The sequence below is a fragment of the Mastacembelus armatus genome, chromosome 20, assembly GCF_900324485.2.
Source record: "Mastacembelus armatus chromosome 20, fMasArm1.2, whole genome shotgun sequence".
NCBI classification, from domain to species: Eukaryota; Metazoa; Chordata; class Actinopteri; order Synbranchiformes; family Mastacembelidae; genus Mastacembelus; species Mastacembelus armatus.
The window spans coordinates 9,635,645-9,757,431 of record NC_046652.1 but is presented as its reverse complement, the minus strand read 5'-3'; the positions used below and the strand labels follow the sequence as shown (position 1 = coordinate 9,757,431).

The window sequence follows — 121,787 nt, the reverse complement described above, 5'->3', positions numbered from 1 at the left end:
AATGACTCTGGGAGGAAGAGGGCTGTAAAAAAGTAAGGCAGTGGAGGAAGATAGGCCACTGCCTGTTTAATTAAACCCTTAGAGACTACTGGCTGCATGGGAACAAGGGCCAAATGAGTTGCTGGGTCATGTGCATTTGTTCTGCCACATGAATAATAGAAAACACTGCAGGCTGATTGAAAATAATCTAAAAATATTCTCCTTTGTAGGACTCAAATATGACGCCAATATGACAGGAAAAACTAGGGTGTTTTGTTGTTGCTTCCCTGCAATTGGTAAACAATATACAGTAGGAAAGAGACATTAGACCAGACATTTCACACAAGAGATGGAGGAGACCAAAAACAGAGCTATAAATGACTATTAGCTTTACAAGAGTCAGGTGGTCACAGTCACTGCAAATTTATAATGTGGCTTTATGTCTACTGGACATGCATATAAGCCAAAAGTTAAAAAGTTAACTATATCAACTCTGTTAGCTGATACGCGATCAGTTACAGTGAGTCATTGGGACAAAGCACATGCAAAAATCAAAGTCGGACTTTGATTTTTGCATGGGACAACCATGTCCTCCAGGATACTATGGGGAGTAGTGAGCTTGATTTGGACAGGCAGCACCAACAGAAATATGTCTAATGTTGCTCTGAATGTGTCTTTAGAGTTTCAGCAGGTTTCCTACATTTGTGCTTTTAATTTTGCATGTGCTTTATCACTAGGGGTCACCATATTCAGTGCTGTGTTTATACAGCAATTAAGTTAATAGATAACAATAATGCCAGGGAGCAACACACAAAAACTACAGAAACAACCCATAATATTCAAGAATGATTGTTATGTTGCCAGGTTAATGCTGACCTGTCACACAACCTAATGTAATAGAATCAGTTTCTAATTTGTTTATGTTTTAGTAGATAATTTTAGTTACACTTATAATTAGCTGTTCATTTATTAATCAAATAAACAAATAAATTGCATTAGTCATTTGTGCATAGTGACTACACAAATTAGCAAAACACAATGTGATATGTTTGTGCTATAGTGATAATGTGGGTTGTTTTCAAAGGTTGTCTGCATTTAATGACAAGACACAATATATTATGACATGACAAAAATACTGTACCCAGGGAGAAATATTTTTATTTGAGCAATTCTTGGTAAGACCCCATAAAAAAAAAAAACTCATCAGACATTTCCACTTAAAATAATCGTGAGAACATGTCAAAGACAAATCAGATAAGGAAAACTACTATTTTGGTGCTATTTTTTAAAATGTACATTGAAGTTAATATGTGACTGAAAACCCTCAACACAAGAAGTCCTAAAAATTAAAAACAAAGAAAAGAAAGCAAACAATGAATGAAAGAGCCAGCAACTGTGTATCTCTCTAGCAGTGTACCTGTAGTTGTAAAAGTGTGGATGATATTACTGCCAGAGTATTATCAGTTTCCATGTATGATGGAGGACTGAGCCCTTTCTGAACGTATCTTTTCCCATAATAAAACTCACTCTTTGCTGCATTCATTCCATTTCACATTCATATTATTGACAAAACTACTATCTATTGTCTTTGTTTCAGTGTGGTGCGATAAATCTCATGCAACAAAGCTACTACTGCAATTCTTCTTCTACCTTCCAACCCTTGAAACACAAGAACACTCTCAAAATGTGCTATAAAAAGTGGAAAAGTCCGATCAAAGGAAACTATTTAGGGTTGTGAATGCTCACTGTATATCCACAGGACCCAACTGCAATAAATACAGCTATAGAAAAAGCTTAACTTCTAGAAATGTACATTAGACAAAACAAAACATTGACGAGAAGCCTCTGTTGACTTCCATTCACCTGATGAAAGCTGACATTAGTTATGCTTTGCACAGCAGCTGATAGACAAGGAGATATGGTGCAGCAGTGGAGCTGGTGGGCCTCTGACACATAGCAAAGAAAAACTAATGGCTCATATGACTGAGAGCACTCTTGCCAACAAATATGTAGGTGTGTGTGAGTCAGTGAGCGTTTAAAAAAAGGTACCAAATCCACTGAACCGCGAGAAGAATCGAGGAGGTCTTCTCTTTCTGGACTCTGTTTCCCTCATCCACACTTTCTTCCTCTTGGTGTCCATGTGTCCTTTAAAATAAAAGCAAACATTTTAATTAAACACTGAAAATTTTCAGTTCCACTTTTTAATAACTATATTTGGGAGTTATAAGATTTAACTATGGCTTTACTGCTAAAAAGTCATTTATCAACGTTCTATAGATGACATACAAGGATCCACTTAGTAGTTTAGCTTAACACAAATACTTTAAAACAAGGGAAAGCAGAAAGTCTGTCCAAACATAACAAAATCATCTTAGCAGCACCTCTTGAGATCACCCCTTATATAATATCTATCTGGTTTGTTTAATTAGTACAAAAATCAAAGTGTAACATAGTGCAACACATTCACTACCCATAAATGCACTGTTGTGTTTAAAGTTGGATGGTACTACCTAGCTGATACTTGACTAAACGTGTTGATAGTGTATCAGTGGTATTGAGAGTGGTATTGATCTCATCATCTAATCGTCTAATCATCATCGAGGCTGCTAAGACGTGCGTTCATGACAATCAAATTAATTAGAGACGAGATGAGATACGATGAACCTTATTCATCCCGGAAGCGAAACTCAGGTAGTCTTGTACTTAAAGTAATGAGTACTCAGCAGTAAAAATACGCAGTAACAGTCCAGTTCATGTTGGTGAGTCTTCTGCCATTGGCTAAGGTGTTTTAGAGCCTGATGGCAGTGAGGATGAAGGATCTCCTGTATGGTTCAGTCCTGCAGCTCAGTGAGGTGAGTCGTCCACTGCAGCTGCTTCTCTGCTCCATCAGGATGTTGTGAAGGGGATGGTCAGTGTATTCTAGGATGGTCTCTACCTTTGTCTGTGTGCTTTTCTCCACCACAGCCTCAACTGTGTCCAGCCTCATTCCAGTCACTGAACCAGCTTTTTGTACCAGTTTGTCCAGCTGCCTTGCATTCTTCTACTACTGGCACCACTTCAATGTCCGCACCACAGGCCTTGACTGGATTAGGAGGGGGTTTAGACCTTAAAAAAAATTCACTACCATTTCCTTTGTCTTAGAGGTGCTCAGTTGGAGGCTGTTTTTGTGACTCTGGTACAAAAAGGCCCTTGTACATCTTTTCTTGTCCTGTCTTGTGTCTTGTGAAACACGCAACAATAGCAGTAACATCAGAATACTTCTCAATGTGGCAGCAATCAAAATTGTATGTGAAGTCTGCTGTGTACAGTGTGTACAGGATTGGAGCCAAAACAGTTCCCTGTGAAGAACCTGTTCTACTGACAATCTGTGGTCTTTCTCTCAGGTAATCTGTGATCCAGGAAACAAAGGAGGAGTCCACCCCCATCACTTTGAGCTTGTCTCTGAGGATGATTGGTTGGATGGTACTGAATGCACTCAAAGAACATAATCCTCACATAACTTGGAGATGAGACAAAACATTGTGAAGCATGTAGAGGAAAGCCTCATCCACACCAGTGTGTTCTCTGTACTCAAACTGCAGGGGATCTTTTGTGTGTTTGACCTTGAGTCTCAGTAGACAGAGAATCATCCTCTCCAGGTCCTTCATTATGTAGGATGTGAGAGCCAATGGCCTGTAGTCATTTAGTTCAGCTGGACATTTTACTTAAGGTACCGGAACAAAACAAGATGTTTTCCACAGAGCCGGGTCCCTCCCCAACTGTAGTCTCAGGGTGAAGATCCTCTGTAGAGGCTGACACTGTTGGACATCAGGGACAGCTGCCTTACCAGGGCACAGTATTGTAACGGCAGCCTCAGCCCTGTTACTGTGACAGATGGTGGAGCATGTCCAGGTGAGGGAGGGGGGTAGCTGTAGTGATGGAGATGCACACAAGTGGAGGACAACGAGGAGGAGGAGATGGAGTAGATGGCACCGAGGGAGAATGAGGAGGTATGGCTGGGGCAGAAAGTTTATTTGCCACAGTGTCAAGCCTGTTGAAGAACTTGCTAAGTTCATTAATAGTTCTCTACAGATGTTGACCACACAGATCAGGTGTGTATATCAGTATGGTGTGTATGGTTGAATGTAAACAGGTATGGTGATGATATGACTCTGGGAACATAATAAGGTCTGAGACTAACTGCTAAAACCTCAATGTCCTGACAACATATCCTTTCGACAGCAATGTGTCCAGGGTTACACCATCTCTTGTTCACAAATAAAGCCAGTCCTCCAACTTTTGTCTTTTCACTTGCCTCAGCATCTCTGTCTGCACATAGCCGGGTGAAGTCAGGCACATCCACACAGGAGTCTTCAATGTTTTGACTCAACCAGGTCTCAGTAAAACACATCAGGCAGCACTCACAAAATGCTCCCTGGGTCTTACCCACTGCCGCCAGCTCCTCACTTTTGTTCAGCAGAGAGTTGACATTCCCCATGATGATGGGTGGTGGGAAGGTTTGTATCTCCATCTCTTAGCCTTTAGTTTCACAGCAGCTCAGCATCCACAGAGACTTCTTCAGCTCAGCTGGAATACGGTGATGTACTCCAGATTTGCTCCATTGTAGTAAAAGGAGGTCATCTCTTGTGTAGATTCTTCTCCCCACAGTAATATCCAGAAATAGGACAGCAGTTGTCAAAACTAAATCAAAGACTGTAAAGGTTTCATTGAAATTGTGTTGACCCTTGACCTCTATGAAGTCAGAAAGGTTAGTGACATGGACATGGTCAGCCACATTCTGAATACATGTTGAATGTTTTTTAGTTTTTGCTTGTATTTTTATGTTTTTTTTTTTCTAGTTGCTATTTGGTTTGTGTTTATTTTTGCATTATTTCTGTGTATCTTGTACTGAATGTAGACCACACACTTCTCCAATGTTCTGTGCATTGTAATAAAAGAAAATGTGGAATACAGTGATATTAAAAGCCAATATGGGGTTCTAGTTTCCTTGCAGCTCTTATTCAGAAGTCTAACAGTCCACTGGAAAGGTCTTCATGATGAATTTAAGGTGTGTAGAAAGAGTGAATGATTAAGTAGAAATTATTTATCTCACATTCAAAAGCCTTAGTTTCAGTAAGTTTTAAACATTGTCTGAGGACTCACATTTGAAAAGCTTGTGTGATTATCTCAGAGAGAAAATGATGGTCTTTGTTTGTATCCCAGCAGGAATTATGCGCAGTGAAATTACAGCTTCCCTCCTCAACTAACGAAGCTGCCATTATAAAACATTCAGCGACGGTGTGTTGCACACAGCTCCTTTGCTTTTGTGTGTGTCTTCCTGACCCCATAAAGGAAAACAGGGGGTGATCTCTGACTGCAGGATGTTTCTGCAGCACAGAACAGAGTTGCCTAATGAACAACTTCTCTCCTCAGTGTTTACATGTGCCAATCAAATACATAGCTCTTTGTCATGGTCTTTTGTGTGGCCATCAGACACAAAAGCAGACAATTAGCCATATTTATTAAGACTCTGCTCTTTGAAGGAGAGCTCTGTGCTGTGGTAATTAATCAGCCCTGCAATGTTGAGTGGGCGGACCTCTCATTAGTCCCAGGCTCGGCGGGCCATGCTCCTCCTCATCCTCTAAAGGGTTCTGGGTGGAGTTTCTCAGGTAGTGCTGGTGCTGGCTGAGGCCAGGAAGTGTATTCTGTCTATGGTGACATAAGTCTTCCTCCAAGGAGCCTTCTGCTGTGATGTCTGTGGTTGTGAGAAGAGCAGAGCAGAATGAATCACTACTAAACCCTCTCCAGGATGAATCGCCTGAGGTGCTCAAACCAAACATTGAATTTTTATTTCTTTATAAACACCTTCTGTGAATTTCAAACCTTCTGACATGAGGTGTATGACATATAAAAGTAAGCTGACAGGAAAACCTATTTCCTTGTGATGCCTTTGGCAGTATGAATGCAATCAGACAGGAAAAGATAACAACGTACCTGTTACAGCAAGTTGAGCACCAAGTGCAGAAAGGTATATTGATGCAACCAACATGAAACAAATAGACAATATAAATAAGAAGGTCAGAGTCCCTAAGGTGCTGCAGACCCTTCCTTCCTTTTAAACCCCAACCATATAGTTCTTTCATATTTTTTTTCTGCCTGACTTTATTGTGATTAGTCATGTAAATAAAATGAGATTTGGTTATTCTTTTCTCTAGGTAATTTACATTTATATTGAATTAGTGACAGGCAGGGAATGGAAGGGGGGGGGGCGACTTATTATGCTTCAAGATTACTGGCAGATCTCATCGTCATTGTGTTGTGTAATTAAGGCAGTGAAGAGAAGAAAGGAGACCAGATGCTTGCCATGCTGAACCAGGTCCCATTTACAGAAGGATCTACACCAGCATTTTAAACTCTCCTGTATGATGTATAATAGCAGCCTAAAACACTTCAGGCATAGCAACCTTGGAGTGTACCTGTACAAACAATACATGCATATAAACATAAAACATTTTAATAACAAACAGAGACATTGTTTGTCAAAGATGTGCAGTTTAGAAGGAGATGGCTTTCTTCTGAGTATTTCAGTGGGTGCACGCCTGGATTTCAGTTCTTTTTCAAGAGAAATTTTATTACTGCAGATCATTCATGTTGACCCAAGTCCCATTGTGTGTGGATATGTGTGTTAAATTTGAAATTAGCTGGGTAGCCTATTAGCTGAGTACTCTTAACAATATATAGCTTATTTCTTGCTGAAAGCATGATTTATATTATTTTAGTCCCCACTTAATTTTTCTTTTAATTTCAAAGTAGTCAAAATTCAACACAGATGTGACCCCAGAGAGAGACCAGCTCCCGGTCATTCAGTAGAAATTGGACAATTAATGGCTTTACTCTCAAGGCTGCAGATACTAATTTTCTATCCTGCTCTTGGTAAACAGCACAACCTGCATTTGTCTGGTGATCCTATCAGGTAAAATGTGTGTCATGAATGTGTATCAAGTAAAGATGTGTTACTTTGTTACCATCCATCCTAGTACATCCCCACATCTCTTTTTATTCTATCATCTACAGCACAACAATTTATTTACTTTCAATTTATTTTTGAATTTTTTGCCAATTATATTTACATATGTGTATTTTTTATTCTCATCTTATTTTTATTCTGAGTGTTGCTGTTTTTGTGAACTTGGGGAAGCTTATGACACCAAAACAAATTCCTTGTGCACGCAGCAAGTATACTTGGCAATAAAACGCTTTCTGACTCTGATTCTAAAGTTGTTTTAAAGTTTGTTTTATCTTCTTTTACTCCAGAAGATCAATATTTGTGTCTCCTGTGAACCAGTTACCTGAGTCATAACAATCACTGCAGTATCAGGTTTCATAATCCATCATCAGTTAATTAATTTTAGCAAACATTGTCAAAGTGCAGTAATAATCACGTGATCTTTTAATGCTCATAAATACTGCCTTTTATTTTCTGAAACAAGAAGTTAATTTGAAAAGTGGAGCGAACACAGTGGAGCTCATGGTTGTTTTCATTTGCAGCTATTGTCTTCAGAGTGCCTATCATTTGCCTTCAGGCTAAACAATGCTGTGTGTAAAAAGGCTGATATACACGTTGTAGACTCAAAGACATGAATGGGTAGAGAGGCACAAATACCTGGGTTAACGCCCAAACACAAAGAGACACAAAATCTATGTGTGACAGACAAAAGCAGCTCTACTTGCAGCAGGTTGGAGCTTTCGTAGAGTATTGACAATAAATCGCTGTTCAGGAAGAGGCTAAGCTTACATGACAGCTACACTTTCCCTCGGTTCACGGCGATGTTTCGTGCCGTGCTGATGTGACCCTACTACTGAGCGCAGGAAGATACAGTCTGTGTCCTTGTTCAGACATGGTCAAAGAGAAACTGGCAGCTTATCTTTGCCATTGGTGATAAAGTGGCCAGTGGTTCTTGGCTGAGCCAAGGATTCACACTAAGATGTGTCACACACATAAGGTGGAGGGGGGGATTAAAATCAGATGTTTCTTGCTGCCAACAGGAAGCCATCCTTCACAATGTGGGGAAACGCTGGGATAGGAAATAACAGCATTGTGTGTCATGATAGAATGGATGGACACAGGAAAAGATGCTGCAGGACCTTATATCCAACTTTTTTTATTTTATTGTTAGAACTACCAGCATGTTTCATGAATGACTGCCAGAGTTCAAGAAGCAGACACATGACTACATTAAATAGTGGAAAGAGATCGCATCAATTAGGCCTTCATAGTTGAATTGCTGCAAAGAAGACCAAGTGAGTTGCTTGGGCCAAGACACACAAGAACATTAGACCAATGGCGTCTGAACTTTTGTCTGATGCCCAAGGTTGAAATTTTTTGTTGTGTCCAGCATTGAGAAATGCAGAGATGGTGCACAGATGGTATCTGCATATGTGGTTCTCCACGTGAAGCGTGGAGGAGGAGGTGCGACTGTGTTTGGAGCTTTGCTGGTGACACTATTGGTGATTTATTCAGAATCGAAGGCTCGTGTAATCAGCATGGTTATGACAACATTCCCCAGTGACAATGTCCAATCAGGTTTTAGCTGAGTGGGAGCATTTCTCTTTCTTCTGGTTAATGACTTAAAACACAACTCCAGGCTCCTAAAGAAGGGGTGTGTTGGAGTCCAGACTCACAACCATTGAGATGGTTTGCTATAGATTGGACTGCAGAGAGAAAGCAAAGAAGTCAAGTGCTCTTTGAAGACTTGGAAAACCATCCTAGGCAAACACCTCAAAAGGCCAGTTGAGAGAAAGCCAAGTCTGCAGTTATTAGAACAAGAGGTGTCGGTTTTGGAAAATCTAAAATAGGTTAGCACATGTCTGCTTATTACATATGTTTATTTTATTTAGATTTGGTGCCTAATGTAGTAAAAAGGAGAAATAATAGAAACAAAGAAAACTGGATCAGAAAGTGGCTGAATTACATCTTAATACAAATGTGACCAAAGCAGCTGTACTGGATGATTTAGGCACATTTGCACTCAGCATCTTTCATTGAAGAGCTAGATTACATACTGGTTAAAACTTGTCACGATACCTGGTGTCCAGGAAAATGTTACGATTGTGCTGTTTTCAGTTAGACACAGTTGGAAGAAAAACATGGGTCTCTTATAATAGAAGTATCTTATACTTTTATGGTTTCTATCATGACTGGGAGGCTCAAGGTTTCATATCTGATCTGAGTCAGTGACTAAGAACAGCTAAGAGGTATGGTACACCTCAATTTTGGCCAGAATGTTCTATTACTGTCTTTGGTTCTTTACAGATGCTCATCAGCAGGATGTGCAAACAGGCAGATGGAGTAGTTCTCCTTTGATAGAAACAGTCAGTAAATATTGTGAGCACACTGCCATTTTTGATGTCTTATATTTGTGAAACTTCTAAGTAAATAAAACTGCACCGACATTTGTTCCAGCTATACTGCAGGATTTGTGATTCCTGTTGCTGAATTACCATTCAGCCAAACTATGGTATGATTTATAGGCGAGCAGTGCCATCTAGTGGCCAAATTAGCAATTACCATTAAATACCTGAGAAAGGGCAGAAATACTTGTTGGTGGAACAATCCAAACGTAGCACATTAGATACTATCAATATTAGATAAGTTCTAATTATTTATAGTCACTGTTATATACACTATTCAAATATTGCGGTGACCATACACTCCTACTGACGGCGTGGTTCATACACTAGGGGTTGGTGGGGCTACATGGAGAGAGGAGGTTAAATTGTCCAAGTATGAAATTAAAAATCTAAATTGTGACATGCAAATATGTTTTTTTTCTTCGCTTATTTAGGTCAAATAGGTCTGCTGCGGGGCTCTTACATGAATTACATTAAATATAAGGTGAAAATGTTTTTGATTAAATCTGTTACAACTTAGAAAAACAAAGAAGACAAAAAGAATTTTATACTACACAGTAAATGTGGTAGATATCTCCTTGGATTGACTTATAAGCCTCATATTAATTAAAGTACATGTTATAGGACGGTTTCATTTTTTAACCCTTTAAAAACCATTGGTACACGCGATTTCCATCAAATATCTTCCCTAACTCGTATCTCAGTCATTTTGAACACAAAGACACGGCACAGTAGTTTTACAACCTGTATGATTTACCTTTGCAGGAAATATTATTTCTGACGTCCAACGGGAACAAATATGGTGATAATCCCCATTTTCTCCAGGACTTTTTTTTTTCTTTTCTTTTTTTAAAGTTTTCTTCCTTGTTAAAGTAATTAAGTGGAGGTTGCCTGTACATCTGTGGGTCGACTGCAAACAGACACTTCTAATAATGAATTCGGCATATTTTAATGATGCCTGTTTTACAAAATGTCACCAAAATAGTGTAAAACCACTGCTCAAGGTAAAAAGTAATAAACCTGTTGATCCGAGAGATGGCGATGCAGCACTTCATGTGACCGGTTCGCCAGCAGCAACACTATCAGTTTAGCTAAATGCACTGACAATGTTTGGTCTTTGCAATAACTGGATCGTGATTTTTTTTTCTTTAGGAGAAGATTCAATATAGATCAAGACATGGAAATATAACTGTAACCTTGTCTGGATGCTAAAATGATATTTTTGCTAAGACAGGCCTATTTGCTGCTTCTTTTCTATTGCTAGTTTGTTTAATGATCCTTATCATACAACATATCAGCAGACACACAAACACATCCAGACAGAGAGGCTGCAGAAATAAGGAGACCAGCCCAGGGATGCAATGTCACCCAGCAACACTAGTGTGCAGCCACTTCCACTACTTCAGTCAGCACTGGGGATGAACAAATCAAGACAAATCCAAGTCTACTACTTAAAGACATCACCAAAACATACACAGACTTCACATCTTTGCATTTAAGCAACTTGATTAAAGGTTATATAACTACTGAGCTTTAACATTTCAGCTTGACACAACTACAAGCCTCGCCCTGCCCTTTTCCTCGCTTTCAGTTTCCCACTCATGATTTGTCTCACTAAAATATGCAGTAGTCCTTGTGTAAATAAATGAGCCCCAAGCACATTCCTCAAGAAAACACACACTGCTCAGTACAACAGCGCTGCCGAGTCAACTGCCATTCATTGCCTTACGCAATTTAAACTCCCAGTCTGAGCTCATCCAGTCCAATATTTGAGAAAAACTGCAAACAAATCCACATTTTGAATAAATGTCACCTGACTGCAAGAGCTTCTTGTTTAAACATAAAATCTGACTCCATGCTTCAGTGCCTGCAGGGCACAGGTTTGAGCATATCTTTGCTGAGAAAAAGCAAGTTTCCCTTATAATCTCTGGATGTTTAAAGGGTTAGTTTCAGTCAAGGCGCACACAGCGTATTAGCAATGTGCTGTATCATCAGTGAACAAGCCCTAATATGAGTCACTTGCACTCTGAGCTGTTAGTAGGTTATAATAATGGCCACAGTGAACTGTACTGATGAGTGAGTGCACACGGAGCAGTCGCAGTGGTTTCCTTTGTTGAGCTGTGTGAAGCAGGTTTTGAAATGTGAACAGGCACAAGCACACACCTCATACTTTCAGGAGAAGTAAGATGATAAAAGTTAGTCACGCTGAAGAAAATACCAGGTATCTGCAGCAACATTTCCACAATGTCAAGATCAACTTTATTGACCAAACATCTTATTTGTGATTTCATTTTCATTGCACAAAGAATGTTCTGTCTGTGACTGTATAAGGTGTTGCATGGATTGCAAAACTGGTATTCTCAAAAATGCAAACAAATGTAAAAGTAAGAAAATTGCACATTACTTAATTTATTTATCTGTCATTCATATTACACACACAAGGGCATGGTAACAGCCAACAGGTTAGCAATGTGAAGTTGAAGTTAAAGGGGGTTAGGGTGAAGTAGTTAAGATTTTAAATCATTCACTTGTTAAACTCAAATGAAAAGAGCAAAAATAACATGCGGATCAAATGTACAATAAAGACAATATCAGCACTAAAGGAACAAGTTGAATATATATATATATAACCTAAGCTTTGCACATATGGCAGAAATCTAATACAATTCAACTATTATAGTAAACAAAAACACAAAACCCAGCTAGATGATCCCCCATAGAACTAGAATAAATACAAATATAGAAATTCTGTGGACAACTCTCTTGCCTCCTGTGCAGCTAAGCTGAACTGAGAAAATTGCTCTGTGGAAATGAGATGCAGGAGGACAGAGAGATGTAACAGCAACCACTGAGAGCAAACATTGTCACAGGGAGTTTTTCCAGGTGTGAAAATTGATTGCTGGTCAAATCTTGTGGCGAGATAATTAATTGTATCCCAGTCTTTGGAGCTGCTCCTTACCATTGACTGTTAGAGATTTTAACTGACCGTCCTCCTCCACTTCGATTCGCTCTTGGCCATTCTCCACAATGCTGTAACAAAAAGACAGACAAAAATGTTTAGTAAGCAAGAATTCAGAGTAATACAAAAGATCATAAAAGTGCTGTAACGCTTGAAATTTGGGTACCGTTTCGTAGTAACTTTTCTGCCGTTAATGAACTTGGTGGAAGTCGAGACAGATCTGAAATTACCCATTCCTCCTCCACCGCCACCACCACCACCAGCAAAAGTTGAAGAGGAGAAAGAAGTGATACCTCCAACGCCCATGTCTCCAAATGAGCTAAAACCTGTACCGGGGCAAAAATTGAAAATAAAAAGAGCAGTTAAAATCCAAAACTTCTTCCAAGAATCTGAAATGTACTAAATGCTATGATATTTGTTGGGATGTAGGCACCTGAACTGAACCCTCCAAAGCTAGGCCCAAATGTTGGAAAGCCCCCAAACTCAAACAATGACCCCCCCATCCCGTTCCTGCTTGCACCCCTGTGACGACTGCGACCGCTGCCGAAGAAATCATCGAAGTGGTCATCAGCTGTGGAGGGCAAGAGTAGATCATTCAATAAATCCAAATGAGGAATATTTTAAACACTTACAGCTCATATTGTAAAAATCTGACAAACGAGTCAGTGCAGAAGTTGTTTTAAGGGACCACCAATATTTGTTTGGGTCTGGGACTGTAAAATCTTGCACTTTATGTGCTTTACAGGATAGCACTGCTTTAGGGATTTAAATTAAAAAAAAATTAGCTATTTTTAGTGGAACATTTGTGTATTCTTGTCATACACCTATATTTTGCAGTGCATGCTACTCTTCTTATTGTCAGACTTTAAATACCTTCACACTACTAGAGTCCTCAGGCCCTTGCTCTCAGTGCTCTCGTGTAGTAACGTCTGTTTGGGTGTTTTCATTGTTAACAGAAGATCTGTCCATATCGAATAAAATTTAACTCTTATCATCGAGATCAACCTAAATCTTATTGCAGTGCTTACATAACATTCGATATTTGGCACAGCCTACTTGAGAAAAAAAAAAAAATCCATAAAAACACGATTAAAATGTGATGGATAAGTATACAACAGGCTACAATGATGGTGGCACTGACTCTATAGCTGCTGAAATGCTCTACTATGCCCACCACCTAGTTGCTAACTTTGTCTCACTGCCGTTTGGTACGGAGCACGCAGCGTTCAGTTACTTTTTGCCGAAAAACATCTGCTTGCTCTAACCAAAAACAAGGTCAAGAAAGCAAATGGACTGAAACAAAACAGTAAGGCTGCTGGCAAAAAGTTGGCAGTGAGTTCAATGACACTTAAAACACATTGATGGTTCATATAAAATATTGGTTATAACAGCTTTAATGCTGATTACAGATCAGGAAAAGATTTAAGTAGCTAATAAGCCAGTAACAGCAGTATGCCCATCTGTAGTTTCTTAATCTTAATGCTAAACTGTACAAGTGCCTACCACTAATTCTCATCCTGAAGCCCTATAGCCATGCTATTAATTGTGCAGTGCCGATCTAGGTCACCCCAGCAGGATAAAGCTGAATCACTGGCACCATTCACTGAAAGAAGACTCCTGCTTCAACCTTGAATTTACTGTTGCAGCAATAAGAAAGTGTTGGTTGTTCTCTCAGAAAGCTTAAAATAAAAAGTCTCTCCTACCCTGTGCTGAGCTCTTATAGAGCTGTCAGTAAGACAATAGGAGCATGAAGAGAGAAATGAAAGCACTGGAATGCTGTTTTACCATGTTCACATTCTTGCATATGCAATTAATGTGTACACAGAAATAGCCAAAAAAAAAGTTAAGGCATTCTCAAATGGTAAGCAAAGCACCATCTCACTTTTAGTCTTCAGATGTTTAAGACATGTTAAGTACAAAGGTCAAGTTTAACTCAGTGACACATGATACCATGCATGTACAATATTGCACACAGGATAAATAAAATACTGTAGGTTTTCAGCATGCACACTCAAAAGCTGAGAAAAAAAAAATTACAACTACACATATAAGGAACAGAACTCAAAATGTATTTGTTTAAAACAAATTTTAAATATTATAGGAGCTGGTCACAGACATTTTAAGATATTGTCAATTTCTGTAACATGTCGACAAAAGAAAGTAAAAGATGTCACGTTGTCTGCTTCATGTTCATTTAAGAATGAGCATTCTTGGTAAACAACATTGGCCCTTATGGTTTGTATCTGTTTGTCTCAATAGCACATACACCCAACTCATTCTGTGGGCTGCTCTGAGGTGGGAGAGTAACAGATACACAGGATCAGCTGCTGCTCACCGAGTCATGCTAACTGTCAGGACTTGAGACAAGATGGGGATTTTATAACATCTCAACTCATTTTCTAGGATTAACGTCTTCAGGGAAGTCCAGAAAACCTTTTTTTTTGTTTGTTTTTTTTTGTTTTTTTTACAGGAACATAGTTAAAGAACAGAAATAAACTTGGTAAGGATGTTTTACCATCTGTGGTTGTGTACAATTTCAGCCTAATAAAGGTTGTTCCTTGACAAAATGTAACTTGAGCTTTACTCTTCTGTGCAACAGTGGGTTTGGTTAAGAGTCAGCGTCAAATAGGCAGTTATAAAAGATCACTGGGTTTTTGACTCTTGCGACAACAACCACTCATTCAGAGTTGTTGTTGCAACTTATAACACTGAACTGCAGTTTATGTTGCACAGCTGTGCTCAACGGCCTGAATCGTACCATGTTTTACACACACTTGGCAATACTACATCAACTTTTTTTTTTAATGCAGAAGCTATTTTTGAAAGCATTCCAGTCGAGTAACGTAGAGGTTCAAATCCATCCCGTGCCTGAATCCATATTTAGAGTTACATGGGATGAACGATTCATGCCGTCCAATCAGTTTTTTGCTGACCCCAGACAACAGGAACTAACTACTAGTATAACAGATTAGGCTGCAGTACAGAAGCTTTCCCTGACATATCTAGTCAAGGGTTATGTAACAACTACATGACAAGAATCATCTTCCACTTTGGGGAAATTGCTGAGTAGCAGGTGAATAGACGAGAATTAACTGCTTTGAAATAATTGCAAAAAAGACTGTCAAACTTGAAAGAAGGTAGAAGGTGTTAACCTATTTTTTTCTTTTTGAAATTTTTTCATATAATGACCATAGCAGGAGGAGCACATTAATCAGAATTTTAAAAAAATAATAATCTGTAGTTAGACAACTGCTATTAATTTGAATAGAGTATATTTACATACACAAACACACACTTTTAAAAGCTGGAGTAAATAAAGAATCTAGAGGGCACATATTGAAGATGAGGTTGACGGCCAACACAAATGTTTTCCAATCTGTGACAGCAGGTGAACAGTCTTCAGTGTATGGGAGATGCAGTGACTTGGGAAACAGCACCAGGCTTTACAGTATGTTTCCTGGGACTAATGCATCATCATTGAACAGTAGGAGCTGCTAGTTTATAGCCAACTGGCAAACTAATTAGGACATAAAAATAGATCGCACAAAACTGGGGTCTCTCCTTCTCTTGAGAATCACCAAGTCACCTAGGTCATTTTGGATCAGATAAAAATGATTAAAATTAGCATAAGACACAGTGTACTATCCTGAAAATACTCCTCAATCCCTCTCTCTCTTCCTAAAATAAAAGAACAAGAAATCTCAGCATCTTTAAGGGCACAGTCAGGAATGAAATGGACTTACCAAAAAAATCTGCAAAGGGATCTCTACCACCAAAGAATTCCCTGAAGACGTCGTCGGGATTACGGAATGTGAAGCCTTCGCCAGCAAAGGGATCATAATAGCCTCCTGTAAAACATTAAACAGTAAAGCAAAGTATCAAAGGCACAATTGTGACCACTGCTACTACTGCAAGGAATTAAAAACATCGAAGCAGTACAAAGCCGTTTGGCTCTTAATATGAATTAATAAACATTATGGTACTGTGACGGCAAAATGACTTTCCGAACAATTTAGGAACCACTCTTAAAAGCACTAGGCCCCAAATGACTTAATAATAAAGCTTATTGTTGATTCTCACATTTTGCTAACTACGCATTAGTATTTACAACTGAATTTATTGAGGTAAATATTGCAAAAGTCAGTCTTTACCTCCTCCTCCCCGTCCTCCTCCTCCTCCTGCTCCTCCCCCTGAAAGGCCTTCTTTGCCATAGCGGTCATAAATATTCTTCTTCTTTTCTGTAGTGGGAAGAGTATGACTTTAGATAAGATTGAGAAACAGACCAACAGAAAGAAAGGATTTTCCCCCCGCTGCATGATAAAATCTTAACACAGCAAACTGTTAAACTAACAGTGTTTTTAAAGCTTTATTTATGCCAACAAATAATGGTAAGTTGTAAAAAAATAAGAGTTCAGAGTGATATTGGAAAGCTCATTTCTGACTGATTAATAAAAAGGTGCATAACATGCTAATGAAAAGTACAAAACAGTTACACAGTACTTCAGAAATACTTAACTTAATTGCAATTTTAACTTTTTTTAAATTAATGTAAAGTCAAACAAAGTTTAGCCAATACTAAAGGCACATAACTTCACATTATTTGATTTTGTGTTACTTAACTAACTCACCACATTAAAAACATGTCAACATTACATCGCAAAAATGCATCAATTCATTTATCAGCTCAACTGTTGGCCGTAACCATCAGCACCTGAACACCTTCGCACACCAAACAAATAACCAACTGAGATACCAGGTGATAGCGTAGACGACTTATTGTAAAATTGTCTGTCTTGAATGAGCCTAACAAGTTTTAGGCAAGTTTTATAAAGCCAACTAGGACTAATAGGGTTTTATTTCATTACTTTAAAACTTGATGTCTTGCGATTTTCTGAAAATAAGATGTCTAGTTAAGTTTAAAAAGTAATGCTGCTTCGTGCAACAGTGCAGGGGTCAGATTTGTTTACTTACGAGTCTAAGATCAAATATTTATACAATTTTGTAAATTTTGTATTTTATTCAGGCAAAGGCCTCATAAAATAAGATAATTTTAGACAAGATTTACCATTTAATATAAAAGGTTAAAAAAAATAATCCAAAATGTTCATATTAAAATGTAATTTAATTTAAAGTCCAAGTTTTCCTGCCTGAAACGTGATGTGTGGTTTTATCTGACCTAAAGGTTCAATATGTAATATTATATATACATATAATATAATATTTAGATTGATATATTAGCAGAAATAGAACATAGTATTCAGAAATATTTTGTCACTAGTGTGTAATCACTGGAAAATACAAATTGCTATATTATTGCAAATTAAATATTGTGGGCCTTAGAACTGATGGACGGACAAGACAAGAAATTTGAAGATTGATGTTGGGCTCCGAAAACTTTTGTTCAGCATGTATTTGATGTTTACCCACTAAATCATTAGGGAAAAAATCCTTGCAGCCATGCAGGGTCTTAAGGGTATAGAACCAAAAGTATTGCATTTAAATCATTTCTTGAAAGCAAAGGTGGCACCAGACAAGTCAGCTTTCATGTTTGCAGTGCCAATGACAACACATGCATTTAAAACAAAGCTATTTTCAAACTGTGCACTAGAGAGGAACATCACTTGTCATTAATACAGGCAGCACTCAGTATAGATATATTAAAATCTTACCATCTGAGAGGACTTCATATGCCTCTGAAAGCTCTTTGAACCTCTTCTCAGCTTCCTCCTTGTTGTCTGGGTTCTTGTCTGGATGCCACTTCAGTGCTAATTTTCTGTAACTGGAAAGCGAATACCATACAATATAAATAAATATATAAAAAAAGAAATGGCAATATATAGTGTATAGGTATGCCAAGAACAAATTAAGTCTTTATAGAGACATGCAAGGTGAATTCATTTATGTAAAACATATACTGCCACCACAAATTCAAGTTGTCTTTTGTTTTGGCCAGCAACCAAAAGCATACCAAGCACACAGACACTGTTATTTTGCCTGTGGGGGTGGGGGTACAAGGACAAAGACAGAACTCCAATGACGTGCAGCACAGGCCTCGTAATGCAGCTTATGCTGCATCAGCTTTTTGTTTGTATGTCCAGCAGCAAACATAGATGCTGTGGCTGCTGAAAGTCAGACAGCAAGAAAGGTACCACAATCCAGGGATTGGCTCCCTCATGGATCTATGGTGAATAGTCTTTGTAGTCGACGTCTTTGTTGTAATCTGTGACATTATCTGGCTGTGTAAGGCCTGGTCAGCTGAACAATGTAGTGTGATTCTCAATCATGCAAGCAGCCTGTTCTGACTATTCTGTGTTTAACTTTAAAGTCTCTGAAGTCAGTATTAGTGTTTGCTCTCCTGGCTGTAATTTAAGATCCGTTATATTTAATCAACAAACAAGACTGAGTCTACATCCCTGTTCGCTGTAGCCTGACCAATACAAGGTATCAATATTTATTGATATTTCTGTTTAAAAAAAAAAAAATCAATAGTGACATCAGCTGAAGCTTTTTTTCTTCTTCTTTTTAGCAATCCATAACATAAGTACTTGAATTTTACTTTAAGGTTGCCTTAATTTTTTTTTTTTTAAGGACTTGGTAATGTACCAGGCATGGCACATCAGTCAAATAATCTACAAACTTAAACTCTACCCTGATGCCACAGAACAAAAAAGTTAAAGAAGAGTCAAAGCTACAATTACAGTGTACCCTGATTGTGATGTCAATGTGGGCAGGTAATGGCTAAATAATCCACTTAGTATCTGGTTCTAGTTTATCCTCAGTGTCATCTCTCAATCACTACTTCTACCTCTCATTTCCTTATCCTCTCCTTCTGCAGCTCCCCTACCTGCTTTTTCCATTTCTCTCAATAACCACCTCCTGTCCAGTGCATTTTCTGACCGTGAACATCACTTTTAAAATAACTTTATTCTTGGTTCACCTATTGTGACCTACAGGAGTCAAAATTCTAGGAACTCATGTTTAAAGTACATTACACTGTATAGCGCATTTGCTAAACAATTTGGAATAAAATGAGGATTTAACAGATTTATTTTTACATATTTAATCCCAGCATGGCTAATGTATTACCAGTCTGACAGTCAATGATGCAGGTGCTTTGCGTGTTAACTCTGTGCAGTACCATTTTAAGAGTAAAATGTACACTCAGTCAGCGTATTATGAAAACGAAGCCAAAATGAAGTTAGTCTAATAAATGGTCATACTGTTCAGTTTTTAAACAGAGGTGGCAATTCAGATTTGAGGATGTAGGTTCAGCATTACAAGACTACATTCATTTTTAACTAGGTGTGTACAGTCCCTAATAAACTGCCACCTGAGTGTGTTACTTACCCGTCAAATTAAAGAAAATATTTGAACTAGGAGTCATGTGAGTCTACTGCCCCAATACATTTAGCAAATCACCATACTTTCATTATTAAAGTAACCTTGCTTGAGGTAAATTGGTGTGGTTGGATAATTCTCCCACAAAGATGTTTTGACATCCCGTTCAGATGCAAGTCACCTCTCTCTTCAAATAGACACTTTACAGGAAATCTTTCACTTCTCAGAGCAAGATGTGTCAGAATCTGTGAGGATGTGGCTTTAACTGCACTGGCCTGTTCAGTGGGTGACTGCAAGTGGTAGGTGAGCATAAGGGGAAGGTATTTGACAGTTGCAAGGTTATAGGAAGAAGAGTGGAAACTCGCTGCACTGCGGTCTCTGCTCTTTCCTCATGTCACTTTATACAACTAGAGGTGGATAAAATTAACCTATTACACCCCTCCGAGTGAACGCCATTTAACAACATCACTGGGGAAAAAAAAAGCAGAGCAGAAACTACTTGGCACACTTACGCTTTTTTGATGTCCTGTTGTGTTGCATTTTTATGGACTCCTAAGATCTGGTAGTAGTCCACCATTGCTCTTCTTGTGCGTGTTTGTGGGTACCGTCTTGTGTGCTGGTCTACGTTGCCTCTGTGAAAAGAAGTTTACGTTAAGACATGATGGCTTTGAGAGACAGAGCTCAATCTTTGATTGAAGATAGCCATGTGTGTTCAATGTCCCCTTTCCACACACAAGTACACACACTATATTAAGATACTGAAGTACTTTAGATTTAGCTCCAGCCTTCCAACAATAACACAGAGAGAAGAAAACATGTATAAAAATATGGACATGGCTGGCTAGATAAAATAACAAGTGCAACTAACATACTGAATTCAAAGATTATCTAAACAGAAATGAGAAGCTTGATTTTTTTTGTCAACATCTGTCAAGTAACAGCATTAAATCAGCCCTAGTTTCAACTGTAAGCCATTATGTTCAGTGGAGAAACAGAAACCTTGACAGGCGCACCAAAAAGTAACCAAGAAGCTGATTTCTAAAGTTATAAGTATTTCTAACCTTACATCTACAATACCGATATATAAATTTGTAGTGCAACTCAATTAGCTGTCAAGCCACAATGAACAACATCCATTCTAAACCAGACATTACGCTGTCTTCACTTCCATGTGTCCAAAAAAAAATTCTTGCATTTGTTTATCCTTTTTCAGATGAAACCTTTTCCTCTAGGTTTTCCATATAAAATTAAATTAACCACAAAATAAAGCATACAAAAAGCAAAGGGAAAGGGCCTAAATGCTTTCTAAACCCACTGTATCTCCTGGATTCCTTCCCACGCCCTGACGCCAAATAATACAACAACTCAAGAATTTGTCTTTCTTAAACTGGCTGAAATCACAGACTGCCACAGGCCAAGTAAAACAGTTAAGAAAACATTAAGCAAACACAAACTTGATCATTAATTATCAAGGAATATCTTAGCCATCATAAGAAAAATTATAAACAAACCAGTGAGAACTATTTACACTGAAGGTCCACTATGTCCTGTTTGTCTGCTATTTATAAACCGTGGCCTTTGCAGTTAGATGGTGTTTGTGCTGTTATGAACATGTGAGGCGTAGGGGGCTTTTGGCACACAGCAGCCCAACTGACTGACTTCTGGTTGGAGCATGGCACAGGCAGTTAAGCCATAACAACTGTCCTTTTCAGTTTATCCCTCCCTTCTTAGGGTTCAATTCTCCATTTTAGTTATCCTAAAGCTTTCCAACTAATGTCCTTCCCCCCAGCACATCCATGAACCAGGGGCAAATGTTACACTGACTATCAAGTTTTGTTTTTGTTTTTTTTGTTTTTAAATGCAGTGAATTATTGTTTCCTTTTGATGAAATTAAAAAGAACTCAACTGAGAAGTTACTGATGATAACGCTGATAGGTTTACCAAGCCCCACTGACTGTGGGCTAGATGAAGAAAGGATTATTCGGTGAGGGCTAAAGAATGAATAAACAGAGTAGTGGTCTGGGACCATTATTAGTTATCAGCACAAGTCTGATGTTATTCCTTCTCATCTTTTTCATTGAGAGTTGACTCAAATCCACACAGGATTTTGTAACAAACACTTCCAGACAAGTTGAGCAGCAAGAGAATACGGCAACATCTGCTCAAGTTGGTTTTTTTTTTTCCAGTTGTTGTAGTGTAGTGTTGAATACTTAATAACAAGTAACAAGGGTAGAGCAAGGAATGGAAACATGTTGAGCTAATTTATGTAATACCGTACCAATTTCTTTGGACCAGCATCAGAATAGTTGGATTCACATTTTACACAGTAATTATAATTTGGTTAGAGTTTATGAATTATGAGTAATTACTTGGGTAAATTGAACTGTATGCATCAACACTTTTAGGCTTGACAAACAGGTTTGGACACATTTTGAAAGACATATGACGGAATAATTTAAAGTAAGATTAAACAAAGACAGGAACATAAAGCAGCATAAAAACAAATGCAGATAGGCCTATTTATAAGTTGACATAAAATAACACAGGCCTGTTGATATATTGGTCAGTAACCGAACTTAAATTTTGAGTTCATTCTGCTCAAACTTTCATATCACAACAGATCCAAGACACAACACAGAGGAAGGCCTCTATGTAAAATACATACCTTTAAAGGAGAGATGTTAAGTTTTCTTAATACAGAGTTATTCAGTAGCAATCAAACATCTAAGGAACTAATTTTGATGACTGAAGGTTACAGTATGCACCAACTAATATATAATAAAGTTAAAAAAGCCATACATTTTAAAAAAGAAAATAGTTGCACATTGAGCTGTATCGAAGACATGACTGTGACTGGAATTTCCCCAACAATGTTGGTATTTGAAACAGCATACTTATATGCTACATCATGTTAGCAGATGATCAGGGTGTCGTCTTGTTCTTTTCCTTTGGGCTGCTCCCTTCAGGGGTCGCATCAGTGAATCATCTACGTCCATTTAACCCTATCCTCTGTATCCTCCTTTACCACACCAACTATCCTCATGTCCTCCTTCACTACATCCAAGAACCTCCTCTTTGGTCTTCCTCTAGGCCTCCTTCCTGGCAGCTCTAACCTCTTAACTGGTATGTGCACAGTAACACCATAATCACCTTCAGAGCAGCTTGAAGTTAGATTTTTTCCTCTCTGGATATAAATCTCTAGACTTCAGAATTTACATTTTTGACTTTAGAAACAAAAACACATGGTGACTGTCCAATTGTACAAATGACATTTTGTTTTAGATAACATGTTCCTCCACACTTTTTTGTAAATATAGCATTATACTGTTTTAAAAAGGCAGCAGGAGCACACCACTCCACTTCTCACAGTAACACTACAAGCGCATTGGACAAAACAAGCCAAGTGACTTACGCACCAACACTATAAACTTAAATCTTACTTGTAAATGATTCACAGCAACCAGTGATTATTACCTTCTTCTAAACAAACTTTATTCCATTGGATTATCCCAAAATGCCTTACTATAGTTTAATGCCTCCCTTCATTGTAGACACCAGTTTGTTGCCATATAGAATTCATGTTCTAATGATATAATTGAAAAGGGAGTGCACCAAGGCTTCACATAAGGGCCTCTCCTTTTCTCAATAAATAAATATATATATATATATATATATGACCCTCTGAAAATATGTTCATCTTTATGCAGATGACAGTTGTATACACCTCACACACTGATGGCTTATAAGTCCAAAGTGCTCTATAATTTGATTTTTTGCCAGGTTTAAAAACAGCCTCACCGACAAAACTCATGCACTATATTGTTTGGGACAGAATACTGCATGTCATACGCATACAGATTCCAAATCAATCTACACGATGGATCATCTCTTCCAAACGTAGCCACCCTTAAGTATCTTTGGCTGTGGATTGATTGAGAGCTATCATGTGTCACATGTGCAATATATTGTTAAAGTTAAAGAATGTTTAGAACAACAATAAAGTCCAATTGATTGTTTGACCAGAGACATAAGTAAGCAAATTTCACAATAACTCACACTGCCATTGATAGACTATGCAAATACTGTTTACCATAATTGTAATAATGCAGTTCATAGACCCTTGGATTTTCTTGTCCATGCCATAGCAGATTTGTATTGAGATGTCAAATCTATGACACACCAATGTATGATATATGAACCACTCAGCTGGCTGAGTGCAAAAAGAAAACATCACCAGTACAATTTTATATTCCAGATTGTACATAAAAGCAATTACTCTACTTACCTTAAACAATATCTGATTCCACATAACTCTCCATATCTGTTAAGACACTTGCAATACCCGTCTTTCTTTGTCCCAAGTATCCACAAAGAGGTGTGATGCAAAGCATTCTGTTATGAAGCTCCAGCAGACTGGAACAATCTTTCCCTATCCTTCAGATCTATCACCACTTATCACATCTTTAAAGCCTCAGTTTTCACATATTTAATGACAAACTGTACATGAGTTTAATGTTATTTCTTACTCTGTAACCTCGTACTGTTAAATATTATGCTCATCTAAGCAATACATACTGAACTGTAAACTCTGTTTGGGGACGAGGGGTTGTTGGGGGAAAATAAGAGCAAAATGTTTGTTAAATGTCATTGTTAGTTGTGCTGTTTGTACTGTATCTGTCTGTGTTATGTGTTTGTATTTCAGTTAATGTTTTTGGACCCCCTTGAAAAAGAGATGGCACATTTCAAGAGGCTATCCATAAATTAAATTCCAAGTTTTTATGCTTTAAACACTGCACGGTGCAGACATGAGCAACTCGTTTCAATTTTTGCTGATTCTCTTTCTAGCAGAAACATGTTCTACAAGGTGATCATCCCAGGAAGACATCATTTCCTGTGAAATTCAGGGGTAGCCATTTCACAAATTTGAACATGTTGGACAAAAGGTCATGAGGCTTGTGTAAAATGAGCCATTTAATTTCAATTTATATATTAATTTTTTAAAAAACTGCTTCAGAAGGTTGCAGCACAGTGAATGTTCAGGATAAGAGATAACCTCCCAGATGTGAGAGCCATGTCTGTATTGGAACTGCTGCATTAAATTTAAATTAATCAGCCACCATAGGGAAATTTAATGGCTCCAGACTCAAAATTGCAGTTTGACTGTGAGAGAGTAGTTTAAAGATTGCATACATAAATCCATACATACACAGAGGTACAGGTTTCATATCTCTAAGATGAGATAACCTTTATTAAATCCCCAATGGGAGCCTCATGTAATCTTGTAGTGATATGTAATAAGTATTAAGTAATAAAAAGTAGTCAGTAACTCTCCAGTTCATGTTGGTTAGTGCATGTATGAATCCTTCGTACCATAAAATTAAAGTGGTGTTGCCATGTGGTGCTTATTAGCCAGTGGGTGAAATAACATGAAATAATGTTGGCTGCAGTCGATAGCGTTGTTTTTCTGCGTTTTGTTAAACATGTAGCATTTCTCATCTCCCACGCGCCTGTAGCCAATGGCAACAGTCAGTAAACACATCCTACCGCCTAACCAGAATAATAGGCATACCTTAAGTGTTTTGCTCCTCTTTATGTAATGTGTCTGCACTGTTGGAAAGCTAGCTAGCTAACTCAACGTCAACGGGAGCATCTGATGTGTGGCTATAACCCCCCGCCCCTAGTCATATTCACAGAAACTTCCAGAATAAACTCATTTGAGATGCATTAATATACAACACGGGGATGTAAATAAAGAAACCACGTTACATAACGCGTGAAAACGCCTCTAAAAATACTCAAGTCGTTTAAGTTTAAAATGGCACTGGCAGCGGGTCTCGTGTTGCCAGACCGACCGTCACTAGTGCTAGCGCTACGTTTGGACTGGTATCGTTATACAAGCTAACAGTAGCTAGTCCCACCTTTGTGTTGTTGATTTTACCAAATAGGACCGTGGTTCTCATAAACCATACAATGGTTTGTAGAGCCAATAACGTTACTAGTTATAGCCAAGTTACCATCATTTAGGTTAAAACAGCATGAGGCTCCATTCAAACATTTAACGCTAGTTAACTAGTTATGTTTAAGCTAGCTCGACGTGACACCGGCTAACGCGGTTACTTCAGCCTGTCGTCACCACTGTCTGTCGGACAAAACACAAAACTAGTTACATCTCTGGTGAGATAATACAAATATTCCATATGGGAAACTGAGATAGTGACACGACCAACATCCCCATATGTAGAGTTAGTTAGATAGCTGGCTAGCTAGCTGGTTAGGTTAGCGTTGAATCCTCGTCACAGGCGACGGTAAACACGGTTTGAGTTGTTGCAACAAAATTAAGCCAAATAAATACATACATTCAAAATCCTACTACTTCAAAACGTGCTCACCTCTTTCAAACAAACGTCAAGTGCAATGGACTCTGTTGCTGGTGCTCGACTGAATAAGGAGACTTAGGTGCAGCTGATATTGAGCAGCCTAATATACTGTAGCTGCCGCTGCTGCTTTCAGGTGCTATCGGACATCATTATGTACACGTGAATGGAGCGGGGGGTACCCTGAAGTAAGCAAGGTAATGGAACAAAACAAGCACAGAGGTTATCTGAGGTACACTTGTCTGTGGATCCACTAAGAACCAGATATACAGGCAGCTTGGTTTACAAGGGCAGGTAGAAAGGTAGAAGTCCCACCCATTATTCTGTTAAACTTGGACACTGGGCTCTATTTTTCAAGCACTGCTGGGTGGTCTAGGTGACATTGTCATTAATTGTAAATTTGTTAGGTAATATATAGATAATTAAAACTTAAAGGGTCTCAGGTGACTCCTGCATTTTTATCTAATCTTGAAGGGCCTTCTGTAAAACTGTGTTTTTGGTTATTGCTTCTTATTGTGCATATTGTTAAAACACAGAAGCCATGTCTTTTACTTGTATTCAGTCAAATTACAGCTTTTAACCCAAGTAACTTGTATACATGCCATATATTACGTAGCCTACAGGATGAGTTTGGCCACTTGTACACCAGTTATCAATCATATCAATTTGCATAAGTTACACTATGTTTTAGAAGACATTTATTAGGATGTTATTAGGACACTTTTTTAAATATTTGTTTTTTGTTGTTTTTTTGGCTGTTGACTCTGACACTATATGACACAGGTTTTTGTAACATACTCTGATATACTTTTTTGCTAATAAAAATACAAGTATTTACTTAAAATAAAACTATATTACTCTACTTGATCAAATGTACTTAGTTATAGTCCACCACTGCCCAAAGCTTTTGGCAAGTTAACCCTGAACACAAAATTGTCAGAATAAGAATCAATTCGATCAATAAGCATATGAAGTAATATAGTAGTAGTAGTAGTAAACACAATGGCTCCACAAAGCTGTCCATTTCAAGACTGTTAATCTGATTTGGAAGAACTCGTTCAGGAGATAATGCTTGTCACTTCGTATGTTGGACTTTTATGGGTCCGTAAAAAACAATTTTACCGGGAGTACATGAAAGCATCATGCCTTTGAGTTTGAACAGAAGCCTGTTTCATGGACCTGCCCACAACACATGCAAGACATTCAGCATAGTTGGAGTTTGCCGAGTGGCAGGGGGGCATTGCCCCCTCCAGTGGTTGACATGTATCACTACATTGAGTCCAGAATAGGTCCAATAAAATACATTTATTTTAAGAAATAAATCTGAAATCCATTATGGTTGGTTTTGTAATAAATTCAGTTTTACGTCCAGCGGCCACAGTGTCCTTTGGTTCTCTGATTCTTCACCACCACCAGGGGACTGGGACGTCCAGCCGCTCTTAGCCGGCCTGTGAACACCTTCGCCATGCATGGGTTGTACCACAGTCCCCCTTGGTCTATGGTTCTTCCCCATCACCAGGGGAACAGGACATCCGACAGCCATTAGCCGGCCTATGAGCACCTTCACCTGCCATGGGCTGTACCACAGTGCCTCTTGGTTCTCTGGTTCTTCTCCACCATCATGGGACCATGACCAATTGATACTAAAGCCAGTGTGAAAGGTGAAAATGCAAGTCTAAGTGGCTAATCAATTTACTAGGGTCAATAGCCAAAACACAATGTTCCTCTCATTTTTGTCGTCTTCTACTAGTCAGCAGGTGTCACTGCCGGACCATGCAAACATTAGGACTAGGAGAGCGGGTAGCTATCTTTCAGGCTCAGAAGAAGTCAGTATCTACTCTAGTGAAACTATCTATCATGCAGTAGATCAGTCTATGAGCAAAATGAAAGCTGAGCTGGCAAAAAAAGTCAGTCTACAATATATCTGTGAAACCAGCCGCAGAACATGGCAAAAGAGTCAGGTGGCAGTCACACCCAATCTGCATTGCAAAAGTTGCCTATTTATATAGTGTTGCCAAAAGCAGGACTAGACAGTTAAAGGGGTGGGCAGGGTTGTAAACATAAACTGCAGGGGATAGCATGGCTAGAGGGCTAAACAGCAGCATAACAAAAATTACTAACTTCTGTCACAGCCCTAACTCACTGCAGTTAATTTCTGCATCTCTACTACATGCATTATTTCTTTGCATTGATAAATGAATATAAACAACATATAACATTATTACCTGAATAAGAAATCAATCCTAGCCTCTCACTTTAATCAGCTGGACATTGAAGAATTTTATGGTTCTGTGGGTCTAAGTTCAATCAGAGAACTTTGAAGCAAATTGAAGGAAAACAGATCATTTGTGACCATAGGTGTAAGATACTAATAATAAGATAATAATTATAAGTATTTATGTATTTATGGCCTTCTTCAATTTCAAAACTGGGGGCACCTACAGATTTCATTTTAACTAAATTTAAATATTATGCCTAAAATAGAGACCTACAGTGGGTACGGAAAGTATTCAGACCCCTTTAAATTTTTCACTTTGTGTCATTGCAGCCATTAGCCAAAATCAAAAAAGTTCATTTTATTTCTCATTAATGTACACTCAGCACCCCATCTTGACAGAAAAAAACAGAATTGTAGAAATTTTTGCAAATTTATTAAAAAAGAAAAACAAATACAACATGGTCATAAGTATTCAGACCCTGTGCTCAGTATTGAGTAGAAGCACCCTTTTGAGCTAGTACAGCCATGAGTCTTCTTGGGAATGATGCAACAAGTTTTTCACACCTGGATTTGGGGATCCTCTCCAGTTCTGTCAGGTTGGATGGTGAACGTTGGTGGACAGCCATTTTCAGGTCTCTCCAGAGATGCTCAATTGGGTTTAGGTCAGGGCTCTGGCTGGGCCAGTCAAGAACGGTCACAGAGTTGTTCCAAAACCACTCCTTTGTTATTTTAGCTGTGTGCTTAGGGTCATTGTCCTGTTGAAAGGTGAACCTTCGGCCCAGTCTGAGGTCCTGAGCACTCTGGAAGAGGTTTTCTTCCAGGATATCTCTGTACTTGGCCGCATTCATCTTTCCTTCAATTGCAACCAGTCGTCCTGTCCCTGCAGCTGAAAAACACCCCCACAACATGATGCTCCCACCACCATGTTTCACTGTAGGGATTGTATTGGGCAGGTGATGAGCAGTGCCTGGTTTTCTCCACACATACCGCTTAGAATTAACGCCAAAAAGTTCAATCTTGGTCTCATCAGACCAGAGATTCTTATTTCTCATAGTCTGGGAGTCCTTCATGTGTTTTTTGGCAAACTCTATGTGGGCTTTCATGTGTCTTGCACTGAGGAGAGGCTTCCGTCGGGCCACTCTGCCATAAAGCCCCGACTGCTGGAGGGCTGCAGTGATAGTTGACTTTGTGGAACTTTCTCCCATCTCCCTACTGCATCTCTGGAGCTCAGCCACAGTGATCTTTGGGTTCTTCTTTACCTCTCTCACCAAGGCTCTTCTCCCACGATTGCTCAGTTTGGCTGGACGGCCAGGTCTAGGAAGAGTTCTGGTCGTCCCAAACTTTTTCCATTTGAGGATTATGGAGGCCACTGTGCTCTAGGAACCTTCAGTGCTGCAGAAATTCTTTTGTAACCTTGGCCAGATCTGTGCCTTGCCACAACTTTGTCTCTGAGCTCCTTGGGCAGTTCCTTCGACCTCATGATTCTCATTTGCTCTGACATGCACTGTGAGCTGTAAGGTCTTATATAGACAGGTGTGTGCCTTTCCTAATCAAGTCCAATCATTTTAATTAAACACAGCTGGACTCCAATGAAGGAGCAGAACCATCTCAAGGAGGATCAGAAGAAATGGACAGCATGTGAGTTAAATATGAGTGTCACTGCAAAGGGTCTGAATACTTATGACCATGTGATATTTCAGTTTTTCTTTTTTAATAAATTTGCAAAAATTTCTACATTTCTGTTTTTTTCTGTCAAGATGGGGTGCTGAGTGTACATTAATGAGAAATAAAATGAACTTTTTTGATTTTGGCAGATGGCTGCAATGACACAAAGACTGAAAAATTTAAAGGGGTCTGAATACTTTCCGTACCCACTGTATATAAATTGTAAAACACAAGTGAAACAAGTTGAAGGTTTGACATAGGTGTTCTGTATTCTTATGTTCCTGCATACTTTTTATTTTTATATGTCTTTACATCTTCTATGGTGGGAATGGATTTACACACATTACGACTCAGATCCTGGGGAAGGTTTGGTGGACTGACCTTATAATAACCCAAATACACAAAATGAAACAGTGCAGGTTATTGCAGTTTTAAACTCAAATGAGCCAGAAATTACAGTCGTGCATTGATTTTAAATGGAAAATGAAGGTCGTTCTTGCAGTTACTGCTGGATGGAGTTCCTGTCAGCTAAGAAATACCCAATGAAAATGACAGATGGCTATTAATTATGAACAGTCACTATCTAATTAGACTCACTGAGCAGGAGGAATCACAGCAATAAATATCCTGCTCAGGTCATTCTATATCATAGTTAGTAGCTCTTTCTAAATTTATTCACAATGACGTTTTTGCTTTTCTTTCATTCTTACAGCTACAGACTGCACTGTATGTGTGGTAAGTTACAAAGTAGGACTGATACAAAAGTAAGACAATCATTAACTTTTGACAGTAAACTGTGAGAGACCAAACCTTGCAGGTTTTAAACCCCACAGACCAGGATGGCCTATCCCCGTTTTCCTGTCGAGACAGGCCGGGAGTATGCTCATTAGGCTGCACTGACACACATGATGCGATCTTAATATGCAGCTTAAAAATCTACATTTTGACATTTGCTTGAGCTTGAAGATCAATATTAATGGACCTCAGTCAGAGTCTTCTTAATTTCTTCTATTTTCTGCTGCAACCAGGCTGCCAAAGTATAATATTTATACTTTGACATATTTCCAAGGGATCAACAAAACAAGGTGTAGGTTACTTTGTTTGCTTCATTAGAATGGGGAATTAAATGAGAAAGGCATGACATTTTATTTGAACTATCCAGCTAAAGTAACTAGACGGTAAAGGCAGATTTCAAAATGATCCCCATGCAGTACAAGTAGTTAACCACCAGATGGCACTTGTTTATAAGAAAAGGTAACCTGAAAGGGGTGCAAGATCTTTTCACTTTGATACCCCACCTGCAGACAGAACTTGTGCTCTCTGCGTGTACTGCATTATCTGTTCAACTAACTTGCCAGATATGTACCGATGTTCAGCTCATACTCCAAGGCTTAATGCTCAGTTTGCAGGTCATCACAATTGATGACACTTTTGAAGTAATCTTGCACAAAGTAGGCTACAATCTCCACCCTCAAGTGATTTTTGATGTTTCCTTGCTTTGCAGCAAGATAAACAAGGCTAAAAGCTTCAATTAGCCCTTAAAAGGCCTTTGAGAAAGCCAAAGTATATTACACACTGAGGATGATTCATAGCATCCTGCATTAACTTTGTCAGTTATAATCCATCACAAGGTAATAGTCTTAAATAAATCTCATCGTAATTGAGATGAATCCCTCATTTCAATGACAAGACAGGTTTTTAAGACCCAATTACCACTTTGAGTTCTCTGGCCCAATGGATGTGCAGGGTTTGGGCTCAGAGAAGAGAAGAGGGGGCAGCAAGTTGGCCATTTCAGCAGGAGGATGGAGAGATGGACCCTGTCCAAAGAGGGATGGATTTCTTCCTGGGCTATACTGCATCAGAGGGCAGGTAGATTTATGACAAACGCACACAATCTTAATTTGTGCTCAGCCCGATAATGCATCTCAAGGCCAGAATAGTTCTGCTCAGTGTTTCTTAACTGGATGTTTCTTTAATTATATGTCAGAGGCCATAAAACTCAGGAGGAGATTTTCCCACAAAGCACAGTTTTATGTCTTAGTCATTATTCTAAATTACAAGCAACAAGAAAAGAGACATATGGAAGGAAAATGCAAAATGAAAGGTGGGTTTATTCATTTCCATACACTCTTTTTCACCCTATTGGTACACGAATCATTTGTAAGCCTTTGAAAGCCTTATCAACAATACATGTATTTGCTCCCTATGAGCAAACTTTTCAGGTGCTGACCAAAGATGGAAAACATGAAGCCTCCATTCACAGTAAAACAAACCTGTACAAATCTGAATAAATGAATTCTACAAGAGTAGTTGTAAACATGTACATATTCACAAATCCATAATCATACTTTTTCCCAAGCCATTAGCGTGTGCATCCTTATAGTAGGGTTAGCAGACATGGTGGTAATTACTGTTAATCTCAGAAATCACAAAAACTGGAGTTTTAATGACCTCTACATGAAAATACATGATAGGGATTCACAAACACTCCTCACAGCCCTTGGGACAGCACAAGGTGGCTTCAGAGTCTCTCTGTTGTTATATTGCCTTTTCTTAAAATGATGCCACTTAATCTTTGGTGAAAAATAGCTGTCCGTTCATGTTAGATTACACAAGACAGCAGCTGCTACTGCTCCTTTCTTGTTTCAGCGCATATTTCCTACATACTCTTTTGTGTCTCTGTCTTCTGATGTGTTCTGACAAGTGATTACACATTTAAAATACAATGAAGCAACAAACATAACATAACTCAATACTTACACTCCTTTATTTAAATCTGTGGGTGATCTTCTCCTCACCCATCAGCTTGGCACGCACACACACATACACACATACACATACTCACACACAAGCACACAGTATATCAGGCAGGTCAGTGCATCATTTGCTTCTTATCCTTTTTTTCTCTGCCTTTAGTCTTTCTCTCAATGTATTTCTGTGATACTGAATCTGCAGATGCAGGAACAAAGACACTGCCTTCAGCTTAGCTCAAACCCAGCGGACGACTCAATGGCATACAGCAGCTTGTTTCTCATCAGATGCTGGTCACAGAACTCTGGGAGCTTGAGCAGGTTCATGCAGGTGCTAGCAGTGGGTAAACGGTCCAGGTCAGTGCCACCGTTGTGGATGCAGAAGGCCGGGTAAAGCTCCTGTGTGCAGATGTGTGTCGTTAATAAGTACAAGACAAATTGGTTGTAGTTGCAGCACTGGTGGCCCCTGGGTAAGGTGCACCCCCAGTAGAGCAAATGTGATGAAACATCCTTTAAGGTGCCCCACAGTGTAAGAGACCAGGTAAAGTTTTATTTTAATTTTTATTAATTTTATATGTAGACTTGTTCAAAGCTGTATAGTATACTAAATGTTAGATGGATTCTGTATCTAAGTAGCAGGAGTATTTTTTCACAATATATTTTTACAGCAATTTCTATCCTTACTTTAAGACGTAGATTAAAATCAGGTTACCCTATGACTACAAAGTGCCAAGAAGAGACAAAAAATATCTGCACAAATGCAGATAGAGGGAGTCCTTCACTGAAAGGCTGAATCCATTGCTCCAAAAGCAAGGGAGGAGAGGTAAAGGTATGTCTGTTTTAAACCATTAGCATTAGCTGTTTTTTTTGTTTTTTAAACCTAGAGCATGCTTATCGTGCCCTCAGTTGGGGATGCACCAGGAAGAAGAAATATTTATAAACTCTCACCCAAAATAAAGTTGGCGTGATTGTAGCCTTTTTACCAAATGTGCATTGTTGATTTCTGTGTGGGGGCCCATTGAATACGTCAAGTACACTTTTTTTTGCCCCTGCCCCCTGAGACCACCTGAGTCCACCACTGAGATGCAGATTAATACTTTGGTCATCATGATGTGTTTAAAGATAGAAGGAAAAATGAGACGTGAATCAGCTTGCATCAGAGATGATTACAATGTCCAGAGCAATCCCAATTAAGCGATAAATGCCAAATTCCACAACAGGATATATGTTAAAAAAGAGACATTAAGGGCTACACTATTATAGTGAAAGAATAAATTTGGGGGATCAGTGTAGCACTTGAAAGGTACCGAATGAGAAACCATCACACAGTTTGACCCTTGGATGAGACGCTGAAGGAATGGTCATTTCATGTTGTCTATCTGGCATTTTTTAAATCAAGCCTCCTTGTGATGAGGCCACCTCATCTGCAGACTGTGACACTGACCGTTTCCATCACAAGTTGGGCCAGCGAATGAGTCTCTCTGCTCCACTGATTTCATCCCACTATTTAAAGGTAGCATATACGGATCAGCAGCCATACTCACCCGTTTAAATGGCTCTTTGGGGGCTTAGCTGTAATGACCCCATTTTTCTGACAATTACCGTATTAAACTATCGTTGCTTATTGAGAAAGTGTCATTAACGTGGCTATCATTTTGGAAAAAGAGAGAGTTTCCATCATCTTTTTTAAATGGCCTCCCCTGACAGAGCTATTCCTCCTCTAATGAATCCTGGGCCGTTTCATGACAGCTAATTAAGGCTTAGCTGGCTCAGGCTGGGGCTGGGTCAGGGGCTGTTCCCCACCAATTACTGCTGTTTCCAGCTCAAAGAAACAGAGAAGAGGGGGGGGGGGGGGGGGGGGGGGGGGGGGGGCATCCTCATATAGCGGCCAAAGTCAAATTGATTAAATTAGGAGGGAAAGCAACTCTTAAACCTAAATAGAAGGTGCTGCAAATTATTTAAGAACAAACCAATTAGGTTTTCTTAACTAATGACTGTCATAAAAAGTACTAAAACCAATCATATGATGATTACAGCTTCTGGTTAGACGAAGTACGACACATAAAAACTCTTAATGGCCCTGAGCAACACTGTGCTTTTTTCCCCCCTTATCTCCAACTACTTAACTGTCCCACAAATCAAGTCTGTGAGAAAGTGAAATGACTTCCAATTAGGAAATCATTTAAAAATGGTAGTAATGATTCAGCACGGCTGAAATCATGTTTAGAAGTGTGAGGATAGATTCCTTGTATGGTCATTTAACTGGAATTTGCTGGTTTCTGCCATGTCACACAGAAGGCAAAAGTTCAAAAGTTCAACCTACTACGGAGTTCTGAATAGCAATATTTGTCCAGGCAGGATCTGCGACCAAGCCCACACAGCTAGAGAAGGAGCTCTTCAGCAGAAGAAGGTCATGAACTATATAACAACAGTGGACGAAGAGATAAGACTTACAACACTGGCCTGGTCTTATCACGTCTAATTTGAAAATGATCATTTTGAGGGCTGTTATCAGTCCAGGTATTTTCATTAGAAGCCCATTAAGAGTGAACACTCCCTTCTGCTGGGCTTGAAAAACCTGATGATAACGGAGCTTACAGGTGAGACAGGTATAGGGAGAAGAAAAGATGGAGTGAGGGAAAAGGTCAACTTGTGTAAACCCTAACCTTGAAGCCCAGCAGAGGAGGTCTTGAGCAGCTCGTGACAAACTTCAGTAGCTTCCGCTTTTCCTCATCTGTGAATCCTTCCACCACCTCCCAAAAGGTCTGAATGACAGGGTGAGTGGCAGAGTACCCACCTACAGACAGCGATGATGGAGAAAATGACATTATATAACCTGTACACAGTAATATATTATCTGCACTATATTCATTATTTGGTGAAATGAGACTTCTATTCCTCCCATCCACTGACGGACACATCCATTTATTAATCACAAACATACATATATGCTGTAAACTGAATGCTAACTCCTTGACTGTATAATGGTTTGTAAGCACACAATGGTAACAAAAGCACATTTTTTAAGACTGACCCCTACCTGAGTAGTTTGTGAACTTTTTCAGGTCGTCAAGAGAAATTGGCACATGAGCCCCAGATATCAGCACCTACCGAAAAGGAAAAAATATATTAGTTTCTGTGAATTATAACAGTGTTCCAAGTTCATTTGCAGTTTTCCTTGTCATGTGCAGACTACCTGGATCTCCTGCTGGTCAAACATGCGCAGCCACTCTAGATTGACCACGTTGGCCAGGCCCTGTCTGAAGGCCAGGCAGTGAGGCCTGATCTGCTTGTTCAGTCTGTAGTCAGCCACCAAATGGATGTAGGCTATTCGGTTTGCTGTGGTCACAGGAATGTCTTTGCCTCCTGGCTTCAGTTCAACCACCTAGATCAGAAAGACACAAGGCATTTTTATAAGGCTCTTCCACAGTTTAGTTTTAATATTTAGTGATTGTGTTTAAATAAGATGCATACTCTCTGTTCTGTTGAGTAATATTACTGTCAGGTAGGCAGATTGCATATTTCCATTATGCATATAACAAAGTCTGCCCTTAGTGCCAGATGACCAACAATTTAAGTGTTGTTATTGTGCCAGGTGAATTTAATTCAGTCACAGAAATATAATTAAAATGTTTTCCAACATCATTCTAATTAAAGGTATGCCAGTGTGTGTGTCTGTGTCTGGTATTACTCGCACTGTGGGGACTGCCATCTATTTGCACATTAATGTTGTGAGGACCAGATGCGGATCCCCACAATATAAGTCACTGAATTTTGGAGTGATGACATCTTTAACGTTAGGGTAAGCATTAAGGTTATGCAAGTAGTGGTAATGGTTAAGGATAGGCTATGTTTCCAGGAAATATAAGTCAGCCAGTGTACAATTAATCACACATTTTTATCTGTTCCAACTGTATTTTTTCAAGCTTCAAATACTCTTTACAAATGTGCTTGCTTTATGCAAATGTACGTTTACTGCAGCTATCCAAATCAATGAAAAATACTGTCCAGAATATTCTCCAAAATAACCTCAAGGATATTTTATGCTTAAAAATGTACTGGAAGCACAGCAAGGCAAACGCACACCCTGCAAGTAATAACAAGACCAGAATGTAACATTACTCAGAAACACTAGAACAATGTACAGTCACATTTTCCACTACATCGCTTCCTGATTTCCCAAACTGCGGGGTCACATTGTTATGAGAATGGCATAGTTCCTATGAGAATAGCTCAGTGCACAGCCTGTGTACATTGTGGCATGAGCATAAAGGGTGTGTCAGGTGAGAACTACGAGAGGGAGAAGGGAGGGTGGTGGAACGACAGTGCAATAAGTCAAAACAGGAGATTGGAGCAGAGATTAACAGTACTGCAGACAGAAAATGCAGTTGTAGGTAGAGTGTGTCTAATAAACGCTACAGCTCCTTAAGACCACAGTAATTGTCCGAAACATGCTTGACAGCTGCTGTGGAGCATGTGTGTGTGGTGGGTGGTTAACTATGGTCTGGAGGCAAGTAACTTCTTAGTATTGTGTAAACTTTAACTGCCCTAGAAACAACAGCAATTATCTTTTTACAATCTAGTTTCTAAATCATGTTTTGAGATATGAATCAATGATTTTTTTGGGCTAAAAATTCCACTGCCAAACTGCACTATTATAAAATAAGGCAAGGTGAAAAGAAGAAACAGGAAGAAAACAGAAAAAAAAAAAAAAACGGTATCCACACTAGACAATAATCTGTATTTCATCTCAAACAGAAACACTACATCAACAGTAAGTAACAGTGGTCACACGTAGACTGTCACAAAACTGACTGATAGACACTTAACAGGATATTTGCTTAATAACAATACAAACTAGAGTCAAAAATGACAATAGACATGAATCAGCACCTGTCTGACGCAATCTTAACAAAAACTGATTGATAAGCTTCACAAAGGCATTCAATGCAGTGATAGTGAATTAGATTGCATTATAATGTACAGTAAGGCGTTCCTCTTATTTTGTTCACCCCTCTCCCCAAAAGCAGCAAGCCCCACATGGCTCCACTGACGGGTAATAATTCAGTTTTTCTTTCCCCCACAATGGACTCTGATCATGTGCTAATGTAAGAGAATTACTGTCGTTATCTTGCTTACTTAGGCTATCTCATGAGGGCAAATGCAGGGCAGACTGCTCCCGGGTGTGTGCCTAATCTTTCACAAATTGTTTTCCCTATCGTGTTTGCGATGCCCTATTTGTGACCAGGAGGGCTACATTGTAACTCAACCATTTCAGGTGTTGTTTGAGAAGAGCTAATAAGACGCGTTAAGGCCTTAAGCAAACAGGGGCTCTGAGTAGAGTGCTGATTTGGGGCCAGGTGACTCAGTGCGATGGTGCTGGCTTGTCTCTGCAGCCTTGAGCTTTGGAGAAGACGTGCTTAAGAGCAGCTAGTTGCTTCTGTCAGGCGTGTTCTGAGATAATTTCTGGTGGAAAGGCAGGTGGAATGGTCAACAAAGCTGCTGTGTTCCCTACACTGCACCACAGCTTAGGGCGACAGTAGCAACGTGCTTTATCTCTCAGAGCTGAAAAGTGGTACATCATGAAGGAAATGAATTATTAACGCCACAAAGAGGAACCAAACAGGATGAAGGAAATACGGCTGAATAAGAAGTACTGACTAGGACAGAAACAGAGATGGAAAAAAAAAAAAAAAAGGGGTGTGAATCATTTGTTCAGTTCCACCCCCCTTGCCTAACTCAGATCACCTGAGCTTCTCCGAGATCGTTGTTCACCACGGTAAAATTGAGGCCCAGCTCCTCCACATCGTCCTCATAGCTCTTGAGAAAGAGAAGGTTGCGGTACATCTCCGGGTCCAGTGAGGCCAGGTGATGGATGTCCACATCTGCACTGGTTCCCAAAAGCTTGGACAGGAAGAAACTGGCAAAAGGCAACTCCACCAACATATTCTCATACAGCGCCTGTGGGAAAATGTGGATGTTAATTCTTTAACTGGAGGACAACCAAAGGGCAAGAAATAGTCTCGGTTCTTATGAAGTCACTCACAAGAACCAGTCAATCAGTAAAAATGAGCAAATGCTTTGAGCATTAAACACAGTGATTGTTTATTGCTTTGGTGTTGCTGAATAAAACATGATGATTAGATAACCAAGATTAAATGGGGAGACTAAATGGACTGTGGCAAGCATCAAGTAGCATGCATAACATTACTGAGTACATATTCAAAAATCTGATTACAACATTAAATTTGCCTACTACTGATACCAAAAAAAAAAAAAAAAAAAAAAAATCAAGTGATAAGATAGTGAATCTGGTCACATCAGAGTGACTGAGAGCAAAACACAATCTATCTAAAACACACAGTCTTCTGTTTCACCCACCTCAAACTTCATAAATGCCAAATTTCACCTTGACCTTAAATGCCATTAAGAACTACAGCTGGGCAGGTGACTCATAAAACCCAAAGCTAATGTACTGGAATAGTCAGAAAAAGAGCCCATTGGAGACATTAAAATATACAGGTCTTTATAAATGATAGCGCTAAAAACCCTGACCGCATCAGCTAAATGGATTATAAATCTAGTGGATTTCCATAATGCATGCATCTTAAACACACACACACATAAATCACAACTAGTTTCTAAACACAGGTAAATTGCACAACTTCAAACATTGTCTATTTTTTATGCAAAATAATCCACTTAGCATTTCTCTCGTGGCCAGTGCTCATTCCAGACCATATGCGCCACATGGCCCCTTGAAACCTATCAATAACACTTGTGCCGGGAAGAGGCAGCAATAAGTATATGGAAAAAAACTGTAGCCTTATTTTTTCAATGCCACTTACTTTATTTATGAGTGTTTATTGCCAGAAATTATGCCAAAATGACTTGGGCTGGAAAGAATTAATTATTATGGCCCAGGCCTTTTAATATAAGTGAGTGCAGTGGCAACGCAATTAAAGCAGATCGTGGCACCATCAGGTGGAATAAACGCCAACAACATTGCAGGTGCATTCTGTTAGCTGCCAAATAAATTCCTTAATTTACAACATTAAGAATCAATAAAATTATAATGCCTTTCAAACGCATCTCTATCAATCAGGGGTGCCAACCTCACACACCTCTAAAGGGGACTATCAGTCACTCGAGATCAGTAAGAGGAGATTGTTCAGAAGTCTGTTGAGTGAGGAGGAAGAAGAATCAAACTTGCCTCACCCTCACAGTTTATGGAGTGGAGAGGCTAATTCTGATGGGGCTGGAGGTTTTGTAATAATGAGGACCAAATGAGGCGGAGAGATCCTTTTACACATCATATTACATAATGAGAATGGTGCAAATGTTCAGCAAACGCTCCCATCAACATCAACTTTTTAGTCTTAGGGCTAAAAAGAAAAAAACAAAACAAAAGCATAGTAACCTGTTTTCCCCATTTGTGACTTAAATCTTTCAGCTTGTCAGCTGGGTGGACAAGTGAAGAAGAAGGATGATGACCGGCCTCTATTCTGATGTTCAATCCCATTTCAGTGAGTACCCTAGACAAGCCACTCTTGCCTGTAATACATCACCTCCACAACAATGGCACGCCTCGAACATTAATTAACAATATTAATCTCCCGTGTCCTTTGAGCTGCAATGTGCACAGTGCACACTGCAGTAGCAGTGATGCAATCCCAATCTATATAAACGGTTGCCTTTTATCCAGGCAATAATGGCACTAAACAAATATCAATACACCTCTCAAATGGCCACTCAAACGTCCATTTTTATGGAGAAAGAGGAACATAAGGTAGGGTTAATTGAAAGTCAAATTCAAATTAATTTCCTCCGGCCTAATTGCCTGAACCATTAGTTATGGAGAGCACAGTCTTTCAGAAGCAGAGGCTGAGAGCTCACTGACCAATCATTTCTCACTTCTACAGAATACAAAGAAGAAGAAGGAGAAAAAGAAGGGGAGGAGTTACAATATTCTGATAAGTGGACCGGACCATCTAGGGCCGAGCAGAAGAGAAGAGACCTGGATGCTCCTGACTGTAAAACAGATCAAAATGCTATTACCACATGCTTTGAATGCTTATTTATGTCCCGTCTGCGTGGGCCTGCTGATTTAGTGCCAGCCAAATGCAATCACTACACAAACAAGAGGTAGGAATCATCGGCTAATGGAGAGCCCTAATTGAGAGGCGACCACTTGTCATGAGGTAATTCTTCTCTGGGCTTAGATGATAGCCCCCCCCCCTCACAAGCAAGGCATCTTGATAAACAATCACTACCACATGCATTAGGGATGATTTAGAAACATTAGGCTCTAATAAATAGTGCCATCAGAGGAGAGAAGGGATAGAAAAACAATGCCGTCAACAGATTACGCACTGGGCTAATTAACAAAAATAAAGCTTGCATGAGTGCCAGGTTCAAGTTCTAACCCCAAACCTAAAACCTTTTTAAGAAACAAATGACAGCAATTTCTCTTAACATTGTCAGTTTCTAGAACAAACAACCTCTAAATTTACATAAACAGCGAGGGCAGACTTGACACTGACCATGATCTAAATTGATGTATTGGCTATCAAATAATGAGACCCACTCTTACAGTTCTTTTACTTTCTCAGACATTCCTCTTTGTTTTAATTTTGAAGTCTGTATATGGACATGGAAATATTTAAGACTTTTAAAGGCTCACCTTTCCAAGTATTCTGCCTAAGAAGTAGTAGTGTCTCGTGAACGAGTCTCCAACTAGCATTTCTGCAGCCGGGCTGGGGTACAATAGGCCCTCATTGGTCGTCTTGAAGAAACCCTGGTTGGGATTGAAGCCGGATTTGAGGAGTTCGTTGAGAAACTCCCGAAAGATACCGCCACCGTCTATGCCTGCCTCATCTAGACCATGAGCATTCAGCAGATGGACTCTAATCCTTTTCTTCAGGTCCGGTTCTGATATAAAGGAAACAACGTGGAATTTATAAACATGGAAAAACAAAGAAGGATTAACAAGACACTGTGCAATAAGGTTCATTGTGCAATAAACTGCCACTATATTTTCACTTGATAAATGTAATCACCTCCCCCAAGATCAATAACTTTCACTCTTTTCATTTCACCTAATTATTTGTTTATAAATTCAATTCAATTTTCAACTGGGGCAGTTGTGGCCTCAGACTTGTAACCTGAAAGTTGCGGGTTCGAGTCTCAGGACAGGCAAGAATTGTCGGTGGGGCAGAGTGCCAGCGCCCTCCCCACCTTCAATACCATGACTGAGGTGTGACCCTTGAGCAAGGCGCTGAACACCCCCCAACTGCTCCCCGGGCGCCGCAGAAATGGCTGCCCACTGCTCCGGGTGTGTGTGTTCACTGCTGTGTGTGTGCACTTCGGGGGGGTTAAATGCAGAGCACAATTTCGAGTATGGGTCACCATACTTGACAAAAATAGTTACTTTCACTTTTCAATTTATTTTATTTGTAGAGTGCCAAATCACAATACAATCATCTCAAGGCACTTTACAAAAATCAAAAAAACCCAACAAATCCTTTATGAGCAGCACTTGGCGACAGTGGAGAGGGAAAACTCTCTTTAATAGAAGAAACCTCCAGCAGAACTAGGCTCAGTTTGGACAGCCACCTGCCTCAACTGGTTGGAGTGAGTGGATAGAGGAGTGACAAAAAAACAATAAAAAACAATTAAACAATGTGCAGGTTGATGGGGCCAGTAGCTGCACATCAGCAATTTACAGCTCCAGGACCACCTGCACAAGATACAGGAGAGTTAAGACACAAAGTTAGTGACCATGGAGACATGGAGACATGGAGGGGAGGGGAGGGGAGGGGAGGGGAGGGGAGGAGAGGGGAGGAGAGGAGAGGAGAGGAGAGGAGAGGAGAGGAGAGGAGAGGAGAGGAGAGGAGAGGAGAGGAGAGGAGAGGAGCTCCGTGCACTCATGGAGAGTCATAAGGCAGTCTAGGCCTTTGGCAGCATAACTAAGGGATGGTTCAGGGTCACCTGAGCCATACCTAACTATAAGCTTTGTCGAAAAGGAAAGTGTTAAGTCTAGTCTTGAAATTATAGAGGGTGTCTGCCTCCTGAATCTAGACTGGGAGCTGGTTCCACATGAAAGGAGCTTGGTAGCTAAAGACTCTGCCTCCCATTCTACTTTTGGAGACTCTGGGAACCACAAGTAGACCTACATTCTGAGAGCAAAATGCTCTATGGGATAATATGGTACTATGAGGTCTTTAAGATATGAAGGAGCTTGATCATGAAGGGATTTGTATGTGAGGAGAAGGATTTTTCATTGTATTCTGGCTTTATGGAGTTACTGGGACATCCTGATAATAATGAGTTATAGCAATTTAGCCTTGAAGTAACAAATGCGTGGACTAGTCTTTCAGCGTCTTTTTGAGACAGGATGTTCCTAATTTTGGCAATATTGTGCAAGTGAAAGAAGGCAGTACTAGAGATTTATTTTGTGTGTGAATTAAAGGACATATCTTGGTCAAAAATAACTCCAAGGGTTTTTCACTGTAGTACTGGAGGCTAAACTATGCCATCTAAAGTAGCAATATTGTTAGAAAAGCTATTTCTGAGGTTTTTAGGCCCAAATACAAAACTTCTGTTTTCTCTAAATTTAAAAGTAGAAGTTACTGGTCATCCAGGCCTTATATCTTTTAGACATGCTTGATGTCTGGTTAACTGGTTTGTGTCATCATATTTTATAGATAGATACAGCTGAGTGTCATCTGCATAGCAATGGTAATTAATACAGTGGTTCCTAATAATCTAAGGGAAGCATATATAAGGTGAAGAGAATTGATCCTAGCACACAACCTTGTGGAACTCCATAAGTGCACTTTTGTGTGCATGGAAGGCTCATCATGAATGTGAACAAATTTAAATCTGTCCGATAAATACAACTGGAATCACTTTAACACTGTTCCTTTGATCCCAATCACGCTCCAGTCTCTGTAATAAGATCCTAAAGTCAAAAGTGTCAAATGCAGCACTAAGATCTAAGAGGACAAGTACAGAGATGAGTCCATTGTCTAAGGCTAAGAGAAAATCGTTGGTGACTTTTAGTAGTGCTGTTTCTGTACTATGATTATTTTTCTCTATTAGTGATGAATAGTATGCAGTTCTGGCTTTATGGAGAGCTCTTTTTATATGTTTTTAGACTGTTACTACACTGTCCAGGCTAGGTAAAATTATTCTAAATTTGTGGAACACCATTTTCTTTCCAGCCTTTGTCATGCCTGTTTTAATTAAGGTACAGATATGTGAACTGTACCATGGAGGCTAGTCTCCTCTGATTCACTAACTTGGAGCCACAGTATCAAGTCATTCACACAGAGGCTACAGCATTGTCAACAAGATAATCAACTTGTTAGGGAGTAGGACTGAGGATGCTGCCTTCCACTGTGTTGACACATGGCATAGAAGTAAATAAAGAGGGAATGATTTTCTTAAATTTATTAATAGCTTTGTCGGACAAACATCTGCTATAAGTAGAATTTCCTTGCAAACGCTGCATGATCCATTTTATTTTTTAAATTCAAAAGTTATTACAGTAGAAGGGTGAGACACAGGAAGATTTTGGACAAACTGTAAAATATAAAATTGTGCATTATGTTGCTTAGATCTATTGTATCATATTATTTCACCCAACAAACATATTTTGCAATAAGGCACTTTTTGACCTCCAAAATATCTAAATCAAATTCTACAAGAGGTCATCTTTCAGAATAGTTAATGTACAGTGATAAATCAAGGCAGCTATAACTTGTACACACATAAAGGATATAGATCATGTCTTTGGTCCAGGTCTCTTACTACTCTTTCTAATCAGATTCTGCACTGAAGTACCCTTTCAAATTCAAACACATAAGAGGTAACTTAAAATAATTGATTCCGCTTTTATGTGATCCATTATAATAATCGGAACCGCAATTACACTTTACCAAAATTCAATACTCTGCACAAGAAGAGAGTTCAGCTTCATCTTTAATTCAAATGAAGCCTTGGTCCTCAGTTTTAAGATTTTGAAGTGCAAGACTTTCAGTAACAGTCATTATTTACTACACCACACTTGTTTTCGTGACAATAAATGCAGGAAATAACACAACCAGTACAAATGATTTTCCAGAGAACATGATGCAAAGTCCACTTGCCTCAAATATTAACATAAATAATGCACACATAAAATTATTATTTTATTTAAACTGTTGTGACGCAAGTCATACCGTTTTCTGGAGAGAGTTTATCATAGGCATCTTCATAGATGTAATTGCGTCTGATGGTGACATTGATGCCATCAGGGAATGGCCCGTCCCCCTGCACATCCCGTTTGTCAGCATAGATTAACCTCTGAAAGATCTATAAGACAGATGTAAACGAGGTGGCAGGGTCAGCAACAAATCATTTTAATAATAAAATGTTTAAATGTGACTAAAGGTTACACAGTCATAAATGTATTAAATATGTTGTTCAACCTTTGTATTTGATCTTGTTCTTGAACTTTTAAAGTTGATTATTTTGAACATCAAATATAAATCCAACATAAAATTTCAGGTCTTTTTCAAGAGACAATGTAAAGGCAGGTATCTAGACATAATTCAGCCATAGACATAAAAATCCACAAATGGAGCATTATCTGTAAGCCCTGCCACCCCATATTAAAATATGCTAATGTGCACAAAATGATACGTTAAAACACATAATTGTGTGGCTTCTATCCATTTTAACTAGATTCAGGATAACATACAGTATATGAAGCACAATATGACACTCACATTGTCACTCAGTATCAGTCATACTCAGGGGTTTTTATAAGTATCAGGGTTTTTATTAAGAAAGATGATTGTGCTATAATATCGTTCTATTTCTAATACAGGAATTTCAATTTATGTCACTTGGTCATACCAACAGTAACAACAAAAATATTCAAGGTTTATACAGCACAAAACTTTTTTTTCTTTTGCTGTGTGTGTGTGCGTGCATGCATGTGTGTGTGTGTGTGTGTGTGTGTGTGTGTGTGTGTGTGTGTGTACACAGCAGTTCAATACCTTGACTCGCTCCTCAAAGGGAACCACAAAAGGGAGCTCCGTGAGGATGGCCAGATGTCTCTCTTCGGACACAGACAGCTGCGGAGGCTCTGAGCCGACTGCAGAACGACACACAATATAAAATGTGAGTAAGGAGTCATTCTCTCTCTTTTCAACTTACACGTTATGTTATGGCCAAACCCAAATTCCCTTTTTCATTCTTACAAATGAGGAAACTCTTCAGATAAAATATGACACAAATTCTATGAACAATGATGACCACTGAGATTAAGAGATCTTTATAATATATTCTTCCACTGCCACATATCAACACTGTGTCGAGCATAAAGACAGTAAATTTTTTAAACTATGACCCCACATTATCAGAGTGGAAAACAGCATGCTGCAGAGCTATAAAAAATAAAGCAACTTAAAAAAAATATATATATATATGAGCGTTGTTTTTTTTTTTTTGCCTCCAGCTCCACAAGACAGCAGTCAAAGTCAACTGAATGTGGTACAGAGTTGAAATTTTGCTCAAGGGAATTGCAGCGTTAGGTGTAGACTGCATGTTACACTATCACTACTTCTTTCAGTACTTAGTTCTCTAGATAAACCCCGTCCACTGCTTAAAGGCCAGCCACAATTCAATCCTATAGCCTTTTAATTACTCCCTCTTAATTAACCCAACTGTGAGCTCCCATCCACCTGCCAGGCCTTTTCCATTATGCTGATGTTTGTTTTATATTAAACTCTGCGTTTAGACTGTTTGCCCTACAAAAAGAAAAAAAAAGCAAGAATAGCTAAACCGGTCTTCGTTCTCTTCACTTTGTGTCCACTGCAGCTCAATTATTCTGCTCAATTAGTCAATCTGATCTGCATTTTCCCATCAGGTTTCCATCTTTAAGGAGAAATATGGCCTTCAAGTGGTCAATACGTTACTCATTCATCAGCCAGGGTCCTGTCCATTTAAGGAAATGAGAAAAGGCCAGACAAAACATGGGCCAGATGTGGCTGAGTTCATCAGGTACTTTCACACTAATTGAATTTATCCCATAGAGCCTGAGTGGCATTAGGTAGATCATACACACATTGTTATCAGCTTTTTTTCACACCATACTTAGCAGAAACCTGGGATGGCTTGAAGTGAGCCAGATGAAGGCCTGCCTGAGTCAGTGTATTTTCCTCTGACTGCCTAATTGACTGAATGAAGAGAAAGTGTGGTAATGTAGCTTTGTTAATACAGAGAAGGTTAATGACTTTTTCTGAGGTTTTCCACTGCCCCTGTGAAGTGTTGTGATGGAAATCTTTACATTTTGAAGCATTTGTTCCAAGCTGAAAGAGTAAATGATCAATAAGATCAAAATAGTGCTATACTGACAGCTGAAGCTATGGAGATTTTACTTATGGAATATAATGTCAATGCACAACTACACAGAATATGTGAAGCAAACACAGAGAAGGTGACTTTGGACAGCAATTAAGATGATTTCCTGGGCAATGTATCAAGCTGACACAAGCATTATACGATTCTAAATTTTCATCCATTGCCAGCGAAGTAGCAGTGTGGTGTACATTAAGTACAATACTATTGTTTCAGGCTTGGTTTTTCTAGCTAATGAAAATAATAGACTTTTATTAAATAAAGATAACAAATGAATACTTTTTAGAGGACAAGCTGAAGAGTTTTAATGCAAGATTAACCAGAAGCAATAGCAGGGATAATGGGAGGTAGATCCAGGTCTCACGCAAAAAATGAGCCTGTAGGATCACAGCTTCAATTCCTTTTTTAACCATAAATTTAATTTTATTGTTTTACTGTTTAAAAACACTTAATATCATATCCTGTAAGGTGAAAATAAATATTATGCAGTAAGTGACTGATGTGCTGTTTACTTTTACACCTCTATTGTCAATGCGTTGAAGTTCCTACAGTGTTATCTGCTTGTACTTGAAGACATTTATTTTAGCAGAAAAATGGCCAGTAGTTATCGGGTCTGTTCCTCAGTGGGATAGTTCATAGAACTGCTTGGTCTTATGTGTCAGCCCTGTGATAAATCGGTGGTCTGTCCAGGGTAGGCTATTTAATGACCTTCATCTTTTTAAGGAAATCACGTTTTTCGAAATGACAAAAACAAAGAAATCATGCTACCATCAAGTGTTGACTGAAGTGGTCCAATTCGACCCATCCTTCTTGTTCTCCACACATGTCTTGCAGAAGGGACATAGAGCTGGGTGACCTGGTGATGTATAAAATGGATCAGTACATTTAGTCAAACTGGCCTCAGAATATGTTCATACATTTATCTAAATATTATAAGTGCTTTTTAGGACTCTGACACTCCTTGTATAGCAAATGCAACCAGAGTTTTTCAATCAGATGAAGCTTTAAATTGTTGTATTATTTATTCTTTTTGCTTGTAAACATTTATTTAGTTATTGTTTTCAATATGTAATATGAACCTGTTTGTAAAGGTATTTATTTAATAAGATCAAATACAGAAAGACTACTCTGTGGACATCTCTCCTCTGATTAAAAAATTTCTACGATACATTAAAGACATAAAAGACCTCCTCCATTCCCTTCTCAGATATCTCCGGCAAAAACTAAACATTAGCGATAAAGGTAAAGTACCCTGTCTGCTCGAATGTTGACCTCTTCAGAGAGCCAATGACCTGCTGGACAAAAGGGTCGTCTGATGTCACGAGCTTTCACCATCTTCACCAAGTTAGTGATGACCTGAGCAGAAGACAGAACACAGATACACACACGACATTAACATCAACTGTATCCCTGTAAAATGCAGGGACAGGGATCACTATTAATATCAAAGTGTGCATTTTAAGTACATTTCAGAGCACAGATGAGAACACAAAGGTTTTTTGTATAGAGTCTGTTCAACAGAATGATGTGCCTTCACTTAGAGAGAAAAAAAAGGAATTTGAGAAATCAGCCATTAGTGCACCATTTATGGGGAGTATAAAAGAAAAACGACCTGAGCCATTCTTCAATGTCCAGCCCTGTTAATTACTGGCAAGGTCTGCTGACATCAGCCACTGGACACAGAATGCAAAAGACAGCAGCAACAGTTTACAGCACGGAAAGTACCAGCATGGCTCTGACCTGGTCTGCAGGAGGTTGATGGTAATGTCTTATTTCTCCTTGATCTAATGTTGTCACTTTCCAGAGACCCATTTCAGGTGACCACTAACAATAAGGTTTTTTCATTTGTATTAAGTTCTGTTGCTTTATAAATGTAACTAAATTTTGATTTGTTATATGATAAATAAAATATGCTAATAAATATATTTTTTATAAACAATGTCTACCTATCAAAGACAAATATCTGTTTTATTTTTTTCGCAGCTGTTCCTATGGCTAGTTGCCGTTAGATACTCAATATGTAACTTCATGCATGTCAATGCCTGACAATTCATTAAGAGGGCTGTTATGTCTACTATGACAGCTACCACCAGTCCATTTCCATATAATAACCCAGTTAGATTATTTCAATTGAAATGTTCTTTTCTAAAGTATGTCATTTTCATAGAGTGACAATCAATCTTGGCCAATCACCAGGAGGCAACCACAGCCTGCAATAATGGCAAGTGCAAAACGCTGTAAAAGGCGCGTGGCGATGGGTTTGGAGCAGGCCTACCCCCTGACTCTGGGAATGAATAAGCATTCCTTAATTAGCCCATCGGGTTAAGTGCAAGCCTTAATGGGCCTTTCCCAAACTCCAGCGTGACATCGTTCTCCAAACATGGCCAAGAAGAAAGTTCCATTAGCAATATTAATACAAGCTTAGTTGATCATTTTCATTCAATTAACTTCTTTCAGTTAAATAGATAGCTCGACAATGGAGGTGATAAAAGATGGGGAGGGACGGCTGATGACACGAACCAAACATTAGCGTGTTAGGGGTCAGCGGCGTTAAACCGACTGTAAATCCCACCATTCAATTTGGAAAATGCATTTTCCTTGCTCCCCACTTCTTTAATGGATCGTTTTAGCTGACAAGAGTCCTTTGAGTAGATCTTTTATGAAAAAATTCCCGACGTGCTCTTCGCGTATTTGCCACCTTTCAGAGAATGGCAGTGTTCACTTTTAAATCCTTCTGTCAGACATTAACAGCCAAGAACAAAGTCACTTAATTACTGTTACTATGACAGAGAAGGGAAGAAAGGAGCAAGGAGAAATGAAAGGGAGATGTGGAATGAGAAAGTGAGTTGAGAAGAATTAAGTTAATGCTATTTTCTGCTTCATTTCCAATGGGTAAATAACCAATGGATGAGCTCAACCTTGTCTATGCCTGTTCATGCATACATGCTTGATTTCCGCTGACAGAGGAAGCGTTAGGCCACACTGCTTCAACGCCCAGAGATGTTATGCAGCAATTAAGCCTAATGTTATGGTGCCACAAATGATGACTTAAATATTTTAAGTATTAGAAAAAGAAACACATTTAGTATTACTGTAAGCTCGTGAAAAAATGTTAATGTCATAGTTATTAGTGAACACGTATGTACGGATTCAAAATCAGATATGAAGCTTCTGCATGAACAGTTACATTAATTTGGTCACTCAAATTCAAATTAAAAAGGTTGTCATACATGATTGTTTTTGAATTCCATATCTATTTTACCATCTCACTGATCCAAAGCTGAGATAATTGATACAGGAAAGACTGGTCTGTGCTAGTGATATAGTTGCACATTTTTAGATCAAGAAATTCTTGATACCTTGCTCTAATTTTGCATAACAATATACAACTGCTTCTTACTGAGCACTACTTATTATTGAAATACAATTCAAATATCTCTTTCTGTGAATAAATGTTCCTACACATTTTTAGCTGTGTATGTAATGACAAAAAAGCTACATGTTTCAATGATAATAAGGTAAATGAAGTAGTAGAATTCTTTTTAAATCACAGCTGGTGCTCAGTACACAAAACTTTAAAACAGTCTGCAAATCATATTACATTTTGCCTTTGTGTATTTGTTTAAAGAACGCACACATATACACACATTTCCCTACACTGAACTTTACCATCACAACAAAATGTAAAACCCCATCCCTTGCCCTAAACCTAATTCTAACTTGAAACTCAAGATTGGCCTAAAATGCCCTCACATTCGCTAAATGTCCCTACTCCTATAGTATTATGCTCAAAATGCCCCCACAAAGATAGAAGTGCGCACACACGCGCGCACACACACGCGCGCGCACACACACACACACACACTTCTGTATTTGAAGACAGCTCAAAGTGCAAGATACAGCCAAGAGAAAACTGATGACTGATGACAAAATCTGAAATTTTGATCAGCTCATAGCTATGAGCCATAAAGTACAACTATTGTCTAAAATGCATACTTGAATAAAATTCTTTATCAACTCATTGCCTTATGATCCACATTTTTACAAAATGACAAAGTTGCCAAACCTGAAGAAAGAAAAAGAGCGAGGCATCACTACAAAATCAGTTCATGACAAATGTGAGGAAAAGGCAACTTCACACTCGCTGTAATTTGAGGAAGTCTTACCTTAAACAGCTGCACCCAGCGTTTCTGCTCAGCCTGGATGCGCTGTTGAACTTCAGTATTCGTCTTGACACCCACGCTGCGGAAGGCGGCCATATACTCCTCTCTGTGCTCTGTTTTCGTCTCAGGGTATGCCAGCTTAATGATTCCTAGACATGCATCTCTTAGACAGCGAGACAGAGTCACCAGCTCTGACAGTGTGAAGGGCATCATGGAGGACTGTGTCTGGCCTGTTGAGAGGGACAATGTATTCATTTTCTTTTACAGATATTGATTTTCATATTTACATGGCAGAAAAACATGACAGCGAACACAACAATGACAATATATTATTTTGCTCATAACATCAAATAAGGAAAGTGGGAGATGAGTGATTGATGGGTCCAAAGCATAACCAGTTCTACAGAGATTTGTGCAATACTCTAGATTAAACCTAGGAAAATCCTGAAGACGAGAAGAAAACAATAATTAATACATTACTTTTTCAAAATATCTGTATAGTCCATTACCTTCCATTTCATGCCCAAAAAACTCGCTGTCATGCACAGAGATAAGTGAGTGGCTGAAGAGAGAGCTGAAGAGATAGAAGAGAGGAATGATTCGGTTTGAGTCCTCAAATGACATGGGAGATCCCCGTGAGATCAGCTGTAACAGGGGCACCATGGAACTGAGGGGGGCAGACACAAAAAGGTACAGACTAAATACAAGGTACATAATCTATAAAGTATATACATGAGAAAAAATATGCTTTATTGTGCAGTTCCTCACACAAAGATTAAAAACACATTTGCCAACAATGAGAACTGCATCCACTCACCCAGTAATCATTTTAGTTGTCATGGAAGTTATTAGGTACCACAGATGCCTTAGGAAACGTGCATTGAAAGCTAAACTGTACAGGAGTCTGCAGAGAAAAAAAAACAAAAGGTAGACATATTAAAGTCAAAGACGTATTTGAGGCAGAATAGAAAGCATTAGAAAGCCATTTTAATCAGATGATACAATCACTGTGAAGAACAGTAAAATTACTTTCCTGCTATTTTGAGATTGTTAACTTTGCCCTGTTAACAAGAGGACACAAGTGGATGGAGGTAAAAATAAATGACATTGTTGACCAGCATTTTCCTCATAGAATTTTCTTGGCCTTTCTCTCCCCTTTAATGCCTTGTGAGGGCTGAGAAGAGATTAAATGAGCCATTAAGCTTTATTTAGGCGAGGTACCTTCCATTAGTAAACTAGTTGCTGGCGAGGGTGCCTGGCTCAGGTCATAAACAGCCCCCTGGCTTCCTGGTGGAGCTCCATTTAACTTAATGGCCAGAGGAGCAAGACAATGGAGGATGAAGGAGGAGGGGAAGCCTGGTCCTCACTGTGACCCCACATCGCCAGCATGCTTCCACACTCACAGTGAATTACATGATAACACAGAAGGGGCCCACATACCTCGCTATAGTCACTCTCCACTCAAGAGTCTGTGGCACCAAGGTGTGAAGCTAGTCTTTGTTCAAGTGTGTTTGTGTACACTCCTAAATTGCATGGTTGTTCACAGTACACGTGACAATAATGTGGTAGGTAAGCTAAAAGGCAAAATAAACTGCCCCTGCATATAAAAGCCCTTGTCTGAAGAGTGACAGTACTGACACCTATAAACATGCTGGCCTTTAAAAGGACAGCATCACATATTCACACTGGAGAAGATGACTAAAGGTTAACAAAAAAGAGATAAGAGACAAAAGAGCAGGGAAACAGAATCCGTAGCATATTCCCACCTCAATGTCAGTACTGAAATTTCCATTCCACCATTCAATCTATCAAAACCCATGTCAAATTCCCAAAATGAAAATGAGCTTCTGGAGCAGACTGTCAGAGGTCCGCCAATATGGCTTGAAAAATGGTTTGTGACAAGCACACACCATCTGTCAGTACTACAAGGCTCAGGAGAGAAACACGAAGTAGTGCTGTGGGCTCATAACAACTGATGTGGGTGTTGGATTGAAATGGGAAACAAAGCACTAAATGCCAGCTGACATGCTGATTTACAGCCTGAAAGAACCCAAACCCCATTTCATCATTGAATGAACCACTAATAAACAAAGTCAAGACATCAAAAGGGTTTGCATATGTGTGTGTGGAAAGCAGCTTGATGAATCACACCCAGATCATTTCATTTCGCAGTAATGAAAGAATCTCGGTTTAGCAGAATAAAATGAGAGGTGTGCTCAGGTCAGAACTGATACCATAGAGACTGAATGACTGATTTGATGACTTCCCACCTAAATACAAATTTGCTTTGCTTGTAATAACATGATCCACATTATTATCTCATGACAACACAAGAATCACAGCAAATCTTCAAAAGCAAATGAAGCACCAAAGCTCATCTGCACTCACTTTCATCAGTGAGCCCCGTTAGCAACAGAGTGCTACAGTGGGTGAAACGATCAAAGTGAAATTACACCAAATATCCAACCCTAACAATTAAAGTGAAATTACAGCACCCCCACAAGACAGAGTAAAGACAACTAGAAAATCAATTAAAATCAATTGGTCCAGAATTATTGTACCACTTTTATAATGTCCTCTGAAAAAATGTAGAGTGCAGTTTCATAAGAGATTTTACATATTTATTAAAAAGGCAGTATGCTGGGCTGGCTGGACCGGCAGCCAGCTTCTCTGTTTTTTGCTCTAAGAGCAGTAAATCAAGGCCAGGATGCAATTTGCTCCCCTTAGCCTCTTGTAAAGCTATCCCGTCCACTTCTGCAGTGATTAATCTTTCTCAGTAAGCTAATTATTTTGTACAGATATCCAATAATGATGAAAGACGAAGGACAGGATTTATGATAAAAGTGAAGGGAAGGAGGAAGCTGTAAAATAAAAGGGAGCCAGGGTGGTTATTCACTGCTATTGTTTTGAATCCTGGTCAAGCATTGGTATGCAGGACTGCAAAATTAAAATCAGAATAGCTGTAAATATCCAATTTATTTTATTTATTTATTTTTTTAATTAATTAATTAATATTATTATAATTTAGAGAGGAAGACTTTTTTTTTTATCCATAAATGCATTTTGGGTACCCCACACCCTCATAAGTTGTAATGCCAAACAGATACACATATGATCACATGTGATACATTTACTAACATGATATTAATTGTAATATATTCCACAACACTGCCCACACAAATCAACTCAATCAAGCTCAAGGATCACCTCATGTTAGTCAATGCACCACTCAGCCCCCTCCACACCACCTTGGACATCCTGGCCCTAATGCAATCAACCTGAGAAGGGGTAATTGCCCTCATCCAGAACTGACAGTTTCCCTGACATCCCTGCTTCCTCTGCTGGTTGTAAATGCCAGTGGGTGCAGACCACTGATAACTGCCTGCCTTAACTTCACTGTTATTTACACTACTGCTTACAGCGCAGAATCACATAAAGACACAGTTTTCCTCTCAGTCAGGTAGGTGTATAAACGAGCTCTGTGAATACAAGGCTCATTTTGACAAGACTAAAATGTTACAATATAATATTAAAATTAAAAAGGCTTCACATTTCTATTCATGTTATCTTTTGATAGCGTCAGGCACACCTGTGTCACTGTTGCTGAATTTAAAAAAAAAAAAAAAAAGCAATTTGTTGGACTTAAAGGATTATAGTATGTATAATCTCTGCTATTGTTTAAATACACATTTTCAAGGTTTACTTTACATGATAAAGTCACATTTACGTACTAAAAAGACTTTGTGTTGTTTATTAAATGATTTAAGGTTCTTTCTAATAAATTAGGCTAAACAGGCTTGCATACTTTTACCTGACTTTGGGCACCATGAGACGATGCTGCACCATAAGTGTGTGACAGATAGATGCCATCATGGTGAAAACCTCCTCACTGGCTGAATCCCTCCACACTAGGTTCAGTAGTGCATTAGTTTGTTGCTTGCTATCCAGCTTGTGGACACACTCCTCTGTGATCAGCTGCACAGAGATGCAACTGTCGTCCTGATACAGAGGGAAACATATGAGTTAAAAATGTATAGGGGATGGTTTAATGTAGTTGTAATTCACCAATATATCAGTAAATATTTGTGATGTAAACACAGGCTAGCGATCTATATTACTTCACACAAATGATATGATGTCACAGGTTATATAACTTAGCCTCAGTCCTCACTAAAAATGAATTAGTCCTGCATGGCTTTCGAAGATAGAAAGCACACCTAAACAAGTTATATGTCACTCGAATCTGAGTACACACCTGTGTGTGTCATGTGTTTGTATCAAACCTGCATGGGAGGTGGATGGATGTCACCATCATCCTCGTCCTCAGAGTCACTGCTGGCTTCAGGCCTGCTGTTGCTCTCCGACACTGGTAGCAGTGGCAGCATCGTCTGCAGAGCCCGCAAGTACAGCAGGAGACCTTCCTCTGATAGTGAGCCTGCCAAGACACTCCCAGCATCATTATTGGTGTATAAACTGTCAAATGCCATGCCTCTATAAATCTGTCTCCTTCAGAGTGTATGCAACAAATAATAATAAATATTTATTTAGGGTTGTAAAATGCATATGCAATTTAAGGGAAACAGGATTACATCTGTCACAATAATTTCATTATTGTCATATCGTATGACATATGGACATGATTTCAATAGTTTTTGCTATATTGCCCAGTATATCTTCATGCAGGTTTGTTTCATAACAGAACAAATGTCAACATTTCAACTAGTCACACTGCTTCTGTCTTTGTCTTGTCATGTCGGTGGCAGGGTCGAAGTGTCTGGAGAAATGTGTACCTTCGCAGGCTAGCGAGCTATGTTACTTTGTTAGTTAGATAATACAGGAAGTGTTTTAATAGGAGTTTTTCCCAACAACTGCAGAAGTCCAGCCAAAAAATGTAAACATGACAGCACGAGATGCCGCATGCTCATAGATAGTATTAGCAGAGGATATTTACTTTTATGACTGCAAAAAACATCAGTGTTCGTTATTACGCTATTCAAATATAATATTATATTATAATATAATATAATATCAATTATTATAGTTATTATGCTGCAATGTTAGCATTATATCATTAACAAGAAATGGTCCTAAAATGTCACCTATTACAATAATTTCTGGGACAATATATCATCCCTCAGGATGCCCCTGACCACTCTGGAGAGTCACAGCAATGTGCCTGAATACTTCTGTAAATGCGACATGTTGCCTTTTGATTTTTTATGTATTAGCAGCAGTTTCTAAAAACAGGTTTCCAGTTTGTCAACAGACTGTAGACTGATGGGCAAAAATGGCTAAAAGCAAGCATTCAACACAATGAAGTGGGAAAAAATAAAGGGACCTGAACACTTCTGAAGCAAGTATACACCACCATTGAGGTCATCTCACTATTAAGCTGCGCCACCCACCTAAGCAGTTCTCCCCTACAGAGAGGACAAAGTAAAACAACCATGGCGCCTGAGTCTGTGCTGCTGAAGAGGAGCTAATGGTGGGCTGAAGCGATCTCAAGAAAGCCTCAAATGGGAATGAGAGACGAAGGTCTGACAGCGCCGGAATAAAGAAGTGAAAGATCTGCTCGGTGAACGGTGCAGAGATGAAGTCCTCAGTAAAGGCTGTAAATATAGACTGCCTGAAAGTTGACAGATAAGCAAGGATTAGACAAGTGAACACAGTACATTAAAATGATAACACAGCATAAAAGAAAAGAAATGTTGCTTTAAATTACTGTATGTTCATACAGATTTTGACTGAAAGGAAAGGAGTCCTAACATGACCCTACTATTTCTGCTGTACTGGAATATTCTCTCTCCAAACAGCCCTTCTTTGTGTGGCTCAGTAACACACATGTGGTGAGCGAAGTCAGATAATTAGTTGTTTGAGTCAGTGTGTGCACAACTTTCTATCACTCCCGCCTTGCTTTTCTTCGAAGAAGAAAAGATGTCCTCTTGTTGTTTGTTAATAAGACTGTCTGAAACTGAGGGCAAACAGCCTGATTTTCTGCACTCTGGTGAGCTAGCAAGTCTATGGGGCCTTTTATGGCTTGTTGTAAATTGGTCTCTGAAGCAATTACTACTTCACCACTGACTAGAAAGGACAAGAACTGTTGTAGTTTGTCTGACTGGTTTAATGGATGATTTTAAAAGAATTCACTAGGGACAAAAACTTTCCTTCCCAGTAATCACGCAGTTTTTTTGCCTCTTGCTCACAAAAGAGCCATTTGGGGGGTCTGAAGACAGTGACCTAAACGTAAGACTATTAGCAAAACTGTATCAGCCTATTGTGTGCAAAGGATGTTCCTCTGTTGGTCTTCCTTCAAGGAAGGTCACAGGGAAACAAGCAAATGTTTGCTGATTGTGGACACTTCAGCAGAAAGTGTATTATCTGTCACACTCTTACCTATTATAAGGGTGACAATCTAATTAAGACCTTGATAATAGTCTAAAAATTGTCAAACTGTATATTGTCTGTACAGACATACAGTAGAGCCTCTCTGACATTTAGCAAAGGACATCAAAGAAAAAAAAAAGGAACCACAAAGTACTAAAAAAAAAAAAAAAAAAAAAAACATGCAACTTGTCATATTTCTATTAAACTATATCATTATTTTAGCTGGGAAATTTTAACTTGACAAGAAAAGTTTTGAATTGATGTTGTAAAATCCCCAATCCCTAATGGTCATTTTACTCTCCTGCTGTACCTTGCACCTGTTGTGCACGAAGAGTAGGTAAAGTGCAGAGGTTTGAGGATGTGCTCCAACAGTGTGCTTGCCAGAGGGATAGAAGGTGCATCGCTGTACTCCAGACTGGATGGGAGTCTATGATTCACAAGAATATACAGCGACTTGTAGTATCCTGAACAGAAGACACAAAGGAAATAAACAAAAAAGATGTTAATAAGCAAGGCTAACCTGCAAGATTAACTGAGAACAATATTATTCTGGCTATACATATAGGGCTAGCCAGTTTTTCTGGCTAATAAAGCTTCACAAAGTCTGACTACTGTTGATATAGTGCTAAAAACTAAGTAAGATGTGTGTTTTACGAATATTAAACAGTACTGTTGAAATGAGTCATACTTCTAAGAAAATGTAAATATTTTGAGATAGAATATTTTGCCCGTCTTCACATAAAAGTACTCAAACACTTCAGACCGACTAACACATATTCAGCATCTCTTTATGCCTCAATGTTTGACAATTAAAGCTGTGCTGCAGTAAAATGTAGAATAAGACTGTTGTGTATTGTAAACCAAGATTTTGTCAAACGGGTGTAGCTATAAGCGACCTTTGGGAGCATGGAACTCAAACAAAGAAACAATATTTTGACAATATCGATGCCTTGGAGAATGTGAACTGTGATTAACTGCTAAAAAATAAAAGTTAAATTAGACAGTTAATTATCAAGTCAAATTCCAATGGTCGAAAAAGTTTGCTTGTCACAATTTAAATCACACTCTTCCGACTATGCAAATGTTATCTATCATATTCACTAATCGCTAACCTGTCACTCTTTCAAGTATGTATACAAGTCGGCAAGTCTGTCAACAGTGTGCTTTGTCAAGTTTGACGTGTTGGCTCTCTTGGTCTGTAAACTCTTTTACAGATGGGCTGTGCAGTGTCCACGAGCTTGTGCGGACTCTGTGCACTTGTTGCTGCAGCCATGCCTCTTTTTGTTTTTTGTTTTTAAACCATAAAAGCTGCATGCAGCTTACAAAGAGAAGAATGAGAATAAAAAGCAGCGGATACACCCACTCTGTCTGAAGTGGAAGCAGAGCCCAACATAACTTTGGATATACAGTATCAATACTTATTTAATGAGGTATAAGGCTGTTTTTAACAGAGGTATAGTACTGTTTTTCTAGAATCTGCATATCCTGCAACACTAGTTGCTGTATATATGAGAAAGATGCACATGGTGGGGCTCACTCCACACAGGCGTAGACAATTTTATCTTCAGTGCACTGGTATGAGTATGGGACAGGTTCCATAAGTGATAGCCCAGAGGTCTGCTAGCCAATGCAACAGAACAATGTTTGTGAGGTAAAACTACATATGTAATATTGAGACTTCTTCATGCACAATGTGAAGAGGATGTGAACTCACCTTTCTGTACCATATAGTGCAAAATCTGCTCGAGTAATGATGCAACATTATTAGCATCTGAAATGACAAGAAGGTAGGTTTTCTCTGAAGAAAAGACTTCCAGCATCCGCATGGGAACAGCAACATTTAAACTGTCATCACTGCAGTTCTGCAGGAGTCTACAAGACAAAAAGAGGCACAAGTGACATAGTGGCAACTTCATTTAAAATCCAATCCGTTTGCTGTGTCATTATGGTTCATTACCATTTTTTAAGTACTGTACCTGCAGCAAAAGCCTAAGATCCTCTTGATCTGAAACATACATGTCTGCTTCTGTGGGCCCACCAACAACTTCACGAACTGACTGTTGTGTTTCACCATATTTTGGCACAACCATGTCTTCATAAACAGAAAAAAAATTGTAAGATATACATTAGGCCTCTGGCTATATTAGGTTCTACAGAACAATCAATAGATATGTAACTCAAGAACATCAAAACAATTATGCACTCTTACCAATCTATGTGCATCCATACATTGTCTGTAGAAAAATATGAGTTGCCTTGATAAGAGGCAGAGACTTGGACCATCCAAGACATGCTGAGCTCCCCCTGCCTGCATCTGGCTAACACATTCATCAAACCTGGCCCTCTGGATTGAATACTGAAAGAAAAAGATTTAAGACCACATATTGCAAACACTTTGATCAGACTGGTGTTAATAACAGATGAACACTACACATGTTTGTACTGATAGAGCTAAATTAAATGTGGGTAAACAAAGGGCTGACATTTAGAACTTATAAAGCAAATGACGAGATGTAATCCGTTTCAAAAACTTTAATGAAAACAAAAGCTCTCACAGCATACGCTAGAAAAAACTGTTGTGAAATACAAACAATTGAAACAGATATTTATACATTTTTAATTTAACTTTTTAACTTTATGGCTCTTACAACTTCAAAAACCTGAAACAAAAGGTATGTAAAGTTTTTATAGGCTGACCTGTCGTTTCAAGTCTTGGTAGCCACGTACGTAGGACTGAATGATAATGGCATTCTTAAGACGTCTTCTTTCATCCTAAATAATGAAAAAACAAAGATTACTATTGATGAAGCCAAAGCATAAATGATCATAACAGCGAAACAGGCTTCAGACATAAATGTTATATACCATGTAGTATGAAACAGTACGAATATAAATTAAATGCACAAGTGTGTTTTTAAAGAAACAATGGATCCTTAAAATAAACACACTCAAGATACAAACAGTGGTATTAAGACTTGACTTGTCAACAAAACACTGCACAAATTTGTTTACCTCTCTTTTTCTTCTTTCTTCTTGAGTGCGGTGCAGGAGAGATGCTTTCTCTTCCTGACAAACATAATTGAAACACTTCATGAATATTTAAAACTTTTTTTATTTGTAACTAAATATGTGAGAAATGACCTGTCAGTCAAGAACAGCAGACGTGCTGGCCCTGGTTTGTTAGTGCAATGCTGTCAACTCACGAGAGTCACGCAACTGTCTATTTTCTCACACACAATAATTCAATCCTTCAGATTGAGCTGAATAATAATAACCCCTTGACTGGTTAGGAGACTTTGCATCACCAACCAGAAGACCTTCAGTAGCTCTCCTAGGTGTTGGTCATCGCAGGTGGTGAGTGTCACAACTTTAATTTAAAAATTATAACAACTGTAGCCACCTTTACATGGATGTCATTTCATTTCATGTTTACTGGTCACTCAACCAGGGGGTGGATGCATCTCACCTGTCCTGCTAGATTTGGGGAAGGTGTTAGGTCAGTAAGTCACTTACCTTTCACACACTGTATATACTTCAGACAGTGATTGGACATTAAGCTCAATATCAGGCCCATTTACCAAATCTAACCAACCCTTGATGACATCTCCTGCTCGTAACTCCTCAGGGTTAAAGTGTCACATACAATGTGGCAGCAGTACTTCCAACCACTACAATCTGAAGTGGAGCAGGTACTAAGCATTATGTGACACTTTAACCCTGAGGAGGGCCGCCCGACTTATTTCAAAATCTCACTCCATGGTTTTGTGAAAAGCTGACAGGCTCTGTTAGTGTAACACAGCACTAACCTTTTTACTAGCTCCTCCAAGTGAAACCTTGGGTCTTGTCTTGAACTCTCCCTCAAAGCTAAACATCGTTAGATTCTTCCCATGGACTGATACAGATGTTGCCACTAATGTCTGAAAGAGAAAACAACACAAAATCGAAGACAAAGTATATTTAGTGGCAGAGTAAATAGTGCAACAGCGGAATTGAAACAAAATGCCATGACGACTCGTGACTTGGCTCCAATTCATAAACAATTTACCTTGGCTCAGATACTCAAACTATTATAGCGCGTTGCCGCGTTTTTTGTACTTTGAGTAAGCAAAGAAGGCAGACATGAGGCTTTATATGACAGGAGAGGTTAACTTCATCTTGTTCCTCGAATGAAAGCGTCATTCCGGTTGCAACAATAGTTAACGTTAGCTAGCCGGTTAACTTAGCTAGCTAATGACTCAGCAGCCCTACTAAGCAATAATGTTACCGCCATCTGATTTGAAGCACCAGCGGACACATTAAATCGCTAAACATTTATTGATGACACGTCGCAGTAATTATCCACATTTACACAAACACCATCATTTTGTTGACGTTAGCATCTCAGATAGCTAGCAGAGCAGCTAAGCACTAAGCTAACTTACGAGGGGTGTCTTCATATCGACACGTCCTGTTTGACATCGCTCCTATTACAAGACACTCATCAGAGAAACGTAAATTAACTACCTATGAATCGTTTACCTTGGACTTGTCTGAAAACAAACACGGTAAGGCTGAGAAGACAGTTTAGTTTACTCCAAACGCCAGATCTTCTTTCGCTCCTCAGTAAAAAATCAACACAACACAGAGAGCAGCCAACAGAACTACATCTGCTTCCTGTGACTCCAGCCAGCTGATTGGACGACACTCACGCTATTCAACGGCTTAGACCCGCCTCCCAGCTCTGTGTGGGTGTGAGCGCCTGGTATTACCGGTGTTGCGGGGACCAACTCCTGCTCCTCAGTATGTAAATCATTGACTTTCGAAGGCATAGCTTGTTTTAGGTCATAGGCAGTTTAAGGTTAGGTTAAGCAATTATTAAGGGATTGGGTAAGTCGTAAAAGTCTCCATGATAGATCAAAACAAGGCCTAGGCTATATGCATTGTAGTACACTATGACCTGTGCACTTATGTTTTTTTGTTTTTTTTTAATGTACAGATTAACAAGGAGATCAGCATCATCCATCCATCCTTCAAGGTCATGGTGGAGGGGTTGGGGGCGGGGAGCTGGAGCCAATCCCAGCTAACAGTGGGCAAGAGGTGGGGTGTATCCTGGACAGATCATCAATCTATCATAGGACCACAGACAGACAATCACTCACATTCACACATAACCCCAAATATGAGCCACCAATTAGCCTAACCTCATCCTGCATGTGTTTGGACTGGATGGAAGCCCCAGTAGTACGGCCTGCCTGGTGCCCACCCGCTATGTTGCACTCCTCTAAATAAAGTATATAAAGCAGGTTTGGGTTGGTTGGTTCACTTTTCACTGCCATAATTCATTGGCACACCATGCTATATGTTACAGGAGTCCAGCTAGTACCAAGAGAAAGATGAAGATCTTAGCTATTGCACTGGCTGGCACATGCAATGAAGCTGGTAGGAAAATTTAAATGATGATGAGATACATCGAAGTAAACCAGTACCAGAAAACAAACATTCAGCAGTAATTATACTTTTCCTTTCTCTTTGTTTTGCATGTGAGTATTCGTGTGTTTGTGTGGGTTTGTTTGCACGTGCCCTCTATGCACACACTGTATGTGCAAGAATAAATATATTCTGACCCAAAAGTTAATAATGTATTTATGTTAATTTACAACATAAAACAAATAATAGTGTTGTATAACATTTATTAGTCAGTACTACGTCAGTACTAAATGGGTGTTAGCCAGCTAGCATCACAGGCAAACACCTTCATCTTATACAAATACATGTCTGTTTCTCTTTTTTTTATTTTGTCAGTGCAAAATTCAAACAGTTGGTGCAAGTACTTTCTGAATTGACTGTGTGACCACCATCCCATGTGCCATTCAAGCTCGCTCTCCACTATACTACCAATTAAAGTTTGGTGTCATCCCCATTTTTTCCATCCCCATTTTTTTTCAGTTTTTATAGACATTTAAGTTGTTCAAGTCCAGTGATTACCTTATATGTCAGATGTGAAGTATTGGGTTACTTACATGTTTTCTGCAGGAGTAGAAGTAAATCACTTGATCATTTATGAAAACAAATGTTCCAGCTTTTGTTGATTACTTCTGAAAAGTCTCCAGACTCTGCAGGTGAAAACTGAAAACAAAGAACTCCACAAGTGCAAAAATTTGTGAAAACATCTGCAACAACGCTATCAAGATTTTCACTTCAATTGTAGACGCAATGGCAGAAGTGTTTTAGGCTGCTGAATGAGTCAAACATGCATCAGATTGTTCCAGCAGCCTGATTAACTTGTCACACTTTTCCTATAGATTGTCTTGACTGTCTTGACTGGGTCATACTATCTACTGTTGAACTCTTTTTTTTTCACTGAATGTAGCTCTTAATCACTTAGGCTGTAGGATTCTGTGTCATGCTGCAGAATGAATATGGGGCTGAACAGATGCCTCTATGATGGTACTGTGCGATGAGTTTTATTAAATATATAAATGAGTGTGGGTGTTTTTTATCTCCTTAAAGTTTATAATCATATGTCATGTATGTCTCAAGGTTTAGTTTTAGCACTTTAGCACTAGTATTCAGTAATGATTCTTCTTACAAGTGTTATAATGATCACACAGTTTTGCAAAATGTTAGTTCTTCAGGAGAGTTTGACTGAATTTTTTTTACTCTGCATAGCTGTTTTACCAACATCCTTGTGATGACCTCTTGCAGATTTAGAACAACTCTACATAGAAGCAGATTGCTGCACAGTTATTAAATTGTTTCTTGTGCTACTAACTTTTAGCTTGTGATATCTTCATTTTACAACAAATTTGAGTTATACTTATATTTACTGATAGTTACAGGTAGTTATGAACAGTTTTAAACATATTTGTTTCATGTCTTAGTCAGATTTCATTTCTTTTTGTTACCATAGTAACAAATGTTACATAATGCAGATGAAAATTAAAATTATAATGATATAATGGGATGGTATAAGTGACGTGATGGAAATTCATCAATGTTATGATTTTATGTGTCTTAATATCCTTTATCTTATTAATATAGGCCTATTCATTTTGAATTGTGTATATTTGTTATAAACAGTCTTGCATAAACATGTTAAATATTAAGATGATAATTGGTATGAAGATAATTACGGCAAGAGACTGTGTTCAGTAATCTTTAGCAATTTTTTGCACATGTACAATAAAATGTAGTCCAACACACAACAAAAAAAAAATCTATTTCTTTTGCTGAGAAAATAGCCATTGTCAAATCAATGTCAATCATTCTTGTACGAAGTTAAAATGAAAAAAAGAATAATTTAACTGCCCCTCTGATTTACACAACATTGTAAACACTAATAGTTTTATGGTCATTTTGAAGATTGTACAAATTAAATTCAGGCTAATTGAACGTAAGTTACAGTAAGGCTGTTTGTCAGGTTGGAGAACTAGATTTAAAAATAAAGTGCAAAAGCAGGGTTGCATTTTTAATGAGTCTCAATCAAATATACGAATATAATGGAAGTCAACCAGAAGTCTTCACACCTATAGAAAGTGCCATTCAATCACATTTGCATTTAAAATTATATGTATGCTTAAATACATATTCATGAACTATACTAAAATAGGCTGTAGGATATTTAAACGCTGTAATGTTTTTCATGATTATCCTGTATTCACTGTTTTTATTTATTATTATTATTATTATTAGCTAAAAAAACAGGTGACTTAGACTATATAATGGGGGTTTTTATTGGCTGAACAAATAAAGGTTTTAAAAGCATGAGGTTCAGGCAAATGGCTTCATCAATACAACCTGATTGGGTCTATATATAACACTATGCTTACTACGCTGAAGGAGACTCAGGCATAACTTTTCATTCTAAGTGTATCGATAACACGTCTAAAATAGATTAACCAGCAATATCGAAAATGTTACTTTCAATCTCTCTCCTCGCTGTAATCATCCCACAGCTATACTGACATCGGCATTAAGGTTTTATTTTTTGACAGAAATGAGGCTGCCTATGGATTGTAGCAATGACAAATCTAATAGACGAATTATTATGAGTCACAAATGTTTTAAAGCAGTTTCACACATTTCATGCAAACGGCCATTTGTGCCAATGTAACCGAGCGTATTTATTGCAATAAAAGAGACAGTGCAGGTCCCTTTGAATTGCCTTTTCATAATGAACACGTTTACCGAACGTAATTAATATATAAACTATCCCGGTGTGTCACTTTGATTTGTATTTTAGTTAATTGTGAAAGTAATTACGGAGCAAATTAACAGCTTTCAGGAAAGACCAGGGTTTTAGGGTCCGGTTCCATCTTGGGCACCTTATTAATTTTCTCTCCCCTAGATGTGATGAAAAGGAGCAATAAATCTGGGTGATCGGTGAAGGCCAATACTAAATGGCTCCATATTTCACCGCTGCTTTAATAGAAATATTCATGTGGTCCCCTTAATGAAATTAAACCCGTGGAAGGGACAAGGCGATTGTGGCGATCAAGAGTCCGGCTGTTATAAAAATAATCATGCAGAAGGTTGATAAAATGCGTTTATTATCAGACAAAAAAAAAAAAAAAAAAAAAAACACAGAAAAGAATTACGTTTTGACGACTCAATTCTGCTAAATGTCCAAAAGTGAAGATATTTATTGCGCCTTTAATATTTTTAAAATAGCTGCCATGCACACTCAGCCTTTCTAGTGGTTTTCATGCACAATTTCTAAATTATAGTTAATTTTGTATCATTAGGCCATAACTGGTCGATGGATGAACAAAAATACGTTTGTGTAAAAGTTTCAAAGTTTTATTTATTTATTTGCTTTTTTCATAACCCGGATGACTGATAATCTCCACAAACCCTTATTTTAACCACACTGAGAATAAAGTGTTGACTTGTCTAAAACTCTTCATATCCTCAGTATTTTGGCGATTCCCAACAAAACACTTGAATATTTGTCGATTAAAGAACAATAGTGACTTCCCTCGGTCTGTCTCCCTCTCTCTTTTCATTTTTTTTCACGTTTCCATGCAGGCACACATCTCACTCACATCAATCTCCCCGTTATCATTCTGTAATTGGTCATGATCATCAAGGGCCACAATTAAATGGCTATCCTTTACTTGAAAACTACCCGGTGACTTGTTGATTTCCCCCGAGCAAATAAACGTCCCAGGAGCGCGGTTAGCTGATGAATTGACAAAAACTAATCAGCTTTATTGGTAGACAGGTTAAGGGCGACGGGGTGTCAATAATTCTCATTTTGACCTCCTCTTCCATTAACATTAAGTGGCTTATTAGTCCGAAGTCACCAGGAGCAGCTGGCCGATTACATCTCTCTCCTCATCACATTTTAGGCTTTCAATCCTAAACTATTATTGCTGCGTTTTGCTCTTGGGTTGTGCGTAAATGTGCCCTATTTTGGCCGCGGTCATATAGCCTATATTAAAAATAAATGAACAATAACGATAGGTTATATCCTATTGCGGCATAACTAAGGCTTTACGCTACAATCCGAGTCATAAGTTTAAAAAATAAAACCTGGTTTGCTGGTTACATTGTGTTAGAAGAGCTGAGGGTGTATATAGTCTGCAGCTCTATTATACACCAGCAGCCGTCTGTCACCTCCAGGTTGTGGGAGCGACAGAAGGAGGGCTTTTACTTAAATTTCCCTGTTGGCCCCTCAGGGTGCTTCGGATCAGGATGTTCATTTTTGCGCATGCTTTATTATTTTTTTTAACAGCCTATGTGTCCAAATTCAATAAGTGCATGTTACATGTTAGGAATGATAAGTCAGTCTTACTCTGGTGGACAAACACGCCTCCTTATATTCTTATATATTATTAAATGTAATGCCTCAATGTTTGCGCCACAGTATCCTGTCCTCAGGTGAACCATGAGGCATTAAAACATAAAACCTACTCCTCTGGCAGCAAAACATTCACAGTAGCCCATATGTCCTAACTAATATTTTGGACCTGTAGGAAAGGTAATTAGGTTTTCATTTAATTAAACGAGAAGCCGACAACCAAAATGATGCACTAATTTGTATTTTTTAGTGTTAAAATGTTCCGAGACCTTGGTCAACTCAAAATATAATATATAAAAGTATAAAGCACGAGAGCCTATAAGGACGGCCTTGTTTATGATATAGCCTGGTCACCTTCAGGACTTTTACTCAATAAAACCGCAGTTTATAAAGCGCATATTGCTGTCACCAATATAGAAAATATGCAGTAAAAAAATCAGAAACTTTTTTTTTTAAGTTTGCGTCATTTTCTTATAATAGCCACATCTTATGAAAGCAATAACAGAGCCAACACCGTGTTATACAGTGATTAGAGCTAAGAGGCGTTGATGGGTCAGACTCAAGGTTTAGGACGGCCCCCAGGCAGGCGGCTGCACCAATCGCCTCCATCTGACGGGGATTATGTGTCACACGGAGCTCCTCTCTCACACTCCGGGCCACAACATAACTTTTGAGAAGTGGGAGAGCGGCGCTGACTTCTTCGTTTAGAGCAGCAGTAAGGGACCCGCAGCCTATCAGAGGCTCAATGGAGAAATCCAAAAACTTTCGAATTGACGCGCTTTTAGCAGTCGATACACCCAAAGCGCAGACCGCTCCGCTTGCGCTTGTTACTTCCCTGTCCGCGTCCTCCTCCATCCCGTCGTCTGGAAGCGTGGCAGCCCCAGAGCTGACCACCAGCGCCGACTCTTTGCGTACCGAGACGCCGTCTCCGCCGAGAATTTCCACTTGTGGGCTAATTCCTAAACCGGGTTTCCTCAACAGCCCGCACAGCATGGTTGGTTTACATCCGCAAAGTACCGCAGGGATCCCTGCACAGGCTCTTTACGGCCATCCCATGTACACCTACTCCGCTGCTGCGCTCACAGGCCAACACCCTGCCCTGTCCTACTCTTACCCACACGGCTCCCATCACCACCACACCAGTGATCCCATCAAACTGACAGCCAGCACCTTCCAGCTGGACCACTGGCTCCGAGTCTCCACAGCTGGAATGATGCTGCCGAAAATGTCTGACTTTAATTGTAAGTAACAGTTTCATTACAGATTGTTATGCTCATTGTGTGAATATTAATGGCTGCAATTGAAAACCAGGCTATTTGCCTAAATACTCTGCTTAATGTGTTATAAAAGCCTATTGAAACTCATGAATAAACATATTAACAGGCTAATAAACCTAAAAGTAATGCAGGCCTATGATGCTACTGTAACACTGCATCAGCCACTGTCCTGAAGAGACGGATATATAGACTATAGACTGACATGGCATTTGTTCCTCAAAAATAAATCCAGATTTTGAAACTTTTAGATAGACCTTTTACCCTCAAATGCTATATGACCGTCTGAATGAAGATGCTGTCATGGAGTGATGGTTTTTCTGAGAGGAACTAAAATGGACAGATAATGGACAGTGGGAAAGTGGCAGAGGAGCGTGAAACCCACAGTCGACATGCTATTTGCTCACCAGATACTGCCTTTTTGTTTCTGCTCGTTTAAACAGATTTGTTCAAAATGGAGTGGCAAATAGCTTCTCCATGGACATTCATACGTGGACGACCTTGTTTCTGTAGCAGAAAACATAGACATATGGAAAAAAAAAAAGAAATGTTAGAATATTCTATAATAATCCTTATAATATTTTCCAATGAGTCCTAATAGTTCCTGGGTAATTACTACCTAAATCCCAGGATTTATTGTAAACGCATATTTATGTTGTTTTCTTCTTGCAGCTCAAGCTCAGTCCAACTTACTCGGGAAGTGCAGAAGACCCAGAACTGCATTCACAAGTCAGCAGCTGCTGGAGCTGGAGCATCAGTTCAAACTGAATAAATACCTGTCGCGACCCAAGCGCTTTGAGGTGGCCACGTCCCTCATGCTGACAGAGACTCAGGTAAATTAAGTCTGCACATATTATATCATATTCTACTCATTAAAGTTTAACGCCCTAAAAATAAAGAAATAAAGGTTTTTGCTTTGTTATTCATATAAAAAATAAACAAACTACAAACATATACCCCCCCCCGCCAAAAAAAAACAAAAACAAATGTGATGTCTGAAATCTTATTACTCCCCTCAATTGTTAATAATTTCTCTGCTTTTAGGTTGTTAACTGCATTAACATATAAATCAGCAAGGTCATCCTAATATTATCGCGTTTCTACTTGATTCAGTTGAATCAGACAGAAATATAAATATTTTGACACGTTTTCTGGATAATACTGTCACTGTCTGATGACATGTACACAACAGGCTACCTATAGGCCCAGAATAATGCAGGTTAGCTTTTACTCTTTATGTAAGTTTAGTTTTATTTTAGGGAGCATGAAAGTAGTCTAGTCTAGGAAAGAATAAGATGACAGGGGTTAGAGATGACGAGAGAGGGTTTAACCAGACCATGTGCCTAACAAAGCCCCCTGCTTGAGGAGAACCTGATCAGCGTCTCCTTAACTATTAGGCCTCTCATACTCTTACATCGATTTCATAAAACCACGTTTTTTTTGTTCTCAGGTCAAAATCTGGTTTCAGAACAGACGGATGAAGTGGAAGAGGAGCAAGAAGGCCAAAGAGCAGGCCGCTCAGGAGGCCGAGAAGCAAAAAGGCAGCAAAAGCGGCCAGGAGAAATCTGACGGACTGGAGCAGTCGGACTATCACAGCAAGACAGTCTCAAAAAACGGAAGAATAAGAGACTTCAGGGACAGTGACGACGAAGAAGGCGACAACTTCATTTACAACTCGTCAGACTGCTCTTCGGATGACGAGAGAAACCACGCCAGCGACATAAGTCCGCAGCCTTGAAGCGGACGAAGAGGGATCGAGGGTGGCGATCTCTGTTCGTAATAAGTGCATGTAGTCAAACATCTGATCGTCCACATGTAATTACTGAGCTTTTTTAAAAATGAAAACCTTAAAATTTAGGTCAAGAATACATGGCCCCCCGTGTAATAATAGACAAGCAATAAAAGCAGGAAAAATTTAGGCACTACGTTTTTATAAATCACACGTGAAGATCATTTACCGACAAGGACATACTATTGCATGGATTATACGAAAAATACTGTAAACTGGCTCAGGACTTTGCCATCTCTACTTATTTTATCCGCAGTAGCCTATAGTCTTTCAGTAATCCCATATATATAGTCCGAAAAGTAAATAACCTGTTGTCATTTACCTTGTTACGGTCTCATTTTGTTCTCTGTGGTGTTATATTTTTCTAATATCACGCTGAAAAAAAATGTTATGTTTATTTTTCTATACTGTAGTAATAAAAAATGGTAATACCAGTGCATGCTAAATTATTGTTTAGCGTCTGTCTTGGTGTAAAAAAATGTAAAATAAAATGTTTTTTTTTAAAAAAAGAGAAAAAAGTAAAACTCCGCAAGTCTTGTGGTGTTAAAACAATCTAGTCCCGTGATTTACGGTTTACTTGCAGTGGTTCGGGCCTGGATGCGGACAGAGGCTTGTGTTTTTCTCCTTGCTCTGACAGGTCGGGTCATGGGAATTACTGTTAATAGCGCTGTCGGATCTGTGCAAACGCGCAGTGAGAGCAAACAGCAAGTAGGCAGTCAGACGGAGGAAACATTTCACACCACACTAGCAATGGACTCGCATTAATAAACCATTTAAAGCGCTTAAGCAACACACTTGGCTACTCAAGCACTATTTTAGGGCTCAAGATATTTCAGACTCATTTAATCCATGGAACAACTCATTAAATTTAGTTGAAAAAAAAAATTATAAAAAAAAAAAAAAAAACTGTAAATACTCTTAGGGCAAATTAGCAAATTATTTCCCTAGGCGTGAGTACAGACTGTTACAGTACTGGACAGGTTGGACACAAGATGCAAAAAAGTCTTTCCTTTCATTATAACTTCAAAAACAAATGACTAACATCTATCAATTCCCCTCATGATTTAGCACTGGGCTCTGCATTTTCCAAGAAACCTTAGATCAGACTTCCTCATATGCAAATCAAATATCCAATTAGTCTAATTTTCCTACCTACAGAGCATGTTATCGTCTATACATCTAATATGGTCTTATTTAATTCTAGCCTATATACTCCATATATATATGTATATATATATATAGTCCTATAATCATAGCACAACTGCACAATCTCTTCCAGTGTTGCTGAGCTCTTGGGACATTGCAACACATGCACATGGACTTACAGAAAACACCTAAAGTCCTTAAAATGGTCTTATCATTGTTCCCGCAGTGATTAGAGTTAGACTATAGTGGCGCTCGACTGCTTATGTGCCATTTCTAACAGGATTACTGAAGGATCTGCTGGTTACCTTCCACCGTTTGCTTTAGCAGACTAAATCAAAGTTCAGCTGAGGGTCAACCCCAACCAGAGTACACCTGGTAAAGCTGATGGCAATTCTCTGGCTCATGGCTGCAGATAATGGCCAGCATATTGACTACACACTGAGCCTATTGATTCCATTATCTCCATCTTGCAACTGACAAACTTTCAAGTTTTTTTTTCTCCGTATTCTACGTCATTTTTCACAGAATAGACCGCAGATTTTCATTTCCTTTTGTCAATGAAGGGATGTGCACTTTGTCATCAAAATACTGAGTCTTAAGTGTAATTAAAAAAAAAAAAAACCTCTCTACTCCCTTCCACATGAGCTTACTGTGTGGTGTGTTTCCTCTGGTTGACCTTAGTGGCTCATTCCTGACTTCGGGCCATGCTGTAGCCAGAGATTGATACAGGCTGCCCCAATGGAGCTAATTAATAGAAGCAAGTATCAAATGTAACAGAATGACTCTGCTATGCTAACCACGTGGCCAGATACAGAACAAACAGAATAGGCTAGACTCAAGGCCCCAGGCCATTTGATCAGGACGTGTAAACACTGAATGAATGAAGCAGCCGTCTTCCTATTCGAACTCCTCTTGTTTATGTCACACCAACTCAGCCGAGTGGAAATATCAACAGAAAAGGATAAAAACATACATTCACTAATCGGCTGTGTTAAAGGTTGAAAAAGGCTTTATTATAATGTGCTTTATTTTATTTAATAATGTAAATAGACTCAATGAAGCCCAGAAGAATGGCTCCAGGTGTCTAACCTGTGTGATATTAATTCTTGTTTTCTCAGAAAAAACATTAACGCATAAAAGAAAAAATGAGTCATTACTATGGAAAACTGTTTTTCTACAAAGATGTCTAAATGTCTGTAATCTAATGAAGCTTGCAGAACCAGTGTTTAACAAATAGTACAAACACCCCAAAGCCTCCACAGACAATTACTCTGGTAAAATATTTTGCTAATTTTGTTCTTAACACTCACACAAGCATCATAAAAAAACATTTTTTTCTTCTTTATAGTAAACTGTAGGTTTGTGTTATTTGTATTAAGAAGACATTCCACTCCAACAAGCTTTCCTGTGTTCCACAGCTTGTTAGATGTATGTTTGTTGTTTGTGTTTGTGTGTTTTACAGTTTGAGCTTAGCCTCTTTGGCCTCCATGGCTCTGGTGGCGACCTGAGCATGCTCTAAAAGCTTCGCTGCTTGCTCAGCTGGTCCCTGTGACTGGGCATTCTTCAGCAGGAAGTGACTGATGAAAAGCTTCAAGCCCTCTCGCAGCATTCCTAGCTTGGGAATTCCCGAAATCCTTGTGGATGGAAAACAATGATGGACACTAATTTTCATATATTTACACAGTGCGAAACATTAAATTGAAATGGTGTAACACTCCTGAATAGTTAAAATGTACTTTTTAGTCATGCTGATGGCATGATTCTATGGATGCACAAGTCATGAAATGGATGATATTTTGTACAGACATTCATGGTCTCCAGAGGGTGAATCTCCCTCCCCTTGATAGAGTCAATCAGGTTTTGCAACACTCTAGGACTTTTCATCTAGTGCCATCATCAGGTCACACACAACAATACTTTAGAAAAATTATAACTGAAATCCTGCAAAACTGGTACTGAGTCTCACCAACCTCAGCTGTTCTTGTTTGACTGTGTTGTTTGTTTGACTGTAGCAAATATTAACATTCTAACATGTTGCCGCATACTGATTTAGATTTAGCTCAATGCACTGTTGTGCCTAAGTACAGCCTCACAGAGCTGCCAGTACAGCTACAGAGTGGATGGCTATTCATTGTCAGTGGGTGTCATTTTTGCATAACTAAACCTATGAAAAGGCACATGTCACAATGAAGCTCACCTTCCAAATATGCCGGCTAGGTCATCTGGTTCAGTTTCTTTTAGTAGTTTAGTCAGAACCTGACGCAGGAAACGCACTTTTGGCTTGTCCAATTCCCCAAATTCTATTACCTACAAAAAAAAAACAAAAACAAAACAAACAAAAAAAACTGAAGTGTCCTTTATCTATTGGTTTAAGATTTTATTACATCTATAACATCAAACATACATATTACACTGTATGACATGACATGTCACTTACTTTGAGTATAGAGAGTGAGAGGCATTTTCTCTGAAGAAAGTGGGTAACTAGTTGGACCAGATTGTTAAAGTTGCTGTTGGGAAGGTTGGACAGCTCCTTGAACTTGTCCCATAGACTGAACTGAAAAGTCATCTAGAAGAGTACAGAATATCACATTGAAACAATGTATGACTACAATAAATGACACAGAATTCCCACAGATAATTACAGTAATAATAGTAGAAACTATAAACAGCCTGAACCTTTTTCTCTACATGGTTCTCATCCAAATCCAGCTTACATGTGAAAAGTAAACACTCCCACCAGCTTTGCTTCAAGCTCTTTGATGAGGACAATGGTCATCAGTTTCTGAGATGCACCCATGGCAGCAAAGTAGGAAGTGTGGGCTCCATTGTTTGTCGTCACAGTTTGAGTCAAATAATATCAGAGGTGAGAGGTGTGAGAGGCTCCCACACTGCAGGTGAACTCAAGGCCACATGCAGGTCACATACAGTTTAAGAGCGTGGCTGATCACATGCATGTACCAGGTAATTCAATTTCTAAAAACAATGTTTCTGATGAAATATACTGTAACCTATCTAGTTTTAAACACAAATCCGCAATTGGCATATTATGAAATCTTCTCTTAACCTGCATTAAAACATGGATAATTTAGAGTTGCTTATGCCTTTAAATGGAACAGTTATCATTTACATGAGGTTTGTATTTGGGTTAGAAATAATAAAAAAGCTGCCGTCATTACATTTAAGGACAAAGAAGAAGAAACATGACATTTATAGGAGAAATTATTATTCTAAATGCCTTTAATTACCATGATATTATATAGATTTTTTACTCTTTACTGCTATCACCATAACAATATGATGTGACCTTGCATAAGAATATCTAGGGAACATGTAAGTTGCATGTAGTAATCTGATTGTGGTGGCAGTCCATCAAGTTTTTGTGAAACCTGAAAAAATTTATTTAATATTTTAAGGTACAGAAGCTTTACTGTATGTGATGCTGTATATTAATTAAATGTGTACTATTATAATTTGTAATATAGTTTATCAAGATTTAGCTTGTGTACCTGGAAGCGGCGGTCATGGGAGCAAATTTTCTCTCCCAGAACAGCATAAAAGGCATTGAATGCTTTCTCCTGCAGACAGCAGTCCATGAGAACATGAACAATCTCTCTCTCCTGCTTGTCCTTCAGACCCATCCTTCGCACAAAGCAAATAAAGGGAGTGTGAAACATCAACCTATTAACTGGGTGACTTTGAGACCAAAAACTCATAATATAAATGACTTTTTCCATCTATGTTAAACCAGTTTAGCATAAAGACAAAGATGTACAGCAAACCAATAACAAACCTCAACAGTTTTTCGAATGCGTCCAGATAATCTTCACTGGTCATGATCACACAGAAGATGTTTTGTCTGACTTCAGTGTTCATCCTCTGTTTCCTAGCTAGCTCTAAAACTTTGGCACTAAACTGAAACAAATCAAACAAAGACAATGTCAAACACCCTCATCAAAGTGCTCACGTTACAGAAAAGTGCTAACTAAATGTAGGTATCATTTATAAAGGAATCTGATGCAATTGCAGATATGATGCCCACGTTTTTGCTATCAATTCTAAAACAATACTGATCTCAGTACCTTACTTTGAGTTTTCCTATAAAAGAGGAATGTGAAAGAGAAACTTCTCAAATGTTAAATGTAGTCTAAACACAGGCACCCATACAAGAATTTCATTAAATTGTAAATAAAATACTATAAACCTGGAAAAAATAGGAATTATGTGGATAAGGAATAAGTAAACAAGATCACGAATCTGAAAATTCAGCACTACTCAGCTATTGGCTGTATAGAAACGACAGTGCTTTTGATACCCAGCTGTAATAATGACCAAAATGTAAAAGGTAAGTAGGGACCTTCTTCTAAAGAATTGGGATACTGTAGACTATTGATTGTATTGACAAATATACTTCTGTGGGTAATCATGTATCATTTAATGTTAAGTAACAAACTATTATTTTAAAGTTTTTATTTTAAACCAATTTAACATGGAAATAATTTAGTTTTTCAAATTAGAAATTAAAATCTGAAACTGAATTAACTAGAATACTGCAAATAACAAATTGATCATTAAACATTTTCCCTTCTATAGCATTAACAACTGTGCAATGCAGATTTGTATTGGACAGCTACTGCACACATGTACACTGCTGGTTCCAGAACTTTACCTGTCCTTCTACAGTACTCTGTTTTGTGGTCGTAGACCCTTGTTCGCTGATCATGGGTGTGCCACTCCACGAGGAGCCAACAATCCACCAGCGGCCGACTTGCTCTGCAGCCAGGAGATTGTTCAGAGAGACCCTCAGCTTCATGTCACTGCCTCCTGCTCTGTGGTGGATCTGAGTCAGGTATTCACCAGGAGTCAGTTAAAAGAACATTTAGTAGACAATCAGCAGCTTGGAAAAACGTAATGGATGTGCAATCCTAAAGTTGACGACAGTATAAGACTCATGTTAAGTCATGTTAATGCTGTCTGTAAAGGTGGCACATTGGGGCCACCTGGTGGTACAAGTGTAGTCTGTTACAAAAACTAACTACCTTTGAAGACTATTACAGTCAGTATGCTAATAAAATTAGCCCCGGTGAGCCACACAATTAAAATCTATTTTCACAAATGTAGGAAAATCAGACTTTTTTTTTAAATCAAATATAATGATGTTGTGAAAATCACCTACCAGAGTCCTCTGCAGCTTTCTCAGTCTCTCCACGGTCTCAGGATTGTAGCCTGGGATCTTCCGCATATCATTATTCTTCAAAGCCAGCATGGTTTCCAACATAAAACGTACCTGAGAACAAATTTACACATGACATTAAGATAAAGCCCAAAATATATACACAGTTGCGAAACTAGAAAATGTTGGAGCCAACACCAAAAAATCTTATGTAAAAGTATTTTAGTAAATACAAAATGTTTAAGGTAAAAAGTTCTCTTTGTCTTACCCTGGTCTGATCCTGGAACCTTGACCCCAAGTCGTTGGCCTTTTGTTGGGCTTCAGAGATGAGCTCCTTCAAAGTCAGAGCATCGTCCTTTCTCAAGGCAAAGCCGACATTCCTCAGCACAAACAAAACTAGTTCAATGTCCTTCTCTGTAAACGCTCCCACTAAAAGTTTTAGGATGTCAAAGATGAGGCTGGAATGCACCACCTGGAAGTTATAGAGGTGAGCGATTATGGCGGCCAGGTTGTCGCACTCTTTGCCGTCACCTGGTTTCTTGTACAACTCATCAAACTTTCGCACCACTGTCTCTAGAAAGTTGGCTCCAACCTGGAAAATCACAAGATGTGGAGCTTAATATCTTGATGGTAGCATATGATAAATATGAATTTAAGATAAGACCACAAATATTGTAAACAAACTCCACAGTGAAACTGAATTACACAAATACACCTCATATATTTGCACAATGCATTATAAAGGAGAAAGGCAAGTCAAAGCTGAATCTACTTCTTCAATCACCAGATTTCAACAGTAAAGTTGGTGTGTAAATCATAAAAATAAAAATATTGTGTGTTAGAGGTTTAACCTAACAAAATAAGGTTAAAGTGGTAGAGATAATTACATTTCGTTCATAGACCCCTTTAACTGTATCTTATGTTGGAAAATGTAGGCCAACTGTTGGCATCCCGTTCTAATGATGACTCAGTGTGTGCTCATTTACCAAGATGGAGGTAACACCATCTATTACACCTTAAGCAAAGGAAACCAAGGTGTTAGATATCACTTTCCACATTAACTAACATGGCATTAGCATACAATTGAGGATGTGTGGAAGCTGCTAATGTCATTGAAGTTTCCAGTAAGTAATACAGACGTCAGTTCCCTACGACCGATGTCAGTTCCCAGGCTAGTGATTGCTATTCATTTCTCACACACCAGCAGGCAAAATCAATCACTATGTTTAGTAACTAAAAACTGCGTAAAATCTTGATTTTAAACAGTGCTATATATGATCCCACAGGACTGTTTTTATGGACATAAGGAAGTATTAAAGTATATGTTTTCACCTCCAATCCAATAGTGTGATGCAGGACGCTCACAAGAAGGATGTGTTCCATCAACAGTCTGTCAGGCATCAGGGTCGGGGTGACGCAGGCTGCTAGCAGCACCTCTGTCAGGGTTTCATTCATATCCTTCCTGCTGCAGCTCATGTACAGCTCCTCTAGCTGACTACTAATAGATGCCATGCTGGGCTCACTCAACCTGAAGAAATTAGTAAATTATGGATGTCACTTTAAAAATAGCTTCACTGGTAATTCTGTCAAAACTTAGACAATGCTGCAAAAAGCAGTAACAATGCATAAAACATATATGTAGCTTTGGACAAGTTTATTAATATTTGGGTACATTGTGCTCTTTATGGCAGGAAGTCATTGTCTTGTCCGCAAAACAATGAGGGTTACAATTATGAGAACATAACTTTTTGCATTCTTGCTATTTGCATTATAGTCTCCACAAAGCCTCAGATGTTTTGGTTGCATCACCACACCATCATCATAAGTAGTGAATCATAAATTATTATTGAATTCAGTCAATAACAGAACATCAATCATGAACAATATTGATAATCACAAAAAATATCAAAATGTTCCAACATTTCAAATGTGAATAGTTTTTTGTTTTTTGCAATATAAATATCTAAGTTTTGGACTGAAAATAAAATATATAATAAATAATATTTTAAGACATAACTTCTGTGAAATTATGATGGTGACTTTTTTTATGATTCTTGGCTGATTAAACACCAAATGGCTGATAAATATACTATAATTAATAATAAAGTAATCTTTTGTTGTAGTCCTCCACCTCCATAGTCTATACATAGTCATCTCTGAAAGACCTGATGACTAACGTGCATAAGTTACAAATGTTAACAAATTAAGAATCTTCCAAAGCAGAATCCATGTGTGCTTCACGAGTCTTTAATCTTGTCACACTTTTGGACACTGTTGGCTGTGTAAGTGGCTTATGGTCAAGATGAGGAAAGACCTGCAGGTTTTATATCGTATGGAATTTTTATATTTGTCCCAAATTGCATGACGCATAAGCAAAACAGATGTTTATACTTCATTGTGGTGGGATATTATATCAAAAATGGCAAATTGCATTTTAGTTGGCATCCAATAGAAGAAGGCCTTTATAATTAATATGTTTAGCAACAGGTGAAAATTTTGTGTTATGATAAGACTGTTACCTGTTTACCATGCCTTTCACATTCCTCTTCAATTTTTCCAGTTCAGCTTTGCGTTTTTGATCTCCAGCATTTCGCAAATGAGGCGGCACATACTTATCTGTAGGCGAGGGGACCTATACATTGGAAGATGTATTTTATGATTAGATCTAAGATACATCATATAGGAAATCAGTACTATGGCAATAATTAAACAGTTATTCCATGTTTTTGAACTCACAGATTCTGACTTGGTGTCTGACGTCTTTATATGAGAAGTGTCCACTTCTTCCGTTTCCCCTTCATTTTCATTGTCCGAGCCTGTGGCATCACTATCATCCAGCTCATCGTCCATTTGCTCCTCTTCCTCCTCGTCATTCGTCTCATCATCGTCATCATCATCATCATCACCCTCATTCATTTCATCATCATCATCATCATCAACCTCAACAGAACCTATGTCTTCAGTGCTACCTTCACTTGCTCTGTCATCTCCGAGCTCTTCATTGTCTTCTGACAGCTGAGAATCGTTCTCATCAAGCTTTTCAAAGTTCTCTTTGGCCATGTCAATGTCGTCATCATCATCATACACTCCTGTAGCTGAAGAGCCAGAGTCAAGCACACCAAGAATGTAATCAAGTCCATCAGCCACAAAGGATTGTGGGAGACTCTTTTTGTTTTTCCTCTTGTTTAATCCCAGGCACCGTTCTAGTTTCTTTATTTCTCTGTCCTCTTGTTGATTTGCTTCAATAAGTGCCATTTTTCTTGATTCTTGAAGCTTATCAATTTTTTTACCTTTTTTGGAATTCATTGGCGTTTTAGAGCTGCTTGGTTTTGCTGTAGGACCACCACTGGACTGTGTTTTTGATACATTATTGACTTTCTCTGTATTCTTGTTCTTCTGTTTCTCTGATGATATTCCTGAAGTTCCACCATCACTGTCTGGTAATGTGGGGGTCTTTTTACCCTCATAATGACTTTTCATTCTGGCCTTTTTCATTTTTCTCTTTTCTTTACGTAGCTCCTTTCTGCTTTTCTTTTTTACAAATCTCAACCCGTGGTCATTCTCTGCTTCTTCTGTGCCACTTTTGCTTTTAACAAACTCATCCACGGCCAACATGTACTTCTCCAAGACCTCATTTCCCTTTTTCTTTTTTCTGTTCTGCTTCAATTTTCCCTTCATTTCTATAAATCAATCGAAAATTTTACCTGTGTGAGCCAGACAGCATTAATCTCAAACCCTTTTTCAAAACACTCGACTGGTTAATCTGTCTAGCAAGCTAGCCGTACTGAACCGCGGAACATCCGGAACAACCGGCAGATAAACAGAACACGATTAAAGCTCTTGTTCCCTAGTTTAAACTCATAAATACCTCAGATTGCACATGTCTCTCCGGCAGTACCATGTTGTTGATATGACCCAGTATCACATGGCCATTCACTTCCAGGATGCGACGAATTGTTGACGCCGGGTGATGACGCACTTTATTTTGGGGTGTAACGACTCGTTTCTGTTTTGACCAGTCCTACGAGCAGGCGTGTAGAGAGTGTGCGGATTTGCATTTGCAATATGAAGAATGGAAGAAGACGATGTTACTATCAGAGAGCAGAATTTTCACAGCCAAGTGCGGGAGTATATTGTAAGTAACGTAGCGCGAAGCTAGTCAAGGCTAGCTGCTAACAACGTCCGCTAATGCACAGTAACGCTAACGGTAGCTAAGTTAGCTTTAGCATCAAATGTCTGTTTGATTCGGCAGAATTTATCAAGCTTGCTATTTAATTTTACGATGTAAAAAATGTGGAATTTAATGCAGGAATAAGTATTGTTGTAAATGACGTTAGCTTACGGCACCGATAACTAGTTAGCGTTAACAAACTAGCGGGTTAATACCGTCTCTGTTTTGGGTGGGCGGGTCTTACGAACCGTAACAAGTTGATTGACATGTTTTGGACCAGTCTTTTTTTTTTTTTTTTTTACAATTTCTATTAAATGTCATTAAATAGAGCGTGGTTGTTATATTAAGACACATGGATAGTTATTCTACATAAACAGTTGATATTATGTCCTGATGTCAAATGTTTTTAGACTGTTTTAATGCTTTGCAGTAGTTTCAGAATTGAGACTAGACACTTTTTCTGGTATTGGTGCGATACATTTTTTAAATATTAAAACTATCAAATGTCTCCTGAGCAGGCAGTGTCAACATCTCAGTCTTTGCTTGAACATTTTGTCCTAAGTCTTCCTCTACACCTGACTTGCAGTATCCTGTGTCAGTATTACTGATGTAAGATCCCTTACATGATGTGTTAATAACTCTCTCACCTAACGTCAGCCTTTATGGTGAGCCAGCTTTTGGATTGACGTCTCCAGGCACCAGTGGATTGATATTAATCTAGTTAACAAGATTTATAAAACACCAAATACACAGTAATAACAAAAATGTGAAGTTACTGTTTTTTTTTATCACAAAATAAACATGATTGTTATCTTTAGGAGATTATACAGGGTATATTTCAAAATACTATTCTGCCAACATCACTTTACGCCTAGCTTTTTTCATGTGCCCTCAATGACACTCTCTCAGAAAAACATGTAATTACTGTTCTTCACCTCTACCTTGAGGTCATATCTCATAAAAGTGTGAATTACCGATGTTAAGTTGGTTGGGTAACCTTACAAATTACTCACAAGATGTCCTAGTTGTTATTACCTGCTTTTTTTTATTTTTGAGGGAAAATAATATTATCTAGGCCAGAAGTCTCCAACCCTGGTCCTTGAGCACTACTGTCCTGCTTGTTTTCCAGATATCCCTGCCCTACCCACTGCTGATTACCTGGATCAGGTGTGTTTAGTCAGTCACAAACTGCAAGGGCAGGGATAGTTGGAAAACCTGCAGGACAGTAGTGCTCGAGGACCAAGGTTGGAGATCCCTGATCTAGGCTCTTGGTAGTGTCATTGACTGGTGTGCTTGAAACTTGCTATTATCTCCCTAAGACTGTCACATCTTTGTGTTTATACCAGCTTATCAGCTCTGTGCACCTGTTTATGTTATGCTGGGTTTGCCCCTGTGTGGACACAGTTTTTCTTGAGCCAGTGTCATCGCAGAGTTTGGAAAGGGGCTGTAGCTTATTAGAAAATTGGATTTCGCTTAAACTGTCATTTAATGGCACATACCTTCTAGATTGAATGAGGAGGTTTTGGTGTTTTGCTTTATGCTAGTTTGTCTATATGAAATGGCCTTCCTGGTGTCTGAGTCGTCTCATTATCACAGCTTGGCCATGATGAGTTGTGCAATGTTGATGGGGTGCAAAGTGCTGAAGTGGGAGCTTCTTACATTAGTTATGTCCCAGTCACTGTCATAGTAGAAGGGGGAATGTAGAATATGTTCTTACCAGAAGCCCATGCAGCTTGTTTTGAAGTAGCAGTTACCTAATAAATTCTAGGCACTTGTAATTTCTGGGTCACTTTACATGTAGCCTTGACCTAATTGGTAACTTAAGAAATTAGACATCGGTAGTGTATTACTAGTGTTTCTCTTTTAGAGTGAGCGAAATGGGTCATTGAAGTCTACATAGCTAATGATTTATAATAATGGGCCAAAAAAAAAAAGTGTTTTTCTTGTTCTGTACATTGTAACAAACACTAAGTGATCAAATATCACATTCCAACATCAACATATAGGAGAAAATTGACAAATTTGGGCAGTCTGATCTGTATGCACTGTATTCTGAACTCTTCCCTGCCTAAACTTGACATTCAAATATGCAGATAATCCACTAATAAAATAACCAATGATTTGACTATTTGGTTAGTTGATTATTTTCCCTATTTGAAGTGGGCTTGATAATCAGGCAGTCATAAATGTCCATCTTTAAACAAACAACCACATTTATACCGCTTTTCAAATGTGGATATATTCATGTTTTATTTGTATATTGTGATATTAAATTGAATATTGTTTTTTTTGTTTATTGGATATTTTAATATTTGGGTTCTCTTACTATGGGCTCTGATAGTGATGGGCTAATTGTTGGCATTACTTTTATTATTTTTTTTATTAGATAATCAAGAAAATGCATTTATAATTTATAATAAAGCAAATTCATAGTTGCTATGATTTAGTAGAAAATGCAATGCATTGTAAATCTGTTATTAAAAGTCTTATGTTGCCATTTCAGATTTGCTTCCTCCTGTTTGCAGTCCTCTACATTGTGTCCTACTGCATCATAACTCGATATAAGAGGAAGAGCGGTAAGTCTTTTTGTAGACTATGATCTCTAAATGCATGGGAATAGAAATTTGCATGTGCCTCAGTGAAACTGTAACCTGTCTTAAAGCATCTGTACAAAGTGGAAATGCGTTACTGGTAGAACCGTTTTTATCTCTTTCTCTCTGTTTATGCTGTGTTTGCTCAGAGACAGAGCCCTTCATTGTGCTTAGACAAACGAAATCATAACAGTAAAATTTCAGGTGTATATGTGATCACTGCCCTGCCATTATCACATGGCATATCCAGCATCCTGCTTCATCCAGCTCTAAAATTTTTATTCTGCTGTGTTTTAATTTTTGAACTGTTATTGTGTTTTTAATGTGTGGATTATTTTCTTTTTACATGGGTGATTGTTAGTGTGTGATTGTGTATTGAGTATTTATGATGAATGGAATCTTGCTTCCATATATGCTGAAGGTGTATAATAAAAGTGACAATAAAACTACTGAACTGAACTGAACTATATCAACCTAATCCGACCTGTAATTCTGACATATTAAAGGTATGGGAAGTTCTAGGTTATGGGTTTCTCCTGATGGAAATGTATTATAGGCAACAGATATGTTCTCTTCTTCACACAGCTTGCAATCTCTTAAGCAAAGTTATAAAGGAGGGAAACAAGGGCTGGGCAGGCATTAACTGTATCCCATTTTCCCAGGACAAATATAGTCCAGGTCACCTAGGTTTCCCTTGTGTCATTTTGAAAGTAGACCATTTTGCACCACAGATTCCTACTGGAGGTTTGTATAGTAGAAATCTAGACTGCTCTTGTCATTGCATCTAGGCAGTTTGGTAGCCCAATCTGTTCACTAACAACACAAATAAATCAAAATTAACAGAGGGGTGTAAGAAATACTACTTAACATATTTTTGAGAATGCTGTCCGCTAAAAACAACTGTCAAATTATCATTTCAGCTCTAAGAGTGGAGGGGTATGAATGCCTGGAATGGTTTCGGGAGTTATGTTGTCCAGGGCTATTTGCACCTGGTGGGGTCACCCAAGGCAAAGTGGTCTCAGGTAATGGGCCAGATAAAGCTGAGCTGTAAGTCAATTCACTCTATTTACCAATCGATCTACATTCCTATCCTCACCTATGGTCATGAGCCGCTGCTCCTCCACACCGAGAGGAGCCAGTTAAGATGGTTTGGGCATCTGTCTCGGATGCCCCCTGGGCGCCTCCCACGGGAGGAGTTCTGAGCATGTCCCATTGGGATGAGACCTCGGGGAAGACCCAGGACACGCTGGAGGGATTACATGTCCCGGCTGGCCTGGAAATGCTTCAGCATCTCCCTGGAAGAGCTAGTGGAGGTGTCTGGGTAAAGGGAGGTCTGAGCATCTTTGCTTAGACTGCTGCCCTTGCGACCCGGCCCTGGATAAGAGGAAGAGGATGGATGGATGGATGGATGGATGGATGGATGGATGGATTAGCATGTTATTGTTTTCAAAACACTTGTATATGTACAATGCTTACCCTTTCCTTTAAAATAGATGGGTCTCAAATCTTACTTTGTTTTTGCTCCTGCATTTGAACTACAATTCTGACAAAAAGCCATGTCGGTATTGGCCAACATAGATGGGAAAGTATCACATATTTGACTTCAAGTGGTATAAAAGTCCTTAATAAAAAAACAAAAATCCAGTGATCGCCTGGTTTCTGTTTTATGATGTGATGTATAAAATGTGGAACATATATGACTTATTAGCTTATTTACTGTCCCACCTGATTAACTGACTGAAGTGGTTTGGTTTCTTTTATAGATGATCACGAAGATGAAGATGCTGTTGTCAACAGAATATCGTAAGTGAAAATTATTTTTCTACCTATTCCACTTTGTGTTAACTTACCTCGACAAATTGGCTTACGTGAGTGTAATCAGACTAAATGAATCTATAGAAAATTTATCTGCAAGCATTTTGAGTATAGATGGATTCAAAAACTGTTATTAAAAATTTTTTCTTGGTATGGGCACATTTTGTGCATTCGATTAATAAAGAAACTATTCGGCAGATTAACCGATCATGAAAATAATTAGTTGCAGACCTCTTACTTATAATTTATATACAATGATATGTATTGCACTAACTCATTAATTACCAGGAATTCTCTTAATTTGTTACTAGAACAGTGGTGGCAAATATCAGATCTAAAGTTACTCACACACTCAGAGTTGCTTTTTGTAGTCACATGATACCTTTTTGAGTCTAGATGAGGAAAGTAGCACTCAAGTGTCCATCAAAATAATGAAAGAACTTCAGATTAATAAGCTTCTTAGAGAAATGATGAAGTGGTGACTTTGTGCCATCCCACTGAGGACCATTGGGCAGATGGTCACTCCCCTGGGCTCAATATGGAGACCCACTGTCTCTGAAGCTCTACAAATTGCAGGCTGCAGAAACACAGCCAGTGTCTTTTCTTCTAGCACTGGGGCAGGGGCTGCTAAAGTGAGGAATAGAGGGATGATTAAAATTATAGGTTGGCAGTAAAATCCAGTCCCATTTAAGTAGTGTCTGTCACTAAATAATTTAATCCCCTGTTTACTTTTGTTCTTCTTATTATTATATTATTTTAATAATACAAGATGTAATCCAAAATTAATTCTTCAGTTACCAAGTTGCTTGTAACATACAATCAGATTTGAAAAAGAAAAAGAAATGCATTATTATTTTGATGTGATTCTGCATGTCTTAGTTTTTATCTCAGCTAACCCTAACACACTTACAGGCTGTCCTGTATCTGATAGTCACTTGATTTGGCTTTATGTTTTAGGATGCACAGAGAAACTCTTTTGGTCATGCTTGTATGTGTCTTGTGTTTCCATTTGCAGATTGTACTTGTGCACCTTCACCCTGGCAGTGTCAGGTGGTGCTGTCTTCCTGCTGCCTTTCTCAATCATTAGTAATGAGATCCTCCTCTCCTTCCCCAGAAGCTATTACATTCAGTGGCTCAATGGTTCCCTTATTCATGGTCAGTAATCACACACTTCATGTGTTTTTAATTGTAATTAACTGATTTTCTCTTCTTTTCCAGAAATGTTTTTTTGATTTGGCCAACTTTTCAGCTTTTCTGAAGTAATTTCATGTAGTTGGAATAATATTGATTAGAATTATAATTATTTTAATTTGAATTTGAAGCTCGTTTTGAACCTCAGCAAGTCATCTTGACCACATCTACATGTATAGATGCATTGAGATTGGCTGATTAGCTGTTTATGTTAATAAGAAATTGAACAGGTGTACCTAATGAACCGGCCGGTGAGAGTAAATTCTTGTCCAGAAATCTTTCTGCTTTTGAGAAGCTTTTCTGAAATTGTAGTAAAAACATAATTTATTTAAAGATCGATGTTTGTATGATTTAATTAGTAACAGTGTCAATTTTGGCAGTGTTGAGATGAAAACAGTTATAGTTAATGGTGATTTTCATCCTTTATAATTTAGTCATCCTTTTTTTAGTTTAGTCAGTGAAAAGTCATTGTGTTTTCATCAACTTAGTTGTTACTCTCAGTCAAAATGCACTTTTCTTCCTACAGGGAAAAAAAAAGGTTGTAAATGAACATTTTTCATCATGGTTTTCATTAAGGAAATTAACATGAGCCAGTAATAATTTATTTGAATCCATTTTTGATTGTGCTTTAATGCAACCTATAATGCAGGGTCAAACTTTGGGGTTTGTTTAAAAAGTATACCACTACTTAATACAAAAACTAAATGAAAATAATATATTTACACACTGGGTGTCCAACATCTTTTTGATTCTGACTTTGGCATTGGTTGAAAGTGTCCAATCTCATTTATTTCTTGGATAAATACAGCAATTTTAGTCTCTTTAGAGGAAAGAAAGAACACCACTAAATCATTTTTCTAATATGGCCCCCTCTTTTTATTTTAAATTGGTACTACTGTTTGAAAACATAATCAGCATCTATAACAAAGTTTAGAGCTTCACTTGAATGTTTTGGTACAAAAAACTATTCTAGTACGAAACCATAGTTAAATTAAGTATTTTACCAGAAGCATTAGTCCTCATTGAACAGTCATCTTCAAGATGAGGCCCTTGCAGCAGTTGTCTCGTGAGGCAAACCACCCATCCATCCAGTGTCTTACACTTAATATTGCTATCTAGGTTTTAGGGACTAGAGCCACTCTGAACTGGCATTTGGTGTGGGGTACACCATTGACAGACACAGACAAACACTCAGACCATTCCCTATTTGAACTTTTGTAAAATAGAGAGATTGAATTTTCCAGTTCTTTATAAAATGAAAACTGTGTTGGGTATGTTTAATGTCCAGGAAGAAAATAAATATGAGTCTGTTTTGATGCGTTTGATATGACTACATTTTTGATACAGGAATAAGTGTGGAAAAAGGCAAGTGATGCACTTGAAATTCTGGGCAGTTTTGACTGTGTGTAAATGCTCACATACTGTTTAATGTGTTAAGATGTTTATAATTGTATTTAAGAAATATTCTTTGACTACAAATTTGTGTTTATTTTAAATATGCGTAACTGCATAACCAGCACCACTGGCAGCTTCTAATAGATGGCGAAGACACCTTACAGGGAGGACTTTCTGTCTCGTGCAGTATTGCCACAAATCTGATCAATTCACATCGTCAGTTGTTTAGGGTTGTTGGGTGGTATGAAATCCACCAGGGGGCATTACAGTCCATACCTTATACATTGCAAGGTAGACTTTGGCCAAATGAAACCCTGCATCAGTGTCTAAGCTTCTAGCTACTATGTAATAGTACTCATGGAAAGAAATTCAAATTCTGTTTGTGGAAGGAAGCCTGAAAAAAAAAAACTGTAACATTGTCACATTAAAAATTAAACTGACCCTTAATTTATATGGTTTGTAGATATAACTCATATTTTGGTTTCTGTAGGCCTGTGGAACCTGGTGTCACTGTTCTCCAACCTTTGCCTTTTTGTCCTGATGCCCTTTGCTTATTTCTTCCTGGAATCTGAGGGATTTGCTGGATCAAAAAAGGTAAATTGTCTTCAATGTTTGTTGCAGAATGCTGTCATTAAAAATATTGCATCAACATTTTAAAAGTCTGGGTCATTTCCATCTTGTTTTGTGATATGGATACCTGAATGATTTATCACTATGAAGGGCAAAACTACATAATCTGCAATGTTTAAAAACAAAGAAAGAAATATGGAATGAAAAAATGTGAAACGTTTATTTTTCTGATGATGTATTTATATGCTTTGCTATACATGCCAAAGGTTTTCTCTTAACAGCCAAAGCAGCAGGTGCCTAGTCCTGCCCTCTCCCTGACTCATGCCACTGACCGTAACTGCCACCGCAGAAAGCTCATTAACCATGAAAGTCTGAATCTGGTCTTCGCCCAGCGCCACATCCTGACAAACCATTCCAATAAGGCCATAGGCTGCAAACGCTTCAACACTGCTGTATCGGCCCCACTGATTTAAAGCCTGATTCCTTGTCACCTCCTCCCCAGCCCCCCAAAATAAAACTTCAAAAGGACAGGCTAATAATCGAGTTGTAAGGCTCAGCGAACTTCCTCATTTAATTGATTACCCCCCAAAAAAAGAGGCTTAGAGCTCGTGTTCCAAAAGTCCATAAAGTTGCAGCAACATGACAGCACAATAGAACCTCGCAAAATGTTGGGGGCAAGATTTACTTTTAATACACCTCTATCCTGTGTCACAGTTTGAAACCTCTCTGGTTTATGTCCCTCCTGGCAAAAGCACATAAAAATTAGTCTGTACTGTAGTGTATAGCCATTCTTTCCTTCTTCAGCTCACTAATTTGTTTTGTTGGATTTCTTTATCAGAGGGCCAGCTCTCGCGCAGGAAGCAGGATGAGGGCCTCTTTCACGTTCCTCCTTTTTGTTCTTTTTCATTTCAGCAAGACTGTTTTTTGCTACTGATTGTCCATAAATTTGCTTAGAGGAAGCGCTGTTCAGTGTTGAGCGCACATCCAGGTATATATTGTGAGTGTGGGCTAAGGAAGGGGTGGAGGTGACAGTCCTGTTTCACCTAAAAAACTATGTTGCCTGCAGAGTCAATCATACAGTCAACAGCAAGAGGAATGTATAATACAGACCACAGTTTTTATAATGTGATATTATCCCTTTCCCCAATAACAGCGTTAAACCACAATGTCATAAGGTTTTATGTGGCATTTTAACCTCCTAGGCTAATGTTATGGCACTGCGAGGTCCTTTTGACTGCGGAAATGAAGTGAATGATGAATTTCACTACTAATGTTGTAAGTCAGTCTTTTCATGTGGCTGTGTTTACTTTTGACGATGTACTAAAAGACGCCACCAGAATGAAGATGGAAATTTTTTTTTTTGAATGTTAACTGTTCAGCTCTTCAGAACCTCTGTTAGCTGAGTGATTAATAGTTTAACAAATTGTCCAAATTGTGGATGAATCAGAGTGACTTAGGGTCTTGATGTCAGATGTTATGATCTAGCTTTATTTGCTGCTGTAAAATGTCTCTGACTTTACTGCTGCGTGCTCAAATCATTGCAGAAGAGCTGCATCACTGAGGTCACTACACAAGTATAGTGTGTAGTTCAGGTTTTTAGGTTGTGATTTTTAAGAAACCTCTATTTTATGTGTCATTGTGCCTTTACATCATAGATTAGTATCTAAATAAAGTGGTTTTGAGTGTAGTGGAATAGATACCAATGTGTCTAATTGAGGCATTACATGTCCCAGTATGGCATTTCTGTCACTTATCTGCTATTTTGTCTCCACATCACCAGTAGATGGCATTACAATAATGAGAGCCATCTGTGTCATCCTTATTGAGATGATCAGCGTGTTCTGGCAAATACTATGAGAAGACATTAGCACAAGCCTTTCTATAGACTTCAATTTATATTAAAGCTCTTAAAATTAATTAATAATTATACATGAAACTATAATACAATTAGATCAAAGTAAGGTTTTGACTGTAAACTTACTGGTCTATTTTTTATGGCATCTAATTTTATGTTTTTAAGAAATAATGCTTGATAATGTTTGTCATCTAACTATATAAAATTTTACAGCCTTTACTAATAATTATAGCAATTACAGTTTGATGATCAGTATGTACATTTTTCAAATATTCCTGTTTTTGTGTGGAACTGTGCAAAGTATGCTTTTCGTGAACTGTGTTTTGGTCTTACCCACGGTATTGAAATGTGTTTGATCCTGAAATGAGTTGGAAAAAAGTCTGACCCCCTGACTGACAGGAGCAAAGGGCCAACAGGTTTCATCTGGTAGTTAAAGAAACTCCTCATCAATCTCATCCTAAGCCCTAACCCGCTGATGATGAGAAGTGTGTTTATTGTGGAGGGGAGGGGATGGCTCGCCCAACAAACCCGTGTGGTGTTACTAAGATACTCCTCTTTGTTGGAGCTCCACAATGGGGGCCTGGATATTTATTTCAAATCTCTTGCACATGCAGACATTTTTCCCAGGGCTTCTTTTGGGCAGGGCCAGCCAGAGCATATAAAGTGGTGTTTACATACCTTCCTTTAAGGTCACAATGTGTCCCTAAAGCTGCCTGTTACAATGTTTGTTACCATGGCAACATATTAGCTTGAGCTGGGAATTTAAAAACGAACAAGTGAGTTGCTCAGGATTTTATCCCCCTTCTCTCGTGACTCAGTTTTTCTAAACTAAATGATACGTTGTGAAACTTAACTGATTCTACAACAGCATTCAGGCATTTTTGAAGATTTTAAAGCAAGATGTGTAGATTGAGTTACTGCACTAATGCTTTTGGGCAGAGCAATATGTTGGTACACTGCTCAGTGTACTTGATGCTAACCTTCTGCTTGACAGAACCCAGAACACAGCCATTTATTCTTTAAAGACTTATCAGTCTGACACCTTTCTGTAATCAGAACAAGCTGTCATCACTGTGAAATTTATTTAACATCCTACAGAAGTACTCAACAGGCTCAGAAGCACTGAAATGGCTTTCTTAATTTGAGTTTTGTTGATGGATCAATCATAGAAACAGGTGGGTTGGTTTCAAATAGTTTAATTCACAGCTGTGTTTGCTTTTTTTTTTTTTTTTTTTTAAAACCATATCCCCTCCTCTCAATTTGAACTATACGACGTGATACAGATCATTTTCCATACTCCTGTCTCATTGGGGCTTTGCTTTCTGTCTTTAACACGGTCACTGCTGTGTGACTGACTGGTTGTATGATACACTAAGAAGGTCCTGGGCAACTGGCCTGTCTTTAGCAAAGAGGGCAGGGTCCGTTTTTGCTGTGGAGCAAAAACGGACCCTGCCCCCTCCCTTACTTATTACACTCTTGGCTCTTGTTCCACACGCCCCTGACAGTAAGCAGAAGGATGGTGTGTTGGATGATCTCTGCCACCTCCTGCTGACCTGCTAAGGACTGATACCTGCAACTAGGAAGCTCCTGCACTGCCTAATTCTTTCTGATTTTTCTTTCTCACTCCCTCCATCCAACATCCAGCACAACCATGCAGCTTCCCATGGAACATCTCTGTCTGTCACACAAGTGAACTCTCTGCTGGACTCAGTAGTTGAAGTACTACATCAAAGACACTAGCAGGTTGTGCTTTAGTTGTTCAGTGATACAGTTAGGGGAAAAAAAAGCTTTTGAACAAATTTCAGGCCATCTACAGCTTTTAATTGTGTGGCTTTTGAGGTTGAATTACTCGACTGCTCATGTTTCTGTGTGGCCCTACGTTAATTCAAGAATTTTAGTTTGGTAGCGTTTAGGGAGTGGTTACTTTCTTCTTTGACCACTATACAATACTGTGGAAGTCTCCACATTATTGTACAAGCATAGTCGCAGTTAACCAGCCCCTCACTCATGTTGGTGTGAGATTCAGGGGATGCTGAATATTTCAGAGCTGCTATATTTAGAGGTAGTTACACATTGAAAATGGCAAGAATAGAAACTTTGAGCAGACACACTGGATGTTAAGGCACAGGTCTTTTTGTCCCTTAATTCACAATTTGACCGTTTTATCTTTGATCACTGATAATGGTCATTTTAATACCATATTTTGTTTTCAAAGCACACGTTTGCCCTTCTTTACTGCATTGGTGAGGAACAAAGGACTCGAATTATCCTTGTAAGAATAGTTAAGGACAGGGGAATTTTTCAGTCTGCAATGTCCTTTTATGTAAATACATGAATGAAACCAGTCAGACCTCAGTTTGGTGTCCTCTTTCTCTTGGAACAGTTGAATCATGTCTGACACTGTGGATTGTTCTTCCAGCAAGGCAGGAATCAGGGATGATAGTGAGGGAGGTGACAAGCATTGCCTTTGCCCTAAATGATCTGAATGGGTAATGATTTGAGTCTTATAAATGATTGAGAGACCTATCTGAAGGGATTGCACTTTCAGCATGGCATGGGCAGCTTGTTAAGGTGGACTGGTGCGCCTGAGCGGACACATGTCCTGCTTGTGGCTTCTGCTTGTCCTGATGCATCCTTAAGAGAGCACATGTGGGACATGGCTGAAGTCCCTGAAAGCATTCCTCTCTCACCTCTCTTACCTCTGGGGAATGAGATGTGCTCAGATGGTGAAGCCTGTCTTCCACCAGTCTCTCTGCTGTGCCCTCTCTTTTATTTCTATCATTGCTCTCAGTCTCTTCTTTTTCTTCTCTTTTTTTCAATTTAGTGGTGTTGAGTATTTTCCCCACTGCCCAGCTGAGCTCTGAGATGTTTGATTGCGGCATGCTTCCAGTGTATACAAAAGAGCATGAGGTAGTTAGCAAAATTTATGTTGGGATTATTTGGGTGGCTATATTTTTTGTCAGTATATTGATCCTCATGTTGTTACACAACATTACCTGCATGGCATCCATAATATAATCCATGTTATATTTTATTCATACTAGGAACGTCAGTGTTATTTTAAGTTGACAAATATTTCCTTCCATGGTCCACTTATTCACTTGGGCCCACCACTGTTAACTGCAGCTGCAGTGTCCACCTTGACCACACTGGGGCACTCCAGATCCTGCCCACTTTCCTTTGTTGTGCTAGAAAATTCTACACTCACTCAATGAGGCTTTTCCAGAATAATACTATAAGAGAAGGCGAGAGTGATTGCATATAGTGAAATGATGCTATGTTTTCAGCCCCTGACAAATAATGTAATCATCTTTAATCCCTATAGCAATATCCAGAGTATGAACTCAATAGTGCACTGATAATGGGTATACATCAAATAATTTCTTTGAGTCCTGATTGCTGTTTGTCTGAAAGGTGCTTGTAAAAGTGATGAGAGCTAAAGAGTGAGTTAGAACATACTATACTTTGCTGGAGAGAAGATAGCTGTTAACAGAGACCCAAATTGTAACTTAAATCTTAAATGGACAGGTGGTTTGGGTGACAGTCATAAACTGTATTGGGGAACCAAAAAAAAGCCCTGTCTAATTTAATCTGCAGAATTAAAACCATTGCTTTCTATAAACTGGCTTCATGATTAACAGGGGGACTTTCAAAGAGAGACCCCCTTTCTGTACCTGTTGGCAAATACTGAACAGCAACCACAGAGCCATTATGTTAGCTGGTAACAAATTGCTCACATGTACCCAATTTAGGCAGCACTCCAAAGGCAGAGAGCCCTTGTTATCCCATGCCTGGTAGCCTACTTGACATGTGTAAGCGAATGCCTATCTATCTTACTGTGCTAGACAGCATGGCTCTCCAGCAGGGCGGGAAATGGAAACTGTGTGAATAGGTAGAGGAAGACTTTATTAACCACTCAGCAGTTTGTGACCCGGAAAACCCAAATTACCCCAAAACTCTCTCGTCTTTGTGGCCCAGTACACAACTGTGGTGCTAAGGGAGCTCCTAATCAGCCCCAGATGGGAGGCCTGCTCTGGATCGCAGACAGTAGCTGACCTAGCCAGGCTTCATGCTCCTTCCAGAACCCCCCAAACCTCTTTTTAATTTCACAGCTGCCACCACCAGCCCCTGTTAGACCCACTTTATAGACCTTAATGTATATAAAAGCTGTTTATACGTAGAAATCTATGTGAGCGTTTATTTCATGTTTGTGTGCTTGTGTGCTGTGAGGAAATGATGCTGTTTGGTATCACCAAGACAAGGTTGAGGGACAAGGTAGATGCCTGTTTGCTGTTTAACAACTGAATATGAAAAGTAGTAAATGCCACCTTCCAATTCAGTGCAATAAACATTGGTTTGAGTAATGTGTTTTTTGATGATACTGTATGTTGCTATGAAACTCAGTATATGTCTGCTCAGATAGTAATTGTAACCCTACCAGCCATATCAACACAGATGTTTGTTTTTTTTTAATTATTTTTTTTTATGTGCTTTTTTTTTCTTTTTTATCAGGGCATTAAGGCACGTATTCTAGAGACCTTTGTGATGCTCTTTCTGCTGGCTTTGCTCATCCTGGGCATTGTGTGGGTGGCATCAGCACTTATTGACAATGATGCAGCCAGTATGGAGTCACTCTATGGTATGTTTTTAATGTATTCTGTTTCATTCTGACCTGTACATCTTTTTAAAAAAAATTTAAAGGAAAAGTTCAACAATTTTCATGCATTTTTTGGGGGGTTCTTAGAGTGTTAAATGAGCATATTTAAACCCTGTTCATGACTGTACAGTGACAATAAAGCTTTAGTCTCAAGTTGGTCAGCTGGAGTCACTCCATAGTTATCCATCTAAGAAAACATCTAAGAAAACATCTGAGCTACATAGCTACAGATTTAACATATTATATCTTGTTTTATTCCCTCACAAAACAAAATATGAAAAAGATAAAATTATAATTCTACTTAGAGTTGCATCTTGGAACTTTTTTTTCTTGTCAAAAATTCCAATAAAAATTTACCTATCCTTTTTTGTGATCTATATTTTACTAAATTGACATTCTTTCTGTAGATCTGTGGGAATTCTACCTACCATACCTCTACTCCTGCATTTCTCTGATGGGAGGACTGCTTCTACTAAGTAAGCCTAATTTAATTAATTTAACAGAATATGATAGCTCCCGTGTCATTAAACTACCATTGGTTAGTTCACCTTATCAAGGTCAAAAACATAAGCTGATCACACTTATTTCTGTCCCTATGTAGTGTGCACTCCTGTGGGACTATCAAGGATGTTCACCGTAATGGGCCAGTTACTTGTAAAGCCAACCGTAAGTAATGTTGGATGAAATATGGGCTTGGTTTGTCACATTTTTTGGTCAAAACAAAGTTTATTAAACAGTTTCAATTCAGTTCAACTAGATATTTTCTCGGAAAGAACAGAGTAGCTCAGTCTTGAGCCCACTTTGCTTCTCTGCTCTGAAAGATGTCTTTCTCAGTTGGTCATTTACACGCACAAGAGAGGACTACAAATACATCACCAACTCATCCTCCCATCTGCCATCTCTCCAGTCCCATGTTAGACCTAATTATAACCCATTTCATCTCTTCCTCTTCTGCTCCCTCCCCTTCAGATCCTGGAGGACCTGGATGAGCAGATTTACTGCATCCATTTGCAGGAGGAAGCCCTTCAGAGGAGATTAAACGGTATGTCTGTGGGAGATGTGTTGGCACATTATAGGGGATGGGAGGGGTTGACTGCCCCATTGGGTGTGATGGAGCGCGCCACACTGGAATCAATTAGCACTGAAAATTCAGCTGGGCTCTCACACATACACACACAGAGACATTCACAAAAATCTGCACACATTGGACACCAAACTTTTTCTATTGCTGTCTTACTCATAACTTTCTCCTAAAGGGCAAAGCAGCCACCATGGCAAGGCCCATATTTTATGTTTAGAAAGTTTTTAAGAGTTCATTTAAGACACTCTAGTGCCACTGTCACCTCTGGCGACATGATTGCCTCATTTAATGTCAGGCCTAGAATGGTATCTTGGGTAACGGATGGAAATGAAATTTCTTGACTTGGTGGACATTAAAGAGCAGCGAATTTTCAGTGACTTCTGAAAAGGTACCAGGAGCTGTTGTGCTGTTCTCTGGTCGCTGCCACAAAAGGAAAGTTTAAAGAGTTTAAGGATGGTGATGGAGTTATTTTTTTAGCCTGCATTTCCTTTTCATGCCCACCCCTGTGTGTTTCCAAATTCCTTGTTTGACGTTGAATAATCTCAAAATGCAGGAAGTTTTTGGGCCAGTTTCCAAAACCTACTTTAATATTAACTCAAGCACGCAACCAAGTGTACAGATGTGAGTAAATCAAGAGGATGAGTGCCCTTTCAAACCAGGGAGGTAAGTGAGATTGCGCCTTGATAACACATGTTTTCAAATGCTATGCCGGCCACCTCCATAGACTGCCACCTAAGCGTATGGTTCCTTAGGGCTCATTCCACACTGCCCTGCTTTGAACTAACTGATAGAATAATTGTAATCTGTTCCTCATCATCTCCTAGACTTTGATCTTTACAAGTCACTGTGAGGCAAAAACACAACAGCAGTCAACATCTCCATGTGTGCACTGAGGCCAAGCTGCAGTTCATTTTTGCCTGTTACAGAGGTGGGAACTGAAGGCAAAAGAGGATGTTGACATGAAGGTTTTTTTGAATGCGCATACTGTTCGTACGTACATCTACGAACAGTATGCGCATTCCACATAGGTGAAACTGAAGGCTAAGGTGGTGTTCCTTTGATCTGTTGAGAGTGCTGAGTAAAACACAGTTCAGGAACAGTTCACAGGACACACTCCAGAGGTGAGCAATGTTGTCTTCTTGCTTCACCTGAGTTCTTTCTGCATCCAGCTTCGCTAACAGATTATCCTCTTACCCAGTTTGTGTTCATAGATGTGGACTGTTGAGCTACATCAATTTATGCATCTGTGTTTATAATGTCCTTTTTGTTGTCCTTCTGCATGCAGTTGTCCATTTGTAATAAGATTGTTGATATTTAAAATCCTGCAAATCAGGTGTTTGCAGCGTAAGTTGGCTGAGTGGCCATGCGTGGGTTTTTTTTTTTGTTTTGTCCTGGGTATGGAGAACCATTAAAGTTGAATTCTTCCTTGAACTCCTTGATAAAAAGCTGACATTTAACTTACCAGAAACAATTATCATTTTTGCTAACACAATTGTGCATATCTTGTCCTTACAGAAACCTTAAGGCAAAGGCATACTAAATTTATAGATCTTCCAGACATAAGTCCATTAACTAATTAGTAACTTAACATGAGATTAATAAGATTAATAACTACTGGTAAAGCAAAAATACAAAACTTTGCTGCTTCCAGCCTTTCAGATCATTTCAAGAATTCAACTCAGATTAACAAATTTTTTAAATTTAAAAATAAATATAAACATCACAGAAAATAAATGTACTTTTTGGGACTTTACAATTTGTAAAACATATAACACCTTATAGTCTTAGACCCTTGAACCAGTTCATGATCAGATGCATTTCTGTATGGCTTCATTGCACCCAGTTTTAACACCAGAAGATTAATAATACGCTCTAAAAGACAAGGCACTATCTAAGGTTGGTTGCAGGAGCAGCTCCATTTCACTTTAGCTTAATATTCTCTGATTGAAGAACCTTATGTGTTTTGAATTTCTGGCTGTATGAGTCACATCAATGCCTGCGGGTGTACCTATGACTATTATGTATATGATTTGAGAAGGTAATTGGCTTAGAATGTATTCTAGAAGTACAGTAGAGTTACTAAAGTCTGCAGATGTACTGCAGCACAGACGATGTGGCACACTCAGTTTCCACCCTCCCATGACCGGGATCTGCTGATATCAGAACAACAGAGTGGCTGTCCAGATGCTATGCGGCACGATGACCTTGCCAGTGACTCTGTTGTCTCAGCATGGTGTTTTGCATATTTGTGGATGATGTAATTTTTGGACTGTGGTGAAAGTTGGAAAGGATATGTGGAATTACTCTGGGCCTTTCAGGATGCCAGAAACCTCACTCAGCATCTCTGCCTTGCTGTAACTCTGTCTTTTACATCATGCTGCCAGCAAAAAGTGGAGGATATATTTAACTTCAGCTTGGAGTGATGTCATTAAAGATACTGAAGTTGAATTTCTTACCATATTACCTGACTGCTTCAAAGAAGTGATGATATTGTTCTTTGTCCTTAAGTAGATCCAGTATTTTTCATGACTGTTAAGAGTCTACTATTCATTTGATCAATGACTTCTGTGTTGGATAACAGGTACGGCCATGTTTGGATATGTTATGCATGTAGGTGATAGATTTGTTCATTTGCGGCTGAGCAGATTGGGCTACCCTTAGGCAGAGTATTCAGTTCGTCTCTGGAGAAAAAGAGCTGTTGAACTGTCCGTGACATTTCCTGTTGTGTTGTGACTGCATTAGCTTGGAGGGCTCAAACTTTCCCTTGCTTAGATCCCGGGACAGGTATCTGCGAGGGCACAGACAAAACTGTTAACTCTCTTTCCTCATCTATCTCACCTTTTTTTGGCCTATTTAAACCCATCCAGACAGGGTGTGTCATAACGACAGAGGCAAGACAGAAGTTTGATCAAAGTGATTGGTCCTTCAGTCCTGTAACAGAGATGAAAGATGGTATTTTTATTGCATGCTAGTAACGGTGTAACACTGAACTAATTGGTCTTGATCTGCCAGTCACCCCAGGGGATGCAAATGGATACTTTTCTACTTTTGCTCTGAGGGGCCTCTGCACCAGTGCGTCAAGCTGGAAGGAAAACAGAGTAAAATAGATAAATTAGCCTTAAATGAGTTGGCCTTGTGGTTTTCCTGGAGAATCCCTTGCTGTCTTCTCCAGCCCAGTCAACCAGTTGTGGCATGTGCTAGACAGCTCCTGACACAAGAGATTATTTTTACTTGTTTGAGATCACATGTTATGTTCTGAACAGGATTACTTGTTTTGATAGGATTGCTTAATAAGTATAAGTCAAGTACCATATATTGAGGAATGACTACAATAACAAGTCAGCATCATCTTAATTAATATATAATTTTCATCTATTTTTTCCCTTGCTTTGGTGTATGAAAAATGTCTGAAAATGCTGTTTTCCTCCTGAGCCAAAGGTTTAAGTGCTAATGCACATGTAGTAAACATATCACACAGAAGCTCTAGCTTAAATATACTATGTGGTTAACAACACTAGAACTGAAACAGATTTAAGAGTTTATTTGTTGGCACAAAGGTTTTAGCTAATTTGATAATCGATTGTTTGTTGCAGCCCTCTGACTATGCAACAAACTTAATTAATTTCAGTTATTTCTATTTCTGCAGGATCCTCCTCACACACTTACACTCGAGGAAGTTTTGCTCAACAGCTCAACAAAGAATTGGACAATATTAGAAATCAGAGAAATAAATTGGGTGAGTATTTGTGTTATGTGACAGGAGATATTTTGTCTTATGACCTTGAACTGTCATGGAAATATATGCTGTTTACATATTGCTGACAGGCAGCTGCTTTCTATTCATCTGCCTTAATTTCTTAATTTGGACTTGGACCAGAACTGCCTGATAATTTTCCATCCATTTTAGGATATTGTAAATGGGGCCTGAGTCTTTTGGGGCACAGGGTGGGGGGAGGAGAGCACAAAGGCACTTAGGATATTGGACAAGATGCAACTTTATATTATAGCAACCCTTTTAGTGGTGCCATTGATTTAGTGCACATAAAGTGTACTTGGAAAACTTGTTGGGCCTGCAGGGTGGGTGCTTTGAGAATAAGCAGGGCCAACAAAGTGGAAATACAAAAACAAGTGAGCATGGCAAGAACTAGAGAACAGTGAGGTTGCAAGATGACCTAATGTCAATAACAAGAGACATAGTGCATATGGTCCACAGGATGTCAACAATGTCTAGAAACATAACTGATTTGTGAAAATAAGAGGGAAGATGGAAGATACCAACTTGAAATGTTTCATCTGGCTTATAAGACTGAGAAGCATTAGTTGCTCACCACACTGAAATACATTCTGACCAGAATATCAATCACAGAATTAATTTTGTTGCATTTCTTTTTATCCTGAATTTATTATTGTTTCCACTAATTAAGTAATGAGTGGCTAATTAAAGAGGAAGAGCATCATGTTTGAAGATGTGAAGATTGTGAAATGTATATTATCTGCAGGGGTTATGGTTGTGATGAGAGGTGAGATTGTGTTTGGTACACACATTATATGTTTGTCTAGATATGTTTTACCAAACCAAGCTGTACAAACCCTGTAAAAAAAAAAAAAAAAAAAAAGCCAGAGGGCTTGAGGATTTAGTAGATATCTTTGATGAACAGATTTTCTGGTGGTAGAACGTGGTTTGTAATGGAGGAGTTCAGCTCATCACTGATTGAATTATGAAAGAGTTATACATATATATTTTTTTAAGACAAATAACATCACACTTTGTCTCACTCTTACTTCCTCTCAGAGAGAAGAAAAAAGGCATCAATTTGGGAGAAAAACTTGTTGTATCCCATAGTGATGCTGATTCTGCTCTCAGGAACGGTGAGTGCCCAGACTGACCTATCATTAAGCCCATTCTATGTTTACTCCTGGTGTGTACAGCCTGGCTGGTGGCCACTGGGACTAACACTGCACTTCAAACCCCATCCTCTTACAGTTTTCCCACACTGTCTGGGTGGGGAAGCTACTTTTGTTTAATAGCTGTTTAAGACAATAACCACCTGCAACAACTGTGATTTTCAATAGATTATAGTATGGAAATACTATTTATGTTGCTTTCTGATATTGTGGCAGAAAGGCCATGTGAGAGGCACGGCACGTGCATCAAACAACCTCCGCATTGTTTTGGTTTTGAGAAGCTTAATGTTGGAGCAGTTAACAATGGAATGATGGGTCGTATGCGTACCATACCTACATATCAGCAAGTCCTCTACATTTCAATTATATTATAATGCCAGATACTTTGATCCATCTTTTTATAATCATACCATGTGTAAGCAAATCTTTATCTTCCTCTCTGTCTGCAGACAATCTCAGTTCTTATGGTGGCATTGAATATCCTCTACCTTCTAGTGGATGAGACTGCCATGCCCAAGGGATCTACAGTAAGCCCACTGAATACCCCCAACACACACCGACATATGCCCAGAATGTAAATTGAAGAAGAGCTTGCCTATCAGACCTACCATGTTCCCGGCGGAGACATAAATCGAATTCCAGATATGCTTAGGTGCATGTTGGAAGAAAAGGGTTGGCCAGATGTTAATCAGGCCTCAACCTTGTGCCTCTGGTTTTGTTTTGGAAGCTCATTGAAAGTCATTTCACAGCACTGTGCACATTCACTGAGGTAGCTATGTGTCCCAAGTCCACAGTGGGTGAATAAGCTGCCTTACCTTGCTTCTCCAAAGTCAGACAGGCCCAGGTGAAGGGATTTTACTTTGAGCCAGACTAACCAAGTGTGGAATTGCTCTCAGAGATTCTCATCTCCACCTAAGAACGTGTGTTTTAAGCTCTCTTTATCTCATCTTATCTGAATTGACAGAACTGCATGTGTGTGTGCACGTTTGTGGTTGCATTTTTGTCTGAGAGGGGGCAACATAATGTATCTTATTTCTCCCTCATTTCATTTCACGTCTTGCAGGAAACTGACAGAGCTGCCCTCAACATTTCAATTATTTTATAGAAGAGAGATGTTTTCTTTGGCATTACGCATCGCAGAAAAACCCCCAAATTACACTTGTCATGCAGCTTGAAGCTGTCCTCCCTGACAGTGTGGCCCCACTAAATGGTTTATGTGTTTGCTGAGCTGGATGGATGCCACACCTCTGATCTCACAGCATTACAAGGGCTGGGCTGGTAGTGGTGAGTGGGGGTCTTGTCCTCCAAGACAATCGATGCCGATATGATATTCATCTGTCCCCCCTGTTATCCCTACTCTGCATGTCTCTGACTTGTCCTTGTAGCATATAAATTCCCTTGCAGTTACTGCACACTGTGTGTAAGGAGATGAGGAAAACAGAGAGAAAGTGATATTAAGAAAGAGAAAGCAGCTGGTCTTGGGTCTGGACAGGGTACTGGAGGTGCCGACTGTGGGAAATTCAGATGAGGCACTGGTGTGCTGATTGTAATGGGGGTACACAATGAAAGTTCCCTGTCAATGTTTGTCTTTCCTTCCAGTGAGGCATCGCTCTGTAGTCCTTGGCATATTGATCAGTGCCCCACTGAGCTTTACAGAGTAGAGGAAGGAGGTGATGAAGAGGAAAAGCAGGGAGAAGATGCAGGTGCATGGAGAAGAATACAAAGATGCTTTAGGAATGAGGAGGAGGAGGAAAACAGGAGCTGCGACTGTTAAAGGGCACTGTTTTATAGCTTGATGAACAAGCACTAAGAGGGTCCAATAAAACTGTTACTGCAGGCCCTCTTCTCGGTAGCCACCACACTTGACACTGTATTTTATAAAATGGACAATTAGCTGTGACTGGACAGCACTTTTCACTTCACTAAAACTGCCAATCTCTAAATACGCATTAGCTTACATTATAGCACCTTCAGTCAAAAGTGCCTTAACTATGACTTCTTAACTTTAGTCTAACAGAACTCATAGTCTTAAAGGTCCAGTGCAGAAATGGAATATGGCATTCATAAATATGCTGTCATTAGTGTGTAATCACCAGAAAATAGCCATTGAAATTTTCTTAATCTTAGAATGACTCTTTTAAATCTACATAGGGATCAGGTCTACCTTCACAGAGGCAGCCATGTTGTGCTGCCATATTTCTACAGTAGCTCAAAGCAGACAAACCAAACACTGGCTCTATACAGGGAATCATGTTTTGTTTTAAAGGTGACAGCCACCGTACCCTTCGTTGCACTTGGAAACCATGGTGGAAGGTGTGATCAGAAGGCCGCACCACTGCTAAATGTTTCACATTTTACACGTTGCACCTTTAATTGCTTAAATGACTACAGAAACTACCAGAATTTCTAAATCAATACTTAAATGTGACTATGAAAATATGGTGCACAGTAGAGGTCTTTGTCCTGCTCCATGGAAAACCCACCCAAACCCAATATGCATAAATGAATTTGTGAAAAAAAGAGATCTAATTCAGTGTGACCCAAGAATAGCTAGAACTGCCAAAATACACCTCAGGATAATTAGATCCAATTCAAAATGCAATCATCCTAAAGAGCTGGAGAACACAAATACCACCAGCAGCATGATGCTAGTATTTAAGGATCAACTACTCTTATCAATTACCAGTCACAGTGGACCAATAACGAAGCCAATAATATCCTACTAGCAAGTGTAAATGTAAGTCAAAGAAACTAAAATAATTGTTTTATATGCTTCAAAAGCAGTACTTTAACAATAAATACTCTAACTCCTGCACCAAGAACAAAACAATTTGTGCGAACCGGGTTATAAACAAAAGACTGTGTTCGAACCTGTTTAATATCTGTGAATCATTTCCAAAAGCATATTTAATAGCATCAGTTTTGTAGTTACTGATCTTCCTAAAAAAAAAGCTTGGCTTCAGTTTCTGCATCAGAACAAAGCTATGGTTGGCTGTGAAGCTGATGTTGTCATCATCTCTCTCACCACAGAACACACTTGCTGGTGTGCAAGTATACACAGGTCTATTTGGATGCATTTGGACATAACAACACACAACATCACTATTGGACTGAACAGACCCATCCCAGGTTGGGTCTCGGTAGCTTAGAACTGAATAAGCATATGAAACCTTTTGTTCACAGTATGAAAAAAACTAATCTACTAACACAGACAATTAGAAGTACACATTATTAATATTGTGTCTTTGAATTACATGCATGAAGAAAAGGATTGACTATTTTTTCTGCTGTTGAGAGATAGGGCTATCTATAGGATGATGTAAGGACGAGTGGGTCTATCATTGGTATTGTCACAAAACTGGGTTATACATAAAACACACAAGTGAAAAAGCTTTCAAGTGGAATCAAGAATGAATGTGGTGTCAAGTCTTCAAGTCTTCCACTAGACAGAGACAGAAAAGATTCAATATTGTTTAAAAGAAAAACATCGGAAAAAGGTTCCACAAATAGTTCAGCAACAAAATGAATTTAAATTAGAGAGCTGGCCAGAAGGCTGATGATGGAACAAACTGTGTGAATTTCAGAATGTTTTTAAAAAAACAACAACAGAAAATGTTTGCCACCGATTTTCTCTAGTCAACATTGGAAAAGGTGAGGGAAGACGGGGTTACTGGTGCCATCCGATCATCCAATGTGAAGTTTGAACAGTATATATCCTGCTTGAGGTTAAAAGGTCATGGCATGAGACATTCTGCAATGCTGACAACCTTGCCAGTGTGCAGGTATTGCAAGGTGTTAATCTTACCAGCAACAAATGCAGTGTGTCTGCTACTTGTTTCAGCTCAGAGACAAGTAGACAGATCAGTTTAACACACGGGCAAACACACACTACATCACCCTCCCTGCTACTGGAATTAAAAGTAAAGACCTGAAAGAAGGTGTACTATGAAGGTTTGCTGCCCTGAGCATGCGCATGCATGCACATACGAGTGCACACACACACACAGCCAGTCTGGATACCCACCCTGTCTCCATTAATAAATGACATAAGATGCTGTCTGCTAAGTCCCTGTGTAAGAGAGAAAGACCACTGTACTGGGGCTCTGCAGTAAGATCCTAGGGATGACAGTTGCATAAAAAAGGCATGAAACAACCTGCCAGGCTTTTCTTCTGTCTTCAGGCTCTTTTACAAAACAAATCAAGATAAGGACACTGAACGTGGGTGAGAAGAAATGTAATACAATAAAGAAAATAACAAGCTAAAACTATGGCAATACTCTAGATATATGCTGTGTAACTGTAATATATAATTTTATTCCAAAACACTAAATACTATAGATAAACAATGTACTTTTGTTGATTAGCATGACACAGCTATATTTTAATTGTATAGTCAAAATTAAACTTGTGAAGGTAAAAAGTGACAAGTCTGTGTGACGTAATGTATATTAGGTGCCCCATACAACACAAAGATCTCTTAGAGCATAATCTCTGATAACACGTCCAGCAAAACCACATATTTATCAGTTGATGTGACAGATGCTGGATATGTGCAGCATATGTCGATGTATGTCTTCCTCCTGCTTTGGTTTAAAAAGGCCTTTGGGGTTTGGGTGTTGTGGGGCGTGTGGAGGGGTACGCCTAGTGTGTTTGCTGAAGTATTTGTTTTGTTGTTTTTATGTTTTTGGCATATTTTCAGCCTGTACACTCTCCTTACCGTAAGCAATGTTCTGTTTTTGTTTGAACACCTGTTCACATATTGTGTGATCGACAGTGATTTGAAAAGAGTCTCTTTCATCTCGTTCCATTCATTACTTAGCCAATTTGATTCTGTCTTTCTCAAGTGGGGAAATTCTTCGTGCACCACATACTTACTTTGCAGGATTTCTGTAATTGCATGTGTGTGCAAATGCCTCCGGTGCTATCGTTTCCCATTTTCTTTCTTTTTTTTTTTTTTTATTTTTTTTTTTTTTATTTAACTTGTGTTTATATAAGTTTGGTGTGTGATGACATTGAATAACCCAGCTTTCTGTCTGTGCTTCCATCTTCCAGGACCGAGGCATTGGGAACACTTCTCTGTCCACATTTGGTGTGGCTCAAGCAGTGCTGGAGATCATCCTCATGTTGTATCCTTTGAGTGACCCCCCACCCTTGTCTGTGACTAAGGCAGCATATTCCATGGCCAAGAGCAGCATTATCAAGCCAGCTTTGTTTGCTGAGGACGTAGTTCAGCCAGACACCTTCTGGAAGACATGTTCTGCTGTTTTGTCACCTTTTATCATAGCTGAAAATGTGCAGACTTGAGATACTTAGACAACTCAATAAAGCTGCTTTGCTACCAAAAGAGAAACGTTTTTGGTCCTTGATTGATTTGCTGAACAGCTACTTGATGGTGTCTTCTGTCGTTGGCTTCTATAGCCTGCGAGTCTTTAAGGGACTCACACCCAGGAAGGATGACACAACCATGACAACAGTAAAGATGGGCTGGATGGGCAGGGGTGGGATGAAGTGGGGGCAAGGGTGGTAAAATTGCTCCTAAGGTGCTGATGTATTTGGGAAACCTGTGTTTAATATGTTTCCTCTTTTTTTTTCTTTTACTCCGAGCTCCTACTGCTCACTAATGTTTTCGTCAGGGGCCTTCAATGGCTTTAGTTGATCTGTCCAATATTTGTTTGTGGGTTGCGCAAACACTGGCAAAGTGCAAGCTCCTTTCTTGTACATCAGAGGGAGAGTGGGGTTTTGGGGGTGGAGGATGTCTGCTGTGTTTGGCCCATAGTGGCACCTTTTCACTTGGTAATGAGTTTGGGAGTGGTGAGGCTTGTTAACTAGGCATGACGCTTCAGTGAAAGGACTTGAAAGGACAATGGAGAGATCCTGGTAATGAGCAACTTCAGAGGTACTAATTGTGCAGGATGTGGGACCAATTCAAAATCAAGTGTGTGTGTATGCGTATATGTGTAGGGACATCATAGCCGAAAATGTTTCAGTAGTTGCATGTCCCACTTTTTTCATAGTTTTCTCCTATCTCAACTGAGAGGTCTGACCTTTGATTATCTATTCTGATTTTTAGATCATTGGTTGCTGTGTATCAATCTTGGTCCTGAGCTCGGCCCTGCCAGTGATGTCCAGAACTCTAGGTGAGTATGGGTGTGTCTGTGTGAACATGCTAATTCCCTAACTCATAGTTTTCAGCGATTAAAGCAAGACAAGAAGATCGACAGCAGTCTTCTGTCTGCGAAATGAACTAGGAAATTACAGCAAGCGGCCAATCTGAAAATGGGGCAACAGCTAGTCTATTTCTGTCTGGATGTGACAAAATCCTTAACAGCACCCCTCAAGATCACTAATTACCACATTATAACTTTTTTTTTAAACCCTCATGCACAGCCAAGATATAGTCTTGCCTAGAACACCCCATAAAATTGCAACTTGTCATTTATACATTTTATTCTTTCCACATATTAAACAACTTATAAAATTTTCATTTAAAATAGCTGAGATGTTTTTTTAAATCTTAGGACAGTGTGAGGCTAGTGGTTTACAGACTGATACTGATCTCTTCTAGCTCTCAAGAAGAAACTTTGAGAACTGTAGTTTGAATTAATTTTTAGAGACATCATGCCAACCTTGCCACAAGAAGTCATAGTAAGTGCTTATCCCATACAGCTGTTTGAAGTGCCACCACCAACACCAGATCATTAAGGTTAGCAAGTTGAATTCTTCTGTAGTTTCCCATAGTGACGCTAGAAAGGAGTATAGCGAGAAGGGGTAAAACTGACAGGAGCAGCTACATCACAATGGTACTAATAAAAATGCAGAGTGCAGAGCACAGCTGCTCAAATAGCACTACTGTGTGTGTGTGTGTGTGTGTGTGTGTGTGTGTGTGTGTGTGTGTGTGTGTGTGTGTGTGTGCGTGCGTGTGCGTGCGTGTGTGTGAGAGAGAGCGAGCGAGAGACCAGCAGAGTGGGAGAATGGGCTGAAGCGAGTGTACAGTGACTCACTGGGAGCTTTACAAAATATCAACAGGTTCTGCTTTGTGACACTGAATAGATGGAAAAGAACAAATGCATGAGACAGAGTTGAAGAAAAAAAGGCCTCCCAGCAGAATAAAAAAAAAAAGAGCACGTGGAGTGTAACAAAGTGAAACGTTAAGAGTCAAATAAGGGTTTGCGTTGATGTAAGGTGTTTTTTTGTGGGTGTCACTGTGTATTGACTGTACAATGCAATGGGGACTTGCGTACTGCTGCACAGAAGTGTGCTGAACAATTTTAACAGTGTATTTCCAAATCATGTTCCCATAGAAGTACTGGTGTTTTGCAGACTCCTAATAGAAATGTTGTCGTTCTGTTATTATGGTATTATGAGTAGCTGAACCTTCTCTGTAGCTTTTATTTACAATGTAACTTCTAAACCTGTGGCACAAACTAGTGGTTCTTTAATGCAATGCAAAACCTGGAAACCAGAAAATGATTTGTATGTGTATATATTGATAATATGTTGTTGTGAATTGGAATGATCAAAAATGAATAAAGCCAAGACCCTTAAATAGTACTGTTGTGGTGACTTGGCAGTTGTACGTGCTAATGTCAGCACTTTCTGTATTTAGTATTATAACAGTTTGTGTTTATATTATAACAGTATTATTCATGTAGTTCATATGTTTTTAGGTGGCATTTATTGGCTTTATTAAAAAGGTTAGATGAGAGAGCTCACAGGAAATGCTAGAAGTTGCAACAGTGGATACAATTATGGGATGCTGCTATTATATTATTATTATTTGGTATGTTACTCATTCATGGACATATGCTGTTGTGCGGAGTGTCTGCATGTGCGTTTTAAACCATTACGATCCTAGCCTACAGACAAGGTCAAAAAGTATCTCTCTGCCATACAACTGTGATAAATCAGAGATGGTTTTGGGATGTATCACCAGTTGCATGTCTCCAGCTCTGCCCCTGTATCCTTGACATTTCAAATTCTGTGCATCTTTCTATGCTTAATTAGATTTTCTTAAATTACCAAACCAAGTTCAAAACCCTTGGCATTAGAAATGAATTTAGCCAGACCACAGTGGTAAGCTGTATTGACTGGGGTCTCCATCATCTCTCTCCCTGTCTCTTTCCAGGCAATTTTGTTAAAGGTCCTTGATGCTTGCAAACTGCTTACTGTGGCCATAAATACATCTCTCCAGACACTGAATTGATTGGCCAATCTAACTGAGGAAAGCGGTTGTGAAGATGTTACAGGAGAAACAGAATGTCAAGAGACCTGTGTTTTTCCATTGTGACAGATCTGAAAGATTTCTTTCATGACTGAAATTGAAAATCGTGTTTACAGGTTCAGCATAGTGAGACATTAATTTACTTGGTCAGTGATGAAGGAAACTTATAAAAATCACAAATACCATGTGTAATATTAAATACAGTTGTACACAGCAGGTTATTTAGAACTTAATGTGCTCATCTAGCACATCCCCTGATAGGAACATGTGGATTGATATGATAAATAGGTAAGCAGGAAAACAACAATGTATTGATGCAGCAGGAAGAACCACTGCTTTCTCTTTGTTGGAAGGTCTGGGGACAGTGAGATGAAGGCCATGTTTGGTAAAATTAGGCAAAAACAGATACCTTTCATAGGGAAAACGGACACAATATACAGAACCCTGTTCTTGGACACAAAATGTAGCATGTACACAGGTTATATCTATAACATACATACATTTTTTTTATGTTAAGTCCTTTCAGATTGAGCTTTTTTTACTTGTTGAAAGAGCTTGACCATTGGAAATAGAAACGTTTTATAATGTCTCCCCCATTTGGTGAAACCTCAAGCTTTTTCTGGGAAGAATTTTGCTTATGAACACAATACTTATTTTGTCAGCAGAGAACTTGGCAAGATGAATGTTTGTTTTGTTTTGGCGTTTAGTTAATTTTCTGAAATATGCAAAGATTTGGACTTTAAAAGGAAATAATATCATAATATCATAGTACTTATATAAGAAATTTTGTATTTTCTAACGAGTGTCAATATGATTTCCAAACTAATTACTTGTGTCTCTCGATTGTTCACAGGTATCACCAGGTTTGATCTCTTGGGAGACTTTGGGAGATTTAATTGGCTGGGAAACTTTTACATTGTTCTTTCATACAATCTGCTATTTGCAGTTGCGACCACACTCTCACTTGTCAGGAAATTCACCTCAGCAGTACGGGAAGAACTCCTAAAGGCCTTAGGTAAATTGTATGTCATTATATTGTCTGTCTGCGCGTGCATGCATTTGCATCTTGATTGTTTCTGGATCTTTTATAGAATACAAAGCTGTCTATCTCATAATAACACTTTAACTATTCTGTTCAATTCTTATTTTGAATCCACATTGGTTTATTCTGAAACACTGATAACACAAACCTGTGCTGTGGTTTTTGAGAGAGATAGTGTTTAATTCTCTCAGACAGCACAACTTGAAGTGACAAAATGGAAGAAATTGCATTGAGAGCCCGTATGCTCTGGGCCAACATGTGACAGAGGATGGGGCTGGTCCTAAAGGCTTGTGGTGACAGGCTCTGGATGTTCCATGCACAGGGTGGGATAGGGTTAGGAAATGTCAGACAGAGGCTCTGAGGGGGGAAAGCACATCAATACCTCTGTCTAAGTGAAAGTCTGAAGCTTTTTAATGAGATTTCTTTCCCTTATCTCCCCTTGCCCAGGTCTGGATAAATTGCAACTGTCAAACAGCCCCACGGACCCTGAATCTGGGAAACTCTCAGCCAATGGGCATCAGAAAACTCTGTGAAAGGGATGATGGATCAGCACACACACACACCCGTATATACATACACACTTCAGCACAGCCAAAGGGAGATTTCACCAGTACTGCCTGACTGCTGAAAGGTGAAGGGGATTGGAAGGAACTTAATAAACCCAGGCAGTGTCTGACAGATGCTGCAAATGGAGGCTGAGAGCAATTTAGCTTCGTGACATTCCATCTTCTGCGTCTCAGATGGAGGCTGGGACAGAGCTAGGGATGAGACTGAAGAGTGAAATAGACTGGCATCACTGGAGTGACCTTGATGTTAACTTCAACTGCTTCTGTGACTTTAAACCACCCAACTCTTGCTACAGGGGCACAACCCCGGTGCTTCTCAATCATCCTGCTCCTCTTCTGTACTCAGTAAATAGGATCACACAATTTCTTTAAACTCATTTTTAAGCAATCTGGACTTTGTTGTGCATATTTTTTATAAACACCTCAATCTGGTAACAGTCTTCACACTCTGAATGCAAAAGTGAAAAATGCGCAAATTTGCAGCCAATTGAAACATTTGGTGACTCAGGCCCCATTTACTTGTTGTATTGCTGCATATTCTGAACTGTGATGTTTTCCAGAACCACCTTAAATGCCTTATATAACAAGCGTCTCGTAGGCTTAGCGTTAAGGTTGTTTTGTTTTTTTCTATGTAGGTTATGTACAAGTACTTGTACATGTACATGGCTCTAGTATGGAATAAGATTTGAGACAATAAAAACTGAACAGAAGTGAAGACATTGAAAGTCAGTTATTTCAGTTTCAAGTATCATTTTGGAGTTTCAATTTAAAATTTTTCTTTCATTTTCTGTTTTTCAGTTTCATTTTTTTCTTTTCATTTCTTTTTTTTCTTTTCATTTGTCATTGTTGTCATTGTCATTCATGTTGTATCGATTCTGGCACAAAAATCTCGTGGGGGTGAGGTTACGACTGTCTGCCACAGACTTCAGTCGCAGCTCCTGGATATAGGTCGCAAACAGTCTGTGGTTATCTGCAACATTTGTCTGTGATATATGTTCATTTCTTTCTGCTGTAGCCTACTGTTTTACTCGGTTTCAGCCAGTTTCATAAGCCAAACATTTAACCACGTGAAACTGAAAGAAATATATTTACTTTCAATGTCTTTATTTCTGTTCGGTTCTTATTGTCTCAAATCTCATTCCACAGACAGTTCCACTGTGATGCTCCATATGCCACCAGGTCTAAAGCCAGCTGGATGCAACATACAGAATTTATATGTTTTTTTTTTTGTTTTTGTTTTTTTTTTGCCATGAATGTCTTAGCAGTTCTCATCTAGTGAGAGACTCCATTTTGAAACCTATTCAATACACGTAAAACTTGAGCACTAGCATTGGCAGTGTAGATGTCATGTGGGAAGGATTTTTAATGTATATGTGCATTTAAAACTTTTGTTTCTCAGGATAGGGGATGTTCTACATCAGAGCTGCCACTGGTTATTGCTATAATACAAAGACTGGATTTAAAGACAAATTTACAGCTGTCAAGTCATAAACCTCTAAGGCCATCTTGTCAAATCAGCAAATTGGACCTATGTATGTTTTCTACAGGGTAATCTTTTCATATAACTACTCTTACTATCCCATATCTATGATTGCCCATAGAGACAAAACACATACAAAAGTAAAAACACAAACACTGCAGATCCAAAAACAGTCACAGTACATGCAAAAAGAAATATGCTGCAAAAAATGGTACACCAGAAGTGCTTTGGGACACAGGCAGTGAAACAGTCACTCATTACAACAGGCAAAGCACAAACAACTCGTGAATGGTAGTTACTAATCATCTTTGAAAAAAGCAGTGTATTTTTTTAATAGATTTGAGTTTGATTGACATTACAATGTCCATGTTACAATGTTTTGATATAACCTTGTTTGGAGGAGTCTTAGTTGGGAAATCAGACACTCTAATATGCACCTTGGGCGGTTGTAGAGCCTTTCAGTCGTACTTACATGTTACATTACATGTTACATTGTGGAAGTGTTAAGGACAGTACATAGTGGATTGATTTACACACTTAATATTCAGACATCACATTAAAACAACAACAAACTATACAGTTCAGTATGTAGCCCTGGTGAGTGATTTTGCACGCCATAAATCTGACAGGAACTCAAATGAGCTCATCACTCCACCAGGAGCACTTCTGTTATAGCATCTTTCTGTAGTATTTTCTGTGCGTTTTTAAATTGGCCGCATTTCTGGATATAGAGCAGGTTTCCTTAGTGCAAGTTGTTTTACTTTTGTATGTGTTTTTGGATTTGGAGCCCTTTTCTGTAAATATCTGTGCTTTCACTTTTTATGTGCTTTGTCCGTAGGGGCCACCGTACAAAGCCAAAGCAGGACCATGTTTCTAATTTGAAAGATGTCATTTTAAAGTGCACATTCACCCATTTTATTCTTTTACCAGCTGGAAAAATTGGTAGTTTTTCTGGTACATTGTGTACCATTTTATCTTGTTTAGTGTGGGTCTCCAGCTGTTTTACTGACAGACCTGTTGAACATGCAGATCATTGGATACTGTGAAAAAGTTAAGTAAATAAAGTGGCTCAGTGTGGATTTTTTTTACAGCTCCATCAGAGCTGTGTTTAGATCCACTCAGCTACATAGGATGGAAACACTGGATTCAGGGCTCTGCAATATCTAGCATTAGAGTCAGTAAAACTCAAAACATCACAATCGCACTCCTGAAAGTAGCTGCTGAGGCAAGAGCTCACAGGGCTGTTTTATATTGCAGCAAGTTTTCTTGTTTTTGTTTTGTTTTTGTCTCTACAGTGTATTTGTTGTGTGTGAGGGTTTCAAGTTCAATGTTGACAGATGGCCTGAGCTGTAGGTGAAGCAGTTTTTTTTTTTTTTTGGAGGTTTTTTTTTTTGGTCTGTGTCAGTTGGTCTGCATGTAATTTTTGGTACATGTTTTGTGAATGTATTTTTTTACAATTTCTCAGTTTGCTAAATGTATGTTTTATTTTTGATGTTTGTGCATTTGAAAATATAAAGTAGAAAATTGCTTTAGCATATTTTTCTTTATCATTGTGACAGATCATTAGATATGACAACATTTCTGGAAATACACTTTATCACTGTGTTAATCTAGTTTTGGGGCCCAATGGAATTACAGCCAGGATCCAAGAAGCTTAGCGTAGCATAAAGACCGAAAGCAGCTAGCTGGGCAGTGTCTAAGAGTTAATGCATCAGTGAATGCATCCAGGTGTTGTTCACCAAAAATAGTTAAACAACACAGTGCATCTTTATGTTACGCTAATTGCCTCCAGTTTTATTTTTAATATACAGACATGAGAATGGTAGTGACTTCACCTAACTCCCAGTAAGAAAGTGAAGAAGCATATTTTAATAAATGCAGAGCTACTTCTTAAATCTAGTTATTGTAAGACATTTAAATATTTTTGTTTACAGTAGGTACAGTAATAATTGGGCTCTAAACGTCCATCTTGCAAACATTTGCATCTGGTTAGATGGCTTTCTTGTGGTAGACAGATCTGCACAGCGGACACAAAGGTCGGCTGTCTGCAGCGAAGGCCTCAAACGCCTCCAAACAGAACTGATGGAAAAGGTGGGAACAGGACAGGAGCATGGTCGGCCTGCGTTGATGGTTGGATATGCTAGCTTCTGACAGGGGGTTAATGCTGCACAGAGCTGTCAGGCAGATGGGGCAGTCATGGACACCTCTCTGGATAACCTATGAAGAGTTTGAAACAAATATTAGCTCTTCAACTACATTAATATATTTCCATCTCCAGGGAGATGCATATATCTGCATAGCAAGTGCATGAATTTAACTACTGTTCATTGGGTGGTAATAATAATGACTGTTCTTCCCACTGCTCAAGTAAAGGCAATTTCATTTGGAAAAAAAAAAAAATCTTCTTTTGGCAACTATCTGTCAGGTTTGATCCAACACAAAGTGATAACATGTTTATCAGTGATCCTTGTGAAAACAACAGAACACAAGCACAGCTGTGACAATGATTAATCAAGGACAGTTTCCTGTATGTTGGGCCCAGCATGCCCTGCTGTTAAATATTTCATAACAAGCTGCATTTCACTTTATAGAGTCTGCAACTGTGAAAAAGGTGCACTGAATGTGTTGAAAACCCACTGTTTGGTGCTTAATGTCAAGAGGGAGCTACTCTTGTCTTGTGCAGAGCCATTTCACACCAGATCAAGACATTTTTTTTTTTTAACATGGACATGTTCAACGATACGAATGGGTTTTGGTTCAGCAGAGTGTGTCTTCTTCCTGACCTGGCTTTGTATTTGGTCCCAGTCTTTCTCTTGAGGTTCAGAGATGCTCTTTCTTTCCAGCTGCTGAAACACTCTTCTGCTTGATGACAGGGAGCGGTCAATATCTCTTAGAAAAGCCTCTGTGTCGGTGTGACAGTATCGGATAAAGCTGTCATTCAACTCCTGCAACTAATTAGAAAAACCATTTTAGTGGCACAAAGGAAGCATGTTTCATTCAGATACACAATAGAGTTGTGTTTTCAGCGAAGGCTAATTGTGTATGTGTGTGTGTGTGTGTGTGTGTGTGTGTGTGTGTGCGTGTTATAAGAGCTGAGGCACACTCACAGTGTAGTTGTTAAACAGCCAGATCAATACAGTCACATTTCCCACTATCATGGAAAATTAATGGATACCAGCAAAAAAAAAAAAAAAAAAAAAAAAAAAGGGAAACACATAAAGTACATCTGTGTCACTTCAGTTTCATAGACTGTCTTCGCTCTTCTGAATACACAGTGTTTGGGAAGAAAAGCTGGTGCATAACTACCTGGGAATTACCAATTTTCTCCTCCAAAATAACTTTAAGTACTTTATATATTCATTAGTGCAATATTTATGAACCAGATAGGTTCTTACATGTGTTACAAGTCATAGCCTATATCTCACTGTGGCATTGCTATCTTTCTTGGTAAAGCTGTAGCCATCGCTCAGGTAATATCTGCTGGGAATTTATTTTTTTTATTTTTGGTCTTTGGTCAAGTATTCCCAAACAGAGATGGTAGTTGGGGCAGGGCCTGAGTCTATGCACAGGCCTGATTCTAGGATATGAATTTTAAATAATTTCTTTCTATTTCTTGAAGGTCCTGGTAACATCTTCCCTTCTCAAGCTGACTGAAGGTTTCTTTCCAGTGTCTGTCCTCCCATAACTCATGTCTTCTCCCATTTACAACAGCTGTTGCTAGGCAACAATTAATGCCTGCATAGAGTTTGCATGTTTATTGCAAACACACAGTCAATAGCCAATAAATAGACTATTTAGTTTTAAACGCTTCAGAAAGTTGAACAATTGACATAAATCCCTGTTTACAACATAAGCAGCATCATTTTCATAACTAAGCCGTCTCCATATTGACTGAGCAAACTCTGTGGATGGAAAACTGTGAGATGTGACTTAAAGCTCAAGAAACAAAACAAAAAAACAGCCAATGCTGGTAAGACATTTTTGTCAGACATTATCAATCACACCTCACACTTCAAAAACTTTGTCATTACACAAAATTATAGCCAACAACTAACAGCTATGACTGATCTGCCAATTAGTATCTCAATTAATCATTTTGTCTAAAAACTGTTTTAGAATAGTGAAAAATAACAAGTCCTACAAATGAAGAAAGATGACAGACTGTTGCAGCTCTAAAAATACATATACTTATATACATTATTGCAGAATCTGCCTACTGATTAATTTGCTGAATAGTTTCTCAGTTAACTGTTTGGCGTATAAAATATCAAAACTTAATGGAAAAACACAACCCAAACTCATTTTGTCCATATAATCTATAATCCAAAGATATGCATGTTACTATAACTAAAACAAGGTAAGAACCCTCACATCATTAGGGAATGTTTAGCTTCAAAAACAAAATTTCAACCAAACAATTATTGGTTGCAGATCTACATTATTTTTTTGTGCTACATCTGTAAAAAGTAATGTAATTGCTGCAACATGTTAATTAATAGCACGACTCTAAGCATCCATGGCAAACATGCACACTCACACACATATATACACATACACAGGAACTCCATCCCTTAGCCAGCTTCAGTGACAGGAGAATTGCTTTACAGCTAGGCTTTTATCACTAATTAAACAATTGTTAACCATTTGGATGGAGGGTTTTATGAGCCCTGCTGACTTTTTGATGGTCAAGGCAAACAGCACAGGCTCTGGTGAACTTTGCCTTGGTCCACAGTAGATGCCTACGAGAGAGGACACAGAGGGGGAAAAGGAGGTGGAGCACAAATCTGTTATCTCACAGCAATCCATCTAGTTGTCGGTAGTGTCCCCCTTAATGTGTTGACTCAGGGTCGGAGCTCCGAAGCAAGTAAAAATTGAAAGCTGGTCATTGAGATCAGCTGATAAGATTTCTGAAACTGATCTGATACATAGAAGTTTTTTTCCTCCTGCTATGACTATTTGAAAGAAAAGGTTTCTCCGTCTCACACATGCTCCAGCCCCGCACTAACATGCCTGTTTGTATTACAGTCAACTAAGCAAATACATCTTCACCTTGAAAATAAAGTCAATCAGACCTGTCTGCGGTGTGTTGCACAGTGTGTCAGTGTGACAAAAGATATGAGACAATGTCTTGACCACCCACAACCACTCAAACACACAACCTTGATGTAAAATGTCCGACAGCGTGGCTCTACCATGAGCATGCCTAATGACATGGCCTAATGTGTTCGAACAGAGTTAATTGGCCCAGTAAATGCAGTGTCTTTGTTTACGTGACGTGTTGAGGCGTAGTTTATAGGTGAGTTGATGGAGATTAACAGAGGGATTGGTAGGACACAGTAACTCTTATGACATGCATTATAAGTGTGCCCCTTATGCGTTTGTCACTTTTGCCTAATCAGCCTCTTTGAAGCACAGAAGCACTCTGCATGATTACAACACTCCACACAAAAATAAACACGCCTAGTCCCGAAGACTCTGGACATACAGAAAATGTGCTGGGTTATTTTTGAGCAAAGTCTGTGGATTAACTTGTATGAGGAAATACTCTGCATCCTTGAAAAATAGCTGTTAATATCTGGTTAAGAGAAATGGTGACCAATGTCCATCCAAGGGCTCAGCTGGGGGAGGTTCACTAGGTGGCAATGTTCCCTTTTCCTGGGAGCCACCATAAAGGCAACTTAAGCCTCAGAGTCAAATGACCCCATCCACTGGCTGCTCTCAAGACCATCAGTCTAAATCAGTTTAAATATCAGTTTAAATATTTCCTCCATGAAGTCCAGTCATTGCATGATTAATTGTTTTAAAATGGAACATAAGAACAAAGCCTGAAATGACAAGCTGGGCAACTTCACCTCTTCACCCTTTCCCATCCAACCCAGGTATGGTGCTATACACACACACACATTGATCAATGAAGGAATACCCGAGCCAAACATGGAGGCACAGGAAACACTTTTGTGTTGACCCTGGAATGTCCAGACTGTTTAACTCTCTCCACATTTGCGGACAAACAGTGTATGATTCACAAAGCATCAAAGGAGTTTGAGAGGGTGAGAGCAGGTGATGGCGTATGTGTATGTAGTTTAGCAGTGGGGTCAGTGAGTGCCTGAAGCCCAGGTCTCAACCTTTAAGATGTGATGTTTGTCACAACCTTTATTTGACCACCTAAAGGTGTGATTCAGGAAAGACAGGAGACTTGAGCAGACAGATACTAGGCATTGTGTGTGTGGATGTTTTGTGTAATCCAAATAAACATTTTTTAATCTATAAGCTCCTGATGTGATGTTGAAGTCCAAACTGACCTTTGCTTCGAAGAACTTGCGTCGTAGCTGTTTGTCTTTTGGGCAGATTATTTTCCTCATATGTCTGTACCACTTTCGAGCAACATAGCCTCGCCAGCACGCCTGAATTCTACACACACACACACACACGCAAAACACATTAACAGAAAACAAATAACCTAATGGGATACGCCCACTCACAAAACTGTTGAAAAAAAGTCAGATGTTACAGAAATGTGGTAAAATTCAATATAGGCAGAGATTTGAACAACATTTTGCACTAATTGATATAATTATGGGAAACCAAAAGCCCCCAGAAGATTATATTATTTATAATTATTAAAACACATTAAAAACTCATTTTTGTTTCTATCTCTGGTTTGGTACATTTACCTGGTAGCACACCTATGCCTGAAAAGATGAGCTGCATCATATATCACCCGTGTTTCATACTGCTCCCTTCTACACATGGGGCAACACTTTCTTCCAGAAAACCTTTCAAAGGCCTGCAAACATGTTCTGTGGAAAACATGAGAGCAAGACAGCAACACCTACAAAAAGACAGCGGTATAAATTCATGAATTTCTATGAACAAAGTAGTGTCACAGATGTTTTAAAAGCTGCATTAATATAAATAAACTTAAAGAGTTGTGGTTGATACATCATCTAAGGCTGATGCTGAATGTGTATTGGTTTTCAGGTTTTGAAAGCCTTTCATACAGTGCAGTGCATGTATATGAGCTTAATGCCATGCCAAATCTCTGTGTATTTATGCTGATACATGTGTATTAAGGGGATGTTTGTCAAGAGGATAGATGGAGTCAGCAGGAGCCGCAGTTTGCCAATTGTGACCTGGACTATAGTCTGTGTCTACCTGTGAGAGGGGCTTTTTATTGTCTGAAAGGAGACAGCCACAGCTTTGGGGCTTGGCACACAAACCAGTTGGCTTAGATCTCTAGAGGGCAGGGGGAAGTCGTATTGATTTCCTATTGTTTTTAGCCTGACTAACACACTCCATCACCAGTGAGAGGACCCCCTGCAGTGAACACTTTTCAAGAGCTCCACAAGCCTTTAGACCAGAGAGAAATTTCCCCTCACACAAAAGGTACAGGCTTGTTTATAGTCAGACATGCAATATAAAACAGATTTAAATTGAATAGAAAGCAGGGGAACTTTCATTTTATATTCTGACCTGACAATTTGTTCTTGGTATTTAAATAATATATGAAATAGTTAGAGTAACTAAAAAATGCTGAAAGATGGGAAATTAACGATTCCCTCTTGTTACTTTCCCTTGTTAACATGCTGTAATTAGCCTTTGTTTCCCTTGAATCACACCAATATTTACATGTGCATCTATGGCAACTCTGCTTTGTCAGACCGCCTATTCTAGTCCCACATTCTTGAGGAGATTGGCATCTTAAAAGGGGATCGGAAAGGTGTAAAAGACTGAATGACCCTCACAGTAAGACACTGATTGCTACATCATCACGTCACACTTGAGTTCCAAGGCAGTATGGGTAAATTTGTACAGTTGTCTACACAGATTAGACCATACAGGAACTGTAGGGGGAGGGGGGCTTTGTGTGTATGCGTGTGCGCTCATGTGTGCGTACAGAAACACAGGTTTCCCAGAGGACAGACAAAGAACTTTTAAAATATGTTAAAAAAAAAAAAAGAGAAAGACTTTCCTCACAGAGTATCAACAGTAGCTACTGTGTTGGGGGAAATACCTGAGGCTGAAGAAGAAACTCCTCCCTGCATACTGCACAGGGCTGAGCTGATTCCTCCTGCAGAACAGACCTAGTCTTGATCTGAGTCCACTCATCCTCTGTCAGTCTCCTTGCTGGGGAAGCTACCAAACCCATCTTCTGAGCTAGAAGAAACAGTGAAAATTCATAAGTCACATAACTAAATTCCTTCCAGATTTCCCAGCATTCACTTTACCTAATGTTAAAGAGTACGGAGCAGAGTCAAGCACATATTCTCTCTCTTCTTGCTCATCTTGTCTCTGCAGAGCCTTCTCCCCCACTTTTCTTCTTGCTTGTGGCTTTCTGGGTGCTGTTCTTGAACACCACAGCGAATGGTCAGAACCTGAGAAATTTGGATCCAGCACGCTTCGTGTTATGTGGTCTTGAAAGGCAGCTGAGGCCATCACTAACGTGTTGCTGGATTGAAATGCTGAGCCCTGTAAAAGATATGAATAAAATCATGCACTGTTTTGCAAAGCAGCAAATGAAGGATATTTATCTATCTCAGACCAGTGAAATTCAGGAGTAAATTACTGCACTAATGCCATACAATAGGCTACTAAACACTAATTTACTAATGAAGCAATGACTTTGTCAAAAATATAACAGGCTGACTTTTTAAAAACTGACATAAAGAGCTCTACCACAGTTTATGATATCCTGTCCTGGTAAAACGAGAAGTTTAACTTCATTTCTAATCGATATGTTCTACTGTGAACCGATGGTGTAGATTAGAGGACGCGTTTTTTATTTTGAAAAAAAGATGCCGACTAATCTTTATGACACTAGTTTCAAGTCTAATATGTAGAGATGTATATGTAGGAACAAAGCCTAGTATATGTTTATGAATTAACAAATTAACGAAGGCGGGGAAAGAGTCTAAAATCCAAACCTTCCGCATTGTCATCCCATCAATATCAACAGCGTTTGAGCCGTTACCAGGTAACTAGTCCCGCCCTCCGCCTCACCAGTACGGAGCCTCTGATTGGCTGAATTGAGACCTCTCGTTCGTTGATTCGCTACTGTTTCCAAACTGCAAACACCATGAATTCAATTGTTAGTCGTTTATTGTCTGTATTTAATAGTCAGATTATACATTTGCTCATATTGAATCGCTCAAATACCAATAAAATGATGGTTTTAAAGCTTGCCAATGATTTTGTTTAATGCCAGTGGAATAGCTAAGCCACAAAGAAAACAAATGTGTTAGGCTAGATCATAAATACTGATCCATTAACCAAACTAAAATCAACAAGAAAACAAGAAGTAAGAGCACTGACACTGCTCTCCTTTCTTCTCTTATCCTACCTCATCCTCTCTGTAAAGCTTAAAACAACGGATCACTTCCATCTTATGTTAAATTATACTTCATACTTCACAATCTGCATTTCTGCACTTCTTACTTTTTGTCTAAAGTATGTCC

General features: G+C 38.9%; 6 protein-coding genes across 9 annotated transcripts; 2 read left to right on the top strand and 4 right to left on the bottom strand.

Moving 5' to 3' along the window:
• Positions 1-1,496: 1,496 nt before the first annotated feature.
• Positions 1,497-26,192, bottom strand: dnajb6b (DnaJ heat shock protein family (Hsp40) member B6b). Its single transcript, XM_026291874.1, has 10 exons — positions 26,056-26,192; positions 20,179-20,298; positions 17,998-18,107; positions 16,480-16,566; positions 16,072-16,176; positions 12,762-12,899; positions 12,495-12,654; positions 12,329-12,399; positions 5,555-5,713; positions 1,497-2,124 (listed from the first exon to the last, which is right to left on the bottom strand). The coding sequence occupies exons 2-10, from the start codon at positions 20,241-20,243 to the stop codon at positions 2,015-2,017; spliced, it is 1,005 nt and encodes a 334-aa protein (XP_026147659.1). The 5' UTR covers positions 20,244-20,298; positions 26,056-26,192; the 3' UTR covers positions 1,497-2,014.
• A 5,817-nt stretch (positions 26,193-32,009) lies between these two features.
• Positions 32,010-62,299, bottom strand: ube3c (ubiquitin protein ligase E3C). Its single transcript, XM_026292049.1, has 24 exons — positions 62,148-62,299; positions 61,436-61,546; positions 60,642-60,695; positions 60,327-60,401; positions 59,839-59,985; positions 59,606-59,721; positions 59,344-59,501; positions 57,940-58,093; positions 56,651-56,871; positions 55,529-55,680; positions 55,057-55,244; positions 52,063-52,149; positions 51,755-51,912; positions 51,249-51,475; positions 48,334-48,438; positions 47,851-47,938; positions 45,720-45,817; positions 44,898-45,030; positions 41,357-41,604; positions 38,422-38,634; positions 35,870-36,058; positions 35,714-35,780; positions 35,340-35,470; positions 32,010-33,072 (listed from the first exon to the last, which is right to left on the bottom strand). Exons 2-24 carry the CDS (start codon positions 61,499-61,501, stop codon positions 32,902-32,904), a joined length of 3,246 nt encoding a protein of 1,081 aa, XP_026147834.1. The 5' UTR covers positions 61,502-61,546; positions 62,148-62,299; the 3' UTR covers positions 32,010-32,901.
• Positions 62,300-67,968: 5,669 nt separating this feature from the next.
• mnx1 (motor neuron and pancreas homeobox 1) lies at positions 67,969-70,687 on the top strand. Its single transcript, XM_026292309.2, has 3 exons — positions 67,969-68,651; positions 69,357-69,517; positions 70,135-70,687. Exons 1-3 carry the CDS (start codon positions 68,156-68,158, stop codon positions 70,420-70,422), a joined length of 945 nt encoding a protein of 314 aa, XP_026148094.1. The 5' UTR covers positions 67,969-68,155; the 3' UTR covers positions 70,423-70,687.
• Positions 70,688-72,610: 1,923 nt separating this feature from the next.
• On the bottom strand, positions 72,611-80,735 carry nom1 (nucleolar protein with MIF4G domain 1). 2 transcript variants are annotated; one of them, XM_026292539.1, is made up of 12 exons: positions 80,661-80,735; positions 79,529-80,472; positions 79,312-79,424; positions 78,125-78,320; positions 77,061-77,384; positions 76,796-76,906; positions 76,289-76,459; positions 75,413-75,534; positions 75,129-75,261; positions 74,057-74,188; positions 73,817-73,926; positions 73,076-73,253 (listed from the first exon to the last, which is right to left on the bottom strand). In XM_026292539.1, exons 2-12 carry the CDS (start codon positions 80,468-80,470, stop codon positions 73,076-73,078), a joined length of 2,532 nt encoding a protein of 843 aa, XP_026148324.1. In that variant the 5' UTR covers positions 80,471-80,472; positions 80,661-80,735. The 2 variants fall into 2 exon arrangements, with proteins under 2 accessions (XP_026148323.1, XP_026148324.1); XM_026292538.1 differs by having other exon boundaries at positions 72,611-73,253; positions 79,529-80,721.
• Position 80,736: 1 nt separating this feature from the next.
• lmbr1 (limb development membrane protein 1) lies at positions 80,737-112,492 on the top strand. 3 transcript variants are annotated; one of them, XM_026292540.2, is made up of 17 exons: positions 80,737-80,927; positions 83,467-83,539; positions 85,318-85,357; positions 86,385-86,524; positions 88,446-88,549; positions 94,893-95,019; positions 95,445-95,513; positions 95,639-95,703; positions 96,007-96,079; positions 99,765-99,854; positions 100,911-100,987; positions 101,473-101,550; positions 106,076-106,149; positions 106,406-106,496; positions 107,094-107,160; positions 110,098-110,259; positions 110,734-112,492. In XM_026292540.2, exons 1-17 carry the CDS (start codon positions 80,865-80,867, stop codon positions 110,817-110,819), a joined length of 1,479 nt encoding a protein of 492 aa, XP_026148325.1. In that variant the 5' UTR covers positions 80,737-80,864; the 3' UTR covers positions 110,820-112,492. The 3 variants fall into 3 exon arrangements, with proteins under 3 accessions (XP_026148325.1, XP_026148326.1, XP_026148327.1); XM_026292541.2 differs by lacking the exons at positions 110,098-110,259; positions 110,734-112,492 and adding an exon at positions 109,149-110,021; XM_026292542.2 differs by lacking the exons at positions 80,737-80,927; positions 83,467-83,539; positions 85,318-85,357; positions 86,385-86,524; positions 88,446-88,549 and adding an exon at positions 93,218-93,290.
• Positions 112,493-113,325: 833 nt separating this feature from the next.
• On the bottom strand, positions 113,326-121,266 carry rnf32 (ring finger protein 32). The gene is made up of 7 exons (XM_026292544.2): positions 121,257-121,266; positions 120,561-120,801; positions 120,347-120,489; positions 119,007-119,164; positions 118,635-118,743; positions 115,116-115,283; positions 113,326-114,549 (listed from the first exon to the last, which is right to left on the bottom strand). Exons 1-7 carry the CDS (start codon positions 121,263-121,265, stop codon positions 114,322-114,324), a joined length of 1,056 nt encoding a protein of 351 aa, XP_026148329.1. The 5' UTR covers position 121,266; the 3' UTR covers positions 113,326-114,321.
• Between the last annotated feature and the right edge of the window lie 521 nt (positions 121,267-121,787).

Bases quoted from the DNA above. Each gene is read 5' to 3' on its own strand.
- nom1 (XM_026292539.1), bottom strand. From the start codon at position 80,470: ATGAAGGGAAAATTGAAGCAGAACAGAAAAAAGAAAAAGGGAAATGAG. The intron at 76,907-77,060 runs GTAAGACAAAGA...ATTTGTTCTCAG, and splicing joins GGTTCCAGGATCAGACCAGG to GTACGTTTTATGTTGGAAAC. The intron at 74,189-75,128 runs GTACACAAGCTA...GTACTCTTCTAG, and splicing joins CCCATGACCGCCGCTTCCAG to ATGACTTTTCAGTTCAGTCT.
- rnf32 (XM_026292544.2), bottom strand. The intron at 120,490-120,560 runs GTAAAGTGAATG...TGTTTCTTCTAG, and splicing joins TCCGTACTCTTTAACATTAG to CTCAGAAGATGGGTTTGGTA. The intron at 119,165-120,346 runs GTATTTCCCCCA...GTCTTTTTGTAG, and splicing joins AGTTTCTTCTTCAGCCTCAG to GTGTTGCTGTCTTGCTCTCA.
- mnx1 (XM_026292309.2), top strand. From the start codon at position 68,156: ATGGAGAAATCCAAAAACTTTCGAATTGACGCGCTTTTAGCAGTCGAT. The intron at 68,652-69,356 runs GTAAGTAACAGT...TTCTTCTTGCAG, and splicing joins GAAAATGTCTGACTTTAATT to CTCAAGCTCAGTCCAACTTA. The intron at 69,518-70,134 runs GTAAATTAAGTC...TTTTGTTCTCAG, and splicing joins TCATGCTGACAGAGACTCAG to GTCAAAATCTGGTTTCAGAA.
- ube3c (XM_026292049.1), bottom strand. From the start codon at position 61,501: ATGTTTAGCTTTGAGGGAGAGTTCAAGACAAGACCCAAGGTTTCACTT. The intron at 56,872-57,939 runs GTACAGCAGGAG...GTCAACTTTCAG, and splicing joins TCGTGCACAACAGGTGCAAG to GCAGTCTATATTTACAGCCT. The intron at 36,059-38,421 runs GTGATCTGAGTT...TTTCTGATCTAG, and splicing joins ACGATCTCGGAGAAGCTCAG to GTGGTTGAACTGAAGCCAGG.
- lmbr1 (XM_026292540.2), top strand. From the start codon at position 80,865: ATGGAAGAAGACGATGTTACTATCAGAGAGCAGAATTTTCACAGCCAA. The intron at 83,540-85,317 runs GTAAGTCTTTTT...TTTCTTTTATAG, and splicing joins TCGATATAAGAGGAAGAGCG to ATGATCACGAAGATGAAGAT. The intron at 106,497-107,093 runs GTAAAGATGGGC...TCTGATTTTTAG, and splicing joins ATGACACAACCATGACAACA to ATCATTGGTTGCTGTGTATC.
- dnajb6b (XM_026291874.1), bottom strand. From the start codon at position 20,243: ATGGTGGACTACTACCAGATCTTAGGAGTCCATAAAAATGCAACACAA. The intron at 16,567-17,997 runs GTAAGATTTTAA...TTCCCACTACAG, and splicing joins ATATGAAGTCCTCTCAGATG to AAAAGAAGAAGAATATTTAT. The intron at 5,714-12,328 runs GTAAGGAGCAGC...TCACAACCACAG, and splicing joins AAAATCTCTAACAGTCAATG to ACATCACAGCAGAAGGCTCC.